The following is a 144,179-nucleotide window of genomic DNA, read 5'->3' on the forward strand; positions in this document are numbered from 1 at the left end:
GTGAAAAGATACCTCATTGTGGTTCTGATTTGCATTTCCCTGATGATTGGTGATATTGAGCATCTTTTCATTTACCTGTGGCCATCTTGTATGTCTTTGAAAAAAATTATCTGTTCAGATCTGTCCGTTGTTTAATCAGATTGTTTGTGGGTTTTATTTGCTACTGAGTCATATGAGCTTTTTAAAAATATATTTTGGATCTTAACCCCCTATCAGACATATGATCTGCAGATATGTTCTCCCCTTTAGTAACTTGCCTTTGTGCTTTGTCGATGGTTTCCTTTGCTACGCAGAAGCCTTTTTAGTTTAATGTGGACTCGTTTATTTTTGTTCCTGTTGCCTTGGCTTTTGGTGTCAGATCCAAAAAATCAGCACCAAGACTGAGGACAAGGAGCTTACTACCTATGTTTTCTTCTAGGGATTTTATGATTTCAGGTGTTACATTCCAGTCTGTAGTCTATTTTGGGTTGATTTTTGTGCATGGTGTTAGACAGTGGTCCAGTTTTGTTCTTTTGAATGTGGCTGCCAGTTTTCCCAGCACTGTTTATTGAAGAGACAGTTCTTTTTTCATTCAATGTTCTTTACTCTTTGTTGTAAATTAATTGACTGTATAAGCATGGATTATTTCTGGGCTTTCTACTCGGTCCCATTAATCTGTGTGTTTGTTTTCAAGCCAATAACATACTGTCTTTTATTACTATAACTTGGTCATATAGTTTAAAATTGGGAAGCATGATGCCTCAAGCTTTTTTCTTTCTCAAGATTGTTGTGGCTATTTTGAGTCTTTGTGATTCCATACAAATTTTAGGATTGTTCCATTTCTGTGAAAAATCCTATCGAAATTTTGATAGGGATTGCATTGAATCTATAGATTTCTTTTGGTAGTATGGACATTTTACCAATATTAATTCTCCCAAAACACAAGTACAGAATATCTTTCCATTTATTTGCATTTTCTTCAGTTTATTTCATCAGTGTCTTACAGTTTCAGTGTACAAATCTTTCTTGGTTAAATTTATTCCTGAGTATTTATTCTTTTTGGTACTTTATCCTGTCATATTCCCTACACAAATATTATTATACATTTACATAGTTTTTTTTTTAATGTCCTATAATCTTAAAGCTCTATGTGTAAAGAAAAAGTTATGGAATAAATTATCATTGCAATTAGTATTAATAGAAATTTGACTTAAGACACCGCTGTCTTTTTCAACATGTCTCATCTGTCCCTTAAATTTTCTCATAGTCAGTTAAGAGATTGCCCTTCTTTTAAAATTCCTTGTTTCTTTATTTTTGGCTGCTCTGGGTCTTTGTTGCTGGCCGAGGACTTTCTCTAGTTATGGCGATCGTGGGCTACTCTCTCGTGACAGTGCAGGGGCTTCTCGTTGCCGTGGCTTCTCTTGTTGCGGAGCACGGGGGGTCTAGAGCACACGGGCTTTAGTAACTGCAGCTCGAGGGCTCAGGAGCTCGTGGGCTTCAGAGCTCCAGGTCAGTAGTTGTGGTGCATGGGCTTAGCTGTCCCTCAGCATGTAGAGTCTTCCCGGACCATATTTTTTGAGCAGAATATGGGCCTGATCTGATTTGTGACTTGAAAAGATCACCCTGGCTTCATATGGAGGCAGGTGTGGAAACAGGGAACCTTTGGGAAGGTCTTGCAGTAGACATGAGGCCATGATGTCGAGCATCTTTTCATATACTGATCTGCCCTCTCTATATCTTCCTTGATGTGTCCAGATCTTTCACCCATTTTAAAAATTGGGTTGTTTGCTTCCTGATTGTTGAATTTTAAGAGTTCATTGTATATTTTAGATAATCAGACTCTATCACATATAACTTTTGCAAATATTTTCTCCTAGTCTGGACTTGTCTCATTCTCTTGACCTTTATTATCTTTTAATGTTCACAGGGTTAGTAGCCATGACCCTTCTTTTACTTCTGATGTTAGTATTTTGTGTCTTCTCCCTTTTTTACTGGTTATCCTAGAAAAGCATTTGTCAATTTTATTGATCTTTTCAAAGAACCAGCTTTTGATTTCCTTGATTTTCTGTTAATTCTCTGCTTTCAATTTCATTGATTTCTGCTCTAATTATTATAATTTCTTCTCTTCTGCTTACTTTGAATTTAATTTGCTACTCTTTCTTTAGTTTCCTACAGTGGAAGCTTAACATATTGATTTTAGATGTCTTCTTTTCTAACATTCAATGATATAATTCAATGTTACAATTTCCCTCTAAGCATTGCTTCTACTGTATCTCATAAATTTTGATAGGTTATATTTTCATTTTCATTTGATCCTAAATATTTTTATTTCTCAGATAATTTTTCTTTGACCCATGTGTTATTTAGAAGTGTGTTCTTTAATTTTCAAATATTTGGAGATATTCCAAAATACCCCCAAATATTTTAGAATATTTCTATTACTGATTTAATTGGTTTCTACTGTGATCAAAAGCCATATTTAGTATGATGTCTGTTCTTTTAAATATGTTACGATGTGTTTCGTGTCTTTTGACATATATACCTGTCTTTTGATGTACATACATATGCATGTTTCCTAGCCGTATACCTTTGAGTAAAATTGTGGATCACAAAATGAGTGCATATTTGGCTGTAGTGAATACTGATAGACAAGTTTTCCAAAGTGGCTGTAACAATTACACCCCACCAAGCACGCACTAGGACTTCCCTAGTGGCTCAGATGGTAAAGCGTCTGTCTACAATGTGGGAGACCTGGGTTCAATCCCTGGGTTAGGAAGATCCCCTGGAGAAGGAAATGGCAATCCACTCCAGTACTACTGCCTGGAAAATCCCATGGACAGTGGAGCCTGGTAGGCTACAGTCCATGGGATCACAAAGAGTCAGGCACGACTGTGCGACTTCACTTCACTTTCACTTAAGCATGCACTAGAGTTCCATGTGGTCCACAGCTTGGCCTTTGCTCTGTGTTATGTTTTAAATTCTGTAGCCATTGTGGTGGGCGTGTAGTAGTGTCTCATTATAGTGTTAATTTGCATTTCCCTGATGACTAAAGCAGATAACAGAGGTGCTGGGCACTGGTGCTCTCAGGGCCTGGAGGAGAGCGAGGCAGGCCCTGGGCAGCTAACAGCAGTCATGTGCCCAGGAGGTGCATGACTCTTAATCCCTCCCCAAATTTTTATCCCTAGACACTCACCTAGTCCTGGCCCTCCCAAAGTCTGAAAAGACCCCTCTAGGTTTATCCCTTTCGGTCTAGACTAGGCCAAAATAATTTTAATTGGATTCTCTGAATTTAGAAGTCAAGTAACTAAAATCACTTTTTCTTCCCCAGTAGAGCTAAGTGATCATCCTGCTCAGTCTACCAAACACTGACAGCTGATGAAAGGTACCGAGGCCTCTGCTTTGCTTAAAATGTTCTCAGTTTTCCTGGATAGGTGACTTTGAATGAGCTTCGTTCAGAGTTTGAGAAGCAAAAATCCCTGGTGGCTCAGTGGTGAAGAACCCTCTTCGATCCCTGGGTCAGGAAGATTCCCTGGAGAAGGAAATGGCGATCCACTCCAGTATTCATTCTTTCCTGGGAAATCCCACGGCCGGAGGAACCTGGCGGGCTAAAATCCATGGAGTCACAAAAGAGTCGGACACGACTTAGCGACTAAAACAACAACTTGCTTTAGAAGAGGATCTTGGGAGCCTCCTAGGAGCTTTCCAGAGGGTGGAGCGCCTGGGACAGGCAAGAGAGGGGCCGGTGGGTGTTTCCCGGGCAAGGAGGTCCTGCAGGCTTTTAAACACAGCATCCGCGCGAAAACCCGGATCTAGGATCGCCAGGCCTGGACGCACTCAGGGTTATTATCCCTTCTTCCAAATCTCCTCTCCAAGTTTTCGCTCGAGCTGCGGCTGGGAAGCCAACCGAAAGTGAAAAACCGCGGGGCTGCACCCGGCAGAGCGCGCCTCCTTCTCCGCGCTGCGGTGAGTACCATCTTAAGGGTCTTTCCTGAGCGATGGCTTGGTGGGAGCAGGCTCTTGGTGCGGAGAACCGAAAAGAGACTTTAAAGAGGCGCGCCGAAGCTGAGACTCTGCTCGCCAAACTCACAGCTCTCTTTGTGCCCAGAAGGGAGTGTGTGTAAGACGAAGACGGAGTTCTGTGCTGAGAAAGTGTCCGCGTCCGCTTTGGGAAACCTTGGGCAGCTCTTTCCAGGGACCCTCCCTGAGATGCAAACCCATCTGGCTGCTGAAAAGCACAGGTGGGAGGAAGGTGATGTGCAGGGGCCTCGGCGAGAGCGGGTTCCCGCGCTCCCCCCAACCGTCCCCGCACCTCCCCGAGGAAGGTTTCTCATCCCTTCCCGTCTGCCACCATCTTCCCAGCCCCACTAACTCCAGAACCTAACTCCACCTCTGTGCGCTGTGAACAGCTTCCTTCTCCCTGTTTTGACTCAAGCATCACTTGTTGCTAGAATTGTGTGCTGAAGTAGGAACGAGGCTGGCTGTCCAGTTGGGGAGAGCGTTGCCTGTTTAAGGCAGAAGATGCCCTGGGAAAACCCCGGAACTGCAGGCTTTGCCTACGATATGCAAGCCATTTCTTAAGTATTTTGGTACCTGATTAGCATCCTTAGAACACATTTTATGTAAGCTATGGAAGGAACATTGGCGTGATTTTAAGACGTTTCCTGGGACTCTTTTAATGATTCTATAATATGTAGCAAATGCCACGCAAAATGACTGTTTTTCTTAACACCATGGCTCCAGCAGGCTGCCGGCTCCAAACCCCCAACACCACCAACAGAATCCCCCCCTCCTACCCGCCTCCGCACAGCGGTCTGAGATAGTCGGGGAGAGTAGTATTCATGTCCCAGCTTGGATTGTTTGTTTCAGTTGAGGGCTACGTGCAGTTTTGAATTTGGCAAGTTGGTCTTCAGGACCTTGTTCTCCTTTTACGTCCTCCATTTACTGAAGATGAGACCCCGCCCCCGGACACTCAGGGCCGCTCGTGGGCGTGTTAGTGACGTCATTCTACAATTGGAGCATTGTTTCTCCTGCCCGGCCCACGTGGTCTCTAGAGGAGGACCTGGATCTTGCCCCTCTGTCTTGAATAAGCAGCCCCGGGTATTTGCACAATGAAGTGGCAGAGACACCAGTCTAGCCTCAGCGTTAGAACTTTCTCCCTCTCCTGCCTGAAGCCAGAGGCGATGTCCTAGCCCGGCTGCATCTTTTAGGTCAGCCCCTTTTTTGGACTTGCTGTGGTGACTCTTCATTTACTGCCTTCCTGCTAGATGGCAGTGTGTAACAGTGAATTTAAATACACAGTCTCAACTGTTACTGTTCTTATGGCTCATCACTTCAGTTTAAAAAAAAAAAGTATTTTTCAAGTTTTTTCTTGCAAACAACATATTTGAAAAAAAATTCGAACCAGAATTAAAGTTAGGAAATAAAGAAAATGAACATATTGTTTGGACAAACAATGATGTTATTCATGTAAGTGTAAGCATTGCTCAGTTTGCAGGCATTTCCAACCCATATTTAAATCCTTTCTAAATTTGGAATGTAAAAAGTTGATTTCAGGTGCTCTGTGATGACCTACCTAGATGGGTAAGAAAGGTTGGGGGTGGGAGAGGGGTCCCAGAGGGAGGGGATATATGTATGCTGCTGCTGCTGCTGCTGCTAAGTCACTTCAGTCGTGTCCAACTCTGTGCGAGCCCATAGACGGCAGCCCACCAGGCTCCCCCATCCCTGGGATTCTCCAGGTAAGAACACTGGAGTGGGTTGCCATTTCCTTCTCCAGTGCATGAAAGTGAAAAGTGAAAGTGAAGTGGCGACCCCATGGACTGCAGCCCACCAGGCTCCTCCGTCCATGGGAGTTTCCAGGCAAGAGTGCTGTAGTGGGGTGCCATCGCCTTCTCCACATGTAGCTGATTGACTTCATTGTGCAGCAGAAACTAACACAACATTGTAAAGCAATTATACTTTTTAGAAAAGAATTGATTTCAGTATGAAATCCAGTACCTATTTCACATACTAGCATTCTATTAACACAATAAAGATTTGTAGTACAGTTCTTGACTGTGAATTTTTTAAAAATTAAAAACAATTAATTTCATCCTTATTGACAGTATTTTTCAGATATTTATTTACTTCAAAGTAAGATCTCAGTTTTTAAAAGTTAATGCTGAATTAGTCAAAAGGAGAATGAAGATCAAGTAACCCTCAATTGTCATATAGAAATATTTCTTGTTTTATATTTCCAGAAATCTTTAGATTGTGATGACTCAGCTTGTCCCGATTACTGTCTCTTTAATTGATTGATTTTTCTTCTATGGAGTGTTCCTGGGCACTGTTCATGAGATCAGAGAACTTAATTTTGGGATAAAGATCCTCAGAAGATTATTTGTTCCAGCTCTTTGTTTTTAGGCATGTAAAGTATTAGCCAGATTTTATCATGTTATTTGATTGTTTCCTCACTCATGATTACAGGAATGATCAAAGCAGCTGAGGGATTTTTAGTTCCTATCTTTGCCAGGAAGGAAAATTTTTACAGAATAACCAGTAAGCCCTTCCTGGAGAAAGAACAGTTATAAAGAACACCTTCCAAGGAAAAAGAAGCTCAGCTCTTAAGTGTCATACAGAATCTTCCCAATAGTGGACCACCCCCCCCCCCTTCCATTTAAAAAACCTATTGTTTTTGAATGCTTCTGTTTGGGTCTTCATGTCAGTCTTTTTATTTAGTTCTTTAGTGGGTTTGTTTTTATCTAGAAACTAGACCCACTAAGTGAGATTGTATTAATACTGTATACTTTGAGTGCTTCAGTTTGTGTCTGGAATTTAAGAATTTAAGAATGGCATCACTCTCAGGAGTAGAAGAATGAAGGTGCTCATGCTGCCGCTTCCATCCTCCCGTTAATCTGTCTTTTTTATTAATACAGTCTTTTTTTTTAGTTGAACAGTATTTATTTATTTATTCGGTTGCTGTTGCTCTTAGTTGTAGCATGCGGGGTCACGGGAGTTCTTTAGTTGCCACGTGCAAGATCGAGTTCCCCAGGTAGGAACTGAACCTGGTGCCCCTGCATTGAGAGTATGGAGCCCTCGCCACTGGACCACGAGGGGAGCTCCTAATCACCAGTCTTGATTCCATCAGCTGCCAGTATCCCTTTCTCTCTCAATGTGTGCTTGGTCCAAGAGGATGACCCTCCCAGACAGAATCTGTAAGGCAGAGCACCACTCAAAAAAGAAAAGAAAGCTCCACAAAGTATGCAGTCCATTAAAAAAGTGAAGAACACATTAACACAAGTAAGTGTTAATCAAGAAAATGGGATGAAAAGGGAAACTGTGGAACCACCACGCCATGCTCATCAGGTGCCCCTGGGACAGTCTTTCTGCGAATTAATAACACTGGTCAACTGTTTAGTGTGTTTGGTCAATTTTTTTTTAATGTTTAACAGTTATTTTATATTCACCCAATAAAGCAGCTTTAAAGAGTTGCCTAACCTCCCCCAGCATTCTGTCCACTGATGTAGTAGAAATAAGCACAACGAATGGCCCTATATCATCTGACCTGGCACTAGGGTGGAATAAGGCTTCTCAAAGCAGGTAGCCTTGAATGCCCAGAATGGCTCTGGTAGGGAAAGAGGTATGGGTGTTGTAGGTAGGGACCAGAGCACAGAACAAGAAACTATATTCCAGGAACAGCTAGAACAAAGGGTTTGTCAGGTAGAAGGTGGAGAAATAGGACAGAGTCCAGAGACTCTTGTTTTCTAAGCTAATGAATTTGGTCTTTATCTTGAACTCTTTGGCATTGAAATCCATTGATGGATTTTAATCAGAGGAGAAATACCCAGTCTACATTCCAGCAACATCTCTGAGCTGAGTGGGGGATGCTAGCAGGTCAGAAATCCTAGTTATCAGACTTTTAATTTTTTAATTTTTATTTTTTCCCACACCAAGAAGCATGTGGCATCCTAGTTCCCCAACCAGGGATGAAACCTGACATAGAAACACAGTCTTAACACTGGACTGCTGGGGAAGTTCTTATCAGGCTTTTGGAGTCACCAAGTAGGAATCGATGTGGAGTGCAGGTGAAGTCAAGTAGAGTCGAAGGCAATGAGTTAAAAATTGCCTGGAGCTTTGTCCAGAGGCCCTTAGACTTTCCTATCTGCCTGCCAGGTCATCTCTCTTTCCCAGGACAGCAGCCCCTACTTAAGGGATGCTCCAAGGATTTTATACATTATGAAATGAAAACATCTTGGAATGTATTCATTTGAAAAATGACACTTTGGTGTGAATAACGTGTCTGGTAATTAGACATATTCTTTCAAAAGACTTTCCCTGGCATAACCTCAAACTCAGTTAAGAGTTGATTATTAACCCAGTGATTTCCCTGGTGACTCAGACGGTGAAGCATTTGATCCCTGGGTCGGGAAGATCCCTTGGAGAAGGAAATGGCCACCCACTCCAGTATTCTTGCCTGGAAAATCCCATGGACAGAGGAGCCTGATGGGCTACAGTCCATGGGGTTGCAGAGTTGGACAGGATTGAGCGACTTCACTATTAACCCAAATGACCCACCAGTTACTAGAGGAGAGAGGATCTGAGACTTCCCAGATCTCTCTGGTGGGTGTCACCCAGGGTGGGCTTCTCATTTTCCATTCAGGACCACAGGGCAGAAATCACCGGAGTCCCATGGCTGAAACCCTTGACCCACACCGGGGACTGGCCCTGCATGGCTAGGGCCGTGTGGGAAGCTGGCATCCTCAGGCTGCTAATTCACTAAGACGTCTAGTCTCCCTCCTGTCCATTTTAATTCAACATAAAGCAGAGAACGTGGAAATGATTGGGGACTGAAAGTGTTGCTGCTTTTGACGGGACAGCCCCTGCAGGACTATGCGGTGGTGACTCTCAGCTCCAGACCCCTCTCCAGGCGGCAGATGGCCGGCCCCAGGCCATGTGCACGGCCCGACGAAGCGTCTCAGAGCTCAGCGCTTGGGTCAGGCGGGTCGGTTAGTGAGTCCACTTCAGCTGTTATCGACCTGGCTGAGCAAACACACACTGCTCCAGCCTGAGAAGGGGTGTTCTGGGCGTGCCCTCTTAGAAGTGAGGGTCTGAGATTCACCCTGAGGGCAATGAGGAAGCAGAAGGGAGCTTTCTTCTTGGGGTCTCTTTGTCTTGGAGCTTGTCGGCCTTCAGGGTGCTCTCTGCAGGTCCATCTGTCGCCCCCATTTGGGGGACCGCTGATTTGATGACAGACTCCCGGGTAACTAGTGCCTTATGTGTATTAGATTGATGTGCCCCAAGGCCTGGTTGGCTGCTGCCTGCTCTAAATCATCAGACCATCTACCCTAGCTGACTGTGTTCTTTAGTACTGGGTGTTTACCCACAGCTCAGTCCTTGAGACCGTACTGTGTACATCTCGTTTGGGAGCTATGACCTCTATTGAGATTCTTTGGATGAAAGGGATTTTTGTAACCTTAAATTCTTCTGGCTTGATTTGTGAAAAAGTGAAAGTGTTAGTTGCTCATTTGTCTCTGAACCTTTTGTGCCCCAGTGGACTGTAGCCCTGTATTCCGTGGCTACTCTGTCCATGGGATTCTCCAGGCAAGAATACTGGAGTGGGTTGCCATTTCCTTCTCCAGAGGATCTTCCCGACCCAGGGACTGAACCTGGGTCTCCTGCGTTGCAGGGGATGGTTTACCTGTTCAGCCACCAGGGAAGCCCAGAATGAGAATGAGAAGAGCAAACGTTTATTGGGTATTTCTTTTGTGTCAGGCTCTGAAATACGTGTTTTACCAATTTTATCTCATAGAATTCTCACAGTAACTCTCTAATTGGGCACCTCTATGACCTGTATTTTGGGAACTGAGTCGTGGAATCACAGACAGTCTGAGGAGTTGAGATTTGAATCCTGGTAGGCTGACTAGAGCCCGTTTTCTTAGACCCTGTGGATTGTAAGACTTATGCAGATGGAAAAAAAAAAAGAGCTTTTGGCTGTCTCAGAGACCAAGAGTCATTTTGTTGCCGAGGGGAAGAAATAGCCTGGACTTAAAAGTTGATCAAGGTAGATGCGTGAGAGGGGAGTACACCTTTAAAACCAAGGTTTTAAAGCAGAATTCTGCATCACTTTTGTATTTCTCATTGGATCTTCAGTTCCATATCTGAGAGGTATACAGTCAGATCTTAGGACCAGGTCCTTGGAGCACCCTCTTCCTCTGAAATGTGGATCCTTGCTCTCCTCTGAACTCCACGGTGTGGTTTGCTCAGCATGTTTGACTTCAGGGAACCCCAGGCATAAGAGGCATTCTGTGGGACTATTTAGTTCATTTGAAAAGCTTTTGGAAAAGACCATCCATTTCTGATGGATGGACACCTTATTTCAAGACATCCAGAGAACCATATTGCCCGCACAATCCACTGCTTTAGTGCTCTTGCTGTAAAAGTCTAAGCAAATAAAGCAGTAACCTAAATTCCTTATGTTGTGGCCGAAGTGGTTTTCCCTGGCGGGAACTGAGGTCAGTCAATCATTTGCCATTTCTGAGCAAAGCCTGAAACGTTTGTTCTTTCCCTAATTGTTACAGGACTGAGTGGACAGTCACGGCTATTTCTGCTCCACTTGTCTGTTCTTTTGAAACTTAGATGAAAGGAAATGATCACATGTCAGTGACTTTTGGAATTCAAGTCTGATGGCAAAGAAAATTAAGTGGAAGCATCATTTTAGTCTCGGGACCTGATTGTCGATCTCTCACTCTCCTCTAATGGACTGTATGACCTTGAGCAAGTCTCTTCACCTCTCTGGTCTTGGTGTCCTTATCTATGAGTGAGGTGTTAGGTCTAAATGATCCCAAAGATTCCTTTTAGTTTTAAAGCTTTTCGTTTCTACACTGCAGCCCTGCGAGACTGCATTAATAAAATCTCCTGTGCTAAGGCCAAACTGTTGTTTATTTGTTACAGATATTTTTTGGATGTCTTCTGGTTTAAAGAATCCCCAGCTGCTCTGATGATAGCTTAAGAAGACTGCATGCTGTTCCCTTTCAATGCCAAGCCAGGCGCCCTCAGAACCTCACATCTCAGTCCTTCATGGAGCCCGGGTCCCAGCAGGAATGGCAGCGGAGGAAATTGGCATGCAGATGGTTCCTCCACGTGAAGTTGTCTTGGTCTGTGGGCCGACTCGAGAACACCTGGTAACCAGGCTCGCCCTCTGGCAGTCACCCAGGGCAGGGCAGCATGGTGCGGATTCAGAGGGGGAAGCTTCTGGCATTTTGCCTGTGCGTCATGGCTACTGTCTTTCTGCTCATCACGCTCCAGGTACCAAGAGCTTGGGTCGTGTAGTGTTGATTCCGGGGCCTCTTCTCCTACCCCCACCCCCATCCCACGCTCGCCAAGGGCTTTACTTTTTGCTTCGTCTCTCAGGGTCAGGATGTTCTCTCTAAGGCAAGAAAAATACTTTCTTTTTATAACATATGGATTTGAGGTTTAGTGAGTGGATGTGGTAGGTGGAAACAAGATCAGTGAGTTGGGAAATCAGTTTGTGATTCGCAGGATCCTAGTTTTAAGATTTTTTTGGATGTGGACCATTTTTAAAGTCTTTATTGAATTTGTTGCAGTATTGTTTCCTGGTTCGGACCAGGGATCGAACCCACAACCTCTGCATAGGAAGGTGAAATCTTAGCTACTGGATCACTGGGGAAGTCCCGGAGTCCTGGTTCTAGTAGAGCCCTGTCTGTCTTGTTGGCTCAAGACAACCCTGAACAAAGATGCCCTCAATATATCCATGAGCACTGCGTAACAGCCCAAATCGTACTACTGATGGCATACTGCAGTTAAGATCCAGATGAAGGTTTAGCTTGGATGACTTCCTCCCAAGTCATGATCCCTTCTGAAAGATGCCATTCTTGAAGAAGCAGTGACTATTCCAAGAACAACCTAGTTTGTTCTGCAGAACACAAACGTCGGCATTAATACATTTGTTGGTAGTAGGGTGAATGAACTGAAGCATTTCTTCAGTCCTCCCATTTATCTCATACAGTTGGTTCTTCTGAACTTCATTTGCTGATTTCAAAGTAAAATAAAAATTTCACAGTGAAGGTAAAAGTATAAATATGAGTTCAGATTTTTTAGCCCCCACTTGTGTCCCTCCTGTCCGTTTCAAAATCCAAAAGGACTTTTAGAGATTACTCGTGGATGTGAGTAGTTCACACACAGGCCTGATGGAGACGACAGTGTCCTCTGGGCATTTTATTCTGGAGGATTGCCCTTCTCCTTGCTTAGGAATGAGTGAATGAATGCTTATACCATCACTTTGGCAGGCAGTCTGTGCTGTTTCCACCACCTTCCGCTGCCAGGTAGAGATTCTGGTCAGAGCAGACCCCTGGCTCTCATTGTGTCTCTCTTGGAGCTAAGGATCTAGGACCTGCTTGAGCTGGAAAGGCTGCAGTTTTCTGCTTCATTCTGTGAGAACTTATGAGAAAGCTTTGATCTTACTAGACATTTGACCTCTTTTCCAGGCTTGAGGAATGCCTGTGTACAAGTCAAGAATTTTGCTTTTGATGTCAGAATAAATTACTGTGCTTTTGGTAGGCATGTCATCTCTAAGTTTCCAGAATAGAAGAGGTAATAGCGTGTTTATTGGAGCTGAACCTTCACCTGGATCTTGATTGCAGTTTGCCATCGGTGGTCTGATTTGGGATGTTACCCAGTCCTCATGGATACATTGAGTACTTCATTGTTCAGCGTTGCTGTAATACTGTTTTTATTTGAACACTATAAAATGAACAAATATAATGCCTGTATATTTAGTGTCATAGTCTGTGCACAGGTTGGAAAAGAATTTCCAGACACGAGGCAGAATGAGAGGAGAACAGTTTATTAGACGCTGTTAGACAGTGGGCAGGTTCAAGGGAGAGCCAACCCCTTTTGCGGTCTCCACAGTGCAGGAGACCTGGGTTCAATCCCTGGGGTGGGAAGATCCCCTGGAGGAGGGCATGGCAACCCACTTTGGTATTATTCCCTGGAGAATCTCCATGGGCAGAGGAGCCCGGCAAGCTACAGTCCATGGGGTTGCAAAGAGTTGGACATGACTGAGCGACTAAGCATAGCACGGCACAGCCAATTTTTATAGCCTCAAGACAGAAAAATTCCTGCTGGAAGGGTAACATGAGATGATTGGTTAGGATGCTAGAGGGTAGGTATTTTTACCTAATCTAAGGTCAGGGGGGCTCCTGGCAATGGTTGCTATGGTGCTTAATCAGTTCCAGAGATGACCTTGGTGCAGGGGTCCACATCTGTGCCCTTGATACAAGGCTGTACACCTGTGACCTTGGTAGAGAGCTCCACATTTAGGACCGTTCCTGTTTTTACTGGCTTGTAAGCTAGGCAAGATGAAATAATTTGCCACGTAGGTAGGGAAAAGGAAGGCTAAATTAAAAAATCATGTCATGAATCCTGCATTAGTTTGCTAGGGCTGGGATTTCTTTGGAAGGAATGATGCTAAAGCTGAAACTCCAGTACTTTGGCCACCTCATGCGAAGAGTTGACTCATTGGAAAAGACTCTGATGCTGGGAGGGATTGGGGGCAGGAGGAGAAGGGGACGACAAAGGATGAGATGGCTGGATGGCATCACCGACTCGATGGACGTGAGTCTGAGTGAACTCCGGGAGATGGTGATGGACAGGGAGGCCTGGTGTGCTGCGATTCATGCGATTCACAAAGAGTGAGACACGACTGAGCGACTGAACTGACTGACCATATATAAAGGACCAAAGACTGGGTTGGGTGGCTTACACAATAGGAATCTATTTTCTCAGAGTTGTGGAGGCTAGAAGTCAAGGTCAAGGTGTCAGCAAGCAGGGCATTTCTCTGAGGCTCCTCCTTGGCCTTGTGGGTGCTGTCTTCTCCCCGGGTCTTCACATACGTCTCTTCCTATACTTCTCTGCTTCCCTGTCTCCTCTTTTTATGCAGACACCAGTCATACTGGATTAGGGCCCAACTGATGACCTCTTTTTAACTTAATTGCCTCTTTTAAGACCCTGTCTCCTAGGTCAGTCACATTCCGAGGTGGGAGGGGTTAGGGCTTCAACATATGAATTTGGCCAGGGGGGCAGGGGAGGGGGCATAGTTCAACCCATAACAGATTTTATAACATGATTAATAATCTCAACTTGAAAATGTTTTTCATTGACCTACAGTTAAACTAAAGCATTGTGGTTCTCTGGAGGAAGTCATTCATCTGAGACACTGTTTTTGATTCACATTTAACTATATTTTGTGTATAGTATCTGTAGATTCTTTGGGTGTATGGTATCTTTACTTTATTTTTTTTGAATTTTATTTACCTTTCAGTTGCACAAATAACTGATGAAATCATTTTACAGCAAATCTAAGACATATTATTTCACTTGGACTTTCTTTAATGTGATTCTCTAACACAGGGGCCGCCAATGTCTAGGATCTGATGCCTGATGATCTGGGTGGAGCTGATGAAATAATAATAGATATAAAGTGCACGATAAGTGTAATGTACTTGAATCATCCTGAAACCATCCTCCCCCCAGTTTCCTTCCCCCAGTCCGTGGAAAAATTGTCTTCCATGAAATCGTTCCCAGGTGCCAGAAAGGTTGGGGAACCACCACTCTCACAGATGGGAACTTTAAATTTAGTATAACCATATGACTGTTGTCATACTCAGCAAAATTAATATTACTCAGGACCATCTATGTCTCAGGCCATATTAAAGTTTCTCCAGTTATCTCAAAAAAACTTTTAATGGGTTGATTTGAATCTGGAATAAACAAATCCATATTTTGAATTTATCTCAAGTTTTGTGGATTTTTTTCTATAAAAGTTTCTTCTGCCCCACATTTTATTCCATGTCATGGGTTTGTGGAAGAAACTAGGTCATTTGTCATTTTGAATTTCCCAGATTTTTGATTTGGCTGATTTTCTCCTCATGGTTTTGTTTAATATGTTCTTACTCTGTGCCCCGTATTTCTTACCACCTGGTACTGATGTCTGAGGCAAAACATTTTGTAAAAAGCTGTTTGGTAGGACAGTCTCTCCTTGAAGCGATCCCTGTTATTTGAATATGACCTTATGCCTCGCACAGAAGATGTTGATCAGAAATGTGGAGCAAAATTTGTCTTTGAAGTTATACCTATGATTTTCTCAACGTGATTCTTTAAAGTCGCTGGTGGTACATTTGCAGGGAAAGACTGAGTGAAAGTATAGAGCATTTGTGGCTAAAGTCAACACTGTTCCATCACGCTCTGGGGAGCAGCCATCTTATTGCTGTGCTGTGCTTAGTTGCTCAGTCATGTCCAACTCTTTGTGACCCCATGAACTGTAGCCCACCAGGCTCCTCTGTCCATGGGATTCTCCAGGCAGGAACACTGGAGTGGGTTGTCATGCCCTCCTCCAGGGGATCATCCCACCCCAGGGATTGAACCCAGGGCTCCCGTGTTGCAGGCGGATTCATGAAAGTGCCAGGGACACTGTTGGCAAGGGTTTTTGGTTTTCAGTGACAGTTTTACTGTTCTAATGATGACTTCAGTGTCACAAGTGAGCCATGCTTTTTTCAAGGCTAATGGAATTCTTTCCTCCTTTTGGAATACTGTGTGGCTTTTTGCCAAGTGGCTCTTAATAGTTTTTTTGGCCTTGGATCCCTCAGAAAATCCAGTGAACATTACAGACCCTCCCCTGGGAGTTACAGACCCTCCGTCACATCAGTGGGCAGGGGCCCTTTTCTGACACCAGAGGTAGCAAATGCATAAAGAAGACACCACCCTTGGCTGCTGAGAGTGGGGCCCAAGGGCCAGCAGATAGTCTCCTCTGTTGACTGGTGGAAAAGTTAATACACGAAAATACATCTTCTTTTAACTGCTTTATTCTTTGCACAGTCTGACTATTGTTTTTTTATATATGATGCGGACCATCCCCTACTTTTATACTGCTCTTTCTAACATATTTTGTAATTGTTAGAAATATATTATCTTTTTTTTGTAATGTATTACATTTGTTTGCCATCTGAATATCAAACCTTAAAGTCTGATGAAATGGCAGCAATTTTGCCTCTGGTTTTACCTGCCCACCCTGCCTTCCAGATTACTTTGATTGATGGCCTTGCTTTCCAGAACCCTGACTCTCTGTCTCTTTTTAAAAATTACTTATTTGGCTGTGAACAATGTGCTCAGTAGTGTCTGACTCTTCACAACCCCATGGACTGTAGCCCACTAGGCTTCTCTCTCTGTCCATGGGATTTCCCAGCAGGAATCCTGGAGTGGGTTGCTATCTCCTTCTCCAGGGGATCTTCCTGACCCAGGAACTGGACCTGCGTCTCCTTTGTCTCCTGCATTGGCAGGCAGACTCTTTACTCCTGAGCCACCAGGGAAGCTGTACCAGGTCTTGTTAATAGTTGTGGCACGTGAGATCTTCGATCTTTGTTTTGGCAAGCGGGATCTTTAGTTGTGGCCTGTGGGATCTAGTTCCCTGACCAGGGATGGAACCTGGGGCCCTTGCCTTGGGAGCATGGACCACCAGGAAAGTCCCCAGACTGTCTTGAAATACATAAAAAACATGGTTTTAAGTGAGAAGGAACCCAGTACTATGCCATCTCCATGCCATGGTGGATATTATTGGACTTCCAAGGTGGCACTAGTGGTAAAGAATCTGTCTGCCGATGTAGGAGATATAAGTGACATGGGTTCCATCCATGGGTCAGGAAGATTCTCTGGAGCAGGAAATGATGACCCACTCCAGTATTATTGCCTGGAAAATTCTATGGACAGAGTTTTAAGTGAGAAGGAGCCCAGTACTTAGGCCATCTCCATGCCATGGTGGATATTATTACAAACATAAGACCCATGTTATGACACCTTTGAAAAGTGAAAGTGAAAGTCGCTCAGTTGCATCCAACTCTTTGGGACCCCATGGACTATAAAGTGCATGGAATTCTCCAGGTGAGAATTCTGGAGTGGGTAGCCCTTCCCTTCTCCAGGGGATCTTCCCAACCCAGGAATTGAACCAGGGTCTCCTGCATGTCAGGTGGATTCTTTACCAGCTGAGCCACAAGGGAAGCCCCATGACACCTTTAATTGTACTAAAAGGAAATCAATAGGATTTTTATAATTCACTTTCCCCAGAATGTAATCTCCAGCATTAGCCAGATAATAGCCCTGACTCTTGCAGGTTTCATTAAGAGACACAACCACTTCTGGATTCTATATATGCCTACAAAATGGAGGAGAGATGTATCTGTTAAGCTTTTAGTAGAGAGACATGTCCTTGTTGGTCGATATTTTGGAGGCTATGTCTCTACCCTAACCCCCAGAAACTGTGACGTGTTATTTTACTTGTCTAAAAGAAAGAAAGTGAAAGTCTCTCAAGTCGTGTCCGACTCTTTGCAACCCCACGGACTATACAGTCCATGAAATTCTCTAGGCTAGAATACTGGAGTGGGTAGCATTTCCCTTCTCCAGGGGATCTTCCCAACCCAGGGATCGAACCCAGGTCTCCCACACTGCAGGCAGATTCTTTACCAGCTGAGCCACAAGGGAAGCCCAGGAATACTGGAGTGGGTAGCCTATCCCTTCTCCAGGGTATCTTCCTGACGCAGGAATCAAACTGGGGTCTCCTGCACTGCAGGCAGATTCTTTACCAACTGAGCTATGAGGGAAGCCCACTTTTGTCAAAAGGGACCTTGTGTGTAAGATTACAGTGACACACCTGGAGGTGAGGAGATGACCCTGAGTTATGTGTGCAGGCCTGGAGGAAGCACAGGAGTCCTTAACAGAGGAGGCTCTTTCCTGGCTGTGGTCAGAAAGTGAAATGACAGAAGAAGGGTCAGAGAGATGCAGCATTTCTTTTTTTTTTTTTTTCTTTTAATTAAAAAAAATGTGGTATTTATTTTGGATGTGCCGTGAGGCACGTAGGGTCCTTATTCCCCTACCAGAGATCAAACCCATACTCCCTGCAGCGGAAGCACAGAGTCCCAGCCGCTGTACTGCCAGGGAAGCCCCAAGAGGCAGCATTTCTGATTCCAAAGGAGGAGGAAGGGGGCCACGAGCCAAGAACTGCGGGTGCCTCTGAAAGAAAACCAAGAAATGAATTCCCTGTCCAAGTTTCCCGAAAGATCATAGCCCTCCCAACACCTTAATTTTTATTTTCTTTATTTTTTGAGGGGACTCCACACACTGAATGGAAGACTTTAGAGGGCAGGGAAGGAAGCTGGTAGGGCATAGAGACACAGGTAAGAAGTCCCTCCAAATGGGGGTGGAGTGCCCGCCACCCTGCCTTGTCCTGAACATCTGCCTCCAGGCCCATGGCAAGAGTCCAGTCCATTAAGAGTCCAGTCCATCAAGAGTCCAGTCCATTAAGAGTCCAGTCCATTAAGTACAGCGTGCAGTCCTAGCACTTGGAGTCTCCTGTCCTCGTTGGTGAAGTGCCCAACACCTTTTAGCCCAGCGAGACCATTTCAGACTTCTAACCTCCAGAACCAGTTTACTATTGTGATAGTAAAGCTGTATCATTCTAAGTTGCTCAACTTGTGATAATCTGTTAGAATAGCAATAGGAGGCTAATATGACGCTAAATTAAGTTTGATCCCTGGGTTGGGAAGATCCCCTGAAGGAGGAAATGGCAACCCACTCTAGTCTTTTTAGCCTGGAGAATCCCATGGACAGAGGAGCCTCTTAGGCTACAGACCATGGGGTCCCACAGAGTCAGGCATGAGTGAAGTGGCTTAGCACGCATGCACTCAAGAAGCTAAATCCTCACGATGCATGGGAAATATGCAGAAGGAAGTTGTAAACAGTCTGACACTGGTAATAGGTCATCGTCTCTTTCAGGTCGTGGTGGAGTTGGGAAAATTTGAAGGCAAGAAGTTTAAAAATTCTCATTTGAAAGATGGACGTGCAGAAATGGAAGCAGAGCCTCTCCACCTCCGTCCGTTCTTTAAGAGAGGAGGACTGACCCTGAACAGGAAGAGGACATTGGCAGCTGACGGCTTCCCCATCATGCTCTGGTGGTCCCCACTGACCGGGGAGAACGGAAGGCTCGGCCAGTGCGGGGCAGATGCTTGCTTCTTCACCATCAACCGGACCTACCTCCATCATCACAGGACCAAAGCCTTCCTCTTCTATGGTAGGTGGGGCTTCTGCCTTTCTCCGTGTTTGCTGACATCCCCCTCCGAAGCTGAGTTACTACTTTTCTCCCAAGGAGGACATGGGGGCTCCCCTTGAAAGCTCATTGCCTGCCTGAACCCCTGCGCTTGCCGCAGAGAAGGCCTGAGCACTGAGCCAGTACGATAAATATGCGAGCTGCACCAGCAGATGGGTGGTGGGCCGGGCCACCTGGCATTTATTATGGGGGAGAAGAACTGTTTCTTCTCACCTTTTCACAGTTGGGTACCACGCTCACTGGATTTGGTATTTAGGAACTGGGTATCGGTTACACCGTTGATACCAATTCAGAATATCATCTGTGGTAACGGCGGGGAGGTTTTGATTACCGTAACAGATGTGTCATTGGACACACACTCAGCACAGTATCTTTTATTTCACTAGTCAGAAATAAAAAGAGTGTTCCACATCAGCTTTCTACAGCAAGCTGGTATTCATCCCTCCCCCAGGCTGATTATATGTCATGCTGGGATTGAAGGGCCGCCAGACACAGCCAGGTGGAGGTGGCGAGATGCCAGCAGCTGTTAGAAATATGGAACTCTTGGACGCTGAGTGATGGTGGGTGTGGGGGAATACAGATTAGCAAGCTCGACGGGATATAGGCAAGATTAGTCACTTAGGTTAGGAAGTCAGTGCAAGGACAGCTGCTTTAGAGTGGTGTGAATGTGTGTGTGCCTGTGAATGTGTGTGTGCCTGTGAACATGTGTGTGTGAGTGTGGGGTGCTGGCTTTGGAGTGGCAGGACTGAGACTGGGGTGTAGGGCTGAGTCATCTTCAGTGTTCTGCCTAACAACAACTTCAATAAAGCGGAAAGTGGCCTCAGCAGGAATCAGGTGGTGTGTGGGCCCTACATTTGGTCAGGGCTCCAGAGCAAGGGGGGGCTTCCGTGGTGGCTCAGCGGTAAAGAACCCACCTGCCAATGAAGGAGACGCAGGAGATGCTGGTTCGATCCCTGAGTTGGGAAGATCCCCTGGAGGAGGAAAGGGCTACCCACTCCAGTATTCTTGCCTGGGAAATCCCCTGGACGGAGGAGTCTGGTGGGCTGCAGTCCGTGTCGTCACCAAAGAGTCGGACACAGCTTAGTGACTAAAGAACAAATAATCCTCTAGTGGTGTTTTGAGATAAGGCAACATTAAATGTATGAGTTTAATTTTCCCAATTTTAACAGAAGCCCCTAGACATATTTCAGTAAGACACAAAAATATATAGGTAATGTATGTAGAAAACCTACTAAGTAGCTTAAAAAATAAAATATTACAAGTAAAATTGAAAGCTTCTATGAGCCCTTCCCTGACCCCATCACATTCCCTTCCCTCTTACCCCAGAGGGGATCATAATTCTGAAATTCATGTGTGTGTGTGTGTGTGTGTGTGTGTGTGTGTGTGTCTGTGTGTGCTTAAACAACATAAAGCATTATTTTGTATGTTTTAAAAATTAACTACATAGCATGATGTTAACTTTCTATATCTTACTTTTTCTCCTACATGATTTTTGAAGGCTTATTAATGTGTCCTTATAGCTCTAGTTCACCCATTTTCCTGTTACATAGAATTCCATTGTATTTATCACACTTCATTTAACCATTTTCCTGTTGTTAGACATTTAAGTTGTTTTAAAAGAAAACTTGCTTATGGAAATAGAGACACAGAAGTAGAGAACAAATTCATGGATACCAAGGGGGAAAAGAGGAGGGATAAACTGGGAGGCTGGGGTTGACATATATACACTATCAATACTATGCATTAAGCCTTGTGTCATGGCTCAGATAGTGAACACTCTGCCTGCAGTGCAGAAGACCTGGGTTCGATCCCTGGGTTGGGAAGATCCCCTGGAGGAGGGCACGGCAATGCACTCTAGTATTCTTGCCTGGAGAATCCCCATGGACAGAGGAGCCTGGTGGGCTACAGTTCATGGGGTCGCAGAGTCAGACACAACTGAGCAACTTTCACTTTCACACACTTTCACTTTCACATAACTAAGGTAACGAATGAGAACGTATTGTAATTCACAGGGAGCTCTTCTCAAAGCTCTGTGGTGACCCAAATGGGAAGGAAACCCCCCAAAAAGGAGATATATGTATACATATAGCTGACTCACTTTGCTTTACAGTGGAAATTAATGGAGCATTGTAAAGCAACTATATGCCAATAAAAATGAATTTAAAAAGTAAAGCAAAACCTTGCTTATGACAAAAAATACTTCAATAAACCATCCACATACATGGGTGAGATTCCATGAGGACTCATACCCAGCAGTGGAATTATTTGGTATGAATTTACATTTACTGAATATTTCCAAACCAATATCCAGAGCGATCACATCACAGTCACTATCTTAAATATTTAAAACTTTTAACATGTTATACATGCACATATAGCTCCAGTATTTCCAAGTAATGCACTAAGATTGTGACTTCATGGTTTTTCAATTTTGGGGCATTATATATTGATTCTTTCTATGGAGGATGAGTATTTAACTGTCCTTCTTCACCCTGCTCCTCCCACTCATTTCCTAGCCCCACATTCTTCCTCGAAAGTTATATCATCATTTTAGACAAACATCTAGTTTCTGTATCTTCATGTAGTCACAGTGAGCCATGATTTAAGATACTAAGATTTCTTTTGCTGCACAAATTGTTTTCCCTGGAGAAGCAACAGATATTCTTTTTTTTTTGATGTGGACCGTTATTAAAGTCTTTATTACAATATTGCTTCTGTTTTATGTTTGTTGTTTTTTTTGGCCTGGAGGCACATGGGATCTCAGCTTCCTGGCCAGGGATCAAACCCACACCCACTGCACTGGAAGGCAAAGTCCCGACCACTGCACCACCAGCGAAGTCCCCAGATATTCTTAGAGAAGCATCTCCCAGAGATTCCTGACCTGTCCACTTGAGCCATCATCCTTTCTGTCTGGTGCCCAGGTACTGACCTGGCTGCCTGTCACTGCAGGGATTTCCTCTATTTCACTCATGTGTGGGATTTTCTGTTTCTGTTATGTCTTATCTTCCTCTTTCTTGGTTTGCGTCTTTATTTATTTATTTATTTGGTGACGCCATAACGTGCGGTGGGCTTCCCAGGTGGCACTAGTGGTGAAAACCAGCATGCAATCTCAGAAGACATAAGAGATGCGGGTTCGATTCCTGGGTCGGGAAGACCCCCTGGAGGAGGACCTGGCAAGCCACTCCAGTGTTCTTGCCTGGAGAATCCCATGGACAGAGGAGCCTGGCGGGCTGCCGTCTATGGGGTCGCAAAGAGTCAGACACAACTGAAGTGACTTAGCACGCACGCAGCATGTGGTATGTGGGATCTTAATTCCCAGAGCAGGGATCGAACCTACTTCCCCTGCAGTGAAAAGCACAGAGTCACAAGCACTGGACCCCCAGAAGCGCCAGTCTGTGTCTTTATTTCAGTGTGTTCTGAGAAGGGTTCATGGAAGGCAGGTTTTCAGGGACTTTGTATGTGTGACCGTATGCTTATTTTACCCTTATGTTTGCTGATGCTTTTGCTCAGGACAGAATTCTAGTTTGGAAATTCTTTTCTTTCTGAATTTTTAAGACACTGACCCCCTGTCTTCTGACTTCTAGTGTTACTGCTGAGGAATCCAGAGCTATTTTGATTTCCCATCCTTTGTAGTGTGCCTTTTTGTTCCCTTCTCCTTTTTCTGGAAAAATAGAGAACCTTCACTTTTTCACCAGTTTGGAAATTCAGTAATGAATTTTCCACTGATGATGATGATGATTATTTTTACACCAACCTTTAAAGTGTCATTTGAGAAGATGAAAAATTAACAAAAATAGGCTTATTATTTAAAATAAAGTAAAATATGAATATAAAACAGTGTTAAGTGTGTATGTGTGTGGGAGTCAGAAGAGGTCTGCCTATGTGGAATTAAGACTTTGGTATTCTTGACTCTGCTGACAGATTACATAGAATATCCTGGAATACAGGATTAAGTGCTGATGAAGAAGGGAAAACCACTACAGGGGGATACATTCAGGCTTGAAATGTAAGGTAAATTAGACAAAACTTTTCTAAAAGGTCAGTAATCAATGATCTTGAATTATTAGGGAAAATATCTGAAAGTTTACAAATTACGCTGGAGTTACTCTGTTGAAATCATAAACATCATCACAACACATAGTATTTTACCAAATTACTGAGTAATTGGCATTCTATCTGCGACATTCATGTTAAGAAATTCAGTAATGGTTGCTTTGCTGTTTGTCTGTTTCCTTCTGTTGAGGTGAGCACTCACATATCTGGTTGCCAGGAAGCCTAGCGTGCATGCGTGCTGTTGTGTCTGACTCTTTGAGACCGCATGGACTGTAGCCCACCAGGCTCCTCTGTTCATGGGATTCTCCAGGCAAGAATACTGGAGTGGCTTGCCATGTCCTCCTCCAGGGGATCTTCCCCACCCAGGGACTGAACGCTTATTCCTGCAGGCGGATTCTTTACCACTGAACCACCTTTGTATATACCATAAGAGAAATGTCAGCAAGTCTTGTGGGATTTCAAAGACGGGAGAGAGTACATATGAGTGGAAGGATCAGGAAAGGCTTCATAAGATCTTCATAAAATAGGGGGAATTTGAAGTGGGACTTGAAGGAGAATGGAATTGGATTATATTGGGAATGGAGGACATTTCAGTATGAAAATCAGCAAGAATGGGGGCATGGAGTTAGAAAATTATGGGTAATATCTGAGGTTACAGCAAGGAGATCAGATGGCTATAGCTTAGTTTCATGTAAGAGAGAGATTAAGATTGAAGGATATACTGAAACCAGAGCATGGAGACTCTGACTTTGGCTTAAGATTTTGCATCAAATTAGAGGCCAGTGTTATGGAGCCAGTGAAATAGAATGGCCTTTTAGAAACCAGCTCAAGGAGACTTCCCTGCTGGCCCAGTGGTTAAGACTCTGTGCCCCCACTGTAGGGGGTGTGGGTTCAATCCCTGGTTGGGGAACAAAAATCCTGGATGCTATGCAATGCGCCCCCCAAATAATAAAAATTATTTAAAAAACCCAACTCAAATGTAGCACCTGTATTTATAATTCCCCTCTATTAGATGTAGCTTCTCTTCTCTAAATGTCCGTAGGCATTTTGTATCTCTTTTTATGTTGTTTCATTGAGCCTCTACAACATGTCAGGCACAGCAACAGTAATGGGGAATAAAGAAGAAAAATAAGGTAACGATATTTGCTTCTGTCCTATATCATTTCTTGCACGATAGACTGTGAAGTTCTTTCTTTCTTCTTTTATGATGACAGGGCAGCATCGCCCCATCTTTGTGTCTCCTCTTCCCTCTGTATGAGCACAATGCCTTGTGCACATTTGACATTCAGGAAACAGTCACAGAGACTTGGAGCCCGAAAGGACCTAGGAGTATAACCTCCTCTTTGTACAGGCGGGGGGACTGAGGCTCGGGAAGGGTAGGGATGTGTCAAGAGACACAGAGGTTAACAGCCAGGAGTTGGGCGGAGAACCAAGGTGCCCTGATCCAGTCCAGGGCTCCCTCCCCCAAACTGTATGTGAATGTGCACTCGTGACTATAATAAAACCTGGATATTTGGACTTGGGGATTGCTTACAGTATATGGTTTTAACAGATTGGATTAGAAATTCAGTTCTTTAATAGGGTCTGTTGAGCAAAACAGATTGAATACAGCACACTTTTCCTGTCTGAGGCTTCCGAATTCTAATTAAGTAGGTCACCGAAAACTGCAGATGGGACTCTGGCTCAGCAGGATTGAAGAAGAAAAGGCAGGAAAATGATTCAGGTATCAAAGGCTGACCTAATTAATGGAAATGGAAACTCGAAGGATTTTGTGACCTCAAAGATTTTATGAACCAGAATTTTTTTTTTGAAAGATTTTATTTCTATTGGCTTGGGAGACTGACCTAAGAGAACGTTCCTAGGATTTATGTCAGGGAATGTTTTGTCTGTGCTCTCTGCTAGGAGTTTTATGGTGCCGTGTGTTACATGTACGTCTTGAAGCCATTTTAAGTTTATGTTTGGAAGCACACTTTCTTTATGTTTCTTGCTGATCCTGTAAGACCTCATTCAGGGGGTTTTCACCATCCCCTAACTGGAAACTGTGGCAGAACTCTGACTTTTGTACTAACTCTCAGGGAATGGATAATTGTGTGGTCACTTTCAGTTGCAAATACAGTTTCAAACTTAGTAAATGGAGTGTTCAGCCCCATGGCCATGCCTAGGGTTACGTATTTTTGCGTCCCCAGCTCGAACCTCTCTTAGTTCAGTTTAGTTGCTCAGTCATGTCCAACTCTTTGCGACCCCATGGACTGCAGCACACCAGGCTTCCCTGTCCATCACCAACTCCCAGAGCTTGCTCAAACTCATGTCCATTGAGTCGGTGATGCCACCCAACCATCTCATCCTCTGTTGTCCCCTTCTCCTCCTGCCTTCAATCTTTCCCAGTGTCAGAGTCTTTTCCAGTGAGTTAGTTCTTTGCATCAGGTGACCAAAGTATTGGAGTTTCAGCTTCAGTATCAGTCCTTTCAATGAATATTCAGGACTGATTTCCTTTAGGATGGACTGGTTTGATCTCCTTGCTGTCCAAGGGACACCTCTCGCGCTGCCGCAAGCCTGTGATGCTTCTCCTTCTGCAGGGCAGGTCTTTCCTCCCTCTATCCTCTCCTCACCTCCTTCGTCCTGCACCATCTGCTTCGTGGAGCCTGGCAGAGATGCCATGAAGACAGTGAGGAGAATTAAGCAGACAGGATATTTCTTACTTGGCTGTGTGGCTTCATGTCCTGTGAACTCAACAAGTGGCTAGAGAGGATGGCCTTGACGGGGTGTGGCAGATGATTATACTTTTTCTATTCTGGGCCCTTTTTGTGGCATTTCGAGTTTTCCTGCTGGAATCCTGGCGTTTTCAGTGTCCTTTTCCAGGAAGTTGCATCTCTGCTTAGGGTACGCATGTGGGATGGCTTCCTAGCTCCTGGGTCCCGCAGCGCATCCAGCTTCTTTCTGCTGAGCTGTGTCTGCCTAGGGCTCTTTGAGGACCCAAGACTCCCCATGTGCTCACATGTGTTGGTGGGAGGAGCTTCGGGGGTGTAGGCAGACCACAGCACAGCTGTCCCCCTTTCCTCTGTCATGCAGGCAGATCACCATTCCCGGGTGAGACGTATCGGAGAGGGCGCTTGGACCTGATCCTCACCCTCCTGAGTTCCTCAGGTAGGCACTCGTCCTCTGTGTCTCCAAACTTCAAGGACATATTTCAGATTTCTCTAGGGAGCTCTGTTGGAGCAGGATTTTCAGAGCAGGGCAACAGGCCTCTTCATGGAAACGCCTTATTCATCTCTTCACAGGCTCTTCTCTCACCCCTTTCTGTATTCGTGACCTCGCTGAGGAATCCATGAGCTGTAGAACAAGCTCTCCTTCATTCCCTCTGTGAATTCTGCCACTGGGGGTGTCTGCACTGTACAGAGTGTCCCTGAGACTTCGTGAGTAATGCATCTGTGAACCGTTCTCAGGGGTAATTTCTGCTGATATCAGCCATTATGAGTCAATCCTTATTAGTGGTTTTTCTCTGGAGGTTGATTTTCCTGTGTGTGTGTGTGTGTGTGTGTGTGTGTGTGTGTGCGTGCGCGCACGCACGCATGCGTGCTCAGTCATGTTGAACTTCTTGCGACCCCATGGGCTGTAGCCCGCCAGGCTCCTCTGTCCATGGGAATTCTCCAGGCAAGAACTGGAGTGGGTTGCCATTTTCTCCTCCAGGGGATCTTCCCTACCCAAGGGTTGAACCCAGGTCTCCTGCATTTTTGCCTCTGCGCCACCTGACTTTTCTGGGCCCTGCCTATTGAATGCAGGTAATGGTAACTGCTTTTGCCAGATTAATATTTACTTAGGAGGTGGAGGAAGAAATGGACTTATTTTGGACTGTGTGGACAGCAGCAACATGGAACATGGAAAAGAAGCTTGTAACTGAGTGATAGATCATATGTGAGTACGATGAATGTATAGATATGTATAGGTGTACCTACCTGCATATGTACATCTTTGCAGTAATCAAGTCCCATGTCCAAACTGCTATGTATAAAAAAAATAAGCTACAAAGATATACTGTCCAGCACAGGGAATAAGGCCAATATTTCATAATAACTATAAATGAAGTATAATGTATGAAACTTGTGAATCACTCTGTTGTATACCTGAAACTAACATGATATTGTAAATCAACTATGTCTCAATTAAAATAATTGACTTTTCATTTTTGCTTGAGCAAATAATTATCGCATAATCTTTCCAGAAGGTAAACCCACTCTCAGAGCTCTGCTCAGACACCTGCAGCGACCTCCCATCTTGTTAAAATTCCAGATCCTCACCATGGACTCTGACTCGGCAGGCCCTGCCGGCAGCTCTCTTGTACCCTTCGTCACATCAGTGGGAGATAATGGGTTATCAATCTTACTAGAAAATCCTCAGTGTCGTGGTGTCACTGTCCATGGTTGGAAAGCAGGAAAACCAAAACCTTGGCCAAAACGTCAGCCCTTTGGGTAGGAGTTGTGAAAGTTTTATTGATCATTCATGTAATAGAAGGTGTGGGTAGTTCTTTCACATTCATTACTATCTCTAGGAAGTTGCTGCAAGTGATACGAGAACGGGAGAGAACTGAACCAAAATTTAATTCTCTGCCACTTAAATTTCTAAAGCTTGAGAGTTTTTGGTCTTACTTGTTTTGCTGTGGGTGAGTGGTTCCCAAACCTAGCTCATCCTAAGATCATAGATGCACAGACTAACAAACAAACCCCTAAGCCTCTGGGCCCCACTGCAAACTTACTCAGAATCTCTAGTGTTGAAGATTCATGATCTGTCAGCTGTATATCAATTTGTCCGCAAGGGAGATGGGCTTGAGAAGGATTTTGCAGGTTGTGGGGAGGGGTTAGAAGGTGTGGAGAGGGTTGGCTGGCCCAGAGATTTTGAAAGCAAACCAAATAAAAACGAAACAGATTTTCAAAAAAGAAAACTTAGCAGTAATGCACAGATCTGGCACAGCCATAAACAGTGTTTATACTTGTAATTATGAAAGCACTTGATAGACACTTAATCAGAAATGGATGAAGAGGGAAGACAAGTGTGTGTGTGAGGGGATGGGAGAATTAAATCTATACCTTCCATGGTAACAAGACAATAGGTATTATCTAAAAACTGAAAAATCAAGAAATAGCCCAGTGAATGTATTATTTAGATATTTTTGAAATGCAAATACAGAAGAAACACCTGGAAAAATCGAGGTGGTGACTTTTGGCACGTGGAAATAGGTTATGCGGTGGTAGCACCCTGCTCTCCTGCGTTACTGTCTTGATAAAACTATTTCACACTGAAAGCTATATGTAGGTATTAATTTGATATCAATAAAAAGTGAATTAACAAAGACATTTTGTCCTAGGAGATAGTGAAGCACAAAGATAGTAAGAACACTAATAAATTATCCAAATCCTAGACTTTTTTTGCTTTCTTAAGATACCTTTCAGGAAGAGTGTTCATTATGCAAAGGCATTAATATTTTACAGCTAAGGTACTCATTTCCTTCCATCAAGAAATTGCCTTTTCGTATTATCTGATTTTCAGTCTTTCCAGCTAAATAAATCAGCCGAGTTTTGCTGGAGTTAGTCTGGTCTAAGGACAAAGGCTGTCGTGAGGGTCATAATGTTTAGTGGTAAGAGTTGTCTTGTCAGGACTGGGAGCTCTCTCCCCCTTGTTTCTGACTTAGCTTTTTTGACCCTGTCCAGTCTTTGAGAGCGTGTGATGGTATAAAGATGAAAGGAAGAACAGAAGGGACTGAAAATCGGAAAGTGCTTCTCGGGTTAGATTTGCAAATCTGAAAGGAAGCGTGGGAGCGACAAGTGCCAAGAGCCAGGCCTTGTTCTGCTGGAGGCAGCGGACAGATTGCATCACTGCAGTTTCAGCAGTTTGGGCCACTGGATATGCTGGTGCCCATCCAGTTCTGGGCTGATTCTCTGCCACCCAGAAATCCTGCGAGACCAATCTGGCGGCTCGTTCTTCAGAGCAGGCAGCCACATCTCTCATGGGCCCCCAAAACAAAACCAGGCAGCTATAATGGGTAAGTTTTCTTGCTCTTAAAAATTAAAAGACAAAACAGACTCAGAACAGCTTCAGCTGGAGAGGAAGGGCAGCAGAAAATGTCTTTTCGCAGAGTTTACGTTCACAGTTTGATCCACCCCATCTCAGTAAGTTCTAGGGCACAGATTAGAGTTTTCTGGCCTTGGAGAAGTGGGTAGTTGGGGAGATTCATGTGCCACTACTGTATATAAAATAGATCATCAATAGGGACCTGCTGGATAGCACAGGGAACTCTACTTGATACTGTGTAATAACCTACATGGGAAGAGAATCTGAAAAAGAGTAACTATATGTATAACTGAATCACTTTGCTGTACACCTGAAACTAACACAACATTGTAAGTCAAATATACTCCAAAATCAAATACAAGTTTAAAAAAGGAGAAAAGAAAAGAAGGAAAAAAGAACAACCAGTGTCTGTCCATCTCTTAGCTGGCTCTGTGTTATATTGTTGTGTAAGCTGGAAATCTCCTGAACTATTCAGCATTTTCTTTATTAGTGACAAAGTAACCTCTCTGAAGGAAGAAAGTAATCCACTAGGGCTGATAATGGAAATGAGGACAAAGAGATGTATTTTAAGAAATAAAATACAGCAGTCATCAGTCGTGTGTGCTAAGTCGCTTCAGTCATGTCCGACTCTTTGCAACCCCATGGACTGTCCATGGAATTGTTAGATATTTAGATAAGGAGTAGAACACTGGACTAACTTAAGGTTTGGATGTGTATGAATAGGCCACGGAACTCCATTGTTTCAGGAAATCGTGCGCTACATGTAATTTGGGAGAATTTGAGACTATCTCAGGATATATTCCTTCCTGATGTTGTGGAGCTGGGATGGAAGAACCATTTTTTTAATGTGTGGCACTGTGCTGGCTGCTGGGGTTATAGTGGTTCCATAACCTGGTTCTACAAGCTTGTCTGCAGCAGGGTCTGCCCTCATGGGGCTTAGTTGGTAGCTGTTGTTTAGTCGCTAAGTCGTGTCTGATTCTTTGCGACTCCTATGGACTGTAGCCCACCGGGCAAGAATATGGAATGGGTTGCCATTTCCTTCTCCAGGGGATCTTTGTCAACCCAGGAATTGAAGACGAGTCCCCTGCATTGACAGACGGATTCTTTACCACTGAACCAAGAGTGAAGCCTCATGGAGCTTATGAGTTTGGTAAATAGGATGCTACCAGGCAGGGACAGGCATGTTGGCTTGAGATGGAGTGATCAGGGAAGCGTCTCTGAAGATGTAACATTTGAGGTTGAATCTTGAAAGATGAGAGGAATCATTCCTGTGACATGGAGGGAATTCATTTCAGGGAGGGGGAACTGCAGATGCAGATGAGAGGGGAAGGAGTTTGATATGATGGAAGGTCAGAAGGAAGGTCGCTGTGCTGGAGTCAGTGTGCGTGTGAAGGAGGATAGTACGAGATGAGATTGGAATGGGAGACGGGGCCCAGGTGAAGAGATGGGGCTGCCTAACAGAGTGAGAGGGCTGGATTTGTTGTAAGGGCAATGGGGAAATAGCAGAAGGTTTTAAGCAGGGGTGCTGTGCTCTGATTTTTATTTTGTTCTGTTCTGAGATGTGCTTTGAAAAGAGCCCTGTGGGTTCTCCTTGGAGAGGGGATTGGAATGTGAAAGTAGAAGCAGGACACAGTTTCTGTGAAATAAGTGGAAATGCTGCAGCTCTGTATTAGGGTCAGAATTCTCCAAGCCAGGCTTCAGCAATACGTGAACCGTAAACTTCCAGATGTTCAAGCTGGTTTAGAAAAGGCAGAGGAACCAGAGGTCAAATTGCCAACATCCGCTGGATCATCGAAAAAGCAGAGAGTTCCAGAAAAACATCCATTTCTGCTTTATTGACTATGCCAAAGCCTTTGACTGTGTGGATCACAATAAACTGGAAAATTCTGAATGAGATGGGAATACCAGACCACCTAACCTGCCTCTTGAGAAACCTGTATGCAGGTCAGGAAGCAACAGTTAGAACTGGACATGGAACAACAGACTGGTTCCAAATAGGAAAAGGAGTATGTCAAGGCTGTATATTGTCACCCTGCTTATTTAACTTACATACAGAGTACATCATGAGAAACGCTGGACTGGAAGAAGCACAAGCTGGAATCAAGATTGCCGGGAGAAATATCAATCACCTCAGATATGCAGATGACACCACCCTTATGGCAGAAAGTGAAGAGGAACTAAAGAGCCTCTTGATGAAAGTGAAGGAGGAGAGTGAAAAAGTTGGCTTAAAGCTCAACATTCAGAAAACGAAGATCATGGCATCTGGTCCCATCACTTCATGGGAAATAGATGGGGAAACAGTGGAAACAGTGTCAGACTTTATGTTTTGGGCTCCAAAATCACTGCAGATGGTGACTGCAGCCATGAAATTAAAAGACGCTTACTCCTTGGAAGAAAAGTTATGACCAACCTAGACAGCATATTTAAAAGCAGAGACATTACTTTGCCTACAAAGGTCCTTCTAGTCAAGGCTATGGTTTTTCCTGTGGTCATGTATGGATGTGAGAGTTGGACTGTGAAGAAAGCTGAGTGCCAAAGAATTGATGCTTTTGAACTGTGGTGTTGGAGAAGACTCTTGAGAGTCCCTTGGACTTCAAGGAGATCCAACCAGTCCATCCTAAAGGAGATCAGCCCTGGGTGTTCTTTGGAAGGACTGATGCTAAAGCTGAAACTCCAATACTTTGGCCACCTCATGCGAAGAACTGACTCATTGGAAAAGACTCTGATGCTGGGAGGGATTGGGGGCAGGAGAAGAAGGGGCCAACAGAGGATGAGATGGCTGGATGGCATCACCGACTCGATGGACGTGAGTTTGGGTGAATTCTGAGAGTTGGTAATGGACAGGGAGACCTGGCATGCTGCGATTCATGGGGTCGCAAAGAGTCGGACACGACTGAGCGACTGAACTGAACTGAAGTGCTTTAGGGTGGGAGGCAGGGGAGAAAGAAATGGGTAGATCTGAGATGTGATTTCAAGATAAACTCGACGTCCTGATGTCTTAGTGGTACCTATTTTCATTTATATAGGTGTCCAAGGAGCAAAATTCACTGTACACATTTGTTTAACTCCTCGGCCTCTCAGATGCTTAGTTCAATCTTGTGTTACCAACTTACCACAACTGTGATGCATAGAAAATGCTCTTCATTTCCTTCCTGATACGATGAAAAAAAATAAGTAAATTATTGATCACTAAATATTTTGCTTCCATAAGCATGTAAATATTTAATCCTTAAGCTTATTGACATCTGCATACTTTACTTTACTGAGTATAGGAAAGTACTGATGTCTGAATTTGACATTCAAATCACTGCGCTGTCCTTAGTTGCTCAGTTGTGTCCTTATGGACAGGAGTCCACCAGGCTCCTCTGTCCATGGGGATTCTCCAGGCGAGAATACTGGAGTGGGTTGCCATGCCCTCCTCCAGGGGATCTTCCCAACCCAGGGATCAAACCCAGGTCTCCTGCATTGCAGGCGGAATCTTTATCGTCTGAGTCACCAGGGAAACCAAATCATTAGTGACTATATATTTCAGTTGCATGCAAGGCACAATGATTAAAATCTAAGTTGTGCAAGGGTTGTCATATAATTCACAGCCAAAACCTTTAACGTCTAAAAATGTGAATACAGATTGATTAGGTTCATTTGTTTACTGATGAAGCCATTAGCATTTGATCAGTAAATGTAGGAGAAAAACATGGAGTGTTACTTATATGAGTCATGCCCCCCTCCCTAGTGTCTTGAATCACCTGGAAGAGTTGAGAAGAAAATACAGCATTTTGTTTTCCACAGCATATCAATTCAGTGTCTCTGGAGATGAGATCTGGGAACCTGTGCTCTTTACCAGCTTCCCAGGACGTTATGATGGGGCCAGACCAGGTGGACGGGTATTGGGGACAGCTGATCTCCTAGGTGGCTACCACCACTATCATTTTATGACTTAGTATAAAGTCTCTAGGTTCCATCATGGGAATTTGTAGGTGTCCTTGCTTTTCTATCCCATTGTCACTTCTGTACGCCTGTGATTTACTCGATGCTTAGTCTTTGGTAACAGAATATCCAATTATAACTCGGTGCCTTTGGGAAAATAAGCTCCTCTCTAAAGACATCTACCTAGTGACAGAGTTTTCAAGAATGTTTTATGTTGAAACTGGAAAAGCGTTTGTAATTGAAAATGTGGATTTTGATGGTTCTTTCAAAGGAATTATGCAATTAGGGCATTCTTTTAGTCACATGGGCACAGTTTAGTCTTTTGCAAGCACTTAGTTGTTGGACCAATACAGCATCTGATGATGCCTGAAAATGTTAGAACCAGGAGCTTCTGCTTAGAATCTGATTCTTATTATTTAGTTGATGCTGAGCAAAAGCATGCATCCTGGAGGGCTGAGATAGAAGTTTTTCTCGATTGTCTCCAGCCAACAGTGCACAGACCCAGAATGCACAGGCTCTCGGGGAGAGAGGAGAGGCTTCTGTGTGTTTCTGTAAGGCTACTGAGTAAGGCTGGCTGGGGAAGAAGGGGAAGATGTTCAAGGTCATTTGACTTAGCTGTCTGCTGCAGTGCATGTATTCCTAGGTTCCTTTAAAACGATCCCTTTACATTTTTCATTGATCAATGCCTGTAAAGCTCCTAATTTCAGAGACTCTTGGGAGTGAGTCTTGGGACTAGCATGGCCCATATTCTCTTTATTCTTAAGTCCACTAAATTCTAGTTTTTATTTTTCACATGTGGCATCAAGCAGCTTGCAGGCTTCCTAGTTGTCTTGTAGTTTAAAGTGAAGGCGAATTCTCTAATTTCTGAAGTCGCCTACTTTCAGCCTCTAAATTCAGTTTTCCGAACACTCCCTGGTTGGGTGGCCAGTATCTGGAGAGGAGTTGAAAGCATAAAGAAATGAGCATTTTTTTGTGTGTGTGCTCTTTATTTTTTATTTTTTTACTTTACAATACTGTATTGGTTTTGCCATACATTGACATGAATCCGCCACGGGTTTGTTTTTTTTTATGGCAACCAAGTGACTGCTTGGTTTTTGCTTATCCTATAACTTTGATCACTTTAGCCAGTGCTCTGTCTTAATTGACATCTGGTACCAGGACACCATGGTGCCCACACAAGTAGATGATTTTCTCATTTTCAGCTTCAGCATATGAAATGATGGATGGTAATGGTGCTGGTGGTGGAGGGTGGTGTGTTTCAGCACACGGAAAAGAGTTGCTAGGCTTAGATATAAACTAGATTCTTTCTTTCTTTCACCCCATGTGGCATGCAGGATCTTAGTTACCCAACCAGGGTTGGAACCTGTGCCCCCTACAGTGGAAGTGTGGCGTCTTAACCACAGAACCATCAGGGAAGTCCCTAGATTATCTCTTTCATTTTAGCAGAGATCAAGTGTTTCACCTTCTTCTCCTCTGCCCTCATACCTCTTCTGACTTATTTACTGGCCAGCATTTTCACCCTTGTCTCCTCTTCCTCATTTGCTTCCTTCGTTTCTGGCATGAACTATAGAAATAATCTCTTTGTAATATCCCATCATGCTCTATTTTGTATCACTTTGTTCCTTGGGAGAAAGAAGCTGAAAGTTGTCTTACACTAGCCAAACTATTATTAAAAACACAGACCGACAGGAAGAACTTCTCTGTTCATGACCAAAGGCAGCTCAGTTTTATATATTTCCTTAGTTTGCAGACATGATTTTTTTTTTTTTTCTGGCAGAGAGGAGGTAGGGTGAGCTATACTATAACCAAACTATGTACCCCACATTGCTTGAGAAGCTCTGTGGTGGAATGGAAAAGCCTGGGAGTTGATGGTCAGTAAGAGCTGGGCTGAATTCATCTCCACTACTTGTGAGATCTGTGATGCTACAACTGTTACAATCTCTTTAAGCTTCTTTTCTTGTTTGTAATATGAGAGTAAGTCCAATTTCTTTGAGGTTTTTGTGAAGTTTTAAGGTAATTCATGTAAATTGCATACCGTGTTGCCTGGGGCATGGTAGTTGCTCAATAAATAATGACAGAATTATCAATACAACCTGAGAGTTACTGTAATATTTATTTATAATATTCTTTTATTTTCCTTTTGAGATCTATGGTTTCTACAGGGGTGTTCCCTTTCTCATTCCTGATATTGCTAATTTATATCTCCTCTCTCTTTTTTTAGCCTGACTAGGGTTTATTGGTGTTATTGATCTTTTCAAAGATCTGGCTTTTGATTTTATTGATTTTTTTCTATTGATTTTCTGTTTTCAAGTTCATTGATTTCTGCTCTAATTTTTATTATTTCTTTGTTTCTACTTACTTTGGATTTAATTTGCCCTTCTTTTTTGGTGGAGACTTAATGTTATTGATTTTAGATGTTTCTTCTTTTCTATTACATACATTTAATGCTATGAAATTACCTCTAAGTACTTCTTCCTCTGTATCCCACGAATTTTGGTAAGTTGTGTTTTCATTTTCATGTGTTTTAATTTTGTTTTTTTCCATTTTAAAGTTTCTTCTTTGATGTGTTATTTAGAAGTGTGATGTTTAATCTCCACATATTTGGGGATTTTTGTTACTTTCTGTGCTTGACTTCTAGTTGAATTCCGTTGTGTCTGAGAGCAGACATGGTATGATTTCTATTCTTTTAAGTTTGTTAAGATGTGTTTTGTGGCCAGAATTTGTTCTTGATGAATGTTCCATGTAACCTTGGAGAAGAGTGTGTATTCTCTTGTTGTCAGATGAAATAGTGTATAGATGTCCGTTATATCCAGCTGACTGATGGTGTTGCTTTGTTCAGCTACGTCTTTACTGACTTTCTGCCCGCTGGATCTCTCCATTTCCAATAGAGGGGTGTTGAAGCCTGCAGGGGATCATTGTGGACTTGTATATTTCTCCTTGCAGTTCTGTTGGTTTCTGCTTCATCAAGTTTGGCAGTCTGTTGCTAAGTGTATATGCTTTTATGATCATTACCATGTTTATATTCAGGTAAGCAAATAGAAAGCTAAAGAGCAATAATAATAGGATTGTAGCAGATTAAACTAATAGAGGTTTTGGGGTAAAGAAGATTTCTTTACTTTAGAGTAGATCATTGTCTCTCTTGCGGGTCCAAATCATATAATCTGTTTTGGGGGAGAATAGAAGTGATACAGAAGGAAAGCTTGACATTCATGTTCAGTGTTGACTTTTGTAACAGGATATTTTCTGTAAGAGAGTAAACAGCCTTCTGAAGTCAGACTCTTCTCTTGAGGACAGTTTTCTAAATTGTTTTTAGCTCCTGCTTTAACATAGCAGGAACGAAGACTAGAGGACTCAGCTTACATTTCTCCTGTTGAGAAGATCATCCTTCCAGCTGTGACATCTTGGTCACAAGTCCTGCTGCTCCTTGGTGGGAGGAAGGGAGTTGGTGGGAAAAGAACAAAGAGAGGAGAGGAGGAAGATGGAGGCAGGGTTTAAATTGTCCTTACCAACCCCCAAATCATGCCTTGGGGTCAGATTGTGAAGAGGAACCTTTAGAAATATCTTGATAAGTTGAGGAAACCACAAGGACCAGCAGGTCTCAAGCTAAAATGTGGAGTTGTTCACTGGGCAAGGCAGGGGGCCTCTGTATTCTCGTGGTGGATGTCTCCTAATGGGGAGCTGCGAAGTGCATGCCAGAAAAGGCTGCAGGTGGATGCTTAGCCAAGGCCCTGTAGTGTGTGTAGTGGAGATGCAGGTGCGGGGTGACCAGATGTCCCAGTTTGCCCAGGACAGTCCTCTTTTCACCTACAGGGCCAGCATCCTCTCCGATCAGTACTTTCTGTTTAAAAATGTCCTAAATGTCCCATCAAAGATGTGGTTATCCTCAGAGAGGTGTACCCCCGGAGAGCAGAGAGGAGGGGCTGAGTCATCGGTGGAGCATCCCCGGCCTGGGCGGGGCTCCTCAGGACCAGATCGTGGGCTACACCAGGTGCCGAGGTTGGCTGCCCCAGCAGCAGGATGTCCACTTCAAGGTCAGAGAAATCAGAGGACACCACACAGGTTCCAGGGCATCTTTTCCCCCGGCAGATATGGTCCTGGAGAAGAGGAGGCAAAATCTGAGAAATTGACAGGCCTTTTTATCTGGAGAGAATGGGTGGTACTTCAGAGGACTGTTTTAAGTTGCTTCATTCGTTTGGACCGAATCCACTATTTTCCCTTTATGCCCAACGGATGGGGATTTAGGCACAAACCTGGATTAGTTGCACAAGAGATACACTCCATTTCCTCTGCAACATCTGGACTACAGCGTGTGCTCACATTTTGTAACCTGGTCACTGAACCTTTTCCTACAGCTTCTTTGCATCCTTGCTGTGTTTTCTTGCCCATTGTCTCTAAAGGTCTTTAGACAAGATCATTGTAAGCCCCGTAGCTAGTGCTCGAAGTTTCCTAAAAATAATTTAGTACCAAAATGGAATAGACGCAGTTCCCATTTTTCACTGCTTGCCATTCAATGCTCATTCAACACTGTCCACAGACATTGGCAGTGATTCTTGTGTGATTGGAAGTCACCTTTATCTGCAGCCCCGTTAGGAAGATCTTCAGCATGCACCCCCATGTCCATAGCAGCACTGTTCACAATGGCTAACACATGGGAACAACCCGAATGTCCCTTGAAGGAGAAGTGGATAAAGATGTGGTACATATATACAACCAAATACTACTCAGCCATGAAGAAGAATGAAATGATGCCATTTGCACAGCACGGTTGGATCTAGAGATAATCTTATACTAAGTGAAATGAGACAGACAAAGACAAATATATGAAAGCACTTGTATGTGGCATCTAAAATATGACACAGATGAACTTATCCACAAAACAGAAACAGACTCACAGACAGAGGACAGAGCTGTGGGTGCTAGGCAGGGGGCAAGAGAAGGGTGGAGTGGGAGTTTCAGGTTAGCAGACGCAAGCTATTATATAAAGAATGATATTGAATGGATAAATAATAAGGTCCTAACTATTTTATGAAGAATGATAATGAATGGATAAATAACAAGGTCCTAACAAAGGTCCGTCTCATCAAGGCTATGGTTTTTCCAGTAGTCATGTATGGATGTGAGAGTTGGACTGTGAAGAAAGCTGAGCACCGAAGAATTGATGCTTTTGAACTGTGGTGTTGGAGAAGACTCTTGAGAGTCGCTTGGACTGCAAGGAGATCCAACTAGTCCATTCTGAAGGAGATCAGCCCTGGGATTTCTTTGGAGGGAATGATGCTGAAGCTAAAACTCCAGTACTTTGGCCACCTCATGCGAAGAGTTGACTCATTGGAAAAGACTCTGATGATGGGAAGGATTGGGGGCAGGAGAAGAAGGGGACGACAGAGGATGAGATGGCTGGATGGCATCACCGACTTGATGGACGTGAGTTTGAGTGAACTCCGGGAGTTGCTGATGGATAGGGAGGCCTGGCGTGCTGCGATTCATGGGGGTCACGAAGAGTCGGACATGACTGAGCGACTGAACTGAACTGAATTGAACTGTTTTATAAAGGATGATATTGAAAGGATTAAATAACAAGGTCCTAAGTATTATATAAAGAATGATATTGAATGGATAAATAGCAAGATCCTAACTATTATATAAGGAGTGATATTGAACGGATAAATAACAAGGTCCTAAGTATTATATAAAGAATGATATTGAATGGATAAATAGCAAGGTCCTAAGTATTATATAAAGAATGATATTGAATGGATAAATAGCAAGATCCTAACTATTATATAAGGAGTGATATTGAACGGATAAATAACAAGGTCCTAAGTATTATATAAAGAATGATATTGAATGGATAAATAGCAAGGTCCTAAGTATTATATAAAGAATGATATTGAATGGATAAATAGCAAGGTCCTAACTATTATATAAGGAATGATATTGAACGGATAAATAGCAAGGTCCTAAGTATTATATAAAGAATGATATTGAATGGATAAATAGCAAGATCCTAACTATTACATAAAGAATGATATTGAATGGATAAATAGCAAGGTCCTAAGTATTATATAAAGAATGATATTGAATGGATAAATAGCAAGATCCTAACTATTATATAAGGAGTGATATTGAACGGATAAATAACAAGGTCCTAAGTATTATATAAAGAATGATATTGAATGGATAAATAGCAAGGTCCTAAGTATTATATAAAGAATGATATTGAATGGATAAATAGCAAGATCCTAACTATTATATAAGGAGTGATATTGAACGGATAAATAACAAGGTCCTAAGTATTATATAAAGAATGATATTGAATGGATAAATAGCAAGGTCCTAAGTATTATATAAAGAATGATATTGAATGGATAAATAGCAAGATCCTAACTATTATATAAGGAGTGATATTGAACGGATAAATAACAAGGTCCTAAGTATTATATAAAGAATGATATTGAATGGATAAATAGCAAGGTCCTACTAATAGCACAGGGAATTGCATTCAGTATAATGGCATTATACTCAATGATTCTGTTATGGTGATAAACTACTTCCTTTCCACTGAAACAGCTCTTGCTGACTTGTCAGTGACATTTCCCTTGTCAGATCCTCCAGATTAAGTAAGATGGAGGCCTTTTCTAGTCCTTGTCCGTACTTCTCAGCAACATTGGATGCCATTAACTATGTCTTCCTTTTTGAAATATTCTTTTTCTTGTGCTTTTCCAACCCAGCATTTCTGTTTCTTTTCTCCTTTGTGTGCCCTTGCAAGACCCTTTTCTAGGTAGCCATTAAACATTAGAATCCATCAGTGAAGGCTGGACCTTGATTATAAGAGAGCTACTGACATAAAAAACAATGTTGGAATCCAGATTTTGTTTTTGGGCTCTAAAATCATTACAGACAGTGACTGCAGCCATAAACTGAAAAGACGCTTGCTCCTTGGAAGAAAAGCAGTGACAAACTTAGACAACATATTTAAAGGCAGAGGCATCACTTTGCTGACAAAGGTCCTTATAGTCAAAGCTACAGTTTTTCCAGTAGTCATATATGGATGTGAGAGTTGGACCATAAAGAAGGCTGAGAGCTGAAAAGTTGATGCTTTCAAATTGTGGTGCTGGAGAAGACTCTTGAGAGTCCCTTCGACTGCAAGGAGATCAAACTAGTCAATCCTAAAGGAAATCAGTCCTGAATATTTATTGGAAGGACTGATGCTAAAGGTGAAGCTCCAATACTTTGGCCACCTGATGCAAAGAGCCAACTGATTGGAAAAGACCCTGATGCTGGGAAAGATTGAAGACAGGAGGGGAAGGGGATGACAGAGGATGAGATGGTTGGATGGTGTCACTGAGTCAATGGGCATGAGTTTGAGCAAGCTCCGGGAGATGGAGAAGGACAGGGAAGCCTGGCCATGGGGGTCACAGTCAGACACGACTGAGCAACTGAACAACAATCAAGACTCATCCAAGGCCCTCTCTGTTCCTGACTGTAGACTTTCTCCCTGGCCTGGTGGTCCCCAATCCCATCAGCCTAAGTGCCTGCTTCTTATAACAATATTTAATTTTAAAAATATCATGCCTTCTCTGTAATATAAAGAAAATAACTTTGTATGTAATAGGTATTTCAGTATGTGTGCTTGGCCATACGAAGGCATCACGATGTAGCCACGTGCTAAGCCTCTGTGTAGAATCATCAGTTGTGAACATGGGTGGCTCCTTGTGGAGACTCTGCTTCGTAGGCGGACAGAGGGCTGTTTAACTGGCACTCAGTTACCTCGAGCAGTGATGCAGTTTTCTGAAATGGTGAGTAGGTCAGGGTAAAGACTAAACAGTGGTATGATTTCCCCTTAATTTACATGGTTCTTACACTGGAAATTCAGTGTAAATTGAAACTAGGCACGAAATACAAGCTTTGGTGTGTATACGGAAGATAAAGTTGGATTCTAGGCTCACATAATTAAAAACAGGGTTTTAACCTCCATGGCACGTGGCACACGGGACATTTCTTCTCTGTGAACCGCGCTGCGCTTTGCAAGTTGTCTGGCATCCTGGGTTCCCCCTGTGAATGTGAGATACCCGCCCCTACCTCCCTTTCCCTGGAAAATTCCCACCCCCCTCGGGGGTCCTGCTCAGTAGTTGAGAACTACTGGCCGGGGTAGTCCCCTCCAGGACTGCAGCCCATGTTCAGATAGCACACAGGCCCTTGCACCTTCACTCCAGACCTCTCTTCTGGACTCCGTATCTGAATAACCGATTGTCTGCTTGTACCCATATTACTGGGTCACAGACTCACCTCCAGACTCAGATAGTGGGTGCAGTGTCCATCCATTTACGCAGGGCAGGGAAGTAGGGGTCCTTGGAGACCTGTTCCCCTTACCCTCTGTAGGAGTCCAATCCATCAGAAAATTCTTTTGATTCTATTTCCTAAACATGGAAAATAGTTCCTAAATGTTTTCTCAAATCTTTTCATCCTCCCAGGTTCCATCATCACAGCTTTACCCTAATCCACTGTAACTCTTACCGGGTCCCCCAACAGTGGCCTCCAGCCCACCCAGCTGCATTACCCACCCCACCTTCTCTGGCTACGCTGATTTCCCTTGTGATCCCTCTTACCATAGACCTTAGAACACCTGACTGGAATGTTATAACTCCCCTTAGAACTGGAATGTTCTGACTCCCCTCTGGAATGTTCCTTCTCCCTCTTTGTTTGTTTATTCCACCCATCTTTCCATCTCAGCCTGGGTCACTACCTCCAGGAAGCCCTCCTGGACCTCTCTGACAAGGTCAATTCCCTCATGGGCTCTCATGGGATTTCATGATAAGTTGAGTTCTGGTCTTTCGTTGACTTACGTGAGTGGCTGATAAATGCTGGCTTTTCCGCTGTATAGTGTAGGCTCCAGGAACACAGAGGCATTTCTGATTTTGCACATCACTGTATCTCTGATACTGGCCACAGTCCCTCCCACACAATAGGCCCTCAATAAATACTGAGCATTCCTGAAACTTAATTGTTTGTGGCCAGAGTGGGGACCAGTTCCGTTCTATGACAAGAGGGGGCAGCAGAGAGCTGCCGGAGGAGCGGCCTCGGGTTTGTCTTTTAGGTTAGAAGATGCCCTTTGTCAGGCTGTTTTAATCAGGAGTAAAGGGGAAGCGAAGGGGAGAACACGTGAGTGGAAACGGAGAAGAAAACAGAACAGATTATCCAGAAGAGAAGTGGAGCCCCAGGGAGAAGCTTGTAGCTGGTGTTCGGTAGACGAGCCTGGGGCGGGGCTGGAGTGGGGAGGGGAGCTCTGATGTGACTTGGGCAGATCTGTGGCTTATTACTCCTCAGGAGGCCTCTCTGGGGTTGGAAAGATTCCTGCTCCAAGAAACCGAGAACCTCTGGTGATGCAGGTGGAGGCCTAAAGCAAGGAGTGAGGCCAGTTTCTTCCTGCTGGTGTGGCTTTGTTTAGAAGCTTGTGATGCGTGGTGGTCATTCCGTCCCTTGAGTGGGAGATGGGACTGATTGAGGGGAAGGGGGAGGAACCTAGGGCTGCCTCCGGACACGGCAAGAGGAAAGGGGGGAAACTAACATTTGCCAAGTTCTCCCTGAGTTACAGGCACAAAATCATCCTAGAAGGTCTGTCTTGTCCTCATTTGAACGATGAGGGTGCTGTGACTCAAGAGTTATGATAATATGCTCCAAGTCATATTCGTACAGCTAAACTGAGTTTTTGTGTTTTTTTTAATTCCCAACTCCCTTGGCTCAGAAATCCACATTCTCTCTCAGATACTCTGGTGACTTCTTGAAGACTTTGGCAACGGCCTTTAAAAAAAAAACTTCTTGTGCCTAAAGAGAAGCAGACAGAGCCTTTTCATGGCACAGATTATGTGTCGTGTTGGTAGAGTCAGTGTTTATACTAGAAACTATTATCCCTGTTTATGAACTTGTTGACTTTCGGGAAAGCAAGTGTGCCATAAATATAAAATACTGCAATTTAATCTCTGTGACATGATGGAGCTCCACTCAGCTTGGGGGTAATCATTCCATGATGTTCATAAGTCAAATCATTATGCTGTAAACTTATACAGCACGGTGAATCTATCGTATCTCATTAAACTGGAAGAAGAAAAAGAAAAAGCAAAAAATTTGCAGTGTAACTGACAGGTTATGATCTACAGTTGCCAACAAAGAACTCAGAATCTGAAATGTCCAAGTTCTGTATGGCATGTTTGCGAGGGGCAGAAGTTTTGCAAGGGTTATCATTCTGATTTTCCACGGGTGGGTACAAATTCATCATCCGGTGCTCTTGGTCAAAATGTTTATCAAGGGAGTGCTGATGGGGGACATCCCTTGGTTAAGACTCTGCCCTTCTACTGCAGGGGGTGCAGGTTTGACCCCTGGCCGGGGTACTAAGATCCTGCGTGCAGCTCCAAGTGCTCCCACCCCCTCAAAAAGGGATACCGATGTAGGAAATAGGATCTCTGCTCATGGGTTAGGAGCTAACATCAGAATGACCTTGAGCTAGGTAAAAAAAAGTCTGACCTTGAATAGAGCTGTTGGAGGAGGAAGATTAGAAGAGGGTGCTTCTCTGGAGAGCCCAGCCCACGCTGCTGTAGTGCTGACACAGCAGGATCGAACACTCAGGTCCAAGAGCATGCTTCTGTGATCAGCAGAGTGAGGGTGGGACAGGAGGGGGCAGCCACTCCAGAAACAGAAAACTGTTGGAGTTGGGGGAACCACAGGGCTCCCTCCCTTATCTAAAGGCAGAGGAACAGATCTTGGAACTGAATATGTGTCGAGAGACTGACACGCAGTGTGTCAGTGTTTTGGCAAGGAAAGGTGGGTGATTTTATCAAGGGGTAAATAAAAGTTTAGGAAGAAAGTGCATTCTTTTCATTGCAAAAGTGTGGTGAAAAGTGAGTGTTCTTGGGTTTTGTTTTTTTCTTTTGAGAGGGGATGGAGGGTGTCAAGGGGGACCTTCCATCATTTCCTCTCTCCATTTTCTCTCCAGAAATGATTTTGATCATATTCTCTGTGTTGCCTTGTCCATATTCCTTAAATATTTGGTTTAAAGCAGTTATTCATGACAACAGTGAACACTTGCATATGAGACACTTCATTCCTCCAAATTGCCCACAAATAGCAAAATGAGTTCTGTAATCAGTCACTTGCTGGACTTACGCATTGCTTTTTGAGCATCTATGTGTCAGACTTCTGTCAGCATTATATTTGATTTTATAGGCATATACCCTCAAAATATTGAGGAAATGGCAAACATATAGATTCATTTCCCCAGTTGAATAAATAGTTGTTAAGAATTCAGGACACATTTCCCCATTAATCATGACTAGGTTCCAGGACCCGCCTATCAAAACCTATTGAATCCATAATGAAGCCAGACTATAAAACTAATAGTCCAAACCTGATTGGGTCCTAGAAATAGGAGACTTACTCCATGGAGAGGCTAGAAGATCCAAGATTAAGAGAGCATGTGACATTTGAAGATTTAAGTGAATTTAAGAAATCAGTCCTGAATGGAAGGACTGATGTTGAAGCTGAAGTTCCAATAGTTTGGCCACCTGATGCAAAGAACTGACTCATTGGAAAAGACCCTGATGCTGGGAAAGATTAAAGGCAGGAAGAGAAGGAGACGGGAGAGGATGAGATGGTTGGATAGCATCACTGACTTGGACACAAGTTTGAGCAAGCTCCAGGAGTTGGTGATGGACAGGGAAGCCTGGCGTGCTGCAGTCCATGGGGTCACAGAGTCAGACACGACTGAGCGGCTGAACAGGCTGATAGTTTACAAAATTTGAGATGATTTCCCATAACTTGACACTAGAGGGCAGTATGTACAGTCAAACCTCATAATGAAAACAGCTATTGAATTCTTATCATTTCTAGTTATGCTTTTTTATGTTCAAATGTCACCCCTTAATTTTTAATTTGCATTACATAAATAATGGGAAGAAGATATTGAAATTATATACAACTATAACAAAAAATAACTTATGAGGATAAAGAGTTTTGTTTTTACCAAAGCAAAGGTGAAGTCGCTCAGTTGTGTCTGACCCTTTGCGACCCCATGGACTGTAGCCCACCAGGCTCTTCCATCCATGGAATTTTCTAGGCAAGAGTACTGGAGTGGGTTGCCATTTCCTTTTACCAAAGTAATGCATAAGCAATTTAAAAAATGAGATAGTATTAAGAGATGTTTAAGAAAATTTTGGGCTTCCCTAGTGGCTCAGACGGTAAAGCGTCTGTCTGCAATGCAGGAGACCCCGGTTCGATCCCTGAGTTGGGAAGATCCCCTGGAGAAGGCAATGGCAGCCCACTCCAGTATTCTTGCCTAGAAAATCCCATGGTGTAATTTATTTACAATGTTTTGTTAGTTTCAGGTGTACAGCACAGCAAAGTGAGTCAGTTATACATGTACATATATCCCTTCTTTTTTAGTTTTTTTTTTTTCCCCATATGGGTCATTACAGAATATTGAGTTGAGTTCTTCTTAATGGCTGTTTATTCAACTGGGGAAACAAATCTATGTTTGCCATTCCTCAATACTCTGAGGGTATATGCCTATGGTGTACAGTAGGTCCTTATCAGTTATTTATTTTACATATGATAGTGTGTATATGTCAGTCCCAGTCTCCCAGTTTATCCTTCCCCTGCCTTATGTTTGTTTTCTACATCTGTAACTCAGTTTCTGTTTTGTAGATGAGTTCATTTGTTCCCTTTTTTAGATTTCACATTGACTGCTGTTGTATGATATTTGTCTTTCTCTGAATTAACTTTTAAGTATGACAGTCTCTAGGTACATGTGTGTTGCTGCAAATGGCATTATTTCATTCCTTTTATGGCTGAGTAATATTCCACTGTATATCCCATCTTCTAAACTTTTTAATTAAAAAAAGTTCTCTTTCCCTCTCCCCTGTACTTCTGTTTCCTATAGCTTTCCTGGAATTTGTGTTCATATTTCTAAATATGTGCATACTTGTGTTTCTTGAGATAGTTATTTAGTTTATTTTTAATGACATCAGAAATCATTGTTTACTATATAATTGTTAGAATTTTAAGTTTTCATCTTTGCACTTTTCATCCGGCTTCAACAGTCATCAGTCTTCCCTAATTTGTATTTGACCATCCCCACATTTCTCTTTGCCCTCCTAATTATTTTAAATAATTTCTAAGCACTAAATCATCTTACATTTCCCTTTTGGATATTTTTACCTGGAGCTAATAATTGTCTTCAAATGATTGCTTAATTTTTATTAATTATCATTTACTTTATTTTAGCAGTTTTCCATAGATATATATACCTATCTATGTAGGTAGAATGTTTGTATGTATAAAACAAATGAATTTTAGGGACATAAATAAAGTTTAACATTAAAGGGTCTGTGTAGGGCAAGTTTATCCTCCTTCAGAATTTTGGAAGATTTGCACCAGTGTTTTCTAGAAGTCCACTGTCATTCTGATTCTTTTTCCAGTCAGTCACACAGGCTCATTTAATTAAGGGACATTAGATTTCTGATTTTGGTGCAGTTTTCTGTGTTTGAAGGAAAGATACCGTAAGTATTGTACTAACTAAGAACACTCTGGAATTGGGTTCACCTTCATATTAGGTTATTACCTTTTTGTATCTGGTAATATTTTTCTTCCCATTCCTTTGTAAATAACCAGTGTTCTAAAAATTCATAGTGATGTTTTTTTTCCCATTGGGATGGACTCTTAGGCCTGTGATTGGCTGGCCAGTATTTTCTATCTTGCTTTGCGTGGCTCTGAGGCTGGAGAGTGAATTGACCGGAGCAAATGGCCGTTCCAGTGGTACAGTCATTGCTGTGTTTTTGAGGACTTTTTAAACTTCATGCTGGTGTACTCTTTATTCCCAGGGCTTCACTTTTGCTTTTCTTGGTTCTTCTATGTCTTTGAAGATAGGTTGAAGGCTTCTTCAAGAAAGTAGCTTGGTAATGTTGATTTTAAAGGTCAAGAGTTTCACTGCTGGTGGAGGATTTTACTGTCTCGGATCTTTAAAGATAATGAAAATGTGTAGTCAGTAAGGATGGGTTTTAAGTGTGATACATTGTTATTTAGGTCTTCCCTGGGGGCCTCAGTGGTGGAGAATCTGCCTGCCAATGCAGGAGACACTTGTTCGATCCCTGGGTTGGGAAGATCCCCTAGAGAAGGAAATGGCAACCCACTCCAGCATTCTTGCCTGGGAAATCCCATAGATAGAGGAAGCTGGCGGGCTACAGTCCACGGAGGCACAAGAGTTGGACGTGACTGAGCGACTAAACACTTGTTATTTAATCATTGCTCGAATGTTAGCTGTCAGAATGGTTCCCTTGGCCTGTAGAACGCCCATGAGGAGGTGTGACCCGATGTCCATCCAGAGTTGGTTGGAAGCGGTTAAATGCCTGTTCTGAGCAGTGAACCGCGAATGCTGGTCAAGTACAACTAAGAGTTTTGACCTTCAGGAGTCTCTAATGTGCTTAGTGAGGTTCACACGTGCTTTATTTAGAGCTGGTCATGACATAGTCCTCTAGATAAAGGGTCCCTAACCTTTATCTAAGGGACCTAAGGCCTGATGATCGGAGGTGGAACTGATGTAATAATAATAGAAATAAAGGGCACAGTAAATGTAATGTGCTTGAATCATCCCGAAATCATCCCCTGCCCCTCCCCCCCACCCCCGCCGCCAACCAGTCTGTGGAAAAATTGTCTTTCATGAAGTTGGTTCCTGATGCTGAAAAGGTTGGGGACCGCTGCTCTAGATTACTCCCTCTTCGTTTGGCCTGTTATTGTTTTAAACCCCAAATGAAGACTGTCTAAAGTCTCCTTTTCTGATTAACTAACAGCGCTGTGCAGTTTTTCAGTCTGAGACAGAGCCGTTCTGCAAGCGCATCCTCTTCAGCGTATCTGCGAGGGAGCAGATTAGTAGAAATACTACTCCATGGTTCATCTTGGCCTCATTCCAGCTGTGTTGTAGATTAGACACTACTTCGGCATTTCCCTGTCTCTCTCCTTCATCCTGATTTTGTGTTATCCCCTCTTAATTTTCTTATGTACCTTGGATCAGCGAAAGTGCTATTTTTCTCATAACGTCATTCACCGATTCTAATCCTCTCACTCCTTTCATGCGAGCTCAAAGATATCTCTCTGGTGCCATTATTTTTCCTGAGCACTAGCTCCAAGTTACTGGGGGAGGATTTATTTTCAAGGCTTGGCACCTGAATGGCCTGGACTGTAAAACCCAGCCGCTATCCACGGCTCATTATTAGACGGGAGGGGACCTGAGGATATGGTAGGAAACCTGAGTGAAATGGGGTCCGGGGTGGTCATCAGCGCCAGGCGGCTGGCCCGAGGGCTCCGCCTGGACAGATGACGCTGCGCTGGGGCCCCTGCATGCCCGCTCAGCTCCAGGACTGTCTCTCATGTTCCCCTGGGGCCAGGATCTCGGCTGTGGACCAGACTTCATTACATACCAGCAGATGGGAGAGTCAACCCAATTACTTTCCATTTCCCAGTCGGGAAATAATTCTGGGAAGACGTTTGGCTCTGCGGGTGCAGTGCGAGGAGCTGCTTTACTGGCTAGCAGGAGCCAGCAGACATCTGGCACACGGCAGCGTACACGCACGCGCACACCCGAGGCTCAGGCGTCTCTTACCCCTCGCCAGGTATGGAGCAAGTGGGAGAACTTCTGGCTTTTTGCTTGAGAAATTTCCAGTGCAAGTTCATGGGAGCTCCAGCCGGCCGGACTGCTGTCTCCTTCCCTGTTCACCACCAGGAGGCGGAGCCTCCCCTCCTGCGGGCCTTGCAAGGTCACAGCTGTCTCAGGGCTGCCCAGCAATAAGGCAGAGTCCATCCATTCCAGCCTCGGATGCCAACAACTTGTAGTGCCTCCCAGATCTCTGGGCCTCGTTAAAATCAAGGAAGAGATGGAGAACTGAGAAGTGATGGTTTCCTGGGAGCAAGGCAAGATAATATTCTAAAAAACCAAATACTCGAGGTTGTGAAGGGTAGGGTCACTTCATGATTGGCTGAAGGGCACCGGTTTGACTTCTCTGGTCCCCCTGAGGTACCCCATCCCTCCATCCTGAAGGCCTGTGCCTCCATCCCCTAGTATCTCGCCAACTCTCAGATGTTTCCTCGAAGTGAGTAGATAAGACCTCAGGGTCAGAAAGGAGACCACCTCCTGAGCAAAAGCCACCTCACGCATTTTCAGTAGATTAGGTTCCCATAGTCGGGATTATCTCTGTTTATGTTGGCCTGCCCTAGTGCATTGTTCAGAAGGCACTCAAATCTACCCCGCCTCCTTTTCTATTGTGCCCCGGGTCTTCTAGTCTTTTGATGAGTTCATGGTTATAACAACAGCAAAACACTGCAGAAGGGGAGAACAGTGGCCCTGCTTTTCTTTCGATATTTCCAGAGAAGGAATCTGTACAATTTCCTGTAATGGAGGGCTGCACAAGCTCGGAGTGAATTTCGAATTGATTTTTCACAGGGATTGGGGTAACGGGCTGCTGCCCTAGCTTCCTGTAAGTGTAGAGCTGAGAGTGACCCTGGAACTTCGACCTTCCTCAAGCTTCAGGGAGCGCTCCAACAGCATCCCTAAAAGATGTTGCTCCGGTCTATCCTGCGTCCTTTGGGTGATGGAAGATCTGGCTCTTCTTTTTTTTTTTTGGCTCCACCACGCAGCATGTGGGATCTTAGTTCCCCCACCAGGGAGCGTACTTGAACCCTCTGCAGCGGAAGCGCGGGGTTTTAACTGCTGGACTGCCAGGGAAGTCCCTCACTCTTATTTTTTAAATCAGCTCATGTCATGTATACACTGCTGCTGCTGCTGCTAAGTCACTTCAGTCGTGTCCGACTTTGTGCGACCCCATAGACAGCAGCCCACTAGGCTCCTCTGTCCCTGGGATTCTCCAGGCAAGAATACTGGAGTGGGTTGCCATTTCCTTCTCCAATGCATGGAAGTGAAAAGTGAAAGTGAAGTCGCTCAGTCGTGCCCTATTCTTAGCGACCCCTACCCCGGGTGTAAAATAAATAGCTGGAGGGAAGCTGCTATATATAGCTCCGTGATGACCTGGGTAGGGGGGATGGGGGTGGTTGGGGGAGAGGTCAAAGAGGGAGGGGATTTATGTATCCACGGAGCTGATTAGTTTGATTGTACAGCAGAAACCAACACTACATTGTGTAGCAGTTATACTCCTATAATAAAATAGAAATAAACTCTTGGAAGGTTAAGTTTACATATAACAAATGCATACATTTTAAGTCAGCAGTTGGTTGCAACTTAGTTAAGATATAGAGCATTTTACCCACTCCAGAAATTTCCCCTGTGCCTTCTGTAAGGCAGAATCCATGGGATTCTCCAGGCAAGAATACTGGAGTGAATTACCGTTTCCTTCTCCAGGGGATCTTACTGATGCAGGGGTCAAACCCAGGTCTCCAGCATTGGAGGCAGACGCTTTAACCTCTGAGCCACCAGGGAAAGACCTGGCTAAACCAGGTAGTTCCTAGGGTACCGGATTTTCACTGGTAGAACTGGAGATGCCCCAGGCAAGTTGTGATGAGTGGCTTACCCTAGTTTCTGTGCTAGAGACGGTGAAGAACGTTTGGCTGCCAGGGGAGGGAGCATCTAAACAGCAGACGAAGGGCAAGAAAAAGGGACATGTTAGGCTTCTTCACCTTGAATCTCAGCTCCAAGGACCCGGCTCCAGGAGAACCCTCTGCAGGCCTTGCAGTTGGAGGGTCTGCTGGCTTTGTGTCACTTACCCGGTTTCAACTGATTTTTAAAAATTTTGTTTATTTTTTAAATTTTTCATTGGAGAGTAATTGCTTTACAATGTTGTGTTAGTTTCTGCCATACAACAACATGAATCTGCCATAAGTATATACATATATCCCCTCCCTCTAGAGCCTCCCTCCCCCCGCCCCCACCCCCATCCCACCCCTTTAGGTCATCACAGAGCCCTGAACTCAACTGATTTTTGTAAAAAAATATTTTTTATAGTTTAGTTCCTTATTTTATTAAGGACGTGTTATGTTTCATTACTTTTCTACTTTCCAGAATACTCCTTTAAGAGCTCCAGCACTGCCAGCATTTAATCCTTTTCAATGTGGTCAAAAATTGTGAAGCCCTATTGAAAGCACAGATTAACATTAAAATAATAATAATAATTATTATTTCAAGATGCTTGGTTTGATGGGCTCCAGCTTGATTATTTTGATGTGTTTAATTTTAAAAATCCAACCACTTTTTCGACTGAATTACAAGGCTCTGCCCTAAGGTGGCTTCTCTGAGGATGTGTGCCAATCTCTCTTTTATATCTGAAGTAATTCATTCACTGGATGTTAGCTGAACACCTTCACTTGTTGATGGTCAAGGAAGCTGTAATCTGCCTGCTTTCCTTTTGGGGCAGATGAAATTCTTGGCAGTTGACTGAGTCACATAATTTCCAACATAAATTCTGAAATATAATGCTCTTGTAAGCACACTGGATTCCAACGGAAATCTTTCGAAAGTAGCACTGGGGTGAGGTGGCAGTTCTGGGCTCTGATTTGGGAGCCTTTATGTGCTATACAGAATTTGTGAGGCTTTTTAATGCTTCTCTTCAGAGAGGTGTCTCATTTTTTCCCTTAAAAAAAAAAAAAAAGAAAGAAAAGAACCCTTTTGGCTCTGCTGTGCAGCATGTGGGATTTTATTTCCCTGACCAGGGATCAAACCCTTGTTCCCTACCTTGGAAGCTTGGAGTCTTAACCACTGGATCACCAGGAAAGTCCTGCCTTTAATTTTTTTGGTTTTCAAAATGTACGCAATTAAGGCAAGAACAAATCACTGACACAATTTAAACAATAAATATAGCAAGCGAAAACATTCAACCTTACTTTCTCAATCCCTTCCCCAGTTAGATTTTCCTTCTAGAATTTTTATGTATAATTAAATTCAGCCTGTAGTTTTGTCTGTTTTTTTCCTTAAACTGAATCATACCATAGATATATATTGTTTTTTTCCATTTAAACATGTGTTTTAAAGAATTTTTTTTACATTAGACTATATCAGTTGACTTCATTATGTCCAAAGTTATGTTGATTCAGTAGTATGGCAGTACCTACATTTACTTAGCCATTCTCCTGTCCATGGCTATTTAGGTTGCTGTTTTTCTGTTACATTACCACAAACATACATCTGTCTTTGCCCATATGTACTCTTACTACTCTAGATATTTGATAATGGAGTTATTGTGTCAATGGATAAATTAAATTAAATTTTGGTACACACTGCCAAATGGGCCTCAACAAGGCTACACCAATTTCCCCTCAAAGTTTAAATTCTTTTAACATGTGAAAATTTTGAAACAAAATGAAAATGGATAATTAAATTTTGCAAGCTCAAACAGCAAATTGAGAATTTGCTCTGTTTTCAATAAAATCTTATTTATTGCTTATTTATACATCTGATTTGTATAAAGCTCAGAAAAGACTTTAGACACTTGGCTTATTGATTTAACTTGCCAGTTATAATCTCATGGAGTTTGCATGAGCTCAGGATTAGAATGAGTTTGAATCATTTTCTGTGGCCGACTGCTAAGATGTTTCATTAGAATAAACACTGATGAAAATGTGGTCAGCATGGAATTCTGTAGAGCTCTACCTGTGGAGCAGGAAATGGCAACCCACTCATGTATGCTTGCCAGGATAGTCCCATGGACAGAGGAGCCTGGTGGGCTACAATCCATGGGGTCACAGAGGGTCACGCACGACTGAGCTGCTGGGCGCGCACGCACGACCTCCGCCTGAAACATCTCCTGTATGGAAACTCAGCTAAGAGCCTAGTTCTTTAGTATTTCCTTATGATCCCATTTAAAAAATGCATTTATTTTTGGTTGTGCTGGTTCTTTGTTGCTTGGAGGGCTTTCCCTAGTTGCAGTGAGTGGGGTGCTCTCTAATAATTGTGGTGGTTTCTCTTGTTGTGAAGTGCCGGCTCGAGGCATACAGACTAGGCAGCTGCAGCTTATGGGCTTCAGAGCTGGGGCTCAGTGGTTGGGGTGCGCATGCTTAGTCACCTTGAGGCATGTGGAGTCTTCCCGGACCAGGCATTGAACCCGTGTCCCCAGCATTGGCAGGCAGACTGCCATCCGCTGTACCAGACTAGGGAAGTCCAGTATTCCATGTTTAATTTTTATAACTCACTAATCCTTTCTCAAATCATTGGCTCTGTCAGTTTTTTGGTGTTTTTGCAAAGAGTTAATAACTGGATGCTAAAGTGTTGCAAAGACTTTGTTATTATGTATTTTTTTTAATGAGCGGTAGTATCACTAGTCTATCATGAAGTGTTGTCATAAGTAATTAAAATAAAATTGCTCTACTTGTCAGAGCAAATGAGGCAGGAGAAAAGTCCTAAGATGATGTAGTGATTTTTCTCATCATTTCATCTCTTTCTCCCTAACTTAATACGTTTATGTTTACAGAAACCTGTTGACCTCACTGGGTGGTGATGCAAGTCATGAAATCAGACGTCTAGGATTGTGAACTGAAATTCTTGTTTGCTTGTGATGGGACTGATATATTAATAATTTGCCAATGACACTTGTATGAAAGATTTCTTTTTTATAATTCTCAGTGGTTCCACATTTGAGCTCTATTCCCTTGACACATGCTTGTCGTTAACACCCTGTTTCTTTTTTTAAGAAACATTTATTTGTTTATTTTTGGCTGTGCTGAGTCTTTGACTGTGCAGGTTTTGTCTAGTTGCAGCGAGCAGGGGCTACTCTGTAGTTGCACCATGTGGGTTTCTCACTGTGGTGCCTACTTCTGTTGCAGAGCACAGGCCCTTAAATTTGGGCTTCACTAGTTGCGGTGCACAGGCTTAGTTGCCTTGTAGCACGTGGGATCTTTCTGGACCAGGATAGAACCCCTGTCCCCTGCACTGGCAAACAGACTCTCAACCACTAGACCACCAGGAAAGTCCCAACACTGGATTTTTACTTTTACTTCTTTCTCTTTCACTACCTCTTCTTGCCCAAATAAGCTCATGTAAAATAAGACCAAAATGTATTTATATTTATTTCCCAAATATCTTTGAGTACCTGCTATATCCAAGATACTATGTTAGGTTCCACAGCAAAGATGAAATAGGACATGGGTCCTCGAAAGCCCCTCTGTCTACTGGGGGTGCTGCACAGGTGCTCACATAATTATAGTTGAGTGTGAGAAAAGCTATAGTGCAGGCCTATACAGAAGACCATGAAATAATTGAATAGGGAAGAATGAAATGAGGAGTAGGGCAGTTTGGAAAACTCATCTTTCAGATGTGTTCCTCTCCTCAGGTCCATTGGCAGTAGCAATTTAGCCTGTTTTAGAAAAAGAGCAGAAGGAGCATTGTTCTTTTTCAAATTTAACATCTCTGAAATCAGCAAGTATTTTGCGTTTCTGTTGTTCAGTCGCTAAGTCGTGTCTGACTCTTTGCGACCCCATGGACTGCAGCACGCCAGGTTTCCCTGTCCTTCACCATCTCCCGGAGTCTGCTCAAACTCATGTCCATTGAATCGGTGATGCCATCTGACCGTCTCATCCTCTGTCACCCCCTTCTCTCCCTGCCTTCAATCTTTCCCAGCATCAGGGTTTTTCCCAGTGAGTCAGCTCTTCACATCAGGTGGCCATGTGCATTTCCAGTCTTCCTTCAGTCCATGGAGCATCACCAGTGATGCAGCTGAGACAATCTGTGTGGGCATGGACTGGGCTGTCCTTCCGTCTGGCATGAGGGGACCGCTGCAGCTGGTGGATGTTTCCATCCCCAAACCAGCGAAGGGTCATTTGAGGAAAATATGAGTTAAGGGGGTGTCAGAAACCTTTCTTTGACAGCTTCTGGTCACATCGAGAAAGCATCGGCATCAAAAGTTGGGAATGGGTGTCAGTGGTTTGGGAGAAAAATCTTGGAGACAGTAGTGGAGCATTTTTTAAGCAGTCTGTATTGCCAGCAACCTTTTTTTCTTTTTAACTGAGTTGTATTTGACTTGCAGTGTTGTATTAGGATTGCCAGCAGTCTCAACGGCGCAGAACAAAATAGTGTGTTCAAAAAGAGACTTCAGAGATTGGAAAGTGATTCAGAGAGCTGGACTCTGTGAAAGTGTGTTAGATACTTAAATTTTCACCTCTATATTTCTCACAATATTAACAGGAGTGATAGGTGATAAAAAATGTATGAGAAAATCTGAAAGGGTTCTTTTAGTAAGTATAAATAAAAATTCTCAATATGTGGAAGCATTGTATCAACAGTTTAATTAGAAATATTTTTCTTTTCTTTATTTTTTGGCACACCTTGTGGCAGGTGGATCAGGGATCAAACCTGTGCCTCCCTGCAGTGGAAGAGCAGAGTCTTAACCGTTGGAGAGAATGTCTAATGTCGTTGGCAGAAAAGTCCCAAAATATTTTTCTTAGTGACACAAAAAATAATAGTACATCTTATAATTTATTTTTCCTGGATTCAATTAAATGTGACTCCCTTCCTTCCTTCCCTAGTTCCTCCCATTCATCCTTCCATCTTTAAAAAGTCACACACGTGCGCACATGTATGTGTGTGTGTGTGTGTGTGTGCTCAGTTGTGCCCGACTCTTTTCGACCGCATGGACTGTAGCCTGCCATGTTCCTCTGTCTGGGCAATTCTCCAGGCAAGAATACTGAGTGGGTTGCCATTTCCTTCCCTAGAGGATCTTCCTGAGACAGCAAAACCACGTCTCCTGCATTGGCGGCAGATTCTTTATTGCTAGTGCCACCTGGGAAGCCCTTTTTATAAAATGTGGAACATAAACACAGGAGAGGGATCTGGGTGCCTAAGGGATGAGGAGGAAGATACTGTTTCTTACATAAATCTTTTGTTCACTTCATTTTAATTTTTATGAAAGCCATACATATTCCAAATTTAGACCGCGAGTCACTATCTCCTGACTGTGACCACTCAAGACTGTCATCTGACTCCTTTGGTTGCTACCACCAGATCTCTAAGTATTATAACATGGGGCATGCATGCTGTCACTGAGCTGTGTCTGGCTCTTTGAGACCCCATGTTCCTCTGCCCATGGAATTTTCCAGGCAAAAATACTGGAGTAGGCTGCCATTTCCTCCTCCAGGGGACCTTCCTGGCCCAGGGATGGAACCTGCATCTCCCAGGTCTCCTGCATTGGCAGGCAGATTCTTTACCACTGAGCCACGTGAGAAGCCTAAGTGACACAGGGATATTGACTATTTCATAATTTTTCAATGTTAGGCATTAACTTCTGACTCTATCTTGGAAGATCAGAATTTATTCTTCTACCTCTTATTGCTCAACACACACATACACACTCCCCTTTTAGTATCCTTGTCTTCCACTTTTATTATTGTATTTGATAGACCAATACTCACCATGCATTATATAGCCATCCAAATGATATTCATGGATGAATCAGTATACTGATTACTTTTCTTGTTTACCCTGAGTTAATAATTAGATTTTTTTTAATTGCTTGATTTTTTTTTGATAGAAAAATTCTTTAATCAAAACAAGTTTACATGTTGACACTTGTGGCTTAACTAGAATAAATTTGTCCAAGTTTAAATTGTGTAAGTACCAAACAGATATAATAGCCAGAGTTCCCTCAAAACAGTGGGTCCTAGTTCCATTATAAGACCTCTCAAAAGCAAAACTCCAATTACTGAAATGATTCCAGGTTTTCATAAAGATGAAAAACAATTACCCCAGAGGTCAAAGCATGCAATGCATGTCACATGCAAACACTGGTATTAAGCCTTTTCCCCTGTATTCCTAGTTTTCAAACATGGGAAGCATCTTTTAAGCTACTGCAAAGCACCAGCTGGCCTAGTATTCAGAATATCTTAGAAATGCTGTTTGTTAAGGTTGTTCTTAAATTTTGTGTTAACCTTGGTTCACTCTCATTTACTCCATATACATGATTTACGGACAGCTTCTTTACTTTTGTCTTCTGCCTCGGAGTAACTAGCTTTTTGCAATCCTGTCACATGTATGCATTAGAAATAAAAATTCCCTTCTCATACAGCCATGTTTTCAAATATGTTAGTTTCCTTATATAGTATTTATCTTTATTTACTGAAAAAGCATTATGGATTGCATTTTTTCCAATTAAAAAAATACTTAATGACTTCTTTAATGAGTGGGACTTTTTAAAAAATTCAGAAACTCGAGACATTTCTCAAAAATAAACTTTTATCATTTAGTTTTCAGTTTCAGCTACTACTACCTGTAAAGGATCTTAAATGGTTGAACCCTAAAAGCCAAATTCATTCCTACGTACACTACTGCTTACTGCAGGAAACTCCTGTGACTTTCACTGACTTCTCAGCCACAAAACTAAATTACCTTCAGAAGTTAACATGAGTTTCGCACCTCCTGGAATTGTCAGTTCAATGTCAGTTGGGTATCTAGTCGTCATACAAAAAGTACAGACTGCACATTGTTACAAAGCAGCAGGATAATGTAGCACAAGGTAGACTGAGATTAAAATCAACTTTGGATAAAAGAAAGGAGGGAGTGAGTGCTTGTATGGACGTAACATTTTATCAACCATAAAAATGCTTAAATTCTACAAAACCCACAACAGTGAAAAGACAGTCTGGTAAATCCAACATTTGTAAAAAAACTGTGCACAAACCCCATAGTATCTGGGAAAAGAGGAAAGGTTTATACAAGTAGCAGTTTTAAAAATGTAACTTTTTTCTACTATCAATTGCACATTAACATACACACACTAAATGAAAATATACTACAACCAATGTCTGGAAGAGCAGTTTCACATTTCCTGAGTGAACTTCCCCTCACATTCACTGTATCATGTAGCTGTTAATATTGCACAAAGCACAATTAGCAGTGTTTAGTCACTTTTAAACAAAGATAAGGAGATTACTCCCTCAAAACAAGTTTCGAACATCAAAACCTATGCTTCCAAAATTTAAAACTTTCAGCAGTCTAAATATTTCAAATGAAGACCATTGCAAACTTCTCAAATGTTCTTTATATTCCAGGTATGTCAACCTAGTTATCTAGTTTAGAATCTTTCAGAGATATTGCAGTCTTTCTCTCTTCACTGGATGGCTTTTTCTTCCTGTTGGCCTCGGTTGTCTTTGCTTTCATCGGTGTCTCCATCGTGTTGCGGTTGATTACTGTCTTGAGCATCCGATCTTCCATTTAGAGCCTTTGAACCTGTTTGTTCCTTTTCTAGCTTTTTGTTTGGCCCTTTCTTCCCCTTGATCTTCAGTTTTATTTGCTTCCTCATGCTGTGTTTGTGCGGCAGGGGATTTGTCCAGCACTTGTGTGATCACAGAATCTCCTTCACCAACCAAAAACATGATCTTAAACTTGTTATACAACATTGCAGACTTTTCCATGATAGCCTGACTTTGAATCGCTGTACTTTTTGTAGCATTGTAATCATCTCTGTGTGTTTTTGAGCTTGTTGCATTGTGACCTGAAGTGAAGCCAGTTCATCCAAGGCCTCAATACATCCGTTGACATCAAGATTATCAATTTTGAGTGAATTGTTAACTTCAGCATGTATCCTTTGAAGCTGAGAATCCATTGATGTTTCTCTCTCCTCCACTTTCTTAACTTCTGGCTTCTTTCCTTCATCTTTATTATGTTACTCAGGTTCCATTTGCTATTCTTGCTTGCCTTTTCTGTCTGCGGCTTCTTTCTCCTGTTGTCCTTTGAGCATATCCCCTCTATGAGCAGTTTCAAAGTTTCTTCCACCTTTCCTCTTCACCTTCTTGATCATCTCCTTCCTCTTCAGAATCAGAGGTGGATATAACCCCTGTTTTGGCGAAATCTTTCCTTTTTGATTCAACTTGTTCTTCCCCCTCTTTTTTTAATCTCTTTTCTTGGCTTTTCTTCTTCCTTCTGGCCTTCTTCATCCTTTTTAAGCTGTTTTTTAGGTTGTTTTTCCTCTTGCCCCTTTTTCTTCCTTTTGTCTTCCTCAGTTACCTTGCCACTCTCTGAAGGACAGGGCTGTTTTGCCATTTGGGGTCTGCCTCTTGGTTCTGGGGTCTTGCCTCTGTAGCTGGCGGCTGTCCTCTCTGACTCACTTTTAGATCAGCAGATGCTGTTCTGCAGGCGCTACTCCGGCCTCCTCAGTTTCTGCTTGTTTTTCTGCCTTTCTCTTCCTCCCTCACCCCGCAGCTTTTGGAGGGGTTATGTCAATTGCTTTGGTAACATTCATTGCTGGCTTTTCCTTCATGTTCGGTGTCTTCCTGTAAAAACACTTGTTTCTTTTTCTTCAACATCAGATGATGGATTTGACTGTTTAGCTGATGCCTGTTGACTTGAAAATTTCACTTTCGGATTATTATCCATCTCCCATAAACCTTCATTAAAGCCTTTTTGTTTTTATTTGGTTTGCCGTACTTTTCCTTATTTCCTGAGTAAGGAAGTACATCCTTTGGGCCTAAAAAAACAGTCTCATGAGTTCCAAAAAAGAAAATCGGTAGTTTGTGGGTGGTTTTACAGCTCCGTCAGGAACTTCATCTACTCGAGCTGGTCAGTGAGGATAACCTTTCACCTTGACGAAGATGAGGTCCCAGGTTTGAATTCGCAAGTCGTGGTTCAGCGGCGAGGCGGAGGCTCCGAAGCCCAGGAGGTGCGGCGGAGAGGACCCTGAGGGGATCCCGGAGGGCGGACGGGGGCCGGGGCTCCGCAGGCGGGAGGCGGGGAGGATGCCTCGGGGTGTTGGCCACGCCTGCCCGCGTCCACGCTGCCTGCACCACCGGCTGCTGCAGAGGTGTCTCAACCGCTCCGAACAGCAATCGCCGCCACCGCTGCCCTGCTTGATTTTTTAAAAAATGTAATTATCAGAAATTCAGCTTTCAACTGTCTGACCGGTCAGAAGTAAATATTCCTTTCTTTTTCCTGCCCTAGCTGTTTGCCGTTGTATTATTCTATGTTGAATTTGGACGGCATCACCGACTCGATGGACATGAGTTTGAGCAAGCTACACGAGTTGGTGATGGGCAGGGAAGTCTGGCATGCTGCAGTCCATGCGGTGGCAAAGAGTCGTACGCGACGGAGCGACTGAACTGAACGTTGAATTATGCCTTCCCTGGTGGCTCCGTGGTAAAGAATCCATCTGCCGATGCAGTAGACCCGTCTGCCAGTCCTGGTTTAGGAAGGTCCCCTGAAGTAGGAAATGGCAGCTTAACTCCAGTGTACTTGCCTGGAAATCCCATGGACAGAGGAGCCTGGCGTGTTGCAGTCCATGGGGTCACAGAAGAGTTAGACACAACTGAATGAGCAACAACAAGAAATGTTGAATTACAGCTAATGGTTTAATATTTATGTTTATAATCATAAGATACCTGAGACCTATTTGGTTCATGTTTGAAGCCACAGAGTTTCCTACTTAATGTTTTCCAAGTAGGAGGGTTCGGTAAAACCTTGCTCTTTTAGGAGTGGCTGGGTTTCTCTGAGTTAGTGGTGGTATCTCCTTTCCCTACGTACGTTGCCTTCAATAGTGGGATTCAGAATGTGGGGCAAAGAAACACCTGAATGTGGGTTTAATATCAGAGAGTAAATTCTTCACATGCCTTGAGAGAGACCTCAAGCCCTAACCAGGGCCATGAAAGCTTCCTGTTGAGGAGAACTTTCTGGAACTTATCAAAGTGGCTGTGCTGTCAAGCCCTGGTGACACCAGCTCCTGTCTCCCCAGGCAGAGGGCAGAGCTTTGGCTGCACCGCACAGTGTTATTTCTGCTCTGGTTTCTCCTTGGTCTTCACAGAACCTAATCCTCACCTTTTCTAATTATTACTGGGAAAGACACTGAATTTCTTTTTTTCACTTAGATTTAGAAACTGTCCAGTACTTAAATTGGCAGTTAAGCTTATTGCAGACAGCTGGGGCAGGGAGGTAGCAATTGTAATAGTTTATCTCAAAAACTAAAAGTTGTTTGAGCTTTATGATTTAATCCAAGGCAGGAAATGAGAACAAACTCAGTGAGGTCACTGGAAGTTTAGCTACAGCTGAGATGATTAACAGTAGGTGTGATTTATGAACTATTGCAGTCTCCCACAATAACCATATTTTGCTCATTGTTTCATTAGCTTTTATATCTTTTGGCCATAGAAGTGTTCATTTGTGATGGGTAAAGGCTCTTTAATAAAATCTTCTATTTTATTAGAGCAACAAGAAAGTCTTTATCTCTTTTCAGATTGTGCCAAACATACAGCAAAGAAGATTTGTAATTTGTGATAAAACTTAGAATATGGTCAGGTAGAGTTTCCTGGAAGATCTTCACTTCTACCTCATCATTCTTTGTCCTGCCTAGGTCATCAGTAAGCCTGGCGTGCTGCCGTCCATGGGGTTGCAAAGAGTCGGACACGACTGAGTGACTGAACTGAACTGAGCTGAGGTCATCAGTATTCTGTCTATTTTTATTAGCAACTCAGAGAGAGACTTTTCCACATAGTACCTGAATGAAGAATGTGCTTTTGATTTCCAGTAATTTGAGGGTTTCTTTCTTAAAGGGAGTCTTGTCTTCTGATTTTATATTTTCTCTTCTTAAATAGAAGGCTTGCATTTTTCCTGCCTCCACGTCCTCACCAGATGGAATAAGAGATTAAACAGAAAGGTGGCTTTCTTAGGGGAAAATGGAAGCCTAGGAAGTGGTAACAAGGGGGTAGAATTGTGAAGAAAGATAGCATTTTTAGAAAAATCAAGGAGAAAGAAACCAAGGGAAAACTCGGAGCAAAACTTGGAATAAAAGTTATAATCATATAGAAATCTCAAGTTTTGGAAACAGACTTATGTATTAATCGTAGTCTGATAGGAATAAAGATTATCTTAGGCATTTCAAACAATAGGAATTTTTACAGGAATTGATTACAGAGGGGTTGAAGGATCAGTAGAGGACAAGGAGAGAGAGGAAGGCTGTGTAACCTGTGTAACTGCAGAGAACCTTGGGTCCATTTTGGGTGGAAATTGTTTAAAAAATGGCAAAATCTTCCACGTACATGATGTTTTGTTCCTCATAGGGATTCCAAGGAAAAATGAGCATAAAAAGCTATTTATTGGTCCATCTTGTAAAAGCTTTTGGAACTGCTCAGATCTCTGGGGCTGTACACTGGGCCGCAACTCCTAGGTATTCTGGAGTTCTGTGTTGGAGCTAAGATTCCAAATATCTGTGATGTCGTTGTGATGTCGTTTCTGTAGCTTTATACTTGGGCTTTTAAAGTGTGTCATGTGCCAAAGGTTATAACTCCAATTCTGTGCACCTGAGATCTATTTTTAAAAAATGAAGCATTATGCTCAAAGGTAGAACACCTGGCTTACTGTAAGAGCTTTAAGCCAACCTTGGTGATGACATTGATGGAGAAAAAGAAGACCCATAAAGGAACGGGTTTCAGAGCAAGATGGCTAATTTCGTACTTTGTGATTGTCTCTGGACTCTCCAAGCAGAATTTTTCTGAATGCTGCTAGATATCTGGTCTAAGCTTAGGGGAACAGTCTGGATACAGTATACATTTAGGATCCATCAGTAACTAGGTTTAGTTAAAAACCTCAGTGGAGATGGAACAACAGTAGTTATGTAGACCTGTTTTAGAATAAATCATTGAAAAAGGAGTCATTTTTAAGGAAAAGTGCTAAAAGGAAGTGATCACCCCTCCAGTCACTCTTCTTCCTCCCCAATCATATTGGGTGTCGCTGTTCAGAGGTTTTAAGTCCAACTTTGTATCCTTGCCGAAGACCTGGGTTTGATCCCTGGGTTGGAAAGATCCCCTGGAGAAGGGAAAGGCTAGCCACTCCAGTATTCTGCCCTGGAGAATTCCATGGATGGTGTAGTCCTTGGGGTCGCAGAGAGTCGGACAGCACTGAGCGACTTTCACTTTCACTTTGTATCTTTGGTTTAAGGAATAGAAAAGGTACATCAGGCATCTGTGTAGTTCAGAGCTTGAATTCCAGCCTCCCAGTAACCGTGCTTGAAGAGGATCATATGCAGCGTGAATCTGGATACTGGAATGTTTATACTTGCTCAGGAAGAGTCTATGTGGTCTTCCTTCAGCTGTTCCCCTTCATGTGGGGCAGAGTCCACAGACCAAGGTCACTTGCTCACCTGTGCCCACAGAGCCCACGCTTCCTGACTGAGCATCACACTGCACACACCAGGATCCCAGAATCCCTTGCCCCCAAGGCCAAGGTGGAGCCTACTTCCAGACCTTGCAGTGGGCTGTTCTCTGCTTTATCCTCCCAAGGTCAAACTGGGCTGCTAGTATGCACTCCTGGGCTTGATAGACGGCCGGGGGTGACTGCAAACGTGTGGAGTGTAAAAGAAAAATTTCAGAGACTTCCCTGGTGGTCCAGTGGTTAAGACTCCCTGCTTCCAAAGGAGAGGGTTTGATCCCCAGGTTTGGGAACTAACATCCCACATGCTGCACAGTGCAGCCAGAAAAAAAGAAAAAGAAAAATTCTACACTAGACACTTGTTAAAAACAGCAAGGAAGATTTTATTGGAGTTACTCTAGTAGAAAAGACAGACTTCAGTATAGAACTGAGCTCAACTCCAAGTCCAGCAAAGACAGCTGGGGACTGAGAGCCAGCAAGAATGAGGAGTCAGCAGAGAGAAAATGACTAAGAGGACAGCAAAGGCAGGAAGATTCTTGCTAAACTGGCGTAACAGGATTCTTGCTAAAGGCAGACTTTAGCCAATGAGTGTGGGGATTGAGAAACTTGTTCAGACATCGAGGGTCCAGGGTCGGGGTGGGGGGTGTGTCTCACTAAACCAACAAGCAGGATTCTTTGCTGCAACTGGACTCTGTGGGGCAAGTGGGGGTGGCTGGCCAAGTTTGAGTGATGAAAAGAGCACGCGTGATGGAACTTGGCCTTGCAGATTGAGGTCAATTTTCACTGTCGATGTTTGCAAGATCCCCAGAGTGTCGGACAGAGCCAGGGTGGAAGGAAGGGGGTCCAGGCACCACTGCCCTCTAGTCTGGAACTCGTAGGAGCCTGAGAGTCCTGAACTTGAACCTGACCTTCGGCTGCAAGTTCCTTTGAGGGACTTGAAAGGTGGGGCAGAGGTGTTTTGGTGGGGTCTCTTTCAACCTGGGAGAACCCTTACAGACGACACACTCATTGCTTCCTGAGGCGGCTGGTCAGTGGGGGACAGAGAGGGAGAGACCCCGAGGAGGGAGAGCAAATGGGTGTTTCCTCTGTGGTGTCCTGAGTGAATGGAGGGCAAGGTCTGAGCGAGTAGGTGAGGGTGAGTCAGCAAGTGAGGAAGAGTTATCTCTCTTCTCCTCTTGTCATGCCCTGCCAGGCCCCAAAGAGAATCGTGGTTTGTCGTAGAGAAAGATGTTCATTTTGAATAGATGTTATCCATGTTTGGTGTGAACTGTTACTTTGCATGATTTAAAAAAAAAATCATGAGTTGTGTATGTATGGTAAAGGTAGAAGACAAAACATTTAACAGCCTGTTAGATTGATTTATAGCCTTGAAATATTCAGCCATATGGCCGGTGGGACTCTGTTTGCACTCTTGCCTCTGGCCGTGTGCTGTTAGGAAGGGAACTGCAAAGTTATTGACTGGCCTGCAGCACAGGTTCAGTTCAGGGTGGTCTGAGAGATTTCCATGCTTAGAGGTAGAATGCACAGATGCCTAGCTGAACGTGTATCATCGAGAGAGGTCCCTAAGCCCTGGGCGTGTTAGGAACTGGGCTGGGCAGCAGGAGGTGAACAGCAGGCTGGCGAGTGAAGCTTCCTCTGTATTTACAGCCGCTCCCCATTGTTTGCATTATCACCTCCTGTCTGCTCAGCAGCAGCGTTTGATTCTCGATTCTCGCAATTTACAGAGGAACTTGAATCCTACTGTGAACTGCACATGTGAGGGCCCCAGGTCATGCACTCCTGAACAGGATCATCCCCAAACCATCCCCCCTTCCCCAATCCATGGAGAAATTGTCTTCCACAAAACCAGTCCTTGCCCAGCGGTCAGTATCTTCCAGGAAACCAGTTTTGCCCAGTGTCAAAAACATCAGGGACTGCTGGGCTACATGACGTAGAATTGATGTAATGGTCAGGCAAGCAGACTCATGAAGAGAGATGGTGGGAGAAGAGAGGAGAACATGGGTCTGGAAGTCGGGACCTCTCTCAGAGTCCCTCTGAAGTGGCAAGAGCCAGGCTGTCTGCAGAAGTGTGTGTGCGGTATTTTTAGGTAACCCGCCAAACCTTACAGAAAATAAACAATCTGATAGGGCCTTGTGAATAAGTCTAGAAAATTCATGTGAAATGAATTAGCCATGGACTATGCAGATGATAATATTATCAGGGAGCCCCTTGGCCTAAATTGTTTTCCTCCGCAGTTTTAGATCCTTCTATTGGGGTCTTTTTGCGGGATCACATTTTATGGGCCATACCATTTTACAGTAGAGGTCCTTTTTTTAAAAACAGGTGACCTTTGGGGGACATTGTGTGGGAACATTTCTGTTTTCTGAGTTAAGGCATGCCTCTTCCCAAGCGGACTGGGCGTAAGCTGGGTCATATTTCTGTGAGTGTCTTGGGACTGCCGAGAGTCGGTTATTCAACAGCATCAGCATTGTAGCGGGGCCAGTGGTCTCTCTGGTCCTTTGCCATTAGCCACTCTGAAAATTCTGGTTCCCACCAGGGATCTTTAACTTCAGATACACAACTCAAACCAAACTTTCTTCGTAGAGTGGGGTTAGTAACATGTGTTGCCTCCTGCTTTTCCCAGTTTATGTGGGAATAATAAAAGAAGAGTATATGCCCCTGAAGAAGAAAGAGAGCACATAAACACTTCCTAAAGGATGATCACCCTGCTTCTCTGCCTTTTCAGATTCAGTCCCTGTCATCAGCATCCTAGCACCGTTTGGATTTGACTATTCTAGGGACCTCAGCCAAGAAGAATCAGACTATATATATATATATATATTTTTTTTTTTTTGGTAACTGACTTATGTCACTGAACTCAGCATGTTGTCCCCAAGGTTCATCCGTGCTGTGGCGGTGTCCGCCTCCCCTTCCTGCCTGAGGCGGAAGCGCCGTTTGCCAGCATGAATTGTATTCCTTTTGTGCATCCAGTTGTGATTTCCTTTACAGTGCACTTTAGTGTTGAAGATCTATTTGTCAGCTAATAAAGGGACGAATGAATTAGCCAGTATTCAGGAAACACAAAATAACCCAGAGAAATGGAAGTTTGAATCCGAAGTTGTTACCTGTAAGGGCCAGTGAACGTGGCTGTACAAAACTCCTGAACTGGTTACATGCAAGTTAGTCACATTTGTATAGACTTATCATAGTTCAGTTGATTTTCTTTTCTTTAAATACCCCGGTTCCGACTCTTGTTACAGTGGGCGTTGCCCTGGAGTCAGAGCTAAATAACTCAGCTGTTTCCTGACCCACCTCCAGTGCGTGTGTGCCTGCTAAGTTGCTTCAGTCGTATCTGACTCTTGTGACCCCATGGACTGTAGCGTGCCAGGCTCCTCTGTCTATAGGATTCTCCAGGAAAGAGTACTGGAGTGGGTTGCCATGCCCTCCTCCAGGGGATCTTCCCTACCCAGGGATCGAACCTGAGTCTTTTACGTTTCCTGCATTGGCAGGCAGGTTCTTTACCACTAGCGCCACCTGGGAAGCCCAACCCACATCCAAGTACCTTTGAGAAATTGCTCAATACCGCCACTCGCATTGTTGGTTGTAGTATCCTCAGAGATGTATTTTAGGTTTGTTATGGTTGTAACTTAAGAATTCTTGAGTGTTTACAATGATAAGCTGTAAGTTTAGGGGAGGAGCTTGCTGGGCAAGATGACATATATTTTTTAATCTTCCTCAGAGTATTTTAGTTAGGAAGAATCTCATAAAAGAAAAAAAAACACAACTTATTTCAATGTGGTGTGTGTGTGTGTGGGTGGTATAATGCAAGGTATAATGAGCCTGGAAGCCCTCACCTCCTAGTTAAAAGGAGTGAGAAGCTCATTATAACTGGTTCCAGTTTCATAAGAATAAGTCTCATTCTTATTACCAGCACACAGACTTAGATATTGGCTGTGACGAGGTCTCAACATGTTTACTTCCTCTTAAACTTTACAGATGTAGACAAGCAGTGATGAGAGTCAGGCCCCCTGCACGCTCTGAAGCCCGAGTTGTGTCTTTCTGCTTCCTCGCTCAGCAGTTTGGATCTTTGCCGTGGTGACTGTAGGGTGAGGCGATTAAGAGTCGCCCGTGTGCCAGGCACCAGCAGCGGACGGCCCCTGGCGTCTGAGTGCCTCTCTCAGAGCACTGGTGCTTGATCGCTAATTCTGGACCCACTTTCATCTTAACCATATCGCCTCCAGCCTCTAATCTTACATCTGGATCCCTGCCCTCTAGGCCTGTGGCTTGGACTCTGAATCTTCCTCTCCCAGGAAAATGGCCTTGATTCTCTGCTCTGCTTTCTGTGGAAGCTTTATGTTCTAACTCACATTTATCGGTTCAGTGCCCATCACTGGCCACTTGACCAACTTAGAACCTTTGTGAGCAGCTGCCAGTTCAATGCAGTAAATTGCCTTTGTTCTCAAGTTCTCTTTCATGTCCGATGTTTGTCTGTTAACCATTGCTGGCCGTCGGACTCTGTGCCGATACAGTTCAGGCGTGTGTGCGTGTTCTTCTTGTCTGTTTACATCGGGTCTTGGTTGTGTCACGTGCACTCCTCTCTAGTTGTGGTGCTCGGGCTCAGTGGTTTCAGCAAGGGCTTACTTGCCCTGCTGTCTGTGGGATCTTAGTTCCCCAGGCAGGGACGGACCTGAGTGCCCTGCTCTGGAAGGTGGATTCTTAACCACTGGACCACCAGGGAAGTCCCCTGAGTATTCTTTTCGCTTCTAAAGGACTTGGACAGTAAATGCCAAGTAAACCAAGATATGACCATTTTTAGATGCTGGTCTTTCATTCCTCCTCACTGAGAATAAAAGCCTATTATCAAGACAGTAATACATAACCCTCAGCAGTTTCTCTGGGCTCAGTATACGTCCTCCAGCATAAACTTCTTTGATCTTTAATTGTTTAAAAGCCTTTCTTGATTAATTGATTTCTCATTGATGTACTGTTTGCACCAAAGAGTATGTGTTTATTTGAGAGGGTGTGCACTGGCATTACATAATTGATTTTTATGAATTCTACCAGAGAATATGTCTCATTTTTTCTGGAAGAATTTATTTGGTGTGTTTTTTCCCCAGTGGATGCTAGAAGATGGGTTTTGTGTGTGTGTGTATACCATTTTCTTGCATTAAAAAAAAAATCAAGTCACTGGGCCAAAATATCATCAGTGTCTGGAACACCTTAGAAATTGTGTTATGTATTGTGATATTGTCTTAATTCTTCTTTCTCAGTTATGGAAATTACTTCTTCCTGATTGGGTCTCCACCCACAGTCAGGAAACAATGGTTTACCACGTCCGTCATTTCTGTCTGCACATTATCATGTTTCAAAGTTGTCCCCAATTAATCCTCTGGAAGCTAGAATCACTCACAATTATAATCCTGTTATGCCTTCTTTATTTCATGATGTGCTTGTTATTTCACATCCATCCTTCAGCGATCTGTAACATAGTGCTATTATCAGCTCTTAAGTCTTTAAAAGCCTCTTATCTACCGTTTTGACTAAGACTGATTCACTGCACTTTGTTGAAAATCGATCATTTTGGATTAAAAAAAAAAAAACCTCTCCCGTGTATTTGTTCTGGCTACTTTTGCATAATTTCCTTTTTTTTCTTTTCCATTTAATCAATCTGCCAAGCTGGTTTTCTTTCCCCTTTTTGGCTTCCTTTTTCTTTTCTTTTTTAAGAATTGTCTCTCTCTTCGTTTCTCCTTCTCTCTTTGGTAATGCCTCTGGAAAGAAAAAGTCAGTTGCAGGAGGCAGTGAAATAAATTCTTTAGAACCAGGCTAGGACACTTCCTCCCATTTCTCTTTTCATGAAACGAGAGGGAGGGTCCCTTTCCTTGGTGACCCTCCCTATGAGCAGTTTCTAGGGTGAAAGCTTCATGATTTTGACTGTTGGGCACTTAAAAAAATTATTTCTTCATGCATTTATTTTTGGCTGTGCTGGGTCTGTGTTGCTGTGTGTGGGCTTTTCTCTGGTTGCAGTGAGCACAGGCTACTCTCTAGTTGGGGTGTGCAGGCTTCTCATTGCAGTGGCTTCTCCCATCGTGGTGCACAGGCTCTGGGGCAATGGGGCTTCAGGAGCTGTGCCTCCCAGGTTCTAGAGCTCAGGCTCAGTATTTGTGGCGTGTGGGCTTAGATGCTTCACGCCATGTGGGATCTTTCCAGACCAGGGATGGATCCCATGTCTACTGCATGGGCAGGTGGGGATTCTTATCCACTGCACCACCAGGGAAGTCTAACTGCCAGGCATTTTGCAGGCACTGTAACAGGCTTCTTATTTATAGCCTCAAGCTCTTCTGTGTATTAGTCTTCCCAGGTGGCTCAAACTGAAACACCAGAATTCTTCTGGACATACTAACATTGTCTTTTTTTCTCCTAGGTACTGACTTTAGCATAGATAGCTTACCTCTGCCTCGGAAAGCCCATCACGACTGGGCCCTTTTCCACGAAGAGTCTCCAAAAAATAATTATAAGCTCTTTCACCAGCCAGTCATCACCTTGTTCAACTACACCGCCACCTTCAGCCGGCACTCCCACCTGCCACTAACCACCCAGTACTTGGAGGGCACGGAAGTCCTGACGTCACTCCGATACCTGGTCCCCTTGCGGTCCAAAAACCACCTCCGGAAGAGCCTCGCCCCGCTGGTGTACGTACAGTCTGACTGTGACCCACCCTCAGACAGGGACACCTATGTTCGAGAGCTGATGACATACATTGAGGTCGATTCCTACGGCGAGTGTCTGCGAAACAAACCTCTCCCTCCACGGTTGAGCAATCCAGCCTCTATGGACACCGATGGCTTTTACAGGATCCTCGCCCAGTATAAGTTTATCCTTGCTTTTGAGAATGCAGTGTGTGACGACTACATCACTGAGAAGTTCTGGAGACCTCTGAAACTGGGGGTCGTCCCTGTGTATTACGGATCCCCTAACATTGCAGACTGGCTTCCAAGCAATAGAAGTGCTATCCTGGTATCAGCATTTTCTCACCCTAGAGAGCTGGCGAGTTACATCAGAGCGCTGGATCAGGATGACAGACGCTACCAGGCCTACATAGAATGGAAACTAAAGGGCGAGATCTCCAATCAGCGACTTCTCACCGCGCTCAGGGAACGGAAATGGGGGGTGCAGGACGTTAAGCAGGACAGCCACATTGACGCATTTGAGTGTATGGTGTGCAGCAAGGTGTGGGATAACATTAGGCTCCAGGAGGAGGTAAGTGGGTCCACGTTTGGCAGAGAGGTACTGGGATGGCCGTCTTGATGTTCTCTGCTGCTCCACATTCTTCTATTGCAGCTGCCCCATCACTGGTCCTCACTTTTATCAGAGAGGCCAGGCTCTGCGGGAAGGATGGATATTTCATTTCTATTTGAGGACTGCCATGAAGTTTACTAGTCTGTCCTGAAGGCTCTAAATTCTTCTTTATTGTTTCTTCTGGAGGTTACCACACTACAGGTGCTGGGCAGTGATGCACAGAAACTGCAGCAGAGGCATGAAGGCCAAAAAAATTTTAAAAATGGCAAGTTCTGAATCTCATCCACATTTTCAGTCCTTCAGCCCAGTGGTCCCCAGCCTTTTCGCACCAGCGACCAGTTTCATGGAAGACAATTTTTCCATGGACCAGGGGACAGCGAGGGGAATGTTTTGGGAAGACTCAAGTGCATTATATTTATTATGCCCTTTATTGCAATTATTATTGCATTGTAAATATAATAAAATGATCATACAGCTCACCATAATGCAGAATCAGGAGCCATGAGTTTGTTTTCCTGCAACTGGAAAACATCTCAGGGTAACTGGAGACAGTGGCAGCCACTCCCCAGGGCTAGCAGCACCGCTTCAGCTCCACCTCAGATCATCAGGCATTAGATTCTTATAAGGAGCACCCAGCCGAGATCCCTCGCAGGTGCAGTTCGCAGTAGGGTTCACGCTCCTGTGAGAATCTAATGCCATTTAAGTTGGTCTAGTCAAGTGCCGAATTGCTTCAGTTGTGTCTGACCCTTTGTGACCCTGTGGGCCATAGGCCAGGCTCCCCTGTCCGTGGGATTCTCCAGGCAAGATTACAGGAGTGGGTTGCCATGCCTGCCTCCAGGGGATCTTTCCAACTCAGGGATCAAACCTGTGTCTCCTGCATTGGGAAGCACTAGCGCCAATTTACCACTAGTGCCACCTCAAGAGCTGACCTAAATTTGGGTTTGCAGAACTTCTCTGGTAGTCCAATGTTTAAGACTCTGCCTTCCGTTACAGAGGTGAAAATTCCATCCCTGGTCAGGGAACTGAGACCCCACATGCCACGGGGTGTGGCCAAAAAAAGAGAATAAAGAAAGGTTTGTGTTGTTACTGTTACGTTTAGTGCTCTACAGCTTCAAGTTATTCCAGTATTTATAATTACAATAATCAATGGTTAAATATCATCAGTATTAACTATGATAGTTACCTGTACTTACAGTGGGACCTGGCACTAAGCAGTTTTTCTCAGCCTTTCTCCCTCACCCTCAGCTTTTGGCAGGTCCTGTATTGCTGGGTCACAGAGGAGGTCTCCCTTCTCTTGCCCCTCCGTCGGCAGTAAACTGCTGTGGCTTGTTGCTCAGCGACTGGCTCGAGGTGTGGGCAGGGTGGGTTCTTTGTTTTCTCAGCAGCATCAAGCTTAGGCAGGTTTTTGCATTCCTGGAACTCAGGAGTGAAGCTTTCTCAGTGTTCTTGCCTATCCTTCAAGCCAGACTCTGCTTTGTATCTGTGGTTGGTTTGGATGGAAGAGAGTTCTGTGTCCCTTCAGGGGTAGGTGACCTCTGGTATCATGGTGGGATCCTAGGTCCGGATTCATTTCCAGCCTCCCCCCAGACGATGAGACAGGTGAATTTTGCATGGGTGAGTGGTAGATTTTAATCCCTTGGATCTGAAGATAAAAGGTTTGCTCCTGCTTCTTCAGTGTCATAAGGTTTTTTCTCCTCGTGAGGGAAGATTCTGGGGAGATGGAAGGGGCTTCCTGACGTTCCCCTCCCTGCCCTAAGCCAAAGAAGGAGGCTGTTTCCAGTATTCTGCCCCAGCCCCAGTCTCTTCCTGGGCATCTGATGGAGGTGCATGGAAAAAGCTTTGGGGACTTCCCTGGTGGGTCAGTGGTTAAAAATCTGCCTTGCAATGCCAAGGATGTGGGTTCAATCCCTGGTCTGGGAACTAAGATCCCACATTCTGTGGAGCAGCTAAGCCCATGTGCCCCCTGCATGCAACTAAGACCCAGTGTTGCCAAATAAATAATAAATATTTTTTTAAAAAAGAAAAGAGCTTTTGAGTGAGTTTGACCTCTTTTTTGGTGTAACCCAGCTATTCCAAACTAACGTGATAGCCCATACTTATAAGGATTTGATAAAATTTTAGTTGATTTCTTGTTACCTACTTTGTGGTAGCCACCTCCTCCTGTGTTCAGCAAAAGGTGAAGTTGACCCTGTGTCCATCTTTCCTGAGATGAACACGTCACTTTGGGATTCAGGTCACTTGGTTGTTGTGTGATCTCAGTTCCCTGATGAACTTAAGAAGAGTTATGAATCTGTAGATCATTTGACTTTTTCCTTATTGTTAAAGTAGGAGCCATGTTCTCCTTGGAAGCAAAATATTTGTTAATTGTAGTTTAGGAACGGCTAGTTTTTCTGTCTAGGACTTCAGCTGGAAAGGCAATTCAGGATGCTGGAAGTTAGTTACTACTAAACATGTCATAACTATTTCATCAGACACACTTTCTTCAGGTCGCACTGTGAGACATTTCTGGAAGAACACTAGAGCTGAAAGAGTCCATTTCACAAGATTCCTTTCTCTATGATGTCACCTTAAGTGGAACTTTATCCTACACCATTGGAAGAACTCTCAGGTGGGTAGGCAGGGAAAGAGGGTATTACGACTGACTTTCTCATGTAGACAGTTACACAAGGTTAGGGTTGGGAAGGCCACTGACGGTTGTGTGGTCAGTTCAGATGAAACTGGTGTTTCAAATATCACGACCAAGTCATCTGCTAATTTATGTTACATTTCCAGGGCTGGTGATTTCACCATTTTTTAGGGTAGCAAATCTTATCTTTTGTTAAATTTCTACAGTTATACTGGTCTTTGTATTGAACCAAGACTTCCCCTTCTATGGTTCTTTCTTAGCTACTCACTTCTAACTCTAATGCAGGGAGATACAGCTTTGCATGTGACCATCAGTCAGGAAAGATGAGCAATGGCCTTTCCAAAGCTGTTTTGTAGTAATCGATTGGGGTCCTCCTTATTTAATTCTGGTTTTGCTCCAAATACAGGCTCTTCCCAATCATGAACTCTGGCTGTAGTAACCCGAAGTTTGAGCCTGCATCTAACCCTTTGAACTCTGAGTTGGTATTTATTTGGCAGTGCCAGGTCTTAGTTGCAGCATGCAAGAAGGATCTTCATTCTGGCATGTGGAACCTTTAATTGTGGCATGTGGCATCTAGTCCCTGATCAGGGGTCAAACCCAGGAGCATACAGTCTTAGCCGCTGGTCCATCAGGGACGTCCCTGGGTGGGTATTTAGACTCCCCAGATTGTAAGTCTTAGCGTTTTCTTGTGGTTTGCCATTTGGATTCCTGTTCTGGTTTTCTGTGCTCAGTTTTGTCTTGGTAAAAAATCCTTATGCTTGTTCCAGGCTCTTGGAAGCAAACTCCATGACCATCTGTGAGTAGTTATCGAGAAGAGGGAATTTAGGCAACCCTATCCTTCATGCTCTACCAAACAAGTTAGTTCACTCTTCTGCTTGTAATCTCTTTAGATGCTTCAAAACAAGCCTTATGTTCACTCAAAGTCATCTCTTTTACAGGCTAAACATCTCTAGTATATTTCAGATTGGCTTTTCTGCTCTGCTTTCTAAATTTGGTATGGATGAAGAGTAATCATTGCAAACCTGACTATTATCAACTCTAATATCTTCAGTTCAGTTCAGTTCAGTCGCTCAGTTATGTCCGACTCTTTGCGACCCCATGAATTGCAGCACGCCAGGCCTCCCTGTCCATTAAAATTTTTTTTAGGACTTCCTGGGTGGTTCAGTGGTTAGGACTGCTTCCAGTGCAGAGGGCGTGGGTTTTTTCCCTAGTTGAGGAACTGAGATCCCACATGCCACGTGGTATAGCCAAAAGATTAAAAAAAATTTTTTAAGAAAGAGATATATAGGTACATAGGCTATCAATTAGTTCTGCTTATCAATTAGTTCTACAAAGTTAGTAAAACAAAACAATCTTCTACTTCTTTTTTCTTTTCTCCTTCCCTAGAAGGCAGCCACTTACCACCAGCCATGTGCTGTACTTAATCATGTCCGACTCCCTGAAGCCCCACGGACTGAAGCCCACCAGGTGGCTCTGTCCATGGGATTTCCCAGGCAAGAATACTGGAGTGGGCTACCATGCCCTCCTCCAAGGGATTTTCCCAACTCAGGGATCGAATCCCACGTCTTCTGCATCTCCTGCGTTGGCCGGCAGATTCTTTACCACTGACGCCACCTGGGAAGCCACTTACCACCATACTTAACAAATTATTTTGGTTATTACTCAGTGTTTCTAAATAACATGCTCTCATACACAATTTTTTTTTAATATCCACTGTTTATATGATCATGTAACTTATGTAGAAATGAACCATTTAGTACATACTATGATTTATTTCCCTTACCTGAACAGCTTTTGGTTTCCCTTGAGTTAATAATTGTCTTATTTCTTGTTTGTTTATTTTATACTTTTACATAACTAATTCAATCCTTGTTGATTGTTTAAACCTCCTTTGAAGATGTTCAGCTATACCAGGCATTCAAGTCATTTCATCTTATTGAATAAATCTCTCCTGGAGACTTGTGACATGTGTTAGGTACATCTGGTTGCCCTCTACACTGTGTAGAGACCACTCTGAGATCTCCCATCCCTAGCATTTTGGGAATTGCCTTTACTGTCTTTTTCTTTTATGTTGACACCTCTGTTTCTTATATGTTTTTCTCCTTTTCTCTTCACTTTCTTTAATTTGGTTGATTGTACCCTCATCCTAAAAGATGATGCTATGAAAGTGCTGCACTCAATATGCCAGCAAATTTGGAAAATTCAGCAGTGGCCACAGGACTGGAAAAGGTCAATTTTTGTTTCAATTCCAAAGAAAGGCAATGCCAAAGAATGTTCAAACTACTGCACAATTGCACTCATCTCATACACAAGCAAAGTAATGCTCAAAATTCTCCAAGCCAGACTTCAATGGTACATAAACCGTGAACTTCCAGGTATTCAAGGTGGATTTAGAAAAGGCAGAGGAACCAGAGATCAAATTGCCAACATCCGCTGGATCTTCGAAAAAGCAAGAGACTTCCAGAAAAACATCTACTTCTGCTTTATTGATTACACCAAAGCCTCTGACTGTGTGGGTCATAACAAACTGTGGAAAATTCTTCAAGAGTTGTGAATACCAGACCCACCTGACCTGCCTCCTGAGAATCTGTATGCAGGTCAAGAAACAACAGTTAGAACTGGACATGGAACAACAGACTGGTTCCAAATAGGGAAAGGAATATATCAAGGCTGTATATTGTCACCCTGCTTATTTAACTGATATGCAGAGTACAGCATGCAAAATGCTGGGCTGGATGAAGCACAAGCTGGAATCAAGATCGCTGGGAGAAATATCAGTAACCACAGATATGTAGATGACACCACCCTAATGGCAGAAAGTGAAGAAGAAGTAAAGAGCCTCTTGATAAAAGTGAAAGAGGAGAGTGAAAAAGCTGGCTTACAAGTCAACATTCAAAAAACGAAGATCGTGGCATCTGGTCCCATCACTTCATGGGAAATAGATGGGGAACAATGGAAACAGTGAGAGTTTATTTTTGGGAGGCTCCAAAATCACTGCAGATGGTGACTGCAGCCATGAAATTAAAAGACTCTTGCTGCTTGGAAGAAAAGCTATGACCAACCTAGATAGCATATTAAAAAGCAGAGACATTACTTTGTTAACGAAAGTCCATCTAGTCAAAGCTATGGTTTTTCCAGTAGTCATGCATGGATGTGAGAGTTGGACTATAAATAAAGCTGAGTGCCGAAGAATTGATGCTTTTGAACTGTGATATTGGAGAAGACTCTTGAAAGTCCCTTGGACTGCAAGGAGATCAAACCAGTCAATTGTAAAGGAAATCAGTCCTGAATATTCATTGGAAGAACTGATGCTGAAGCTGAAGCGCCAATACTTTGGCCACCTGATGTGTAGAACTGACTCATTGGAAAAGACCGTGATGCTGGGAAAGATTGAAGGCAGGAGGAGAAAGGGACGACAGAGGATGAGATGGTTGGATGGCATCACCAATTTGATGGACATGAGTTTGAACAAGCTCCAGGAGTTGATGATGGACAGGGAAGCCTGGTATGCTGCAGTTCATGGGGTCACAAAGAGTCGGACACGACTGAGCAACTGAACTGAACTGACCCTCATATAGCTTCTTGACAAAGGATGTATGGGGGGTGTCTGAAATGTCTTTATTTGAGTCTAACATTTAAGCTGTAGTTTAGCTGAATGTAAACTACTAAAATGGACATTAGTTTTGTTTGTTTTTTTGTTTAGAATTTTGAAGGCATTTTGTTATTGGCTTTCTTTAAAAAAAATTTTTTTTAAACTTTTGAAAGGATTATGGATTGATAGAAGGGTTTCAAAGATAGTGCAGAGCGCCAGAATTCTGTTCTAATGTTAATATTGTACATAACCATGCACATGTGTCAACACTGAGAAACCAATATTGACTGTTAATACTACAATGAACTGCAATACAGACTTGAGTCCTATTTCTCCAGCTTCTCCACTCACATCCTTTGTCTGTTCCAGGATCAGATCTGGGATACCAGATTGTAGTTGCTCCTCATGTCGCCTCAGATGCCTTCAGTTTGTGACAGTTATGCTGACATTTTTGAAGAAGATTGGTCAATATTCTGCAGAATGTCCCTCTGTAGAGTTTCTCTGATGTTTTCTCATGTTGACACTTGGGTTTTGGATTTGGGGGAATAAGAACACAGAGGTGAAAAGGACCTTCTCATTGCATCGTATCAGAGGATGAGTGATATCAGCATGATGTGTTACTGGTGATGCTCTCTTAATCACCTGCTCAAGGTGGTGTCTGCTAGGTTTTTCCTCTGTGAAGTCACTAATTTTCTTTTTCCACTGAGTGAGTCAGCAAATCCAGCCCACAGTCAAAGAGAAGGGAATTAAGCTTCGCCTCCTTGGGGGAGGAATATAAACTAATTTGAGGAGATATATATATATATATATATTTTCTAATTAATTATTTGGCTGCCCTGGGTCCTAGTTGCTGCATGTGGGGTCTTTGATCTTCATTGCAGCATGTGGGATCTTTAGTTATGGCAAGTGGGGTTTAGTTCCCTGACCAGGGACTGAACCCAAGTCTCTTGCGTTGGGAATGGAGTCTTAGCCGCTGGACCACCAGGGAAGTCCCTGGACATATGTCGAAACCACCACAATAGTTAGTAAATATATGGGGGGAGATATTTTGAGGCTATGCAACCTTTTTTTTTTTTTTTTCTCTTTAAAGTTGTACTTACTAGTGTTAATACTCATCAGTGACTTTCACCACTGCTTTTTAACTTCCAGTGTTACTGTCCAGAAATCCAAAACCATCCTAACTTCTGACCTTCTGAATTGACCTTTTCCTCTTAGGGAGTTTGTAAAGTCTCTCCCTTTTCCTCTGTGTTCTAAAATTCCATAAGAATGTACTTGGGCCTGAGTGGGTTGGAGGATTGAATGAGAGCATCTGTGAAGCCCACCGAGCGGAGTATCTAATCCAAATGTGTTCTGTGCGCCCAGTCACTGTCATGCCTGACTCTGAGACTCCATAGACTGTAGCCCCCCAGGCCTCTCTGTCCATGGGATTTCTCAGGCAAGAGTGCTGGAGTAGGTTACCATTTCCTCTTCCAGGGGATCTTCCCGACCCAGGGATCGAACCCACGCCTCCTGCATCTCCCGCATTGGCAGGCTAATTCTTTACTTTGGAGCCACCTGGGAAGCCCGTTAGTGCACAGGATATTCTCAATAAATGTTAGATACTTTCTTTCTCCTTTTAGCTCTTCAGCAGTGTGACTATGGAGACTCCATGGAGTGAAGGTACTTGCTTTAGGTACTTAGGGAACATGAGACTTGTGCTAACTTGCGTTTTTCATTCTTCCCTCTTTCTCTCAATGCAGGGCTTACCACCCAAAAGATGGCAGGCAGACGTTACCCACCTGAGCTGTCCAGAGCCTACAGTGTTCGCTTTCTCACCCCTGGCCCCACGTCGGCGCTCTTTGCGAGAGATGTGGATACCAAGCTTCCAGCAATCCAAGAAAGAAGCCCGGGCACTCAGGTGGCTGGTTGATAGAAATAAAAACTTTTCAACTCAGGAGTTTTGGGCCCTAGTATTCAAGGACTAATATCCAAAAGGTATTAGGGTTTTACTTTCTAGATTGCCTTGCTGTTTGAATATAATAGCTGCTCTGTTGATGATCCATTAGGATGAGAATAAATGGCTGCAGTCCTCAAGTGAGCTCTGTCCAATGATAGATATGAATTACCCTTAGAGGTCGCTTCTCTATTTTTTATACTAAAAAAAAAGCAAGTATTGGGTTGCCCAAAAAGTTTGTTTAGGTTTTTCCATACCATCTTATGGAAAAACCTGAGTGAGCTTAACATTGCTTACCAAATACTAGTCACCTTCAGAGTGCACGTCTGGATGCATGTCCTTGCCGTCCTGTGTGGAAATTCACCTGCTGCAGAGTGAATGTTTTCCTTGCTGCGAGGAACGAGGTCCTGCAAAGAAGGCAGAGGTGTATAGCTGCGGGTTCTTCCACTCCCCTCGCTGTCTGCATCAGTGGGTATTTGGCAAGCCTGGTGTCCTGACGCTGAGCGTGAACGGGAAATGCATTAGAACTTGGCAGTGAGAGGTGCCATCTGTTGATTTCCAGGGGCACGAGTGTGTCGTGAAGGCTGCGTGGCATTGATCCGCTGTTGCTTCAAGTCTATAGTACGTAGTACATCTCTGTCTCCCCCATGCTCTCAGCCACCCCTACTGCCTTTCTTATCATCACTTTGCCCTGTATCCTCCCCTGTTCCTCTCATGAAGTCATGCCTCCTCCTTGGATGTTTTGAGCAATGAGTTGTTCCCCAAGGTCCCATGTTTCACTGAGCAGAATAGTATCTCGAATCCTATGAGCTGGGCTGGATGGTCTGTGTGTTTGCATCATGGTGAGAGTACGTGCCTGCCAGAACTCCCGTGGTGTGGAATCTGACTTGTCTTAGGGTGATGTACAACCTGTGGTGGGCAGCCCTTCATTTTGGGAGCATCCCCCTTCATTTCTGACCCTGTCACGGGAGTTTCAACTGTCTTGTCTGGAGCTTCTGCTGGAGCTTCATGAAAGACAGGGAGAAAACACGAGCTCCCATTCTCTTTTCTTGGGAGCCTGGGAAGTCTTCTAGATGACACTCGAGCCTGTTGCCACTTGCCGTGTACTGGCTTTGTAGTAGAAAGACGTAAGTTGCAGAGGACAGGAAGGGTCCTGGTACTCATGTGCCTGATGTGGTACAAGGAGGAAGCTGAGGAAGGCACCCTTGGCACCAGCTGCCCATTTATCACAGGCCGGTGTCTTTCGGCACCTGCCAAGGGCATCTCCTGTTCGCAGGTCTGTCTCTGGCCCTGCCAGAGAAATAAGGATGAAACCAGAACATTCTTTAAGAGGCAAGAGGCGTCACAGGGCTTCTTGCCTAGGACTGGGTTCTTTCCATCCTAGCTCTGCCATTAACTAAATATGATTTTGAACAAAGCTCTTGACCGCCCTGGGCCTTCGTTTTGTACCTAAGAAGAACACATAATTCTAACGTCATAGATCTTGAGTTCCTTCTGATTACAGAAATGGAAATGCTTGAGAAACTCAGAGGGAATATGGAATGATGAGCTGTGAGTCCAGAGGAAGAAAAACCTGGTTATAGTCCCCCCTCTTCGATGTGCCATCTTCATCACCTTGGCCAAGTTACTTGGTCTTTTAAAGCTTTGGTTTGCTCGTGTGTCATGTTTGCTGTCTGTGCAGTTGTTGTTGTGATAATTAAGTAGGTTTGTGTTCCTGGAACTTCCCTGGTGGTCCAGTGGTTCCACTCTGCACTTCCAGTGCAAAGGGTGCAGGCTCAATCCCTGGTCCTATGTGCCACGCAGCCAAGGAGTAAAAATAAATAGACAGATACTTTAAAACAGACAAATAAATAAATAAGTAGATAAGCTTGGGAAGTTATACAGCCAGCCGCAATAGGCCATTAGGAATACTTGGAACTTTACTATTACAAAATCCTTAATTAAAAAAAAAAACTGATTGAGTAGGTAATTAAAGATTTTAGAGACCATCAACGTAGGTAGCAAGTGACATTAATGGTTTTAAAGCAAGGGCATTATCCCAGGAGCCTCACATAAATCGCTTCTCGTATATACAGAGTAAACTACGATAGAGCAAGTTTACTTAATGGTGTTCTTAATGAAGTAATAAAAATGACTAATTTTATAAAACCTTGACCTTTGAGTATATGTCTTTTTCATATTCTGTGTGACAAAATGGGGCGTATGTTTATACACATTTGCTGTACACCAATGCACACAACAGGAATCTCAAAGAAAAGCACTTGTGTGATTGTTCGAGTTGTGAACTGAACTTTTCCACGAAATACCGTTTTTGCTTAAAAGATTGTCTGGCGAACTGTGGTCGTTCAGTGATGGATTTTTGTCCGTCATCTTCATGGGAATGTAGTGAGCCTGTCACTTTAAGAGACCTGATAGACTTTGTTGCCAATGATAAAACTTCAGCTTTCAAATGAAATAACTTCATTTGTATAGTTTCTCTTTAGATTCCTCATATAAGAGATAGCATATGATGTTTCTCTTTCCCTGTCTGATTTGCTTCGCTCAGTTTGACAATCTCTAGGTCCATCCTCAGTGCTGCAGATGGCTTGATTTCTTTCTTTTTAATGGCTGAGAAATATCCCCTTGCGTATATATACCACATTCAAATTTTGAAAATGAATTTCCACCATTTTGAACTTGACACCTTCCTGATGTGGGAGACTTTGCTTAGGAGGCTAACAGATGTTACTTCTGACATTGAATGGCAACAGAGATGATGGTGTATAAAGGTGTTTTTAGTTTATTTCTTTGTTTTTATGACTCAAAGGAAGAAAGCAGTAGGATTATATTCTAGAGAGATAGGCATTTGTTTTAAATAATTTTTTTTTGGTCAAAGAGTTCCATCAGTGAAAGTAGAGTTTACAATGGATATTTTAAAAATGACTGTCACTTAAAAACTGAGGTGAGATAAAAGGTAATCAGAGCTTTCCATGTGGGAAATAAAGCCTTTGTGTTTTTTTTCAATTGGGAAATTTTAAAAAAATGTTTAAAAAACAAGAAAAATATTTTTTAAATATATTGAGGAAATCATTATTTGGGTCACTCAGTGGAGAAGGCAATGGCATCCCACTCCAGTACTCTTGCCTGGAAAATCCCTGGACGGAAGAGCCTGATGGGCTGCAGTCCATGGGGTCGCACAGAGTTAGACACGACTGAAGCGACTTAGCAGCAGCAGCAGCAGAATGTCAGGCTGCCTGGAATTTATTACTTTACTCAATATTTTTTTTATTGTGCACTTAATATGTGCCAGAAATTATTCTGGGCCAAGAGTCTACAGCAGTGAGTGAAACTGATAAAACCCTTGCTACCATTAGAGCTTACCTGCTAATTCTAGGAGTGGATGAAAATAGAAATGCCTTAAGAAAATACAGATCACTTCCAGGAGGTTTTTGTTCCTTTATTCTGTTAGAGCCCCATGAGACAGAGTTTACTTCCTGAATTTCTGCTACTCTATTTGAAACATGAGATGTGGTATAAACGGATTGTATGGATAGGAGTGTATTAAATGTGCTGTATTGACAGGATGGTTCAAAGTACTGAAGGTTCGACTTTGGAGTGAGTTGGGAAGTCTGGAAGCAAATCCTTTCTCTGTTCTTTTTGTTTTTTACTCCATTGTTTTATTCCTATTTCCTACAAGAAGAGGCATTTGTCCTGTTGACATTGTGGGAAGAGTAAGAACTGACTTGGGAATGGCAGTTAACAGGAGTGAGCTCACTGGGCAAGCGGTCCTGTGGTGAGGCTGAACTCCATCTGTTCACCTGCAGGACAGGGTCTGGGGCAAGTCAGTATTTACTTAGTTGCAGCACCTGACCAAGTTTTACCTTCCAAGCTGCATTCAGTCATTGCGTATGGTACTCATACACCATTCATAAGAAGACTCATTTCACCGCTGAAATAATAATATCTGCTAGTCTGAAAGAATGCAGGTCACTTAGATGAACATCTTTGAGTAGTATCGTATAATCACGGGTCCTACTTCCTGTTTTCATGGTCTAACCTCTCATCTTCAGTATGTCTTTAGCCTGGAGGTGATGAAGTGGAAAGAAGAAAATGAAACACATCTTCTCTGACACCCCTTTCTTGGTTTGTTTGTTTGTTTTTGCAGTAACTCTAGGGATGCCATTGGAAATATATTTTAATAATCTTTTTTCTTTAATTGAACTATAGTTGGTTTACAATTTATGTTAATTTCTGCTGTATAACCAAGTGACTCGGTTATACGTATATATTCTTTTTCATATTCTTTTCCATTATGGTTTGTTACAGGATATTGAATATAGTTCTCTGAGCTCTACAGTGGGGCCTTGTTGTTTATCCATTCTATATATAATAGTTTGCATCTGCTTATCCCAAACTCTGAATCCATCTCTCCTCCATCCCCTCCTTCATGGCAGCGAAGTCTGTTCTCTGTGTCTGTGAGTCTGTTTCTGTCTTCTGCATGAGTTCATCTGTGTCATGTTTAAATTCCACATATAAGTCATATATGGTATTTGTCTTTCTCTGACTTACTTTGCTTAATATGGTGATCTCTAGGTCCACCCATGGTCCTGCAAATGGCAGTATTTCATTCTTTTTCATGGCTGAGTAATATTCCGTGTGTGTGTGTGTGTGTGTGTGTGTGTGTGTGTGTGTGTGTATGTATGTGTGTGTATATATATGTATGCATATATTTATAAAACATCTTACATCTTCTTTATCTCTTCAGCTGTTAGTGGACATTTACGTTGTTTCCATGTCTTGGCTATTGTCAGTAGCACTGCTGTGAATATGAGTACATGTATCTTTTCAAATTATTTCTTTTAATCTGAATATATGTCCAGAAGTCGGATTGCAAGATCATATGGCACCTCTATTTGTAGTTTGAGGAACCCCCATACTGGTTTCTATAGTAGTGGCTACATCAGCAATGTAGGAGGGTTCCCTTGAGAAAAAAACATTTTTGACATGAGGAAGGTGGAAGCTCATTTTAAAAGACATGTGCTTTTACTTCACCTAAGCTAGTGAGGCAGGACATAATAATTATATACATGGCTTATTAATACTGTGTCCCTAAGAAATGACAGATCCAACTTGAAACCCAAGATTGTGTGTCCGCATTCTTTTTCCATACTCTGTCTTCTCCCATGGCAGGACAAAGAAGTTCTTTGTCCTTTACAGTTCTTCACTGCAATTCTTTCCAGTGGCTTTGAAGAAAAGAAAATGTCCCCTTCCCCACTGATGTAGAAAAATCTAGTTCTACCCTTATAGCCTTTAAAATAGGTATGGAATTCTTGACTAGTGGAGGGGAGCTTGCGTCATTCTTATAAGTCAGTCTGTTTCCTCTTCAGAAATGTTCTTGCGATATTGGAGTTATAATCTATTTGCTTTGTGTGTATTGGGAACTGAAACACTTGGGAAATCTCATTGTGCTATTGTTCAGTTACTAAGTCATGTCCGACTCTTTGCCACTCCATGGATGTAGCCCACCAGGCTCCTCTGACCCTGGGGTTTCTCAGGCAAGAATACTGGAGTGGGCTGCCATTTCTTTCTCTAGCGGATCTTCCTGACCCAGGGAGCAAACCCACGTCTCCTGCATTGGCAGGTGGATTCTTTACCACTGAGCCACCTAGGAAGTCTGCAGGAAAGCTCATATGTTGGCCTCAAAACTTACTCCCATCTTTGGGAAGGCCTCAGTTTGCTGATATTGTGCCCGATTTGTTAGAAGAGACTCATGCAACTCTGTTGACATGAGTCCTTTCTCTTTCCTCTTGTGAGAACTGACAGAGCAAAGCTCACCAAAATAATGATGTGTTTACAAAGGTACCATTCATCAAGGCTATGCTTTCTAATTTGAGGCTTATCCAAAATTTCCTTTAGTTTTCCAATTATAAGGGATAATGTGGCTTCCCCCAAATTCTGCCCCCATCTTTTGGAAAAGCAGTACCTCCAACTAAATTTTATGAGAGGCTCTCACATTTTCAAAAAGTGAAGGGGAATGCAGACAACCAGGAACAGAGGGTATGGGCAATGAGGGAGAGGTGGTGCGTGCAGTTTCAGAGGAGATGGTGAAAGAGCATCAGGCTGGTGAGGCCAAACTGTACGCTGAGGCTGCCGCACATGGTCCTAGTTCCAGAGAAAAAGCCTTTCTACAGGTTTCTTTACAGAGGCCAGGATCTCCGTTTTGATTTCAGGAAATCCCCAAACAGGAAATGAGATGTTGCAGGCTTTGGGCTTTGGGGACAGACTCACGAGAGAGATAAATTTCAGCAGTCTAAAAACTGCTCTTCTTGGCGTCTGAGGACATGCAGCTGAGCCAAGGTGAACCCCGCTTCCTCCTCCTGTCCATGTTGCTGGCTCGAGCGCCTGGCATCTATCTCAGCACCCATCACCCCAGAATCAGTGTTCCCTACACAGCCTACATTCCTCCCCTTGACATGGGAATCTGCTCACGTTGCAGAAGCCTGGAACAAACTGGTTATTCATGGGCATCTTTAGGAGAAAACAACCCAAATCTCGTGTGGACTGGGAAGAGTCTGTCTTGGCAGGCGCGGGAGAGGGGCTGCTGTAGAACTCAGGGCTGAATCAGTCTGACCTCAGCGCTGGCAGCCTCTGCGATGACCTTGGAAAAGACCTCATGTCAACTTGATCAGAACCTCCAGACAAAACGCGTGCGTTCAGCCAAACATTTGAATGTTTCCGATGTTTGACGGTTTGCCATCACGTGGAGACATTCTTCATGGCGCTAGACTTTAATTTGAACCTCAAAGAAAGCAATTGAGAAGGGGTCCCTCTCCACTCCCATTCTCTCCTTTTCTAGCACCCCTGTAAACAAACTATGGGCTTGTAGTTGGGCCATGCAGATATATCATACGATTCACATATTACCTAGAAGACAGTGGAGGTGGGTTTAGGATAATTTGGAGATGACTGGAAAGTGGCTCTAAGTCTGGGACCTTGACCAAGACACCAGGACGTGCAGATCTTTCACGATGCTGTTCTCTGCATCAGGGCTCACTGCTTCCCAGTGAAACAGAGAGTGTGGTCTCGGGTAGTGCCCAGCTCCCCTCACATCTTGCATTTAATGTGTCACAGATTTCTGCAGGGCATTGCCCAGTGGGATAACTGATTAATCTGAGATCGTCATTAATTGTTTGATGCCTGTTATATGGGATGGGAGGGTGGTTTCAATGTAGATATAATTTGAGAATAGCCAGAGATGAGTGACAGCATTGCTTGTTTTCTCATCTCCTGTGGACTTCAGATCTTCCAAGTGAGCCTGGCAATTATCTAAGGAAGAAAAGAGTGACATGTGGTTTTTCCCAACAGGGGCTTTCATTGTCCACTGGGGTCCCTGTGTTTACTGCAGCTCAAGGAAACCATGACAACCATATTTGTCTCTATTTCCTCTCCCCTTGATGCTTCTGGTTCCATCTGTTCAGTACTCACCAAGGAAGTCAACATTTGGTCTCTTTTCTCATTATAAATAAAAGTATGCTTATATGAGTTTGTTTTGTAAGAAATATAGAGGAAAATAAAAATGGAAAAATGGTGTGTGGCTTGATAAATTGTTCGATACCTTCTCTACACCTCCTCTTTCTTAATTTTCACTGACTTGTGACATGTTCATTTGATTTGTCAGAGGGTGCCTTTGTGGTGTGCAGAGATACCAAAAAAACCCTGCTTTGTAGGTATATATGTCTTGTTGATGAAAAAAAAACGCCTCCTCTGTTTTCAGTCATGGTGGCGCACCTCTAGATCTAAGCATATTCCTTTCACTTCCAAAATCGCAGAGGGTGGCAGGTGGTTTTGACTTGTAAAGCTTTCTACAAGCTCTTAGGGTCATGTGGCTCTTTGATGAGCCCTGCACAAGAAGACAGTAACTAAGAGGAAGAAATATATGGCTTCACTCCAGTAGGACATCAGTGGGATCCTTTTTTTGTGGTATAGGATGCCTTTTATGTTTGAGTCCCACTGATGGAATAGCCCAGGACAGAGCCATCCTAGGTCAGGGGTCCTGGCTTGTATCTAGCGTTCCCTTCGCTATTAACTACCTTTGTGACCCTGAGCAAAGCATTTTACCTCATACAAACCCCAGTTCCTTCTTATGTAAAATGAAGCAAAGCTAGATGACATACAAACCCCCAAAGAGCTTCAGAATGGCACGATTCTGTTTCATGGCTGAGCACTAAACGCTGTTTGATGACTTTGTGAGTTTTCCTGTCCTGCTCCTTCAGTACAGTTTTTGCCTGCATGCTGCGGCTCCGGCCCCTTGATCTTAAATGAAAATCAAGATCTTTCCTCATAAACCTGTCTGTCAGATCACTGAAACTACACATCTGAGCATCCTCTCTCTTCCTTCCTTGCCTCCTCTCTGCATAGCAACACTTCCCAGTTAGTGATCTATTCCTTTATCATATTCGCATCAGTCCCTTCCTTATGCCACTGGTTTGTGGAGCACCCCACCAACCACAGTCTACTCCCCCCAAATTCAGGCACTCCACGGATCTCTTCCAAGGTCATGCCCCACATCCTTCCATCTGGAAGCTCAAATGACCCTTGCATAACCTTTCCCCAATTTATTTAGATGGTGTCAGCTTTGTAGTCTGCTCACTTTGGGGCCTTTCTTTCAAGAGAAACTTTTTTCTTGTAAATCAAACACTCTGTATCCTTTCATAACCCCTCATTCCCTTTGGGATACAGACTCTTCTGATACAGCCCTTACTTGACTTTCCAAGCTCACCTCTTAACGTCTCACCTGTTAATATGCCCCTGTGCTCTGTTGTACCAAACTAACTATATGTTGTCTAAACACTCCATGCTTTCTCCTCACTTCTGCATCTTTGTATACACTGTTTTGTTTCCTCTGCTCCAATATCAATTTGATGAATCCCTACTTACGCTTCAACCCTTAGCTCAAGTGACTTCCTCATGAAGCCTTCCCTAATACCCTCAAAGATTACTATTATTGTCTCTTCTTTCCCTTCATTGCACAATGCACATTTCTCCTTGTAATCACCAAGATTACCCTCCAATGTAGAAGAGGAGGGAACAGGACAACCCATTCCCCAGCTGGTCTTAACAGTTGACAGGTTAAGCTCATACTACATGTATGCCCATCCCCATACCTGCAGGGAATGAGGAAGAACACACTGAAGAGTCTTTGACCTTTGGGTCTACCTTCTAGCTTATTTAAGAGTTTCAGTGAGGAAGTGATCTATGCGAGTCCCTCCTGTGACATTTCATTAGGATCTTCCTCTCTGGTTTCTCTCAACTGGTCTGAGACTTAGCATCTTTACTTTTTGTTCCCTGAGTGTGGAGTGAGTGTCCACTTGGCAGGTGAGTGTCCTTGCACTGCCAAGCCATCGGCTAGATGCCATCCCAGCTGGAGGAAAAGAGGCTTCCCTGATGTTCTGGACTATGTAACTCCATAGGCATGTTCTGTAGATTGTCCTGCTAAAATATCATCTGCCTCCTGTTCCCTTCTCTCATCCTAGTCTGATAGGCATCTGACATCAGAAGGAGAAAAGTCAGATGGGAAAAACCTATCCTACAATGTCTATAAAGGACTTCCTGTATAATAATTTTACATGTTTGTCTCCTGCAGACTAAGTATCTCTAAGATCAAATGATGTTTTTGTATATATCCCTAGTGCCTAAGAAAACTCAATGAATGAATCTCATTTATGAATTTGAATACTGTTTATATACACATTGGCAAAGTTAATGATTTATAAGTAGCATGTTCTTCCTTCATTTAAAACTTGCTTATGAGTGAGTTAAATTATGAACATCTACAAATATGTTTGAATTTAAAACATTTTCCATTTAAAATTTGCAATAAATGTTGGCAGTGTTTTCATGTGCTGATACTTCTAATTCAAGGCATTGGCCTTTAAAATAGAAATTAAAGGTAAGCCGAGATAATTAATTTGAATAATTAATCTGCCAAGTCTTATTGCTGCTGGTGAACATATATGTATATCAGTTCAATTCAGTTCAGTTCAGTTGCTCAGTCGTATCCAACTCTTTGCGACCCCATGAATTGCAGCACGCCAGGCCTCCCTGTCCATCACAATCTCCCGGAGTTCACTCAAACTCAGGTCCATCAAGTCGGTGATGCCATCCAGCCATCTCATCCTCTGTCGTCCTCTTCTCCTCCTGCCCCCCGTCCCTCCCAGCATCAGGGTTTTTTCCATTGAGTCAACTCTTCACATGAGGTAGCCAAAGTAGTGGAGTTTCAGCTTCAGCATCATTCCTTCCAAAGAACACCCAGAGGTAGGCAATATTTGGAGAATCAAGGGAACATTAAAAAGACCAATCACAGAATAACCAATCACAGAAAATGCAACCAAGTAGTATACACTGTTTTCTTTAGCACATTTGAAAAAGGAAGTTGGGTGTCAGTTCAAAGTGCTGGTTGCAGAGATCAACCTTGTTCTTAGGGGGTGGAAAAGCCTAGATGGGTCCTCTTGTTTCTGTACAGATGGTGACAGGTCCAGGGGAAGGGACACCTGAAAATCATCTGGCTTTTGATAAATGTTTGTTGAAGAATATATTGTATTGCTAGGTGTCAGAAAGTTGGGTAAAGTATTCAAGAAGTCCTTTGAAGACATATGTGCCGTTTAAGTGCAGATAGTGTACTGTAATTTTAGATTTTATGGAGAAATCGCACTCTATCAGGGGTCAAAATGTCTTGGCAGAAATATAAATCAGTAGAACAAAATAGAAAGCCCAGAAATAAATCCATGCACCTATGGACACCTTATCTTTGACAAAGGAGCCAAGAATATACAATGGAGAAAAGACAATCTCTTTAACAAGTGGTGCTGAGAAAACTCGTCACCTGTAAAGGAATGAAACTAGAACACTTTCTAACACCATACACAAAAATAAACTCAAAATGGATTCAAGTTCTAAATGTAAGACCAGAAACTATAAAACTCTTAGAGAGGAAAACATAGGCAGAACACTCTCTGACATAAATCTCTGACCCTGACAGCAAGATCCTCTGGCCCACCTCCCAGAGTAATGGAAATAAAACCAAAAATAAACAAATGGAACCCAATTAAAAGCTTTTGCACAATGAAGGAAACTATAAGCAAGGTGAAAAGACAGCCTTCAGAATGGGAGAAAATAATAGCAAATGAAGCAACTGACAATTAATCCCCCAAACATACAAGCAGCTCATGTAGTTCAATTCCAGAAAAATAAATGACCCAATGCGAAAATGGGCCAAAGAACTAAACAGACATTTCTCCAAAGAAGACAGATGGCAAACAAACACATGAAAAGATGCTCAACATCACTCATTATCAGAGAAATGCAAATCAAAACCACAATGAGGTACCATTTCTCTCTGGTCAGAATGGCTGCCATCAAAAAGTCTACAAACAATAAATGCTGGAGAGGATGTGAAGAAAAGGGAACTCTCTTAACACTGTTGGTGGGAATGCAAACTAGTACAGCCACTATGGAGGACAGTGTAGAGATTCCTTAAAAAACTGGAAATAGAACTGCCATAAGACCCAGCAATCCCATTGCTGGGCATACACACCAAGGAAACCAGAATTGAAAGAGACACGTGTACCCCAGTGTTCATCGCAGCACTGTTTACAATAGCCAGGACATGGAAGCAACCTAGATGTCCATCGGCAGACGAGTGAATAAGAAAGCTGTGGTACATATACACAATGAAATATTACTCAGCTATGAAAAAGAATGCATTTGAGTTAGTCGTAATGAGGTGGATGAAACGAGCCTATTATACAGAGTGAAGTAACTCATAAAGAGAAACATCAATACAATATATTAACGCATATATGTGGAATTTAGAAAGACAGTAACGACCCTATATGCAAGACAGCAAAAGAGACACAGATGTAAAGAACAGACTTTTGGACTCTGGGAGAAGGTGAGGGTGGGATGATTTGAGAGAATAGCATTGAAACATGTATATTACTGTATATGAAATAGATGACCAGTACAAGTTTGATGCATAAAACAGGGCACTCAAAGCCGGTGCCCTGGGACAACCCAGAGGGATGGGATGGGAGGGAGAGGGAGGGGGGTTCAGGATGGGGAAACATGTACATCCATGGCTGATTCATGTCAATGCACGGCAAAAACCACTACACTATTGTAAAGTAATTAACCTCCCATATAAACAAATTCAGTTCAGCTCAGTTCAGTCACTCAGTCGTGTCCAACTTTGCGACCCCATGAACCGCAGCACGCCAGGCCTCTCTGTCCATCACCAGCTCCCGGAGTTTACCCAGACTCATGTCCATTGAGTCAGTGATGCCATCCAACCATCTCATCCTCTGTCGTCCCCTTCTCCTCCTGCCCTCAATCTTTCCCAGCATCAGGGTCTTTTCAAATGAGTCAGCTCTTCACATCAGGTGGCCAAAGTAGTAAATTTTAAAAAATGTCTTGGAAGTTTTCTCTAACCAACCTTTCTTATGATGACTTTTGCTTGCTTTGAGTGACTAACATTCATATGGGATGTGTCTTCTCTGCTTTTATATAATGTATGTCTATATGTTTCCTTATTGATGTGCTTGGTCACCTAGTCATGACCAACTCTTTGCGACCCCATGGACTGTAGCCCACCAGGCTCCTCTGTCCATGGGGATTTTCCAGGCAAGAATACTGGGGTGGGTTGCCATGCCCTCTCCAGGGGATATTCCCAACCCAGGGATTGATCCCAGGTCTCCCACATTGCGGGTAGAATCTTTACCATCTGAGCCACCAGGGAAGCCCATATTTCCTTAGGATATTCCCACACTGTAGCTCATCTACTATGTTATCTTATCCTAAGGGTTCATGTCTTTGCATTCTCTATAGCTCAGTATAAATCTATGTTTCAAACATTTTTCCTATGGCTGTCTTGTGATTCGATTCTCAGAACAACTTTGCAAAGTGAACATAGTATTAACTGATTTTTGCAGATGGAAAGACAGATGCAGAGTGTTGAGTAACTTATCCAAAGGTACACAGCAAGTTAAACGGCTGAGTCCAGATACGTTAATAGATCAGAGTTCATGATCATTCTGCAGTATGCTTTTAAAGAAACAGAATTATTTCAGAGGATGTACTTAGAGATCCTTTAGCTGACAAAATGGACAGGCAGCATTTTTTGGGGTCATGGGATTGTTGTATTCATGTTATCTAAATATTATGTCTCTTTCATGTTGGTCATGCATGGAGTATATAACCCAAGGCTCTGCTTTTGATTGGTGATTAAGAGAGATGGGTTTGTTGGAACCAAATTCTCAGATGACAGAAGATGATGGACATCCATTGCTCTAGAAGTTTTTTCAAAAGAATAAGGTAAGTATTCCAGAGAGGAAATTTAGCTCCCTAGTAGACATTTTGAGTGCTTCTTGGAGTTTTTATCTTTTTCTTTCCCTCTCACTGAGTAAGGGGTTATTATTTTTAAATGAATTAAATACCAAGTTCTGTAATTGCCTGATTACTATCATCTTTCCTCTTTTCGCTCCCCACTGCTCCCCTGACATGAGGCTGACACTTCCTTCAGGCACTCAAAATTTCATCCCTTGAAAATGGAGTATAAAAACATATTAAAATATACCACACGTGGTGATTAACTATCAGAAGAAAATCACCCAGACCCTTGATCTCAGACTTATTTTTTTCAAATGCTATAAATCCAACTTATCTCACATTCACGCTTCTTTGAATTTTAGTGTCTCGATCACCCTATGGTAAGATTGCTCTCTTCTTCAGGATAATTTAATAAAAAGATGAAATTACTCAGTATATTGCACCTCTTTCGATAAAATAGGTTAATATCAGAAGAATTTTCTTTCCTGAATCAACTGCAAATATGTTTTTAATACAAACTATATTAGTCCTTAAGAAATCTGTTGGTGCAATAGAATACTCATGAAAAAGATACTCTTTTTGGCTAAATTATGAGCACCAATTGCCTTAGACAGTTTCACATTAAATATTTATTTAGAATCTTCTTAGTTTTCAGCTCTTTATTTCTGGGGACCACATAGCATATTAAGAATATAAAAATATCATAAAAACAGGCCATAAATGAAATTACCTTTAGCTACAAACTAACTTTATATAAGAAAGTAAATTGTACTGATCACTGTTACTGAGCAAAGGGTTTGCAGACTGTCTCCAGGGTAATTTGGTAGCTGCTATCTTGGGTTGTTTTCTGTCCTTTTGATGTGTGTCTGTAGTCTCTGAAACATCTTTGATTTTAGTTGGAACATCCACTCTTGTGGCGCTGAAGCAGAAGAGCTCATTTGCTTTTCTGCATCACCACCTTCATCTGTGTTTCTGTTTTGCCTCCGCGAGTGAAGGGGGAAGATCAGGGCATTCATCTCTCCCTCCATTAGAAGGATGTATTTCAGTTTTCATCTGATTAGCTGCTGTAATGTGGAGCTTTCGGTGCCTGCCGATAAGATGGGGGACTGGCAGTGACAAGGGCTCTGGGAAGCTCTCAGCAGGTACACTGAGAACTGTTATCATGAGTTTCACTCAAAAGATCAAGTGTCAGGCTTGCTCATCCCATCCTCAAATCCTTGCTTATTCATTAACCATCACCATGTGGTTACCTGGGGAGGTTATAGTGAGGCTTCAGACAGAGTTTCTGAGTCTCAAGGCACATGGAACCAAAAGAGCCAGTAATGAATTCAAATGTCTTAGCCCAGCGTGTTCTCAGGGCCAAAGGGTTTAAGCAGCAGTCTTCTTTCCCTTTTAAAAACACGAAAGTATCAAAACCTGAAAATCTTAATTTGACTCTTTATTCCTGGAGTTTAGGCTCCCCTGGTGGCTCAGTGGTAAAGAATCCACTTGCCAATGCAGGAAATGTGGGTTTGATCCCTGGGTCGGGAAGATCCCCTGCAGAAGGGAGTGGCAACCTACTCCAGTAGTCTTGCCTGGGAAATCCCATGGACAGAGGAGCCTGGTGGGCTACAGTCCATAGGGTTGCAAAAGAGTCAGACCCAACTTATTGACTAAACCACCACCACCATTCATGGAGTTTAGTGATCTCTCTCTCTTTTTTTTTTAAGAGCATTTACGTATCCTAAAGTTCTATTTTATTGTTTAATTTTATTTTTATTATTTATTTCTGGCTGCACATAGGTCCTTGTTGCTGCATGCGGGCTTTTCGTTCTGGGAGCTTCTCTGTTGCAGAACGCAGGCTGCAGGGCCTGTGGGCTTCAGCAGTTGCACCATGTGCGCTTAGTCACCTCATGGCATGTGGGACCTTCCTGGACCAGGGACTGAACCAGTGTCTTCTGAATTGGCAGGCGGATTCTCAATCCCTGAACTACCAGGGAAGTCCCTAGTGATCTCTTCGATATTAGCAGGGCAAAAGAACTGACAAGGAAGATGGAACCTGTTATTTCTGGAAACCTGAGAAGATTCCTGTAAATTCACAACACGATGGGGGCTGCTGATTTGTGTAGGCAAAGGACTCAAAGGTGCCAGCATCACATTTTTACATCTCTACTCTGCCGCTTCCCAAAATATGAGTGAAGAACACCTGTACTTCTTAAAATAAGGCCAGAGAGTGTCTGAAAACTTTAGCCTGACTAGCAAGATGATGAATATGAAAGAGATTCTGTTCCACATTTTTGAAGTTGAGTATTTTCTTTTCTAGAATGCTCTCGCCTTTTCCCTAGGACAGTTCCAGCATCAAGAAATCTGTTTGTGAGAAATGAGTACACAAGTAAAATCCCTTCCTCACAAAGAGAAAACTCATGGACTTGAAATACCTGATCAGTTACTGCTGAGAGCAAGGCTGGACTTTGTAAAATGGAGAAGCCAGATAATGAACTTGGGGTCTGGCTGTCTCGTACTTCACCTATCAGTAAAATAAAAGAGTTATGCACTTGGTAATTGTTAATACCTCTTTTGGTTTCAGTATGCTATGATTGGTGAGGCAGCATATTTCCATTTAGAAATGGCAAATATTAAACTTGCATATTGCTATTCTTACTGGTTATATTCATGGCAGACTCCACTAATTAACTGTGAGAACTTTTCCTGCCAACCTTGGAATTCTAAGGCCTCAGAATCCTTTTATCACAGAATTTCAAGCATCCACTATCCATTAGATGAAGACAAAACTTACATGCCATTCCAGATAGAGTGAGCAGGGATGTAGTGACAAGGCAGGGGACTGGACAGAGATCTGGTCCTGTGTCCGCTTATATACTTCCGTGTAACACACAAGAGGGCAATTAAATATTTCAAAGTAAAATCTGATGTAGGTTTTTGTGTGAAAATAAGTTTTCATTTCTCTGGGATAAGTGCCCAGAAATGCAGCTGTTGGATCATATAGTAGTTGCATATTTAGTTTTTAAAGAAAATTGGCAAACTTTTTCAGAGTGACTGTAACATTCGCATCAAATACTTATGAATGATCCAGTTTTTCTGTATCTTCAGCAGCATTTCGTGTTCTTGATTTTTTAAGTTTTCACTATCCTGATAGGTGCGTAGTGAGGTCTCATGGTGGTCTTAATTTGCATTTTCCAGTAGCTAATAACATTTAACACCTTTCCATGGACTTTCTTGCTGTCTCTATATTTTTTTTTTTGCTGTGAAATGTCTCTTCGTGTCTTTAGCCCATGTTCTAATTGGATTGCTTCCTTTTTATTGTTGAGTTTTGAGCGTTTTAAAATATATTCTAGACTCCAGTCCCTTTGTTGTATAAGTGGTTTGTAATTTTCTCCAACTCTGTAGCTTGTCTTTTCATCCTTTTTAACAGGATTTTTGCAAAGCAAAATTTGTTTTTTTGCGTTTATCATTTGTGCCTCTGTTTTTTAATTAAGTAAGTAATTTTACTTTTGGCTGTGCTGGGTCTTTGTTGCTGCGTGTGGACTTTCTCTAGTTGCAGCAAGCGGGGCTACTCTTTAGTAGCTGTGCTTGGGCTTCTTGGCACAGTGGCTTCTCTCGTGAAGCGCGGGCCCTGTGCACACGGGCTTCAGGAGTTGTGGTGCACGGGTTCAGTTGCTCCGCAGGATGTGGGATCTCCCCAGATCAGGAATCCAACCCGTGTCCTCCGTATTGGCAGGTGGATCCTTTGTCACTGAGCCACCAGGTAAGCCCTATAGGTGCACTTTAATTGAGTTGAAGAAGTTCACCTTAGTTCCTATTTTTTAAAAATTAAAAATCATTTAAAAGTTAAAAAAATTGTTCATGGGTTTTGAAGTTTATCACATGCTTTTTCTGCATTGATCGCTATGATCGTGTCATTATTTCCTTTTTAGCCTGATAGTATGATGAATTATACTGATTTTTTTCAAGGATTGAATTATCCTTGCACCCCTGGGTCGTAGTCTGCTTGGTCGTAACATATAGTTTAAAAATATATTTATGAATTTTATATGCTAGTTTTTCGTTAAGAAATTCTGTGTTTACATTCATGCGGGATATTGGCGACAGTTTTATTTTTTATCTTTTTCTTTTGTGCTCTGTCTGGTTTGGTATCAGAGTTTAACACTTGTTTCATAAAATGAATCAGAGAGTATTTCCTTCCCTTCTGTTTTCTGGATGAGATCATGCACCAGAGTCTGGGCTCTTCACCCTCGTTTCCCTTTTGGCAATCTTGTCATTGCCTCAGTGCCCCTGCCTTGCCCCCTCCAGGCCCCTGCTACGTCCACTGTTAGGCAGAGCGATTTGTCTGAGTTCTTTCCTCACAGTAGAAATAATTCTATATTCTACTGTGATTTCTATGACATCATCTGCCGTTTTTTTTGCCTGGCACAAAATATCTTAGGTCTTAAGTCCTAGAGTATTCTCCACGCTCCCTGAATCCTTTTCTACGTTATTCTGAAACCTCCCATCAAGGACCCCGTGCTGTGCTAGAGCTGGCTCTTACTGGCTCACGGGAACCAGTGCTCAAACTTCTAGGAACTTTGTGAGCTGGTTTTTAGAAACAGTCACTATTTATATAATCTTACAATTAAATGATTTAAAAAGGAAGGTTCAGAACACTCAACATTTTTATCACTTTCCTGATTATTTTTTTGCAGTGTCCTGTTACCTATACTCTTGAGGTTATTTCTGTCTATTTTATCTGCACGGTAGAAACACTGCAGAGAGGTGGGCTAACGCACATCTTCCCAACTTCACAGTCAGTGATGTCACCTCAGTAACTTGAAGCTGGTCACAGTGGGAGCTTTTCTATCGTTGAACCTGAAAAATTTCGCAAATTCAAAGCTGGATGTATTGCTTTGTTGATCACCTGGATTCAAGAAAATGATGGCAGAATGTTACCAGTGCAGATTAAACTTAAAATTGTGTTATGTCTTAACCTGTTATATTATAAGTCGCCCCCGAAATGAAGAAATAGTCTTCCAGAATTCAAAGCTACCATCCAGTTCCACAAAAAGGTCACTGTCATGCCACTAGCAAATGAGAGATGTCCTCACGTATGTTTTTGTTGCTTCGGTAACTTATTCATTAATATAAACAAAAATACCCACCAATATTTATGTCAGAACTACATTCATTCCATCAATGACATGAATTGAGTTTTGCTAAACTGCATACTAAGCAAGCATTTTTCCAGAGGCCATTTTTGTGAAAACATTGTCGAATTGCACTTACAGATTAACAACCGATATGGGTTTGGCAAAATATGTGAAAGGATTCTGTAAGAATAAATTTCTATACAGAATTGACAACGTAAGCTGTTATTGGTAAATCATGGGTTGCATATCCTTTGTATGAGTGAAATTTATTGTATATGTGTGTATTTACTCACATTTTCTTCCTGGAGCTTTTATCAATATAATACAGTGAAGACCTTAACCCTTATAAAGATATTCCTTTTTTTCTTATCAAGGTATTTCTGACATTTTATTTTAAAGGATGCTTTTATCGCCAGAAGTTGCACTTCAGGCAAAATTATGTGTGAAAAAATTTGCTCACTTGACTCAATTCTTCTAAGCCTTAAAATGTAATCCACCAATCTACCAGCAGGTGTCACTGTGGTGCAGGGTCACCGTCAGAAGGACTCCAGTTTCGGGCTTCCTGAGTATTGTTGGAGTTGAATTGCTTCCAGTTAAGTTACACACCAAACATCTCCTAAAGTCTCTTTATACAAACATATCTCACACCCAGGTTCTCTGAAAACAGGCAGGACAGTTCCAGAGGCATAATTCCCTGGCTCTGTTTGCTTGCTTCTTTTGCATTTTTAACCCTGAATTACCTATATGTTCCGAAAGCCGCAATACCTTCCATTTAGCTCTATTCAGAGTATGATTCATAGACCAGCATCTCAGGTGTTACCTGGGAGGATGTTTGATATATATTATGTCAGACTCTGCCCCAGACCTAGTGAACAAGAATCTGCATTTTACTAATGTCACCAGCGATTTTTATGCACATTAAAGTGAGTGTAAGAATCACTAATATAAGTGACTCGTACATGACAGTTACTGTGAGGCTAAGAACAAGAGGAGAAAATAACTTTCAGTCTCACTGGTCAAGAGAATAGAGTTAGTGGGAAGGAGAGCACCATTTCCCATCTGATATTTTCCTTCTTGCATGTTAAATTGCCTATACTATTTCTTTCTTTAATAAAAAAAATTCTGGACAGATAAACTTTTCTGGATTTCCTGCACAACCCGGCCTCAGCCAACTTCTCCAGTGTTATGTCTTGCCAGCTCCATTCTGCACGCTGTATTTCAGCCACACTAAATTACCTGCCAATGTGACCTTCTTAAAACTTTGATCTGATCTATTTCTCCACTGCTTAAAGTGGCTTCCCCTTGCTCTTCGGATAGAGATAAAAATTTCTGCTGTGTTATATAAGGGCTCCCAAGATCCAACCCGGTCTGGCTGTGTGTTCTTCCTTAGAATCTCCATCCTCCTTGTACTCAGTGCTTTGGCCTCAAATGCTCACTCTCACTCTCTCCCCTGAGCCTTAGTCCATTCTGCTTCCTCTCCCTGGAATGCTCTACCTGCTATCCCAACTCGTCTATTTCCTAGCTGATACTTTCTTTGAAGAACTTGGGAAGCCTTTTCTTCTAAATCCCTCAGATGCACGAAAGTGCTTCATTAGATGCTCCTCTAATACTTGCATTTTTACTTCATGGTGCTTATCATGTCTGTGATGACTGTTTCATGGATGTGTTTGTCTCTGGTAGACCATGTGTCTGTAAAGGAAGCGCATATGTCTGTTCCGTTCATCTGAAGACTCTGCTGTGGCCATCAACACCCTGCTTGGTCTGGCCCTTGATCTTTTCGCTCTCACCACCTCCTGTCACTCTCGCCTCCCCGCTTCCTTTGTTCTCGCTGCCGTTCCCCGGTACCTCTCACTGCAGGTCTGGGTCCTCAGTGATCTTCCATGTGGCCATTCCTCGTTTTCTTCAGACCTTTAAGTCTTTTCCCTGAACCCTAGCAGAATGTCTAGAGGCGGACTGACGTCATGGGAGGTTTGGTGATGTGTCTTGGCTTAGGTCTTGCACGACACTTGCCTTTCGTTGGATCGCTTGTTGTCCACTGATAAACAGGAAACAGTTGATCTGTATTGTACGCACTTTACAAAGATGTGGCTCTGAGCAAAGTTCCCTTTCTCCATGAACATCTGGTTCCCTCCTGAGGTTCGCTGCTCCACAAGCTCAGATGAAGGGTCGAGGTTGCCCTTGTCTTTGGGGAGTAATGTGCTGGGGCAAAGGAGACTTGGACGATGAGGGGACTGAATCATAGTCAGGATTGTTTATTATTATTTGGTTTATCTGTTAAAGTCTGAGAAATGTCTAAGACTTTTTCCTTCCTCATTTCTCATGAGTTTACAAAAATAATATTATTGATGCAAGGGAGAGACTAAAATGAAGCCAAGCCATCCAAGTTGGATTTTTTTCTTAGCACTTAAAAACAAAGCTGTTGTTTTGAGAACAAATGTATGTCTCCATTCTTTCCTTCATTCAGCTCCCTGCTTAGAGAGCATCCACTCTGTGCCATGTCTTGCGTTTTCTTTTACCGATTAAAATTGGAGAAGGAAATGGCAACCCACTCCAGTATTCTTGCCTGGGAAATCCCATGGACAGAGGAGCCTGGCAGGCTGCAGTCTCTGGGGTCACCAAAGAGTCAGACATGACTGAACGACTGAACACACATACTGATTATAACACCACGACACTCCCTTAGCCCCTGGTGAATTTGTCCTTCAAAGCTTTACAAGTTAACCTGTCTGCTCCTATGGGAAATCCTCCATGATTTTATTCCCTATGAAGAATTCTTCACTCTTTCCCTACCTTGATATGTATAGTTTTATTCACATGATTTAGTTTAACACATAGTTAATTCAGGGCTTCCCTGGTGGCTCGGCTGGTAAAGAATCCACCTGCAATGTGGGAGACCTGGTTTAGATCCCTGGGTTGGGAAGATCCCCTGAAGAAGGGAGTGGCTACCCATTTCAGTATTCTGGCCTGGAGAATTCCATGGACTGTATGGTCCATGGGGTTGCAAAGAGTTGGACACGAGTGAGCAACTTTCACTTTCACTTCATAGTTAATTCAAGAAATATTTGTTAAGTGTCTACCTAGGAAATGTGCTAGGTTCTGGAGTGATGAATGTGAAAAAGCATAATGCCTTCCTCAAAAGGTTCACAGCCAGTTTGGGAAGCCCACTCTCGATGGAGAAGACACAACAAAAATCTCAAACTCAGAAATAGGAAGTATGATGATGTGTCCGGGAAGCAGCCCCTGGCTTGGTATGGCTGACGTGCAGGTTTTCAGGAGGGGATGAAGCGACAGCATGAGACGAAGGGTGGGGCGAGCAGCAACAATGCTGACACTGACTACGAGCAAGTTGTTTGCCGGGCACTGGGCGCAGTAGTTCCCAGGAACACGGAGATGTTGAGTAACCTGTGTAACACCACACAGATTGTTGGTGATGGAGCCAGAATTTGACCCAGGTGTGGTGCAGTGTGAGAATTTGAATTTTATCATAGGCAAATCATCAGGCCAACAAGCATTGCATGGTCTCCGTCTATGCATGAAACACTTTTCTACTTATTGTGCCTGTCTGTCTTCCCCAGGAGTTTTGATTTCTCTTAGAGATGGAAGCCTTTTTCTGTTCATCTTTGTCAACCTCGTACCTAAGAGAGTGCTTGGGATGAAGCAACCATGTATGGAGTTATCCTTCTTTCACACTTTTCCCATCCTTGCCTTGCTCACAGCAGTGCCCTTCTACTAGGGATCCGAGTTTCCTCTAATTGCTAACCCCAGCATCATCTTCTCATCTCTTCCTTTTAGAAAAGCTTGGGTATTTGCTGGTGAGAAGATTTAGAAGGTAAAAAGGATTGTTATTCTTTTCTTTTCCCTTAGGTCATGCTTTTGCGTAAGTGAATCTTTGGACAGAGAGCGACTAAAACGTTCTTTGAAGAAGAAGGACTCATTTATAAGAAATGCCAAAAGCCTAGTGTGCTGATGGCAGACGAGAAACATATTACACCTTACGAGGACAGCCCAAGATGAATACAATGCTTGGCTGCTCACGTTCACTTAAGAGTGAAATGAAAATGCCGAGAACTGGCACTTGCTTCTCTGTGGTTTCGTGTGTGGCACTGGGGACTCCTGGCCACTCACGTGATGCAAGGGGTCATCAGCCGAGCGCTACCTGTGGGATATCAGGAAGCTGCGTCACAGAAGGAATGACCCTGGGCCCAGTAGCAGAATATGAATAAGGAGTAGTATTAAGGGAAAGGGAACTTCCAAGTTTCTAGAACCTACCTAGAGATGTCAGCTTCTCTTTTATTTATTTTTAAGTTCAAATTGCATATGTATTAAGAATATTGATTCAGAATTATTTAATATGAAAACAGAACATTTGGAAAACACAGCCATTAAGAAGAACTAGGAAAGTAGGGATTTCCCTGGTGGTCCAGTGATTGAGACTCCATGCTTCCAATGCAGGGGACTTGGGTTTGATTCCTGGGAGTTGGTGATGGACAGGGAGGCCTGGCGTGCTGCGATTCATGGGGTTGCAAAGAGTCGGACACGACTGAGCGACTGAACTGAACTGAACTGAACTGAGGGGAACTTAGATCCCACATATCCTGTAGTGTGGGCAAAAAATTTAAAAAAACAAGCAACAGCAACAAAAAAAGAGGAACTGGGTAAGTAAATTCTAGTATACCCAAACAATGCAATATTACCAATCTGTGTTTTAGCTGTTCATATTTAACAAATGAGATAGAGCTATAGGAAGTGATTTTACAAAGATACTGGTGATGAAGTAGTCAATGAAAATAGCAAGTTGTAGAGCTCCCAGTTGTGTTTATTATTATTTTTTTAAATTTTTTGGAGTATAGTTGCTCTACAAAGTTGTGTTAATTTCTACTGAACAGCGAAGTGAATCAGTTACATGTATACACATCTCCCCTCTTCTTTGGCTTTCCTTCCCATTTAGGTCACCACAGACCACTGAGTAGAGATCCCTGCGCTGTACAGTTCATAGAGATATCAGCCTCTCTTTTGATACACCTAGTGTGAATTAGTTTTATTCTCATTATTTTTTGCCATTGTTATGAAGCGTTTACTAAGGGTCTCCTGGGAACTAATGCCCATGGGAAGTTGTTTTATTTTCTATTTGTTTATTTATTAAAAATGTTCTTTTATATTGGAGTAGTGTCCTTGCCTGGGGAATTCCAAGGACGGAGGAGCCTGGTGGGCTGTGATCCATGGGGTCACAGAGAGCTGGACGTGACTGAGCGACTAACACACACACACACACACACACACACACAGTTGTTTAATAGTGTGATGTTAGTTTCAGGTGTACAGCAAAGGGCTCCAGCTAGACATATACATGTGTCTATTCCTTTTCAAACTCTCTTCCCAGTTAGGTTATTACCGAGTGTTGAGCAGAGTTCCCTGTGCTAGACAGTACGCTCTTGTTGCTTATCTATTTGAAATATAACCGTGTGTATACGTTCTTCCAAAACTCCCAATTTGCCCCATCCCACCTCTCTTCCCCCAGTAACCATAAATTTGTTCTCGAAGTCTGTGAGTCTTGAGCATTAGGTTTCATCTAAGAAAACTCTCTTGTTGTTTTGTTTTCTGAAAACACGCTTGAAAATAATCACGTACTACTCTTAGACCCTCTAGATGGCCTATATTTCAAATTTTCTCATAGCTAAATATGACAGATCTATACCAACCTAGCTTTTCCCATCTTTCCCATTCTGAAATGCTTGCGTATTGCTAAAAATGTTCCATGTGATTCTTAGAGATGGGAAAGGAAAGAAATTGCTTGGGAATGGTAGGACACTTGACACAGAAATTTAACATGCAGGGCATTCCTGGAAAAGTGCAGAAGGCAGCCATCATGTGCAGCTCCAGGGGGTTGCATACACAGCCTTACAGTCTTCAGAAGAGAATACTACATGTTACTATTGTGTCCAATAGAGTCACTAGGCCTTACACAGAATTCCTAAATGTTAAGGGAAGTATGACTGTTATCTTAGGTGATGTGTTAATGAGTGAGTTTAAGACCATAAATTGAGTTTAAGACCATATGAGCTTTGTACCGCTATGCAGTTGTCTGCCCAGCACCTCTCCCGCGGGGGAGTGCCCTCTGCCTAGCTCCCCAGGTCTCGTGGGTGCCCCTCTGCCGTTCATCGGGTGCTCTTTCCCCTTCACAGAGTTGGGCGTGGGCACAGGGCGCACAGTGCCCAGCTGTGTTCCACATCGCCCTGGCTGTGCTGGTTAGTTCACGGGGAGCCATAGGATTTATCAATGAACAAAGGATTTGACTTTCGTTTCTCTGCCAAGGATGGCTCTGGACTTGGGTAGATTTTGTTTTATTTTTTAAAATAATTTTATTCTGTTGGCTGTGCTGGGTCTTTGTTGCCACACAGGCTTTTCTCTAGTTGGGGCAAGGTAGGGTTATTCTTGGAGAAGGCGATGGCACCCCACTCCAGTACTCATGCCTGGAGAATCCCATGGATGGAGAAGCCTGGTGGGCTGCAGTCCATGGGGTCGCAAAGAGTCAGACACGACTGAGTGACTTCACTTTCACTTTTCACTTTCATGCATTGGAGAAGGCAATGGCAACCCACTCCAGTGTTCTTGCCTGGAGAATCCCAGAGACGGGGGAGCCTGGTGGGCTGCTGTCTATGGGGTCGCACAGAGTCGGACACGACTGACGCGACTTAGCAGCAGCAGCAGCAGCAGGGCTACTCTAGTCGCCGTGCTTGGATTCTCGTGGTGGTGGCTTCAGTAGTTGCGGCTCCCAGGCTCTAGAGCATAGGCCAGTAGTTGTGGCGAATGGGCTAAGTTGCTCCACTGCACGTGGGATCTGCCTGGATCAGGGATTGAACCTGTGTCTCCCGCATTGGCAAGTGGATTCTCTACCACTGAGCCACCAGGGGAGCCCTGTTTTATTTTTCTAAGTGGAGAATAACTGCATTACAATGCAATTGTCTGTTATGTTGGTTTCTGCTGTATAACAGCCTGAATCTGTAGGTATACACATATCCCCTCCCTCTCGAGCCTCCTTCCCACTCCCCGCATCACACCCACCTAGGTCATCACAGAGCACCGAGCTGAGTTCCCTGTGCTATCCTGTAGCTGCTTCCCACTACTGTCTATTTTACACATAGTAGTGTGTGTGTATAGATATGTGCATCTCAGTGCTACTCTCTCAGTTCCTCCCGTCCTCTCCTTCTTGGGTAGATTTTAGATGAGGCCTTTCCCAATGCATGAAGATGAACAAGACAGACAGGTGCCTCTGCCGAGGAGCAGTTGACTCCTGTATTCTCCCTGCCAAAGGGTCTGTGCCCAGCGACCACCCTTCCTCTCAAACTGTCATGAGGGCCTCTATGGATCCTCCCACACGTGGAGGACTCTGGCCACAGCTGCAGACGTCTGCTTTCTACCTTTCTTCCTTTCGACTCCTATTCTCAGTAAGTCAGCTGCTTTCTTATATTTGTGGACCATGTTAAAACCTCCTTGGATAATATCTCAAGTTCCAACCACGCCGCACTTTTCTAGATGGAGTTGAATGTGGACATCACTGGGGCTCAGAGGAAATTCTCGTAGCTCCTCTGAATCCCAGGGAGTTCGTCAGGTGGTGCTGGAGGACTGGCCTCTTCTTGCAAAGCCTGCCCTGGAATTTTTATTTTCCCAGGAAACCTTTCCTCAATGGCTCAGTGGGTAAAGAATTTGCCTGCAATGCAGAAGACACAGGAGACGCATATTTGATCTCCTGGTTGGGAAGGTCCCCTGGAGGAAGAAATGGCAACCTGCTCCAGTATTCTTGCCTGAAGAATCAATCCCATGGACAGAGGAGCCTGCTAGGCTAAATCCATGGGATGGCAAAGAGTTGGACACGCCTGAGTGACTAACTGCACAGAAGAAACCTTTTAAGCTGAGTCGAATGAGTTGATCAACTTTGGAGCCACTTGAGAGATAAGAGAACAAAACCGCTACTCTTCCTGGAAAAGAAGGAAAGGGTCAATGAGAAGAATTATTTATACCTCTTGCTGCCACCTTCAGCGGGCAGTTAAGATCGCCCTATTGAGTGGCCTCTGCTTATTAATAGAGGGAGTGAAGAAAGAAAAATGGAGTTAAAGTTGCCATGAAGACATGACAGAGCCTCTGGTTTCCAAGATTGGCCTGAAATGAATTAAAGCCAGATTATACCAACAAATCTGTCACGCCGCCCTGCAAACAGGAAGCCTCAGCTGGGCCAACAGGAATTAGTCACGGCACACCCTGGCAAACCCTACCAGACCAGGGAGTGAAAAATCTGCTTCATCTGCAAAAATGAACTCTTGGAATTTGTACAGTGTTTTCCATTCCCCACTTTCTTTTCTCCAAAGGCCGGTCATCAGATCTGCTTGGCTGGCTTCTGCTTCTGCTGTACCATTAAGCGTAGAAATTGGTATGTGAAACGCGATCCCAACTAGCCGTGTGTCTTTGGATTCAGTGACCTCATCTTTCGGGACCTGAGTTTCACCTTCTGCAAAATAATGAGGTTGGCATCTCATGATCCTAGTACTTTAACTCTTTTTTGGAGATTAGAACATAGTGTGTAAGACATTTATTGCCCACCCGTGAAGTGCTCATTTGATGATACAAAATGTTGTCGATGAAGTTTTTTTCAAGAGTTTTCAGTGTCTAACCAGCAAGGACCTCCTGTAGAGCACAGGGGACTCTGCTCAATGTGATGTGGCAACCTGAATGGGAGGGGAGTTTGGGGGAGAATGGACACATGTGTATGTATGGCTGAGTCCTGTTCATTGTCTGCCTGAAACCAGCACGTTGTCAATAGGCTGTAACCCAAAACAAAATAAAAAGTGTTTTTAAAAAAGAGTTTCCAGTGTCTGTGGGGTGATGTGCATTTAGAAAATGTGTTCTAAAAATAGGGATAAGGTCAACATAACTGAACATACTTAAAAGACATTTAACAGTGTGTCCAAATGGGTTTTTCCCTGCCCCAGAATTGTAGCTAGAGAAAGGTCCTGCGTGCATATTACAAAGACAGTCTTGAGCACATGAGGCCTGTGCTGCCTGCCTAGGGCTTACTGGGAGGGACCAGAACCACGTGGGTCCCAGCCCCACCATCCACTGTCATGAGAGTGGGTGGGGAGGGTGGAGGAGTCTTCGTTGAGTGAACAGCACAGTATCCCAGGTGAGAGACCATTGCCTCCCATTCCTTACCCATTCCTAAAGCCAAACAAGAGGGCTTCCAGGAGAATTTGTCTTAAAGATGGGAGGGAACTTTAAGACATGGAGATTGGCCGCTCGCTCCTTGACTGGGCATGTGCCAAGCTGTCAGCCTCCAGGGGCACCCCGATTCTCCTGTCTGTGCCCAGCAAATTTTTTCAGGGTTAGTGGAGGAGCAGACTGGAATCCTAGGGCAGAGCTTACGTTGTCTTTTTCAGTCTCACGTTTGGAGATGTCCTTAGACCAACAGAGTTCAGAGCTAGAGATTTCTGAGGATGAAGGGCCCATCGGAGGAGGCCAGGCTAGCAGGCTTGATGGGTTTTAATACAAGATGTTTGGGGAAAGGACTGGGCAGCTAGCACCTCATTCCAGTTCTCCATCGGCCTTACAGGGTGCAGAAGAGAGGACTCCAGCAGTCCTGGCCACTCCCCATCAAGAGTGACAGTTTTCCTTGAGAAGAAGCAGAGAGCCTGCCACATGAGCGGAGAAATGGTGGCACCCTTCTGGGTGAGGTCGTCGGTCGTGGAGGGTGCTGGGTGAAAGCTAATCTTTTTCTCTGAATGTCTTCACCTACTTGGCAGCCACCAGCAGTGGACAGACATAGACTGAGTGAGAGCGAGTTTGGGAAGGGCCCCTTACCACGCAAGGAGACTCTGGTCCACCACCCCTCTCTCTTCCCAACACTTGAGAGACATAAAGCTAGAAAAAGAAGAAGAAGCAGGTGTCTAACGGCGTCTAAACCAGGTGACAAGGCTTTCTGGTCTCTATCAGGTACTGGAAATCTACTGAGTCTGCTCCATGCTGTTAAGGGAGCTACTGCCCAGTGGGGAAGAGGGAATCCACGTAGCCCAAATGCAGGCAGCTCCCGTGCCATATTTATGCTCTGCTAAGCTGAGAAAATTTAAACATTAAGTTAAAGTGTCATGATGGCAAACTAACTCTGCTTGGGAACACTCAAGGATTCAGTCGAATAGAGGAGACAGGCTCCATTAACTTTAGGACAAATACAACTGATAAGTGATTGAGGTAAAATAAGGTGCGGGTGGGGCCGGGATGCTGAGGCAGACTGGATGGATTCTGGTTGGAAGCAATTGGCTGCTCTGAAGAGGTGACATCTGAGCTGGAAAGGAGGAATTTGAAAGAAGGAAAAAAGGGTGGGCTTTCTCGGTAGAAGAACCAGAATCAATAAGACACAGAGAGCGAAGAGTGAGTAATTGGTTCTGATTAGAACAGAGAAAGGGAGGGAGGGAGCGAGGTTAGAATTTAAGGCTGTCCCAACTTGCTTCCCGGGGGGCTCTGGTGGTAAAGAACCTGCCTGCCAATGCAGGAGACGCTAGAGATGTGGGTTCACTCCCTGGGTCGGGAAGATCCCCTAGAAGAGGGCATGGCAACCCACTCCAGTCTTCTTGCCTGGAGAAACCCATGGAGAGAGGAGTCTGGCAGACTACAGTCCATGGAGCTGCACAGAGTTGGCCATGGCTAAAGCGACTTAGCACAACTTGCTTCAACTCACTTTTCCAGCTCTAAGGATTGCCGTCTTTATGCTTACTGACAATGAAAAGCCATTGAAGTATCTGAGAACACAGTTTAGAGTATTTTAAAGTATTACTCTGCCAGAGGGAGAGTTGGAGGAAGAAGAGAGCAGAGAAGAGTGGGCATTGGGCAGGATTTCGCAGCGGTTCAGTTGAGAAGTAATGAGTGTCTGAGTCAGCACGTGACAACGAGGATGAGGATCACTGTGGCTCTGAGAGGTGGTGAAAGTCACTGGATGGTGGTAAAAAGCTGAGTAAGAAAGAGTCCAGTACAGCTTCCAGCTTGGTCTGCTACAAGTAGGTGATAAGTGCTATGAAGCATGAGAAGGGAAACAGATTTTGCAGGGGAATCAGGAGACAGACAAGAGAATAATAATGACCAACATTTATTAAGCCCCAGGACTTCCCTGCTGGTCTAGGGGGTGGTTAAGACTCCAGCAATGCAGGGAGTGTGGATTCAGTCCCTGGTCAGGGAACTATGATCCCACATGCTGCATGCCCAAAAGATAAAATAGTAATAATAATTGAAAAATTGTAAACAGTTTACTCATTTTGGAAATTCCCTGATGGTCCAGTGGTTAACACCCTGTGCTTCCAGAGCAGAGGGCACCAGTTCGATCCCTGGTCAGGGATCTAAGATCCCATGTGCTGTGTGGTACATCTGAAAAAAAAAAAAAAGTCTCCACTTGATACCAGCACTTTTCTGAGTGATTTATACATATTAATTCATTTCATCCTCAAAACAACTTTAAGAATAGATGCTAGTAAGTATCACCATCTTACAGATGAGGTTAGATAACAACTTTAGTTTTCTGTGTGTCAAATTTGAGGTACTCATTCGAATATCAGATGGATGTACAGTATGTGCGTGTGTGCTAAGTCTCTTCAGCCATGTCCGACTCTTTGCAACCCCAAAGGCCAAAGGCCTGGCCTTTGCCTGCCAGGCTCCCCTGTCCATGGAATTCTCCAGGCAAGAATACTGGAGTGGGTTGCCATGCCCTCCTCCCGAGGATCTTCCCAACCCAGGGATTGAACTGGTCTCTCTTACATCTCCTGCACTGGCTGGTGGGTTCTTTAGCACTAGCACCACTTGGGAAGCCCAAATGTACAGTAGGTTTTTGGAAATTTCAGTATTGAATTGGGGAGGGGAGTTTTGGCTGGATACGTGAGAGTATTCCATGGATAGTAATCTTTGCATCCTGAAAGTGTCTGGGGGCAGCATGCCCTATTATAAGTCTGAGAGAGACCCTGGGAAAGCAGGAACTCCACCACAGAAAGAACAGGGAGGAGAGGAGTGTGGCAGGGATGGCTGGCTGCTCACTGTAATCCATGTGTCTTCTTCCTGGGCACGTCTCCCAGGCTCCCTTGCAGCTATGTGTGGTGGATTGCTAGCCAGGAGTATGTGTGAGCCAACGTGATGTGGCCATTATCCATGCAGCCTTTCATGTGGGCTTTTCTGTGTTCCTTTCTCTTCCAGCTGACTGGGCTGGAGACCTCCAGGGAGACTCTCATATGTAATTAGCAAATCCTTCATCAGCCTGGGTCTGTAAGTGACTGCGTGGAGCAGAGCATTCCATACCCTCATCACCAACCAGGATGACTTGAGATGCACTGGGCTCTCAAGTGAGTAAGGAATACGTGTCTGTTGTGATTGAATCATGTAATTCTGAGTTGACTCTACACTAGATACCTACCCTAACCACAGCAGAGAGAACTGCAAAAGACATTAAGAAAAGTAAGGAGGGAAGCGAATCTATCTCTGTAGTTGCCTCTTATGCAGAATTGTTATTTCTTTCACAAGGGAGCATTTGGTTAGTTTCGATCCAGTGACTTCCTTTATTCTAAAATTTGTCACAGAACGGGTGAGAACCTAAATCCTGGGGTGATATTTTTTTTTAAAAAAGCTGTCTTCCCAAAATCCCTTCCCAAGCTTTTGATTGCGTCTGCTGTCACTCTTGAATTAGGAGCAAGTCTCGGGTGAAACTTGTCCCACACAGCGCTGCAGCAACAAGCTTATTGCTTCCTTTCAACCATCTGACTTGCGCATGCTCTGCTCTGTACAGTCTATCAGGATCCCCTTTCTTTGCAGGCACAGCACAAAGTGAAGGTCAATCAGCGCATAATTGTAGGAACATTGCTGTGTTGAAAGCAGACTTCATTACCCTCCGTAAGTGCTACCTGATATTGACTGAGACATCGTAAGGAGAACAAAAGCTTAATGCATCCTGCATATTTTGCAATGCAATGTATTGTCATTACTGTGGAGGATGTATTAGAACTTCGGTTGGAAACGAAGCACCTTTCTAACAGCATTTTGCACAGGAATGTTGTCATGGGTTTTGCAGACACAAAACATACTGTCCAAATCATCAGAACCCACATTTCCTATGTTTTCTATGATCAGCTGCTAAGTCACGATTCAGGCACATACTTTACTGCACACTGCAGTTCAAGCCACCTGCAAATGTGAACCTCATGTGTGTGTGTGTGTGTGTGTGTGTGTAAGTGTGAGCAAGAGACCTACAGAGACTGGACAGGGAAATGAAATGCCCAAAGGGAACCCTAAATAGACCTCATCCACTTGTACAATTGGCATCTCCAGTGTTAAGATGAACTTGGGTGCCAAAATACTTAACTGTCACTTAAACAGAATAAAGTCCCACATAACAGGAAAACCTACGTTGGAAGTAAGACCCAGTTCACACTGAGCTCCACGGGAAAGAGAAGAAATTGAATGTGCTCCTCCCTTTTAAGCATATCCAAGAGACAGCCAGTCCCGTAAGTTTCACATCAACCTAGTCTGGCCTCTAAACCAAATCGGCTGTAATGCTATTTGTGGATATAGATTGCTGTCTTTTTCATTACTGTTATCAAATGATGCATTTGCGGCTCAGCTCCGAACTCCTTGACCCTTAAGTGGATTAGATTGCCTGTTGCCTTTGTCCTTTTAGCTTTTGCTTTATCCTCAAATAGTCCACCCTTTCATTCTATGCATCTAATATACAGACATGATTCTGCATGGCGTGCATATACATCTGCCTGCAATTCCAATTAGCCTGGCAACCCCAGCCCTCCTGTTTTTTTAAGAGGACTGTGTTCAAATCTCTCATCAGAGTCATCAATCCTCCCCTGCAGCACAGCAGCAGCTGAAACCCTCTGAGAAATGGCATGTCACAAGCCCAGCTCAGGGCTCCTTGTCGAGCTACACTCAGCAAATTGAAGATCATGCTCCCTATTAAGCTCTTGGCTGGTGCATCATGGTAGACTCATTTTCAAGAGCAGCTTACACCCCCCACCCCACTTCGTCTTGTGAATGATAATCACTACTCCAGCCCACAGGAGCTGCAGCAGAAAAAATTAGTTCAGGATAAGTCTTAATGGTATTATTAATGTGAAAACAGATGCTCTTGTAGGGCTCAAGAAAAGCTGTGGGGAAACAATTGATGAGAGAGACAAAAGACCAATGAGTCAGTCCTGACTCTTGAAGCCAAGGGATAACGCCAGTGGGCTTCCATGATTGGCCAAACATTTATTGAGAGTCCACCATGTGTGATGTACTATGTTGGGTAATGGGGATGCAGTGGTTGAGTGAGACAAGCATTCTCAGAAGCAGCTACTCAAGGAGCTGTAGAGTTGGGCAAGTAATCATAGTAAAGAGCAGTAGCAATTGCTATGATATGTGCATTTACAATTAAACATTCAGAAGAGGCCCCTAACATATTCTTGGGAAATCAAGGAAGACTGCCTGGAGGAGGTGACATTTGGGTTGCAGCATGGTAGAGGGATAGAAGAGCTCTTTTCCTAGGAGAGCTCTGGGTTTTTGGTAGGTGATAAAGAATACTTGGTAGCTTGCCTCCACATGGCCACCATTAGCTGGATAATCCCATGGGCAGAGGAGCCTGGTGGGCTACAGTCCATGGGGGTGCAAAGAGTTGGACACGACTGAGCGACTAAGCACAGCACAGTTGCTTTACAATGTTATAAGAGTTTCTGCTGTATAGCACAGTGAGTCAGCTGTACCTATACACATATCCCCTCTTTCTCACCAGAGAGCACTGAGTCGGGTTCTCTGTGCTGTACCATAGCTTCTCATTAGTTATCTACTTTATATATAGGGGCAGTAGAATCCCTCTACTTCAAGCTTCCCAACAAATATTTGTTAAAGCATGGCTGAGACTCCACTGAAATCCTCACCGATAACTAGGAAGTGTTTCCCCAGCAGACCTTTCTTTCTTACATGCCCGTATTTCATAGATTCACCTGCTCTCCCAGTGACATCTGAGGAAGGTGTGAGAACACAGACCCCCTCACCTTGAGACCTCCTCTTCCTGATCATCAGTGTTCTCTTGACTTCTTATCCAGCATTCCCTGGTGTTGAGGGGAGGAGTGTGGAAATCATGGCACAAAGAACTGCTTTGCAAAAGCTGCAGGTTGGCTCTGATGGTTAATCTCCCATGGAAACCTTTTGTTTAAGCGATTAAGAATTTGGGTAGAGGGCATTTATAGGGATTAATGGCCAGGTGTTAAAAACCTGATTGCTTACAACCTTGTCAATGACTGTTTATCAGCAGGAAATGACCTGCTTCAAGGTGACTGATAATATTTACTCGGAAAATTAGATGAACAAGGGCACAGGTACATTTTGAGGGATTCAAGGCTGACAGTATAGAGAGGCTGACAGTCTTCTTAGGCAAAAGACTAGCTTCTGGATTTGCTCGTTGAAGCATTTTGCTCTTGGTTTTACACAGAGGAGCTGTTCGTAAACATTCTTTCAAGGGTATTATAAAGGGCTAAAGTCAAGAAATGAGAAATGTATCGGTATCACTATTGTTCAGATATTTAATGTTCAGCAGGAATTTGAAATTATATGAGGCAATGGAAAGCATAATCAAAATTAGCACCCTGATGCTAAATCAGATGTTGTCATTTCTTACCTGCACGACCGTGGACAAGTCACTTCACTTCTAAGTTTATTCATGTGTAAAATGAGGCTTGTGGAAGAAGTGATCCCATAGGTATTCCCAGCCCTGTCATTTTGCAAGTATAGCTGCCGATTATTATCATCTGGAGAAAATTTGATGCAGTCAGAAATACGATATTGTATCAGTGTAATGCTATTTTTTTTCTGAGGCAGCCGAAGAGTTCTGCACACATTGGTCACATGGACTACTTGGCCACCTGCTTGTGTGACTGAGTGGGCTGCCTGTGAAATACCACGCTTCCCACTCTTGCCAACCCTGTCTCAGGACCTGATGTGCCCACCCTCTTGCTGTTCCTCCTGATCTTGTCCATAGAAAGCCTTTGCTATGAATGAATCAGGAAGGATAATCCATAAGCCCACAATCATTGGGAAGGGTTTACTTCATGGGTGCCAGATGTGGATGAAAGTTCTGAATAATGGAGGAGCTATTGGCGAGAGAGTCAACATGAGTGGAGATACCATAGTATGAAGCCTTTGGGAAATTCATGGGGCTGGAAGAGAAAGATGGGGCCCCGAGGTGTTCGTGCCTCGGTTACAGTGATACTTGGATGGCCAGGACTAAAAAAGGTCCCTTGTTAGAAAAGGCAAGTCAGGAGTTCAGGTCTCTTTGTGGGGTTCAAATGATGACATTCTTTTCTTCCAAGAACAATCTTCTGCAACCAAGGGCACATTTCGCATTTTATGCATTGCATCTGAAGCCATACATTCCATAGGCGTTGCATGGAGCACAGAGACCACTAGAATCACCAGGATTCCCTCAACAGCTCTGTGCAGGAGGTGTTATTGTCACCACTTAGCAGGTGAGAATATTGAGGCTTGCCTCAGATAAATAATGTTCCCAAGGTCGTGCAATTGAAGTCAGATACCCATTTTTTGTCTGTCTGACTCCAGGACCTGTTATATCACACTCTTTTCTCCCCTCCCAGGGAAAACACAGAGCTGATAATCTACCTCCAAATAATTGGCAGTGAACTATGAATTTATGTATTTAATTTTAACTCCAAATGGAAGCTAACCCTTCCATGGTGTCATCATGAGCCCAAGTGCTTTCCACGTGTGACCTCATTTAATGCTCGAAATGTGCCTTGGACACAGCTACTATTATTAACTCCATTTTTCAGATGGGAAAAAGAGTCACAGAGCAGTTGAGTGGCTTATCCAAGATTCCACAGCCAGTAATTGGTGGATTTCAACTCTTATGGCATCAACAATTAATATCTTAGTGCCTCTTTTCATGATGTGTTTCTGTTGATTCTGGAAGGTAAAGAGTAAGAGAGAACACCAAGAAAACCAATATAAGATTGGAGTGGAAAAGGTTTACCCTGCACACCACATGATTTTGTTTTCATAGGGGGAGCAGGGCAGGGAAAAGGGAGCGTGAATTTTCTCTGTGATCCCACCCTCACCAGAGAGGCTGGAGGGCCGGCACCAGCCCCTTCTCACTCACAGTGGGATTCACCTCTGGCAAGGGAAGCAAAGGACAGAAACATAAGCTGCCATCAATTGATTTCTTTTCAAACATTAGAGGGGAAAAAATAGGCAGATGATAACTCAGCACTTTAAGTCTCTGTGGATTGGGATGGTGTTAATCAAATCTTTAGGATAAAGTGGGCAGCATTAGATGGAGCAGAGTCATGCCTAGAAGTCGTCGCGTGCTGTGTATTCTAACTGCCACAGCTGCTGCCCTAACTGGTTTAATTTTTCCCAAAGCCAGTAAAATCGAGGGGGAAGAAACACCACAGAGTGGGAAGAGCCTGGGGCTGAAGAGTTAGGATGCGCAAACATTTCTTAGCACAGTCTTACTGATTCTCGGTTCTGTATGAGTCTACAGTGCCATACAGTTATTTTTAAAAGTGAGCGCCGTTGTGTTTGCACTGTCAGTCATAAAGTACAGAGAATAAAGACCGTCGGAGATGATGGTCCTGTTTTACTCTGTGTCCACCCAGAACAGGGTACCAGTTCCAGGCACCATAATCGGAGAGGGTACAGTCAGAACGGGCCCCCAGAGCACTTGCAATGATTCACCCCAAAGAGAAGGGAGGATGATGACTGGGGAGGGGCTAAAGGCTGGAAAAGAAGCTGTCCCAAATAGTAATAGGAAGTGACCTTGGGCACTGGGAGGAACGACGCTTTCCTAGAAAATCAAAAAGAAAAGCCTATTGCTACTCAGAAAAACATGTAAAGTTTGTACAATCAAGTACTCTTTTATTTCAATATGAGCTTTTATTTTTTTAGATGTATTTGGCTGCGTCGGATCTTCGTTGCATCATGAGGAGTCTTTCGTTGCAGGGTGCTGGCTCAGCAGTTGTGGCACCTGGGTTAGTTGCTCCGCAGCATGTGGGATCTTAGCTCCCCAATCAGGGATTGAACCTGTGTCCCATGCACTGCAAGGCAGATTCTTAACCACTGGACCACAGGGAAGCTTCCTGACCAAGTACTCTTGGTAGCTGCATTTTGCTATTATAACCAGAAGCTGGTTTTCCCTGCTACGCTTTTAAAATTGCACTCCCACCTGACCCCTTTCTGTCCCATCTGCCTACTTAAATTTCCTTGATAGTCTTTATCAACACTGGGCATGCTTTCTTCTCTTATTTATTTATGATCTTCATTCATTAGAAATTATGCTCACAAGGGTATTCATTGTGTATTTTCCTCCTGCTCTATTCTCAGAGCCTAGAATTGTACCTGACACAGAGTAGGTTCTCAGTAGATATCAATTGGGAGAAGGAAATGGCAACCCACTCCAGTGTTCTTGCCTGGAGAATCCCAGGGACAGAGGAGTCTGGTGGGCTGCCATCTATGGGGTTGCACAGAGTCGGACACGATTGAAGCGACTTAGCAGCAGCAGCAGATATCAGTTAATAGCAAATGTTAATGGATGAGTGTATGAATGGATGAAGAGACATCAGCACAGAAGCAGTGAGATATGGGGCAGACAGGGTGGTTCACGTGTCTCACTGCCTGGATGCTAGAAGCGCAGATGACTCAGACCAGGGGAGAATGTGAAGGTCTCATCAGGTGGAGGTTGAATTTGATGACCATCTCTAGACCAGTAATTTTATGAAACTTCAGGGAGGTGGAGGGAATGGACGGAAATCGCTTTCTGAAGATCTGATATAAGGTATGGCTCTGAGCTGTTGCCACAAACTGGACAAAATGAAGTCTACAATGAAACATAAAGGTTTTGCATTGTGGAGGAGCTTGCCATCAGGGTGGGAAAGGAGCTTTCTTAGTTTGAGTGGTCTTTGGTGCCAGGAGAGATTTTTGAAAATTTTTATTGGAATATAAAAACCCACAAAACTGTTAGTGGAACTGCCCTGCCACAGCTGAAGGTTAACAGTAGGGAAAGGCTGTGCCCTTTCTCAATATTCTAGGGCCGTGGTCCCCGGCATTTTTACCAGGGACTGGTTTCAGGGAAGACAGTTTTTCCATGGACAAGGTGGGGAAGGTTTCAGGGTGATTCAAGTACGTCACCTTTATCGCGCACATTGTTGCTATTACTATGACATCAGTTCCATCTCAGACCATCAGGCGTTAGATCCCAGAGGTTGGGGACCCCTGCCCTGGGGAAATCCTTTCTCTTCCTAGCTTCTAGTGGTTGCCGGCTGCCCTTGATGTTCCTTGGCTTGTAGACAGATCACTCCAGTCTCTGCCTTTGTTGTCACATGGCGCTCTCCTTGTCTGTCTTCTGTCTGTGTTAAAACTTCCCCGCTTCTCTTTTGTTTTAACTTTTAATTTTGTATTGGGGTATAGCCGATCAACGATGTTGTGGTTCTTTCAGGTAAAGAGCGAAGGGACTCAGCCATATGCATACATGCATCCATTCTTCCCGAAACTCCCCTCCTATCTAGGCTGCCACATATCACTGAACAGAGTTCCCTGTGCTACACAGTAAGTCCTTGCTGTTTATCCATTTGAAATCTAGCAGAGTGTACATGGGAGTTTGGGATGGACAGAAACTTCCCACTTCTGATAAGAACACTGAACATCGTATCATGGCTGTCCCTAATCTAGTATGCCTCATGCTTTACTTGATTATATCTGCAAAGACCTTATTTCCAAATCAGGTCATATTCAGAGGTCCTGGGAGTTAGGACATGGATATATCTTTTGGGGAGAGAAACAATTATACTCACTACAAGAAGACATCAAAAACACCCGACTGGGCTTCTGAGCCTTGGATGAATCAATTTTTTCCTGGAAGGTCAAACTTTGCCTCTCACCCTGACTTTTGGGGATGGTGTGTGTAGTAGGAACGGAGAGCCTTTTGTTATCTCCTTCCTGTATTCAAAAATTGCAGGAGAGTTCACCCTCCTAAACTTTTTCTTTGTAGGTAAAATAAAACATGAGTGAAAACAAAAACGAATTTCATTTCAAAGTCTTTGCTTGGGTCTTTGCCTAACCAAGGGACAGCTCTCAGGGGGCAGATCTCTCTATAATGAGATTGTAGTTAATATTATGGTTGCTTCTCCTTGGATGGGAAACTGCTGATCGCTTTTCCTCTCCCTTGCCAGTGATTGGCTCTAGCCAATTTGGACTGATGTGATGTATTTATTCTTCATTCATACAACAAATAACCTATTCAGCTTCTATTACTGAAGGTAACAGAAGGTAACATCTTTAGAGCCAGATTTCTCTAAAGTGTGGCTAAAAATCCCCTATGTGTAAGGTTGTGGCCTCTGTGAATTATTGACTTTTTTTTTTTTTTTTTACCTTTAGAGATCAGTGTTTAAAAGATGTCTAAAAGGTCATGGAGAAAAATGGAAGTTTGTCCAGAAAATGACAATATGCAGATAACTTTCAGCTGATACACAGGTCTTCACAACTCTGCTGAAGGTGCTGAGGATATGATAGCAAATAGGGCAAGGCAGAGAATAGACTTGTTTGAAGTTTCTGCAAAGAAAAGCCAGGGTCCCTCTCCCATTGGATATGAACAGGGATCTGTGACTGTCACCGATGCTGAGTTTGAGGGAACCAGCCCTACCATAAAGCTGATGCTTTATTCTTCAGAATAGAGGAAGGGAAGGAATCTCTGATGACATGGTTGAGTAACTGAACTGACCAAACCTTCTGTCTTGGCATTCTGTATTATGAGAAAATGAGTTATGAAAATAAACATTCCACTGGGTTTGGGTTGAGTTTCCACCTGTTGCCTGCTAAAGCACCTGACACAGGCATCGTCTCTTTCAAAACTTTTCTTAAGTTCTGCACGGCCTGAGAGCCATAGGAGAATAAAGGGTTGTAGCCCTGCTCTGTTTAACAACGTTCTGTCTTGACTGTGGGTTGTTGTAGGAGACTTTAATTGTGTTTGGAAACAGGAGATGTTTGCTAAAAGTAGAGCACATACGTGGGCCGGGAAGCAAGGCTAGGAACTAAGCTGTGTCTTCAAAGGAACTATGTCTCAAATGCTTGTCTTTGGGGAACTTTTTCTGTAAAGCACACAGTTTAAAACCTCTCCCTTTCTTACAGTAATCCTTTTCAGTGACCTTGAATTCAGTAAAATCTCAACAGCCTTGAGCTAGGAGGGTGGAATCCTGGGAGAAGAAGGAGAGGGCTGTAAGACATATCACCCACTAGCATTCATCACCCGTGGATCCACCTGATGTTAGGAGTCCAGGCATTCAAGCCAGTGACCAGGGGCTCGTGGTCAACAAAAGTCAATGGTCATTCAGTCATGGAGACTCAGGAGGGAGCAGAGCATTGTGAGGAGGCAGCTGCAGCGTGAAACTGACTTACAAGAAATGAGACAAACCTGCCTTTCATGAAATAGAACAGAGCGTATTCACCTTTGAGGGTTAGAGAGATATTGGCATTATATTTACCAAGAATTTAAAGAAGAAAATGAACTATAGTTCACACCCCTTACTTTATTATATTAAGACTGTCCCTGTTAGTTTGCATTTCTCATCGTTTGCTCTGTGGGCACCATTAGAAGGTCCCTTTCCAGTAGATCGCATGCAGGTATGTCCTGCTTTGTGGTGTGTGCAAGAAGCAGGTGTGCATTTGTGTGAGTGTGAGTGTTCAGCTCTACAAACAGATATTCAGATACTTTAGGAATTTATGTCTGGAGAGAGTGACTCCTATCTCCTTTATCGCCCTTTATCTATCTCCTTTAAGACCATCTCAGTTCAGTTCAGTCACTCAGTCGTATCTGACTCTTTGCTACCCCACGGACTGCAGCACGGCAGGCTTCCCTGTCCATTGCCAACCCCTGGAGCTTGCTCAAACTCATGTCCATCAAGTCATGCCATCCAACCATCTCATCCTCTGCCGTCCCCTTCTCCTCCCACCTTCAATCTTGCCCAGCATTAGGTCTTATTCCAAAGAGTCAGTTCTTTGCATCAGGTGCCCAAAGTATTGGAGCTTCAGCTTCAGCATCAGTCCTTCCAATGAATATTCAGGACTGATTTCCTTTAGGATGGACTGGTTGGATCTCCTTGCAGTCCAAGGGACTCTCAAGAGTGTTCTCCAACATCACAGTTCAAAAGCATCAGTTCTTTTGTGTTCAGCTTTCTTTATGGTCCAATTCTCACATCCGTACATGACTAATGGAAAAACGATCGCTTTGACTAGATGGACCTTTGTCGGCAAAGTCATGTTTCTACTATTTAATATGCTGTCTAGGTTGGTCATAGCTTTTCTTCCAAGGAGCAAGTGTCTTTTAATTTCATGGCTGCTGTCACCATCTGCAGTGATTTGGAGCCCAAAAGAATAAAGTCTGCTCAGAGCTCCCCATCCCCAGAATTGTCTCTACCGTGTGCATCCAGATCTGGGATCTTGTCTTATGTATTCTGTCATGTTTTAATTGTAACTGCGATCACTCGTCTGCCATTCCCTTCTCCTCTCCTCTCTTGTTCAGTCCTATCTCCTCCTTCCCTGTGTCTCTATTTATCCCTAATAAGAATGGCATACACTTCAGTAACAGACAAAGTGGCACTGACATTTTTGCTGTTTCTGAAAAATATGCAGAAGCAAATTCCTACACACTAGAACTCCTATTAGGAGAATTTGTTGTTATAGAAGGATTATTGTAACAAAGAAAGAAATGACAGGGGTGAGGGGGCCAGAGAGGCTGCTTTTATTGACGTATTTGTTTATTCTTTTCAACATCTTTATTCTTTGTGTTTTCTCTAGTGTTTTTCTTGCTTTTTATTTCTTGCTTCAGATTTTGTTGTTGTTCTTCCAGATTTTATCCTGTGTCTTTTTACCAAAATGCTTTCTTAACACATTTGGCTGTTGCATTAGTTTGCTAGGACTGCTGTAACAAAGTACCACAAATGGGGCAGCTTCAATAACAGGAATTTATTGTCCCGCCATCTGGAGGCTAGATGCGTAAGATCAAGATGTTGCAGGACTGATTTCTTCTTAGAACAAGAGAGTCTGTCCCATGCTTCTCTCCCTGCTTCCCGAGCTTTGCTGGAAGTCTTTGGTGTTCTTTAGCTTGTACAGCATTACCCTATTGTATGCCTTTATCTTCCCATGGAGCTCTCCCTGGGTGCATGTCTGTCCAAATTTTCTCATTCACAGGTCCTGAGAGTTATATATCAACCTATTTTAGGGAGATACAATTTAACCTGTAACAGGTAGCTTGTGATTAGTCACAAGACCTGTTTCCTATGGGGACCCAAACAGTGCCCAACTTTTTTCTCTGCATGTGAGCAATACATCAGGGATCTCTTAGGGGCCATCCAACTCAAACATTCTGTGGTTCTGTTTGTCAGAGATACAATTAAGGTCAAGTCATGAGCCGGGTCAACAGATTCACATCAAAGTAGTGATGCTCACATGGTCACAGGGTTATAGTTTTGGAGTAAAACTCTCCTATCCTTTCCTATTTTTAATCCTCTCAGGCATAGAGAAGGCATTGAAAATAAAAGGATAAATCATATGCAGAGTGGGGACTGGTGATTAAGCAGGAGAATTGAGTCTTGAAGACCTCCCTTAATAGTAGAAATGCAGACTTCCCTGATGCTGGGAAAGATTGAAGGTGAGAGGAGAAGGGGATGACAGAGGATGAGATGGTTGGATGGCATCACCGACTCAACATGAGTTTGGGTAAACTCCAGGAGTTGGTGATGGACAGGGAGGCCTGGTGTACTGCAGTCCATGGGGTTGCAAAGAGTCAGACATGACTGAGTGACAGAACTGAACTGAACTGAACTGGTGGTCCAGTGGTTAAGAATGCACCTGCCAATTCAAGGGACACGTGTTCAAACCCTGGTCTGGGGAGATCCCACACGGTGAGGGACAACTAAGCCCTCACGCCGTAACCTCTGAGCCCGCACATCCTAGAACCCATGCTCCCCAACAAGAGAAGCCATTGCAATGAGCACTGTGTGCTGAAATGAAATGCGCTGTGCTATGAAAGCCTGCGCACTGCACCTAGACAGTAGCCCCAGCTGGCTGCAGCTGAAGAAAGCCTGTGCGCAGCAACAAAGACCCAGCATGGCCAAAAAGAAAATTAAGAAATAAATTTAAAAAATAGATACACACTAAGAATCCCATGGACAGAGGAGCCTGGTAGGCTGCAGTCCATGGCGTCATGAAGAGTCGGACACGACTGAGTGACTTCACTTACACTTTTCACTTTCATGCATTGGAGAAGGAAATGGCAACCCACTCCAGTGTTCTTGCCTGGAGAATCTCAGGGATAGAAGAGCCTGGTGGGCTGCTGTCTGTAGGGTCGCACAGAGTTGGACATGACTGAAGCGACTTAGCAGCAGCAGCAGCAGCAGCAGCAGCAGCAGCAGCAGCAGCAGCAGAAAGTAGTAGATGTGCTTGAAAGCATGTTGACTTAAAGAAGGAACCATCCCTTTAAGTGGCCATGGACTTAAATTTTCCCCTGCTAAGTAGCTGATTGGCTTTATTTGTAACTGGGACTTGGCTGAAAAAAAAATTTTTTTTTTTTTTTTACCCATAATCACTCATGGCAGATAGATGGGGAAACTGGAAACAGTGGCTGACTTTATTTTGGGGGGCTCCAAAATCACTGCAGATGGTGACTGCAGCCATGAAATTAAAAGACACTCCTTGGAAGGAAAGTTATGACCAACCTAGACAGCATATTCAAAAGCAGAGACATTACTTTGCCGACAAAGGTCCATCTAGTCAAGGCTATGGTTTTTCCAGTGGTCATGTATGGAGGTGAGAGTTGGACTATAAAGAAAGCTGAGCGCCAAAGAATTGATGCTTTTGAACTGTGGTGTTGGAGAAGACTCTTGAGAGTCCCTTGGATCCAACCAGTCCACCCTAAAGGAGATCAGTCCTGGGTGTTCACTGGAAGGACTGATGTTGAAGCTGAAACTGCGATACTTTGGCCACTTCATGTGAAGAGCTGACTCATTTGAAATGACCCTGATGCTGGGAAAGATTGAGGGCAGGAGGAGAAGGAGACGTCAGAGGATGAGATGGTGGATGGCATCACTGACTCAATAGACATGGTTTTGGGTGGACTCTGGGAGTTGGTGATGGACAAGGGAGGCCTGGTGTGCTGCGGTTCATGGGGTCACAAAGAGTCGGACACGACTGAGCGACTGAACTGAACTGAATCACCTAAAGGATAATATATTTTCAAACTGTGATCAGAGTTCATGAGACGTATTTTAATTTACTTTTTGAACTTACTCCATTTGTAGCTATTTAAAATTGCAGCAAAGTATTTTTTAGAGAGAGTGCACTGAGCAGAGGCTTAACTTAAATTTTTTTAGTATCACTATATATGTATGGCAAGTGTAAGCCCGACTGAGGATATATAATTACTTGGCTGTGCCCTATAGTAATGTTCAACGTGGTGGAGAAAGTTGTTATTTTTAGCATCCTGAATAAGGAAGTTTTCCTTTCTTAGCCTTGAGTCTTCCCTGCCACATCCACCCAAGTTAACCTTGATACATTATTGATGTATCCTTAATATTCAGTTTCTATATATAATTTTTAACCAATAAAAATTTTAAAAAGATTTGAGGTGCATAGTTTTATCACTCTGAATTTTGATGTATCAGCCTAGCTTGGCTTCCAACCTCTGCAACCCCTCTTTTCTAAATGACTATGGGCACAGGACCCCCAAACAACGATATGCTCGTCTTTAGGATGAATTCTGGCTTCAAAAGTAGGTTGAAATTATGATTTTTGTCCCCTCATTGTGAGATGAATTTTCAAGTGCTCTAGGTTGCCCCTGGCTTTCTTTCTTTTTTTTTTTTAAACATTGAGCTATATGAGCTGTTCATATAGTTTGGAAATTCATCCCTTGTCAGTTGCATCATCTGCAAATGTAAATGCTCTTTTAAAATGAGTTATTGTTGTTGTAGTTGTTCTTATGTCCCTAAAAGACAAACACTTAGTGACTGAACACAAGGCTGGAAGTACACTTTCCTTCCCTCCCTGGTAGAATACTCATGTGGTGCCTTCTAGGATTCAGTGGTTTTCTCATTTAAACAGGTTCCTTGTTATCCTTAAAGACACCATGGTCTCAGAACAATGTCTGTTTGGTCTTTGAGGTCCCCTGTTTTGGGGACTGAATCCTGATAGTGGAAATTTTCTCCACAGCTAGTGAAAAACCACACCAGATTCAGGCTATGCCCTATTGAACCATCACTCTTGCAGGAGTTATTTCAACAGAGGTGCTCCTCCTGGGCCAATAAGATAGCCAGGTACCACCTCTTTAGCATATGTGCCACATTTTCAGAAGGGTTCACACTGAAAGTTAAAGGAAATGATAAAGGAAGCAAGTTCAGAGAAGCCATTTATAAGCCAGGGAATGGAATGGTTTCATATACTCAGCTCTTCTGGCTTGAGGATTTAATATGTACCAGGCACTGTACCCGGTGTTGGGTAGAGAGAGGAATGAAATAGACATGGTGCCTACACTTCGTGGAGCTCACTATTGGGTGAGTTTTGGGATTGGAGACAGGTAGGCTAATTAGTAGCTAAACATGCTGCTAAGTAGCTTCAGTCGTGTCCAACTCTGTGCGACCCCAGAGACGGCAGCCCACCAGGCTCCCCTGTCTCTGGGATTCTCAAGGCAAGAACACTGGAGTGGGTTGCCATCTCCTTCTCCAATGGCTAAACGTAAATCTGTAATTATAAAATGAGAACATTCAACAAAAAGAAACACACAGCCAGCTGTCATGAAACACAATGGGGTAGGGATCAGAGAAGGCCTGTTTTAATCAGTAATATTTAAGATGCGGCTTGGAGGAGGAGATGGTCATGGAATGAATTCCAGACAGAAAATGACCGAACAGCTCTCCAGCTGTGATCATCTAGCTAATCCAAGGAATCAGAAAGAGGCAGTTTGGTTAGAGTGTAAGGAAGGGGCAGGAAGAGTGAGTCAAATAAAGTGAAAGATACAAGCAGGGGGCCACATCAAGGGAGGTCTTCTGGGTATAGCAGAGTTCCAGCATGAGCAAAAAGGAAATGGCGAATGCGTGAAAGAAAGTCGAAGAGGACACTTTGTTTCTTCCTACTCTCCCTTCCTTCCTCCCCTCCCTTCCTTTCTTCCTGTCTTCTTTCCTTTTTTAATGAGTGCTTACTATGTGCCATACTATATGACTATTATTCTAGTCGCTGGGGTTACTGAGCTAAACAAAAGGGATAGACATTGAACCCTGGTGTATCCAGCTTCCTGGTCAGGAGGTCATCGCCCTAGCCCAGTGTAGCGGGGGCCAGGGGGGCCCTGAGGAAACAGTGGGAGTGCAGATGGAGAAGAATGGGAGGCTCTGACATCCCTCCTTTCCCCCTCCAGCGTCCCCACACGTCCACTCCCGATACTTCCATGACTGATGTTTCATCCAGCTCCTGACTTGGGTATCACGAAATCATTCCTTGAGCTCTCCTTCCTGACCTCTCCCTTACCCAGCTGTTGCCTGCTTCCATGTCTCATTTCCAGAAAATGATGATGATGAGAAAAGCAAGAGAAAGAGACGGCAAGAGAAAGTACAAATCAATACATGAATTAGGACATGAATCAAGTGAAAGGAAAGAAATGTTTGGGGAAAATGGCAGATGGCAGAATGCCAGCATCGGTGTGCCCAATGAAGGAGGAAATGGATGATGTTTTAGGAAAAGGATGGATTAACCCAGTCCACTTGGGAAGATTAGGTGTAGAATTTTAGAAACTCAAGTTCCCCATTAATTTTCTGGCTCTGACACTGATGGTGGACTGAATCTTGGGACTTCTACTTTAGCTTTAAAGCAAATGACATGTATTATTAGAAGGCATTATAACCTAGAAAGGGGCACTTCCCCAGTGGCTTTCTTCTGTTGTGGCTCCTGAGCAATTAATAATATGCATAGTCTGGATTGAGATAGAGTGTGTAAAATACTCACTGGATTTGATGACTTAGTGCAAAAACAGGACTGAAAATTTCTGGTTAGTGATTTTTATATAGATACATTGAAATGATATTTTGAGTATTCCAAGATAAGAGAAATTATTAAAATTAGCTTCACCTATTCTCATTTAGCATTTTTCAGCATGATGGTTAACAGTGTAAATAATATATACAGCTCTCATTATGTTTCTATTGGATACTAAATTATAATAGTAACCAGCACTTACTGAGCACCCAGTGTGTTCCAGACCTTGTACTAAGCAGGTTACATGTAATTTTTAGTTTCATTCTTCCCAACAAACATAAGGGTACGTACTAATATAGTTCCTTTTTTACAGATAAACAAACCAAAGAATAGAGGGATTAAGTGACTTCTCTAAGTTCACACAACTGGATTGTGACAGCATGGGGGTTCTAACACAGCCAGGCTGGCTCCAGAGCCCACACTCACTCACTCCATTGCCTTTCCTCTTGGTGTTCAGCTGAGAGCTGCTTCAGCATCTTACACCAAGCTGATGGGAGTGGGTTCAAGAGATTAAAAAGAAGAGACGAAGAGAAACAGAGCGTAAAGCTAACTCTTTCAAGGAGCTTTGCTATAGAGGAGAGCAAAGGAATCAGATGTAAGTTGATGGGGAGAGTGGAGTCAACCTTCCTTTTCCTTTTCCAAGATGAGAGAAGGCCTGGCGTGTGAGTATGCTGATGGGAATGACCCAGTAGAGACTTAAAAAAAAATAGATGATGTAGAAGAGAAAGGAGAATTTGGGAGAGGTTCTGGAGCAGATGGAGAGCATAGGATCCGGTACCCACGTGGAAGACATGGTTTTAGACAGGAACATAACAAGGTGAGCCATTAACAGGTGGGAAGGCAGGAGATAAGCTGTGGAAGTCTGTGAAAAGTGACTGTTTAAAATTTTTCACAGAGCTCCAAAGAGCTGATCTTTTAAAATTAATTGATCGATTGATTTTCGGCTGCATCATGCAGTGTGTGGGATCTTAATACCCCAACCAGGGATAGAACCCATGCCTCTTGCAGTGGACGCATGGGGTCTTAACCCCTGGATCACCAGGGAATTCCCTGCCTCTGAGTGAAGTAGAAAGTATGTAATTGGCTGGGAGTGAGGATATTGGAAGAGTCACGGATTTCAGGAGGTAAGAGAAGATTTGGAATAATCTGGGAACATGGGGCAGTGAATGGATTCTAGAGAGTGACGGGCATTTCATAGGCAGCAAAGCCAGAAGCTTTAAGGATAATAAGTGACTGTTTCCTTTTTTGTTTTTTAAATGGGATGAAATTTGCCATCTATTTGGTTGAAATGAGTAAAATACTGGTCAGATGGGGCTGTTGGCAAAAGAGAAGGAAGGAGATGGTTTTTTAAAAGCTGAGCCAGAGCTGGGCATCAGTGATGAAAATGGACTGGTAATTCATCTCCTTTATTACACTTGTAGTGAATGCTTAACTAGCTCTTAAAAAGAGAGAGAGGGGAAGAGGAAGAGAGAGGGGGATAATGGCACATGGCTGTATTAGAATTTGGAGACCTGGAAAGATGTCACTCTGCAGAATGAAGCACTCTGGCTGTGGCCGTCTGGATTATAGAAATAGATGAACAGCTCCTTAAGTGATCACAGTGTGAAATGAAAAAGCGCTCCCAATGTTCTGCCGGCCCGTCTGTCACATTAAACTTTATTTCCAGGTTTGGAACCTTCAGCGCTTCTAAATAAGAGAGGGGGAAAAAAAAAACACAAAGAAAAGAGAGCCCAGGTGAAAAATGATGACAGTTTGATGAGGATAGGCTGTTTGCTTACTGGGCGGGAAGCCTGATAAACTGAAACCTCTCCCTATGGTTCCTGGAGAGCTCGACTATGACTGTAAGACACCAAGTAATATCAGAAGGCTGGGAGTTATCAGAAGAACCCAGTCTAATTCTCTCTAGAGAAAACAGGAGTGATGATCACATTTCATTTACTTGCAGGACTTAGTAAGACTGTATAAGCAGGTTTCTGTATAATGCACAGGCTTAAGGGTATTTTGGGGGCTGAATGCATCATAACATATCTCACACCTTAGTCTTCTAGATTTTCTAAACCTTTTTGTTAAAAGTAATGAAAATGGATGCTATGGGTAACAATGTCTTTAGTCCTTTCACTGCTCTTGTAATCTTGTACTTAGACCACAATCTGGCTTGAACAACCTTCTGGGCTGTTAGACTCTTCACCTCAGTCTGGCAGCCTGGGTCACCAGCTTTGGAGGGGCTGATTGTACACCCTGCTCTAAAGTACTTAGGAAAGCATCTGCGTTTCTTTCTTCTGGAGCAAAAATACGAGCCCATCACCATAGGGTTGGGGTTCATCTTTGTTATCTTTCTGTTTTAAATCAAAAGTATGGAGACTGTCTGCCGGGAGCCAGCGTGAGGAACTCCGCCCATGGCAAAGGTCATGAGGAAGGAGGCTTGGCATACTCAAAGGCGTGATCAAGCCTCAGGAAACCCCCTGTTCCCGAGCATCTAACCCCAAAACCAGAGTCTGTTTTATGCTCTCACCTACACCTCTGACTTTACGGGGGGCTGTCCCCCATAACCGTTTTTCTTGGAGAAGGAGTAAACGTGCAGCTCCAAGGCAATAAAAATTCCTGGGCGTGACAAGAGTGTTTCAGCTTACGGACTGCTCTGAAGGTTGTCTAGCCCACCTGTATAGATTTGTCTGGCCACATGTGATTGTTTACAGCCTCCCAACCTGAGAGGCATGAGATGTTTTAGACTTACTAAAGACAAATTCTTTTGGGAAGTTAGAAATTATTAGTATAGTGGGTTGGTTAGGAATTATATTGGTGAAGGGTTTTTCATTTGTTGTGTCAATAATTGCTCTAATTCCCTGCTCTGGGTGGAACAAGGATGTTTCAGGTCAAACCTCTCTGCTGACAGACTAGCTTGTGTGACAGGATTATCCATACTGCTGCCACTAGGCACATGATTGTTTACTACCTCTCAACCATAAACAGCACAGAGAGTTTTGGAGTATTTTGAGAGTCTTAATTAGCACAGGGCTTTTTCTTCTTGTTGAGTCAATGATTGCCACCAGGCCTCCATATCCTTAGGCACCTGGGAATATATTAATCAATCTATTTGGAATATAGAAAAGGAAATACAGTAGTTTTTGATGTTAGCAATACTAGACTTTTTGAGTTAATGGATTTTCTCTTTTGTAATAGATCACTGTGCTTTGTTATAAATCACTGTGTCCTTGCTATGTGAAAATGTAACTTTATCACTATCTTAAGACTAAATAGATCTTAAGGGGAGCATTGGTGAAAGGATTTTCATTTGTTGGGCTGATGTTTGCTGCTAAATCTCCATGTTCCCTGCCCTTATAATGAATATAACTAACATATAGGAGAAATAAGTATTAACCTTTAAGCATATAGGAGAAATAAGTATTAACTTTTAAGAGTAATCATGTTAACCTTGGGTTAAATAAATTCCTTTCTTGATTGTAACTCACTACACCCTCACCCTATAGGAATGTAACTTTATTTGGAGGGTGGTGCCTGGTTTAAGAAAAAACACCCTTGGAAAAAATAAGTTTTTGGTTATCAGGAAGAAAGGATCATAATATCCCTAAGACCTTTTTTTTTATACATTTATGTGAAGCACCTGATTTTGATAAAGGTCAGGACTGCTGACTCCCACGTGACTGTGTATTCATCCCTATGTGTAACAAAAGGTATATAAGCAAACCCCAAAATAAAGAAATCGGATCAGTTTCCGGAAAGACTGATTCCCCCATGTCACTTCTTTCTTACTCCCATTTTTCTGGCTGAATTCCCATCTGGAGCATGAATGCTATTCCATGTAATCCAAGTTATTCAGCCTCTTTTCTCCACTAATTCTCCTACTACACTATCTGTTTCTAATCTCCCTCTATATCTGTAATTAAATAAGTTTTTTCCAGGACGCCGACTCCGTCCCCACCTTCGAATCACCCTGGATCCACCGGGGCTGGACCCCGGCAACTGTCCTCTCACCAACAGCGTGGAATATCTACCAGCTGGCTTCCTCCCTGACCCAAGGAAGTAACACATATAAACCACATAGATTCATCCTCAAGTATCAGAGTCAGGATTTGGAAAACTCTTGTTGTTGGATAATCCATGGTTGAAAAATCTACAGGAAAAAAGATTAGGGGGCTGAATTTTCACCTAGAGGCAGACGTATTTTCCAAAGTCCTTAATCCTATATATTCAAATGTACAGATAATAAAGAAGTCTAGATAGGGGAATGTCAAAGAGCTTAAAACAGTAATAAAATAGCTCTTAAAATAGTAATAACTAATACTGTACCAAACATGACAGTTGAGCTTTCATGTAGAGATGACTTCTGAGGAGACTCGTGGCTGAGAATAGGGAAGGAGGGAGGGTTACACTGGGGACGAGGAACCCCCAGCAGCCTCTTCCTCCTTCTCCTGGATGTTCACTCTCTGTGATCCTTTCTGGAAGGTGTATCCCATGCTTGTAGCTTTAGCAGAAGGTGTGGTGTGAAGAGCTTGAGGCTCCTGAATGAGCTTTCTCATTTGCTTTGAAGGAAATACATTGGGCAGGCCAACTCATCTCTCTAAAAGAGCTCTTAGCGCCTCTTTACTGGTTTGAGTCAGTCCTTTAACCTCAATCCTTTTGGCTTTTGTTTTTACCTGTGTTCAAAGTGGAGCCTTTGAGTGCTAAGTCTTAATCAATCAATTTCTTTGGAAGTTGTTTTTTTTTTTCTTTTTCTTTCCAGTATCCTCTGAGAAATGCTTAGCTAGTCACCAGGAAGGATGGGTGAGGGGAAGACGTCTTTTCAACATGAGGGTCTCCACTCACCCCTTCACCATATTAGGTGACAAGGGGAGCAATTTAAACTTCTTCTCTCAGAAAAAGTCACTTCTAGCACTTATACAGTAGTTGTAGAGTCTTCTTGGCAGCAAACCTTCTTTTAAATGCTTTCATGTATTGTCTCTTTTAATGCTCAATTCTGCTGAATGAAGCAGCTATTGCTATTGTTTTTTTCAGTTTTACATGTGAAGAAGGGAACAGCAAAGGGGAAAAGTAACTTGCCCAGGATCATATGCTAAGCGGTAAAGCAGGGCTTGTATACAGCCTTCTTATTCCAGGCCTTTCACTGTTACCTCTCCAGCAGGCTGCCTCCTTATGTAGTATTGTTTTCTACCTCTCCTTGTCATGATCACACACTCCACACTCGTCTCACTCCCCAAACTTGCCCAGTAGTAACATCTCACAGAGCTACCAGATTACAGAGCTGTATAGCACAGAGTCATCTGCATTCATGACAGAGCATGGAGGTAATCTATGGTCTGGGGAGAATCGCACAGAAGGGTGAAGGTAGAGGTGAGAGTCCCTCAGACCAACTGGCTTTCGCAAGACTGTTTCAGAAGAGAACTTTACATTGACTTGGAGTGACTTTCATGTGATGACCATAATTCAAGTGGCTGTGTAAAAAGTATACAAAAGTAAATCCGCAAAATATCTAAATTCCTTTAAGAGTACATGCAGACTATTTTATGGGTTACTGTTAAGGTCTGCCCCCATTGGCAACTGTTAATTTTTTAAGAGAAAGAGCACTAGTCAAAGGATCTAATCTACCAGTTTTTGCAGTTGACTTAAGACCTACTTGACCATCTCCAAGGTCACAGAGCAATAATACTAATAATTGACTGACTTCCCATAGCATCTACCCTCGCTTTATTTCTTCTTCTTAAAACTGTTTACCTATTTATTTGTCTGCACTGGGCCTTAGTTGCAGCATGTGAGATCTAGTTCCCTGACCAAGGATCGAACCCAGGCCCCCTGCATTGGGAGTGATTAGTCTTAGCCACTGGACCACCAGGAAAGTCCCACTTTGCTTCTTTTTTTGTTTCACTTTTTGCTTATTAGCCTGGTCATACTTTACACATCATACTAAGCCTCTGGAATCCATTCTTTAACAACAAATAAGTGACTAAACTCTCTGTTTCATAGCTCTTTTGGAGCATAAAAGAGATAATAAGAAAATGATTTTGAAGTAATGGAGACTCAGTTTATTGTTGTTCCTGTCCCTTAGAATGTCTCTTCTTCCAGTTGGTACCTAACACTTTTTCCTCTCTTTCTTCCCCAAATATTCTATGGTGTTTGTTCACATTCTGATTACTGTCCATTTTCCAGGCAGTAATATTGATCGCTCTATGATATAAGGGAATTATTTTATGTGTGCCCATCTAGTGTTTTCATGGTTTCTCCCATTATTATAATAATCTTTCCTGGGGGTTCTTCCTTCTTTCACCCGTCATCCTATTTTCACTTTCTGGAAAATTCTAAGTTAGCCTCCCATCTTTCTTATTTTGCTTTCGTGAAAGGAGGGCGATCAGAGCTGTCTGATGACATTTTAACCATTTTATCTCCATTCACTTACAGAATAAGAATCTTTACTTATTTTCTGTGATCAGAATATAATCAGCTTTTCACCCTTTGGTGATTCAATATTGTTGGGAAATTGTTCTGTTTATGAGTCCTTCACAGGAGAATGCATCCCAGTCAGTGCAATTTTTTGAGTGACGATAGGACAATATAGGTTGAGAAAGCACACTCATCACACACTTTGCCCTTTAAAATTCACAATTTTCCAGAGTGAAATAATACATTGTGTCATTTAAGTCTCAAAGGAAATAAGCAGAAGGGCCATTCCTCACCCAGGCTAGGAAATCAAGATTCCTCTTATTATACCCTTGGTGGTCAAATGTTTAAAAATGCTGAAGATTTTTATAATTTTATTTTGTATCCTCTTAATAAACACAAGGATACTTCGTAGTATTCTAAAAACTTGAATGTTGATAAATACAGATACAGTTAAATGATAGTAAAGCAGTACTAATGAAATCCAATATACTTGAATTTAGTAAGAAAGCCAAACTGAGGAGTTTCTAAGTGAAATTTTAACAGATCTACTTATTAAGTTATGTGTTTATTCCCCTGCCATGACCTGAACATAATAAGACAGACAAGCAGGAAAGAACAATGCTGGGAAAATATTCAAAACTGTAACCAACAGATGGAAATGAAATTTTGGGTGAGGAGTATGCTGTTTTTGTACACAGAAGTAGAAAAATAATGTGCAGTTGGAACTTGTATAATGTTATAAGCCAGTATTATTTCAATAAAAAATGAATTTAGAGAAATGTGACCGTGGATGCTCCCTAAGGGTAAGGAAGCTGCCTTATTAGTTGAGGATTTTGACTGTGTCTGGCCTTTCTCATAAGGCCAGTGTCAATGTTGGCATAAATCTCTTTTTAATGGAGTGATACGAATCTGGTTCTCAAGGGTTTAAGAGGATATACTTTGGTCATGTGTTCGTATTCATGGAGGTTAATTAATGTTTAGACAAAGCTAATCTTGTTAATAGAATTGTTCAGCCCTTTGTAAAAAGAGGACACTGAAAACGTGTCATGTAGAGTGCTGGAGTTTGCACAGTCATTGGACTCACAGCAATACCTCAGTTTTGTGGGGGTTTTTACAGAGAGGTGTTCTTGCTCCATCTTACCCTCTCACTTGTGTCCTTTCCTCTCCCTGTGTGTGCGTGCTAAGTAGCTTCAATCGTGTCTAACTCTTTGTGAATCCATGGACTGTAGCCCACCAGGCTCCTCTGTCCATGGGATTTCCCAGGCAAGAATACTAGAGTGAGTTGCCATGCCCTCCTGCAGGGGATCTTCTTGACCCAGGGATCGAACTCACATCTCTTGTGTCTCCTATATTGGCACATGGATTCTTTACCATTAGCATCACCTAGGAAGTCGTATTTAATGTATGTGTGTGTGTTAGTCATTCTGTCATGTCTGACTCTTTCTGACCCCACCCACTGTAGCCGGCCAGGCTCCTCTGTCCAGTGGAATTCTCCAGGCAAGAATACTGGAGTGGGTTGTCATTTCCTTCTCCAGGGGATCTTCCCGACCCAGGGAGTGAAACTGGATCTCCTGCACTGTAGGCAGATTCTTTACCATTTGAGCTACTAGGGAAGATCAGTATATATGACATGTCAGGCGAGTGTATGCTCCTCGGTTCTGTCTCGTCACAACAAGGATTTGGAGTGACGGACATTAAAGCCCTTGGCACGTCACAGCTCTTGGGTCTTGGACAGACCGTGTTATAGCTCTTCGACAAATCAGTGTTACAGCTCAACTTTATTTAGAAAATAGCAGGAGAATCTGTCCTCAAAGCGTGAGGGCATGCCAACCCAAAGACGAGAAGAGAAGAGAGTGGAGGAGTGCTCCAGCTCGCGGGGGAGAGACAGAGGGAGAGAGAGCCCTTTGGCTCCTCTTTTTATATGTTTTCCCCTCCTCCGGGGCCTGCCCTATGCAAACTGGGCTGGCCAGGAGCGCTGTTTGTTCTACCTGAAGTCCTAATTCCTGTCCTCCGACCTTCCTTTGACCTTCCTTTGTTCTATTTTTGCTGGCTTTTCCCTTCCTTGTCTTTTCAGTTCAGTTTAGTTCAGTCGCTGAGTCGTGTCCGACTCTTTGTGACCCCATGAATCGCAGCACACCAGGCCTCCCTGTCCATCACCAACTCCCGGAGTTCACTCAGATTCACATCCATTGAGTCAGTGATGCCATCCAGCCATCTCATCCTCTGTCGTCCCCTTCTCCTCCTGCCCCCAATCCCTCCCAGCATCAAAGTCTTTTCCAATGAGTCAACTCTTCGCATGAGGTGGCCAAAGTACTACAGTTTCATCTTCAGCATCATTCCTTCCAAAGAAATCCCAGGGCTGATCTCCTTCAGAATGGACTGGTTGGGTCTCCTTGCAGTCCAAGGGACTCTCAAGAGTCTTCTCCAACACCACAGTTCAAAAGCATCAATTCTTCAGCGCTCAGCCTTCTTCACAGTCCAACTCTCACATCCCTACATGACCACAGGAAAAACCATAGCCTTGACTAGACAGACCTTAGTCGGCAAAGTAATGTCTCTGCTTTTGAATATGCTATCTAGGTTGCTCATAACTTTTCTTCCAAGGAGTAAGCATCTTTTAATTTCACGGCTGCAGTCACCATCTGCAGTGATTTTGGAGCCCCCCAAAATAAAGTCTGACACTGTTTCCACTGTTTTCCTATCTATTTCCCATGAAGTAATGGGAGCAGATGCCATGATCTTCATTTTCTGAATGTTGAGCTTTAAGCCAACTTTTTCACTCTCCTCTTTCACTTTCATCAAGAGGCTTTTTAGTTCCTCTTCACTTTTTGCCTTGTCTTTTAGCCACTGCCCTTTTGGACTCCTGTTTCCTATTCTAACTACCTAACATGACACATATATACTACATACACATTTATACCTTATATAGTCATATATACATATGTTATGGGGTACTCTTTCTGTCCCCTTCTGATGCCTATGACAGAAGCTTTCTCTATCTCCTTTATACTTTAATAAAACTTTATTACACAAAAGCTCTGAGCGATCAAGCTGCTCTGGCCCTGGATTGAATTCATCTCCTCCAGAGGCCAAGAATCCCGGTGTCTTTTCGTTCAGCAACAACCTTTCATCTTGGGGCTCGTCCGGGATCCTTCAGGACAAGGTAAGGATGCTTGGAGCTCTAGTTCTTTGTTCCCCTAGCGAACACATTTTTTGTTGTGCTTTACTAACTCTACCATGTGCTTGTGTGAATGAATGAAATGCCCTGTGCGAAGCAAGTGAGGAGCCCTGCTCTGTGGTTCCACAGTGATCTCATACGGCTTATGGCAGAAACCTGTCGGGGGTTTATACCAACCTGCCAATGCCAGGCGGAGAAGGCAATGGCAACCCACTCTAGTACTCTTGCCTAGAAAATCCCATGGATGAAGGAGCCTGGTAGGCTGCAGTCCATGGAGTCACGAAGAGTTGGACACAACTGAGCGACGTCACTTCACTTTCACATATGTTATATATAAATATATATGATACTTATATGTCATGTTTATTTGTCTATCTATCTTTCTTTCTGTGTATCTGTCTATGGGAATACCAGACCACCTGACCTGCCTCTTGAGAAATCTGTCTGCAGGTCAGGAAGCAACAGTTAGAACTGGACATGGAACAACAGACTGGTTCCAAGTAGGAAAGGGAGTACGTCAAGGCTGTATATTGTCACCCTGCTTATTTAACTTCTTTTTTTTTTTTTTTTTTTAGTGATTTCTTTTTTTTTTTTAATTTTTTATTTTTTTTAAATTTTAAAATCTTTAATTCTTACATGCATTCCCAAACATGAACCCCCCTCCCACCTCCCTCCCCACAACATCTCTCTGGGTCATCCCCATGCACCAGCCCCAAGCAAGCTGCACCCTACGTCAGACATGGACTGGCGATTCAATTCTTACATGACAGTATACATGTTAGAATTCCCATTCTCCCAAATCATCCCACCCTCTCCCTCTCCCTCTGAGTCCAAAAGTCCGGTATACACATCTGTGTCTTTTTTCCTGTCTTGCATACAGGGTCGTCATTACCATCTTCCTAAATTCCATATATATGTGTTAGTATACTGTATTGGTGTTTTTCTTTCTGGCTTACTTCACTCTGTATAATTGGCTCCAGTTTCATCCGTCTCATCAGAACTGATTCAAATGAATTCTTTTTAACGGCTGAGTAGTACTCCATTGTGTATATGTACCACAGCTTTCTTATCCATTCATCTGCTGATGGACATCTAGGTTGTTTCCATGACCTGGCTATTATAAACAGTGCTGCGATGAACATTGGGGTACATGTGTCTCTTTCAATTCTGGTTTCCTTGGTGTGTATGCCCAGAAGTGGGATTGCTGGGTCATAAGGTAGTTCTATTTGCAATTTTTTAAGGAATCTCCACACTGTTCTCCATAGTGGCTGTACTAGTTTGCATTCCCACCAACAGTGTAGGAGGGTTCCCTTTTCTCCACACCCTCTCCAGCATTTATTGCTTGTAGATTTTTGGATCGCAGCCATTCTGACTGGTGTGAAGTGGTACCTCATTGTGGTTTTGATTTGCATTTCTCTAATAATGAGTGATGTTGAGCATCTTTTCATGTGTTTGTTAGCCATCCGTATGTCTTCTTTGGAGAAATGTCTATTTAGTTCTTTGGCCCATTTTTTGATTGGGTCGTTTATTTTTCTAGAATTGAGCTGCAGAAGTTGCTTGTATATTTTTGAGATTAGTTGTTTGTCAGCTGTTTCATTTGCTATTATTTTCTCCCATTCAGAAGGCTGTCTTTTCACCTTGCTTATATTTTCCTTTGTTGTACAGAAGCTTTTAATTTTAATTAGATCCCATTTGTTTATTTTTGCTTTTATTTCCAGAATTCTGGGAGGTGGATCATAGAGGATCCTGCTGTGATTTATGTCTGAGAGTGTTTTGCCTATGTTTTCCTCTAGGAGTTTTATAGTTTCTGATCTTACATTTAGATCTTTAATCCATTTTGAGTTTATTTTTGTGTACGGTGTTAGAAAGTGATCTAGTTTCATTCTTTTACAAGTGGTTGACCAGTTTTCCCAGCACCACTTGTTAAAGAGATTGTCTTTACTCCATTGTATATTCTTGCCTCCTTTGTCAAAGATAAGGTGTCCATATGTGTGTGAATTTATCTCTGGGCTTTCTATTTTGTTCCATTGATCTATATGTCTGTCTTTGTGCCAGTACCATACTGTCTTGATGACTGTGGCTTTGTAGTAGAGCCTGAAGTCAGGCAAGTTGATTCCTCCAGTTCCATTCTTCTTTCTCAAGATTGCTTTGGCTATTCGAGGTTTTTTGTATTTCCATACAAATCTTGAAATTATTTGTTCTAGTTCTGTGAAAAATGTGGCTGGTAGCTTGACAGGGATTGCATTGAATTTGTAAATTGCTTTGGGTAGTATACTCATTTTCACTATATTGATTCTTCCGATCCATGAACATGGTATATTTCTCCATCTATTAGTGTACTCTTTGATTTCTTTCATCAGTGTTTTATAGTTTTCTATATATAGGTCTTTAGTTTCTTTAGGTAGATATACTCCTAAGTATTTTATTCTTTTCGTTGCAATGGTGAATGGAATTGTTTCCTTAATTTCTTTTTCTACTTTCTCATTATTCGTGTATAGGAATGCAAGGGATTTCTGTGTGTTGATTTTATATCCTGCAACTTTACTATATTCATTGATTAGCTCTAGTAATTTTCTGGTGGAGTCTTTAGGGTTTTCCATGTAGAGGATCATGTCATCTGCAAACAGTGAGAGTTTTACTTCTTCTTTTCCAATTTGGATTCCTTTTATTTCTTTTTCTGCTCTGATTGCTGTGGCCAAAACTCCCAGAACTATGTTGAATAGTAGCGGTGAAAGTGGACACCCTTGTCTTGTTCCTGACTTTAGGGGAAATGCTTTCAATTTTTCACCATTGAGGATAATGTTTGCTGTGGGTTTGTCATATATAGCTTTTATTATGTTGAGGTATGTTCCTTCTATTCCTGCTTTCTGGAGAGTTTTCATCATAAATGGATGTTGAATTTTGTCAAAGGCCTTCTCTGCATCTGTTGAGATAATCATATGGTTTTTATTTTTCAATTTGTTAATGTGGTGAATTACATTGATTGATTTGCGGATATTGAAGAATCCTTGCATCCCTGGGATAAAGCCCACTTGGTCATGGTGTATGATCTTTTTAATGTGTTGTTGGATTCTGATTGCTAGGATTTTGTTGAGGATTTTTGCATCTATGTTCATCAGTGATATTGGCCTGTAGTTTTCCTTTTTTGTGACATCTTTGTCAGGTTTTGGTATTAGGGTGATGGTGGCCTCATAGAATGAGTTTGGAAGTTTACCTTCCTCTGCAATTTTCTGGAAGAGTTTGAGGAGGATAGGTGTTAGCTCTTCTCGAAATTTTTGGTAGAATTCAGCTGTGAAGCCGTCTGGACCTGGGCTTTTGTTTGCTGGAAGATTTCTGATTACCGTTTCAATTTCCGTGCTTGTGATGGGTCTGTTAAGATTTTCTATTTCTTCCTGGTTCAGTTTTGGAAAATTGTACTTTTCTAAGAATTTGTCCATTTCTTCCACGTTGTCCATTTTATTGGCATACAACTGCTGATAGTAGTCTTTTATGATCCTTTGTATTTCTGTGTTGTCTGTTGTGATCTCTCCATTTTCATTTCTAATTTTATTGATTTGATTTTTCTCTCTTTGCTTCTTGATGAGTCTGGCTAATGGTTTGTCAATTTTATTTATCCTTTCAAAGAACCAGCTTTTGGCTTTGTTGATTTTTGCTATGGTCTCTTTTGTTTCTTTTGCATTTATTTCTGCCCTAATTTTTAAGATTTCTTTCCTTCTACTAACTCTGGGGTTCTCCAACTCTTCCTTTTCTAGTTGCTTTAGTTGCAGAGTTAGGTTATTTATTTGACTTTTTTCTTGTTTCTTGAGGTATGCCTGTATTGCTATGAACTTTCCTCTTAGCACTGCTTTTATAGTGTCCCACAGGTTTTGGGTTGTTGTGTTTTCATTTTCATTAGTTTCTATGCATATTTTGATTTCATTTTTGATTTCTTCTGTGATTTGTTGGTTATTCAGAAGTGTGTTGTTCAACCTCCATATGTTGGAATTTTTAATAGTTTTTCTCCTGTAATTGAGATCTAATCTTAATGCATTAAGAAAAAATGCTTGGAATGATTTCGATTTTTTTGAATTTATCAAGTTTAGATTTATGGCCCAGGATGTGATCTATCCTGGAGAAGGTTCCATGAGCACTTGAAAAAAAAGTGAAATTCATTGTTTTGGGGTGAAATGTCCTATAGATATCAATTAGGTCTAACTGATCTAATGTATCGTTTAAAGTTTGCGTTTCTTTGTTAATTTTCTGTTTAGTTGATCTGTCCATAGGTGTGAGTCGGGTATTAAAGTCTCCCACTATTATTGTGTTATTGTTGATTTCCCCTTTCATACTTGTTAGCATTTGTCTTACATATTGTGGGGCTCCTATATTGGGGGCATATATATTTATAATTGTTATATCTTCTTCTTGGATTGTTCCTTTGATCATTATGTAGTGGCCTTCTTTGTCTCTTTTCACAGCCTTTGTTTTAAAGTCTATTTTATCGGATATGAGTATTGCCACTCCTGCTTTCTTTTGGTCTCTATTTGCGTGGTATATCTTTTTCCAGCCCTTCACTTTCAGTCTGTATGTGTCCCTTGTTTTGAGGTGGGTCTCTTGTAAGCAGCATATAGAGGGGTCTTGTTTTTGTATCCATTCGGCCAGTCTTTGTCTTTTGGTTGGGGCGTTCAACCCATTTACGTTTAAGGTAATTATTGATAAGTGTGATCCCGTTACCATTTACTTTATTGTTTTGGGTTCGAGTTTATACACCCTTTTTGTGTTTCCTGTCTAGAGAATATCCTTTAGAATTTGTTGGAGAGCTGGTTTGGTGGTGCTGAATTCTCTAAGCTTTTGCTTGTCTGTAAAGCTTTTGATTTCTCCTTCGTATTTGAATGAGATCCTTGCTGGGTACAGTATTCTGGGCTGTAGGTTATTGTCTTTCATCACTTTAAGTATGTCTTGCCATTCGCTCCTGGCCTGAAGAGTTGCTATTGAAAGATCAGCTGTTATCCTAATGGGAATCCCCTTGTGTGTTATTTGTTGTTTTTCCCTTGCTGCTTTTAATATTTGTTCTTTGTGTTTGATCTTTGTTAATTTGATTAATATGTGTCTTGGGGTGTTTCGCCTTGGGTTTATCCTATTTGGAACTCTCTGTGTTTCTTGGACTTGGGTGATTATTTCCTTCCCCATTTTAGGGAAGTTTTCAACTATTATCTCCTCAAGGATTTTCTCATGATCTTTCTTTCTGTCTTCTTCTTCTGGGACTCCTATAATTCGAATGTTGGAGCGTTTCATATTGTCCTGGAGGTCTCTGAGATTGTCCTCATTTCTTTTAATTTGTTGTTCTTGTTTCCTCTCTGATTCATTTATTTCTACCATTCTATCTTCTATTTCACTAATCCTATCTTCTGCCTCCGTTATTCTACTAATTGTTGCCTCCAGAGTGTTTCTGATCTCATTTATTGCATTATTCATTATATTTGACTCTTTTTTATTTCTTCTAGGTCCTTGTTAAACCTTTCTTGCATCTTCTCAATCCTTGTCTCTAGCCTATTTATCTGTGATTCCATTTTGATTTCAAGATTTTGGATCATTTTCACAATCAATATTCGGAATTCCTTCTCCGGTAGATTCCCTACTTCTTCCACTTTTGTTTGGTTTGGTGGGCAACTCTCCTGTTCCTTTACCTGCTGTGTATTCCTCTGTCTCTTCATCTTGGTTATATTGCTGCGTTTGGGGTGGCCTTTTTATATTCTGGGAATTTGTGGAGTTCTCTTTATTATGGAGCTTCCTCACTTTGGGTGGGGTTCTATTAGTGGCTTGTCAAGGTTTCCTGGTTAGGGAGGCTTGTGTTGGAGTTTTGGTGGGTGGAGCTGGGTTTCTTCTCTCTGGAGTGCAATGGAGTGACCCATAATGGGTTACGAGACATCAAAGGTTTTGGGATAATTTTGAGCTGCCTGTATATTGAAGCTCAGGGGAGTGTTCCTGTGTTGCTGGAGAATTTGCGTGGTATGTCTTGTTTTGGAATTTGTTGGCCCTTGGGTGGAACTTGGTTTCGGTGTAGGTATGAAGGCATTAGATGGGCTCCTATTGTTTAATGTTCCCTGAATTCAAGAGTTCTCTAATGTTTTCAGGCTTTGGATTTAAGCCTCCTGCTTCTGGTTTTCAGTTTTATTTTTACAGTAGCCTCTAGACTTCTCCATCTATACAGCACCGATGATAAGACATCTAGGTTAAAGATGAAAAGTTTCTCCACATTGAGGAACACTCAGAGAGTTTCACTGAGTTATAAGGAGAAGAGAAGATGGAGGGGGTAGTTAGAGGTAACTGGAATGAGATGCGGTGAGATCAAAAGAGAAGAGAGCAAGCTAGCCAGTAGTCACTTCCTTATGTGCGCTCTATAGTCTGGACCGCTCAGAGGTATTTACAGAGTTATATGGGGAAGAGGAGAGGGAGGAAGTAGACAGAGGTGACCAGGAGGATCAGAGAGAGGAATGAGTAGGAGAGAGACAAATCCTGCCAGTAACCTGTTCCTTAGGTGTTCTCCACCGTCTGGAACACACAGAGATTCACAGAGTTGGATAGAGGAGAGATGGGGGAGAAAAGAGACAGAGGCCACCTGGTGGAGAAAAAGGAGAGTCCAGAGGAGGAGAGAGTGGTCAAGCCAGTAGTCTCGCTCTCAGGTAAACTGGGATAGTGAAGTTTGGGTTTTTAAATGTACAAAATTGACCACAAAAACCTAAGAGCAAAGATTAAAAATCTGTTTTTGAAGACAATGATCTGCTTTTCTGGTTGCCTGATGTCCTCTGCCAGCCTACAGAAGTTGTTTTGTGAAGTTTGCTCGGCGTTTAAATGTTCTTTTGAGGAATTTGTGAGGGAGAAAGTGGTCTTCCCGTCCTATTCCTCCGCCATCTTTCCCTCTCCTCCTGCTTATTTAACTTCTATGCAGAGTACATCATGAGAAACGCTGGACTGGAAGAAACACAAGCTGGAATCAAGATTGCCGGGAGAAATATCAATCACCTCAGATATGCAGATGACACCACCTTTATGGCAGAAAGTGAAGAGGAACTAAAAAGTTTCTTGATGAAAGTGAAAGAGGAGAGTGAAAAAGTTGGCTTAAAGCTCAACATTCAAAAAGCGAAGATCATGGCATCCGGTCCCATCACTTCATGGGAAATAGATGGGGAAACAGTGGAAACAGTGCCAGACTTTCTTTTTTGGGCTCCAAAATCACCGCAGATGGTGACTGCAGCTGTGAAATTAAAAGACGCTTATTCCTTGGAAGAAAAGTTATGACCAACCTAGATAGTATATTCAAAAGCAGAGACATTACTTTGCTGACTAAGTTCTGTCTAGTCAAGGCTATGGTTTTTCTTGTGGTCATGTATGGATGTGAGAGTTGGACTGTGAAGAAGGCTGAGCACTGAAAAATTGATGCTTTTGAACTGTGGTGTTGGAGAAGACTCTTGAGGGTCCCTTGGACTGCAAGGAGACCCAACCAGTCCATTCTGAAGGAGATCAGCCCTGGGATTTCTTTGGAAGGAATGATGCTAAAGATGAAACTCCAGTACTTTGGCCACCTCATGCGAAGAGTTGACTCATTGGAAAAGATTCTGATGCTGGGAGGGATGGGGGCAGGAGGAGAAGGGGACGACCAAGGATGAGATGGCTGGATGGCATCACTGACTCGATGGATGTGAATCTGAGTGAACTCCGGGAGTTGGTGATGGATAGGGAGGCCTCGCATCCTGCGATTCATGGGGTCGCAAAGAGTCGGACACGACTGAGCGACTGAACTGAACTGAACTGATCTATCTTTGATCTACCTTTTTCCTGTAGTGAAACATTTGGGCTTGGTCCTTCAACTATGAACTTTGATTTGGAACTGTAGCCTCCCCACCAATGCCTCTTTGTTATGCAGATTATTTGAGAGGAGGGACAATTAAGGGCTTGACTCTGGAAGAAACTTTGATCTTGCCCTTGACTTCATGAAAGAATTTGCATAGAGGGTCTATTCCTGGAGCAGAGGTACCCCAGATACTTCAGTAGGAAGTATGGACTCAGTGTGGTGGGGGAAACCCTTAGAGATCAGGGTCCACTCTGGGTCCCACTGTCTCTGCAGGCCCAGCAAATGTTTATTTACCAAACATTTGCTGCTCCATTTCCATGTGAATTTCCTTCCTCCCCCTTGAAGTCCCAAATGCCTACCCTCAACAGCCTCTTTTGTCTTTAGCTGAAGATGGTGTTTAAGGTGAGGGCTTGGGCCATTTTGGTGAATTGCTGTCTTTTCCCGGGTCTCTCCCATGGATGCATATTACTGAGTCTTTAATCTGTCTCATGTCAATTTCATTCTTAGACCAACTAGAATCACCAAGAAGGGTAGGGAACAACCTCTTCCTCCCCAGCTGATGAGAGATGGACTGCTGGGCTGGGACTCAAGTTCGGGCACTAGGAGGCCCTTCGCGGTCTAACTTGTCTCCTCATCTTCGCTCCTGACAGCTTTCCTGTCTCCTGTCCCTGATGAGAGCAGCCTAGAGGAAGGGAGCCCAGGCAGATGCCCCTTCAGGCTGAAGCAGGTGAGTCACCTAGCAAAACCGAGTGAAGCCTTGAGAGGATGCTACTTGGGCCAGAAGAACCTTGGGGTAAATAGGTCCCAACTGTGCCTGTGGACCCCAAGAGGGGCCACCAGACTTCCTCGCCGAGGTGAGTTACGTGGTCAGGAGGGCAGATTCTACTGAATGGACCAGGTCCCACCTGGTGATAAAACAGTGTCCCAACGGCACCAACCATGCCCGCTGGGTGTTTGAGTCTGAGGGGCAGAAAAGGTGGGCTGGGGAGTCATGGGCTGGAAATAGAATTAAGTTGTCCTGAAGAACAGGCTCCCAGAACTGGGAGACTCCCTCATTTCAAGTGGTCTGTGCCCTTGGCTGGTCCTTGGGATCAACCCCGGCCGGGATGGGTCTCTTCCTGCTCAGCAATGTGAGCCCCAAGGGGGTTTTTCAACTAGGACACAATCACCACAGTCCCCCTCCCTCTCCCCTTACCCAAAGCTCTTTGCCGGATTATATGCTATAAACATTATAATCACATTAAGTATTTTACTTGTGAGACTACCTATTGTACCTATTTTAATAACAATAAATCTGGCCGAATATTTATTATGCCCACAGGGTACCTAATGCCTTGGTAAACCTTCCCTCTCCTATTATACTTTCTGTTTTGTCCCTCCCTAATATGGGAAGCAAGGTGGTTGTTTTGCAGACTCCGATATTAGTTAGAAACTTAATTTTCTTTAAGCATTTGGAAGATTATAGCTGATGATAGTGAATGATTTTTTTCCCTGAAAATTAATATCTGCCATGGAATTGAATAATAGATAAG

General features: G+C 43.1%; 1 protein-coding gene and 1 pseudogene across 3 annotated transcripts; one reads left to right on the top strand and one right to left on the bottom strand.

The window, feature by feature from the left end:
• FUT10 (fucosyltransferase 10) lies at positions 3,676-80,843 on the top strand. Of its 3 annotated transcripts, none has more exons than XM_005698816.3 (5): positions 3,676-3,942; positions 10,906-11,135; positions 18,793-19,087; positions 69,664-70,499; positions 78,496-80,843. In XM_005698816.3, the coding sequence occupies exons 2-5, from the start codon at positions 10,989-10,991 to the stop codon at positions 78,718-78,720; spliced, it is 1,503 nt and encodes a 500-aa protein (XP_005698873.1). In that variant the 5' UTR covers positions 3,676-3,942; positions 10,906-10,988; the 3' UTR covers positions 78,721-80,843. The 3 variants fall into 3 exon arrangements, with proteins under 3 accessions (XP_005698873.1, XP_005698874.1, XP_017897551.1); XM_005698817.3 differs by having other exon boundaries at positions 3,678-3,942; positions 10,906-11,259; XM_018042062.1 differs by lacking the exon at positions 10,906-11,135 and having other exon boundaries at positions 3,680-3,942.
• LOC102169455 lies at positions 58,160-67,472 on the bottom strand (annotated as a pseudogene).

This window comes from Capra hircus, chromosome 27, assembly GCF_001704415.2.
Source record: "Capra hircus breed San Clemente chromosome 27, ASM170441v1, whole genome shotgun sequence".
Lineage (NCBI taxonomy): Eukaryota > Metazoa > Chordata > Mammalia > Artiodactyla > Bovidae > Capra > Capra hircus.

Excerpts from the sequence above, each read along its gene's own strand:
- FUT10 (XM_005698816.3), top strand. The coding sequence starts at position 10,989 with ATGCCAAGCCAGGCGCCCTCAGAACCTCACATCTCAGTCCTTCATGGA. Across the intron at positions 11,136-18,792 it reads GGCCGACTCGAGAACACCTG|GTCGTGGTGGAGTTGGGAAA; the intron begins GTAACCAGGCTC and ends CGTCTCTTTCAG. Across the intron at positions 19,088-69,663 it reads CAAAGCCTTCCTCTTCTATG|GTACTGACTTTAGCATAGAT; the intron begins GTAGGTGGGGCT and ends TTTTTCTCCTAG.